This window comes from Lactuca serriola, chromosome 7, assembly GCF_051521515.1.
Source record: "Lactuca serriola cultivar US96UC23 chromosome 7, Lser_US96UC23_V15, whole genome shotgun sequence".
Lineage (NCBI taxonomy): Eukaryota > Viridiplantae > Streptophyta > Magnoliopsida > Asterales > Asteraceae > Lactuca > Lactuca serriola.
Window position 1 is genome coordinate 179,859,064 of NC_136414.1, and position 144,179 is coordinate 180,003,242.

Consider the following 144,179-nt stretch of genomic DNA (forward strand, 5'->3'; position numbering starts at 1 on the left):
TCATCTAGTATCCTATTATTCTCCTAAAGAGCTTCCTCTAATCTGTTTATCTCCTATTAATATATTCAAATTATAAGACTTTTATGAATTGCTAAAGTTTCAAACGGTCCGCCGCTACGCTAAATCTATAACCGGGCATGTTAAAGTGAAGATTTAAAGGGGTCATTAATTGAATTAGTCTTCCAAAAGTATTAATCCATTAAGTTTTTTCTAGTGTTTGAAATTTCTTTCATAACCTACTTGAAGTTGAGAAAATATGATAATGATTATTGTTGAAATTTTTTAAAATTTCAATTTTTGCTTATATAGTTTGCAGGTGAAGTGAAGTTATCGATTAAAGTTGTAGTATTGTTGATCCAGAACTGTTATATAGGCTTCATTAATTTTTGAGGTAATTTTTTCCTTCGACTTCTTTTGACTTTTATAAGTTTTCTAATGAGATTTTCTTAAATTTCTGATGTAACTATTTTTTCTAAATAGTATGATGTGTTTTTATATTGAATTTTGATATATTCTGTTTTTTTTAACAATATGATATAGTTTTTTCTGAATAATTTGATGTATATGAAGATTTGATGTATCTCAAAATTTGATATGTTATTTTAATTTCTTAAAATATGATGTATAACATTTCTGAAAATCTGTTATGTAAATTCTAACGTCATATGTGAAATCACTTTTTGAACAATTCATTAGTTTTATTTTATATCTGAATAATGTGATATGGTTTTTCTGAATAATCTGATGTATATGAAATTCAGATATGTCTCAAAATCTGATAAGTTATTTTAATTTCTGAAACTTTGATGTATCAGATTTTAGAAAATATGATGTTGATTCTCAATTTCTACAATACCATTTTATGTTTTTTGTATAGGTTCTTGTTCTGGATAACTAACTTCAGCGGAAACAAGTATTGAAATTCAATGTCTATGAAGTCTTGCTTATCTTCAAAAACATGTATTTTTCTTCAAAAAATGTAAAATGGCACCGTTTGTATGCTTTTGTTTGTACAAATATCATTTAGTTTGACTATAAAAATTATTTCGTTTTTCCTATATAATTTGTTTAGAAATGTTAGGGCATTATTTTACTTTCTTGCCTTGGTCATTGAAATTCAATGGACCGACCCTGAATGTATTAAATGTAATGAATGTGATAATAAATTTCAATAGATATGTTTTCTTCCTTTCATATTTAATTTTTCATATCTCCATATTCTAATAAAAAAATAAGTTTATTCTCTTATTGACAAGTATCACAATATTATAAATTTTCATTAATATTATATGTCACTAATCATGTCACATGTCAACCTATTCATTCTCTATTCAAAATTTTCCACTCTAATTACATTAAATTAATAATTGATTCCTCATTTCAACTTTCAAATTTTAAATTTCACACTCTAGTTACATTAAATCAATAACATTAGAATAAAAAATAAAATAAAATTAATATATATTATAAGGTGATATAATTACATATATTTATTTAAATCAACGATTATAATTTTATATAACTACAAAAAATTTTCGTAATTAATAACTTATTTGAAATAATTGATTAATAATTTTGAGTTTTTACTATGAAAGTTTAATTAATTTTATAACCGTGGTTCTCACGAGTTATAAGCTAGTGTGTGTGTGTGTGTGTGTGTGTGTGTATATATATATATATATATATATATATATATATATATATATATATATATATTCTCTACATCTGTTATGTGAAGGTAAAGACCAATTCTGGATCAATAAATTAAAATAATGAATGACTATGATATTAATGGTCTATGATATTACAATGAGATATCATGTACACTTTTATCACTCATATTTACTTATATGGGTATTTTAGTCGGTTAAATTGTATTTTAAAAAAAATCGGACTTTTAGGGATAATTCAGATTTTTTTTAATTTATTCAATTTCAATTCTAATTTAATTTTAAATCATAAACAATGATAACATATTTTATTATGTCATAATAACATTATGTTAGAATGAAAGTTTAGGACATTCTTTAAGAAAACATAAATAAGAAGAAAACATGAATAATTACATTATGAAAGAATACACATAATTGATTCTTTAACTAATAATATATTAAATAACTACATTGTATGATTGTGATAAAAAGAAAATATTCTTGAATGAAAACAATATTATAATAGTAACAACATTATGAAAAAATAACAATTGTAAATCTTAAAAAATAACAAAATTCCTAAACTGTGAGTGTGATGGATCTTAGATTCATTCTTCAAGTCATTACTATCAGCTCTTCAAGCAATTCTTCCATCCATTCCTTTCACAAATGCATCGCCAAATATGTTGTGGCGATACATGTAACAATTGCACATTAAACATATAAATAATTAACTAAACTACTATCAAAATACAACAATAATATTCTTAGAAAAAGTATTACCAGCCAATTATGCATAACTATTTCACTAAAGAAAAATAGCATTATACAGTTGCTCATTGCTATTTTGCAACCAAAATACATATTATAAAAAAATTAACAAACATTCTTAAAGAATCATTAAACCTAAAGTGAAATTATCATTTTAAATTCTATCTGAGTGTATTATAATATAATATAATATACTTTACAAAACATAATGTATTTTTATAGAATACACTAGATTGTGCATTTGATTTTCGTAAAAAAATTACTATAGTTTGTATGGGCATTCCATATACAAGCACCACCATATAACACCAAATACTACAAAAACTTATCATCAACCTTAATTCTTTCATAAATTTATAAATCTAGCAAGCAATACATATAGCTCATTCTGAAATAGTAATTCTAGTAGAATCAACAAACTTCAAAGAACATGAATGATGCTTGAATTTTACATATATAGATTACCATGGTTATAAAAAAATCGATTTCAAAAGTTATCAAATAAAAAAATGGACAACCAAAGTTATCCAATATCATCAAAGCTCTCCATTTTTCTCAGTATATTCCATGATGAGTTGGCTAGGATAAATATCAAATACCTTGTCTACAAAATGCATTATACAAATGAAAATAGGACATGGACTGCACAACCATAAACATGAATACTTTTCATTATTTTGAAAAGCAAGAAATAAAGTACATGAGACATGTCTTCTATGAGTGTTTGTGGTAATAATTCAACAAAATGCTCCTTAAACTTAGCAGGAATATACATAAATATTTCAAACTAAATTATAACTAGAGATATCAATTTAAAGGAGTTGTGAAGATGTCTTGTGTACAAATAAGTGTGATTTGATAGTTTGTAAATCTTACATCTAGTGGAAGGGGCTCGCGATACATTTTTTGATATCCTTTCGATGGAGGGATGATAACACGACAATTGCCCCAAAATTCAATTCCAAATCAAAAATTATAGCCGTCTTTCAATGAAGTTGTACCGAGAACAAGAGAACCAGTAACAAAAATCAGAATTTATAGGATGAGAAAATCGTTCCAATAATATATCTAATCGATTTTGAAACTGTTTATATATCTATGTGTGTATTTGTGTTTCTCGTACCATAAGAAGATTGCAACCCTATCAGCGGTTGATGATTTGAGACCAAGAATTCCACGATGGGTTGTTTTGGACAGAGCCTTCGTTGAAATTCTTCATCAACTATTTTAATTGAAGAAGGAAAAAAGGAATAAGGAGATAGAAGATGACGGTTTGGAATGTTGAAGAAGACACAAGAAATAGGTAGAGGGTTCCCTCCATTAATCGACGCATCATCGTTAGTGTAGAGGGCAACTATGGCCCTCATCTCTTCAAGAATTGCAGGGGGGTTAGAGGGGAAAGCACTACAAAGGAGATCGCACTATGCTTGTTGGCTTTCGATGGAATAATATATGATGATGGTTGTGGAACTATTATAGGGTTTAACTGATATCCCTAATTTAAAGGGCTATTAAATGAATTGAACTTTTACCATAATTAATTATAATGCAGATTATTATTATACCCTTATTTATTAAAAATTTATATTTTACTAACTTGTAATTGGTCATCAATACAATAGTTGTATTAAACATAAGAAAACACACACACACACACACACATATATATATATATATATATATATATATATATATATATATGTATGTATATATATATATATATATATATATATATATATATATATATATATATATATATATATATATATATATATGTATGTATATATACACATGAATGGACCCTATGGTTTGGAGTAATTTTCGTTCTTGGTCTCTAACTTATTTTTTTTAACTCGGAAGGTCCATACTTTTTGTTTTTGTTAGGCACTTGGTCCCCACTATTTATTTTTGTTGCACGTTTGGTCTCTATCTTACGTAAAAAGACCACTCTTTAAATAAAGAAAATGGCGGGGTATTTAAGCTAAGGTGAATGGGTGTGTTTATTTAAATAAATCAAAAAATTAACGGCAAAATAGTCTTTTCAGGTAAGACAGAGACCAAGCGCGTAACAAAAAACAAATAGTAGGGACCTTCCGAGTTAAAAAGTAAGTGAGTGACTAAACGCGCAAATTACCCTAAACCATAGGGACTATTCATGTAATTTACTCAAGTAATAATATAACATGCTAATTGTTAAATAATCGTAGTTAAATACAAAATTAAATATATGTTAAATTTAAATAGGTCGACAAATTGACAATTTTTTACCTTGTCTAACCCATTTAATTAAATGGGTTGACTCGGTTAAATTAAAAAGGATGAAAATCTTAACCCAAGACATCATTTGACGGATTAAGTTGATTTTTTTCGGCTTTCCCAATAACTTATTGATTTAGACATTTAGGCAGTGTTTGTTTTTAAAGATGTAAAATATCTTTAGTCTTTTTCATTTTCTTCGGAATAAAATGTGGACCTAAAGTCTTTTTACATATTGTTAGGCGTGTCAAACCCAACAAATAATAGGGGTACCATATACTCCAAAAGAATCCCACTATATTGCACTAAAAGATAGTACAAGGCAAGTAGGGTCGATCCACAGAGACACGAGATAATTAGTATATACCTCTTTGCATAAGGTATTTGTTCACAATAGATTAAATAAGGGGGGGGGGGGGTGAGTGTAATGATGTAGCAAACCAATTTAAAACACGAGTAAACAACTAAACGAATGAATTAAGTTCAGATTTTGTAAGGACTCCAACTCCATGAATGACAATCCAACAATGTGAATCAAAGATGAGAAGACATTTGTTTCATTCTATCTAAGTTGGTACTTGAAAGTGTTAACAAGCTCTAACACTTTCCATTCACCACATTAATCAATCAAAACAAGCTCTTTGATTAATCGTAACCTTACTAACCTAATCTAAACAAGCTCTTAGAAGTAGATTAAAATATTGCATTAAGCTTATTCTGAATGTTCCCAACAACACCCAATAGTCCTCACAAGCTCAGGAGTGTAAGAATTGTGAAAAGATTTACATTAAATTCATTCATAAGAAATCAATTTAATGCTTGTTACTTAGTTCAATTCACAAAACAATTACGGATTTTGCAAAATGAATAACTTGAATGACCTAACCCTAATTCAAACGGCCAATAAGAATCATTATTAGAATCAAATATTCGATTGAAGTAAAATCAGTTTCACTAGGTAAAAATTAAACACAAATATCAGGTCATATGATTTGATTCACAACCAAAAAGTCAAAACATGTAATTGGAGAAGCTAGGGTTCTAGCCACACATGGCTAGAACAAGATCACAAGTCTAAAAGATGAAATTAAGTGTAATTACAACTTACAAAAACGAGAATTAATGTTTCCAAATGATTAACGGACAAACCCTTGCAAAAACCTTCAAATTCTCCTCTCCAATGGTGCTATGATATGTTCTCTCTATGTAAAAATGGCCCTCAACCCGTAATATGAAAGATAGGAAAAACTGCCAAAAGTTGGTTTTTTGGGTCGAACACTGCCCGTGTTAAAATAAGCTAAACTGACACGGGTCGTGCTCAGAAGCCAACACGGCCCGTGTTGATTTTCACTAAACTGACACGGCCCGTGTTCAGCATGGTCAACAACTTCTTGGTCAAACACACCCCGTGCCCACTTTTCAGTGTAAATTCAACACGCCCCGTGTACCTCTCTGAGTCCAATTCCAAACTTGATTTTTCCAATTTTTTTGTTCTTCGCCCGATCATCCCGAAATCTTAACCGATGCTTCCTAGCACTTCCCTAAGTGCGTTCCAACCTCCAGTTTAACTGAAAAATACATAAAAGTGTGCAGATAAGGTTGTTCTAGAGACTAACATGAATATGATGAAATGAAAGAAAAAGGAAGAATAATTGTGCTAAATAGATGCATGAAATGGGACTAAAAGGTGTGCAAAAAGGTGCAAAAATAGCACCTAACAAATCTCCCCAAGCTTAGACAAAACTTGACGATTTCTAGATGACATAAAGGAACTTAGAACAACGAGGGACGGGAAGGTCTTAAGGACTAGGAATGAATGCATGCAATGCAAACCATGAAAAAGGAAAAAGAAAAGTATGTACAGAAGCACTAACGAAACAAAATGTATCAAAAAGAAATTGAAGGAACGAGTAAATAATCTATGTAAGTACAATCAGACTTTACATCAATATGGCTCCAATCATTAATACTTAGGCAACCATCTTGCTTCCTTCCATATATCACAGACTCCCAACGCGAGGAAGACCCGAAACGGTGTAACCCAATAATCCAACCCTATTTTTATTAAAACTTTATACCTTACTAAGCTTTATGGGTGAAAATAACATAGTCCGGATCTCATGTCCTTAAGACTAAATGGCCAAGCATCAGTCGACACATGCTTAAGAACCCGTCACGACGAATCAGATTTCACTGAAACAGCGAGCCCACCCGAAGGGGCCCAGCTCCTATGCTTTCACTTTTTCAAGAGCCACAAGTATCATATCACACAGTTCTTCATTCACCATATTTGACTTTGAATTGGCTTTTGATTTGATTGAACTTTGATTTGTACTTCGTTTTGAACTTGGATTCTTCAATCTTCATTTTTGGAATTTCTTGAGATTTCTTTGTTTTGGTACTTGAAATTCTGATTTGGGTACAAGATATGACAGTTGTACCCTTCCTTCTTTCTTGACTGTTTGGATCTGATACTTAAGCTCTCTGTTACCGCGGGGGTAACGCGTGTCAACAAATAGGTCCGTGTTCTGTAGGTCAAGAGTTGTCGATAAAGATTCTTTTTATACATTCAGAAGCAAATCATCATAAAGCTGTTATTACCGCCCAAAAAACGTTTCAATATAAATTTTGTTTATTATCTAAGGCTAGGGTCTCGAATTACGGTGTTTGGGCTCCCTAGTTATGACAGCTGATTCTACACTTCCAGTAACTATCCGGTTGTTTCAGTATTTTTTTTTCCATTTTGATTTTTCGTTTTCCCACTTCATGGAGCACTTGTATGTAAAAAGTGTCATCATCTCGTACATTTTATTTATTTATTTATTTATTTATTTATTTTTTATTTTTTTATTGAAAATGCATGCAATTGATGAAATGCAAAAAAATTAAAATAAAAATAAAAATAAAAAATGTTTTTGGTTTTTATAAATGCAGAATGAAAGAAAGGAGAAATAATTATATATATATATATATATATATATATATATATATATATATATATATATATATATATATATATAATGATGCATGGATGAATGAACCTAATGTGACTCTACCCCTCCCCAAGCTTACAGATAAGCATCGTCCCCGATGCTTGAAGAGGGCGGAAGAACCTATTGCGGAGGAGAAGGAGGATAAGGATAGTAATCGGAGTTTCGGGTCCAAGCCCAAAAGTCCTCCTCATGCTTACGCTGGTGCGCTTGATCCCTAGTGTACTGGGTAGTGAAGGAGGAGAAACTATGAGTGAGGCTTGCAATATCTTGCTGGTAGGTGTCGAGGCGGGTATGGATTGACTGGAATTCATCCATATACTGTTGATGATAAGACGGGGGCGCAACATAATGGGATGAGCTGGTACCACCGGTGGGAGTAGCACGGTGGGGCTTCTCCTCCTCTTCATCATCGCCAGCACCGCCTTCCTTGTTTTCTTCGTTTTGCTCATCTACCTCAGTGGACTCAAATTTGCCCTCTTGAATTGGGGCAAGACACGCGACACCGCCATGAGTCGGGATGGGTGGTGGTGATGGGGACCTAGATGGAGGCGATGGGGTCCTAAGTGGAGGTAATGGGGACCTATGCCTACTACGGCGGGCGGATGATTTGGTGCGTCTAAGCCTTTTAGAAGGTTTACCTTCCATAGTCAAATTAGGATAAATTAAAAGTCAACCAGTCAATAAGTCAAAAATTCAACTGTTGACGGGTCCAGTCAACATGAATTCAACCACCAAAATTTCGCGGGAAATTTGGTTTTGAATGATTTCCTATTGAGATTCAAGTCCAATATGACCACAATTTCAAGCAATTTGACTCAAGAACATAAATCTCACAAGTGAAGAATTGGAAGTAATTTACCGAATCGTGCGTGGGATTGTGTTGTTCTTGATGTGAAAGACCTTCTTCAATCTCCCCAAGCTTGCCCTTTTGAAGATTAAGACACAAAAACACCAAAATCATATGAGATTTTCGAACCTAGGGTTTGTCAAAACCCCCCAATCCGACCATTAGAATGCAAGAAAATGATGTTTAGGATGAAGAAGATGAAGTATATATGATAAAAATCAAACCTTTTTGGAGATGTAAGCCAAAATCTTGAAGAAATTAAAAGGTTTTGATGAAAATCGGACCTAGGGTTTTTGTTGGGAGAGAGAGGCTGTTATGAAGTGATTGTGGGGATAAATGCAGCAAAGTCCCGATTTTTCTCATTAAAAACCACCAGTTCTGATGTGCGAACACGACCCGTGTTCCCACAGGCTAAATTGACACGCCCCATGTTGAGGGTTTTTATGTTAACTGAAGCTCGAACACGGCCCGTGTTGAGCATAAGGCAAAACTCAACATGACCCGTGTTGCTCTCTGTATGGGTCAAAGTCTTTTTTTATGAACACGGTTCGTGTTCAATATGGGCCGAAAATCCAACACGACCCGTGTTTCTCTCTGGATGAAAAATGATGTTTTTTTTCATGAACACAACCTGTGTTCAATTAAGGCTAAGTGGGGCACGACCCATGTTTCTCTCTGTATGCTAATCCCCACTTTTTGAACTTAAACATTCTCTCTCTTTGAAATGAAATGCGTTTGCATCCAAAGGTCTGTTTTTTTTTTTTTTTTTGAAAACAAATGACAAAACACATTTGGAACATTAAAAACCATAAAAATGCAAAGAACGAAATGTTTTAACCCAAAATGACGAAAATACCCCCGGGTTGCCTCCCGGTTAGTTGCCCTTGTTTTAAGTCGTTGGCTCGACTTTGCCCTCGAGTATGCTTCAGTCTTGGTACGTGGGGTTCTCCAACACATCAACCTCCTCATTCTTCACCTCGAATCCTTCATAAAACGGCTTCAACCTATGACCATTAACTTTGAATGTTTTACCGGTTTGCTTGCTCGTGATTTCCACCGCACCATGGTCAAATACCCTTGTGACCACGAAAGGACCAACCCATCTTGATCATAACTTCCTTGAAATTAACTTGAACCTTGAGTGGTAAAGAAGCACCTTTTTTCCTTGCATAAAAGTCTTCTGAGGGATCATTTTGTCATGGTACGCTTTTGTCTTTTCTTTATAAATCATGTTGCTTTCGTACACATCATTCTGAATCTCCTCTAACTCTTGAATGTCTAGCTTCCTTTTGTTTCCCACCTCATCTTCATTCATGTTGAATTTCTTTACAGCTTATGTTCAAGCTCAACCGGAAGATGGAATGCTTTCAATTCCAAACACTAGCCTATATTTGGACATACCAATGGGGGTTTTAAAGGCAGTATGGTATGCCCATAAGGCATCATCTAGCCTTATGCTCCAATCTTTGCGGTTTGGGTTGACCGTTTTCTCCAAGATGCTTTTGAGTTGCCTGTTTGAGATCTTGGCTTGTCCATTTGTTTGGGGATGATAAGTTGTTGAGACTTTGTGTGTCACCCCATACTTCTTTAAAACAGCTTCGAGCATCCGATTGTAGAAATGGGTCCCGCGGTCACTTATGAGCGCCTTTGGTGTGCCAAACCGTGAGAAAATATGTACCTTAAGAAAATCTACCACAACTTTGGAATCATTAGTACGGGTGGCCTTAGCCTCCACCCATTTGGACACATATTCCACCGCCAATAAAATGTATGAACAACCAAAAGAAGGCGGAAATGGTCCCATAAAGTCAATACCCCATACATCAAATATCTCACACACTAAAATGGGAGTAAGGGGCATTTGATTCCTAGAGCTTAAAGATCCGGATTTTTGGCACCTTTCGCAATGTGCACAAAACACATAAGAATCATGAAATATAGAAAGCCAAAAAAATCCGCTATCTAAAACTTTCCTAGCTGTCCTTTGGGGTCCAAAGTGACCACCACAAGCATAAGAATGGAAAAAATTAAGGATAGATTGTACCTCTTTCTACTCAACACACCTTCGGATCATTTGATCTGCACAGTACTTTCAAAGGTACGGCTCGTCCCATATGTATCGCTTGGCCTCCTTGATTTTATCTTTTTGCCAACGGGATGAATCCGGGGGGAATTGACTTGTGACCAAAAAATTGACGATTTTTGCATACCATGGTGCTTCTTTGGCTACAAATAGATGCTCATCTGGAAATGTGTCACACATTGGTATACCATCTTCGGTTGATACAATGCGGCTTTGCTTGATCCGCAACTAAATTCTCCTTTCTAGTCTTGTCTCTGATCTCAATATCAAACTCTTGCAAAAGCAGCATCCACCGTATTAACCTCGGTTTCGAATCTTTCTTTGTAAGTAAGTGCTTTATGGTTGCATGGTCTGAATATATGATCACTTTAGTTCCAAGGAGGTACTATCGGAACTTCTCTAGAGCAAAGAAAATAGCAAGCAACTCTTTCTCCGTTGTGGTGTAGTTGCCTTGTGCACTATCAAGGGTCTTTGATGCATAGTAGATGACATGATGTGCTCGATCCACCTTTTGACCCAATACCATCCCAAAAATCGTGTTGCTCACGTCACACATAATCTCAAATGGAAGCTCCCAATTAGGTGGTTGGATGATTGGCGTGGAGGTGAGTAAATCCTTCAAACGATCAAAGGCATCATTGCATGGCTGAGTAAACACAAATTCAGCATCTTTTTGGAGTAGTTGATACATCGGCACTGTAATCTTTGAAAAGTCTTTGATGAACCGCCGATAGAAACCTGCATGACCAAGAAACGAATGAACTTCCCGAACATTTGTCGGGTAAGGAAGACTATTGATAACATCTATCTTGGCTTTGTCAACTTCCAAGCCTTTTTGGGACACAATATGACCTAAGATCAATCCTTTGTCCACCATGAAATGGCATTTTTCATAGTTAAGCACAAGGTATGTGTCAATGCACCTTTGCAAAATTTTTGCTAGATTACTTAAAAATTCATCAAAGGAGTTTCCATAGACTGTGAAATCATCCATGAAAACTTCAATGATGTTTTCAACATATTCAGAAAAAATGCTCATCATGCATCTTTGAAATGTCGCGGGTGCATTACATAGACCAAAAGGAATACACCTATAATCAAATGTGCCAACGGGGCAAGTGAAGGTGGTTTTCTCTTGGCCTTCCGGGGCTACCGGAATTTGATGAAAACCCGAGAAACCATCCAAACAACAATAGTGATATTTACCCGCCAATATCTCTAACATTTGGTCAATAAATCGCAAGAGAAAATGGTCTTTTCTCGTTGAAGCATTCAACTTTCTATAGTCAATACAAACCCTCCACCCGTTTTGCACAGGTGGGCACCAAATCTCCCTCGGAATTCTTAACAACTGTGACACCAGCTTTTTCGGGACTACCTGAACGGGGCTCACCCATTTACTGTCTGAGATAGGGTAGATCATACCTACATCCAAAAGCTTCATGATTTCTTTATTTACCACCTCCATCATGGGTGGATTCAATCTCGTATGCGCCTCTCGAGTTGGTTTGAAATCTTCCTCCATGAGAATCTTATGCATACACAAAGAAGGGCTCAACCCTTTTATATCAGCAATTGTCCACCCAATAGCTTTCTTAAACCTTTTCAACAGGGTCACCAACTCATCTTCTTCTGCAATAGACAGCTTGTTGGAAATTATCACTGGTAATGTTTTTTCCTCTCCAAGATAGGCGTACTTAAGATGGTCGGGAAGAGCCTTTAGCTCAAGAATCGGTGGTTGTACTATGGAGGGGAGAAGTTTCGGATTGGAACTTTTTATCTTCATGCGGGGTGGTTCAACTCTCATGGGTTGTGATTTTTCCAAGGAATTGATTACTTCAATCAATTCATCCTCCAATGTGTACTTGTCAGCCAAATTCTTAATCCCTATCTCATCAAAGTGTTTTCTCAAGATGGTGGTTAGCACATCTAGGCTTTACATCTCAAAGCAATCATTAGTACATGTATCAATAACATCTATGAAGTTTAAAGTATGAATATCACTAGGATATCGCATGGCTTCAAAGATATTAAAGTTAATCACCTCACCATCGAACTCCATTGACAAAGTACCATTGGCTACATCTATTTTTGTTTTTGTGGTACTCATAAAAGGTTTCTCTAAAAGGATGGAGTTCTATTGTGGGGTGTTTTCATCACCCATATCCAAAACATAAAAGTCAGCGGGAAATACAAGTTCATTAACTTGTACTAACACGTCCTCCAATACACCTTTCGGGTGTACCAAAGACCAGTCGGCAAGTTGAATGATAATTCCGGTTTTTGATAAAGGTCCAATTATCATTGTCTTATAATTTGAATAGGGTAAAACATTAATTGATGCTCCAAGATCAAGCATGGCACGCGGTACAAAAAGGTTACCCATTTTAGAAGGAACCGTGAAAACACCCGGGTCCTTGCATTTTTTTGGTAGCCGCTTTTGTAACACGGCTAAGACATTTTCACCAACTTTCATAGTCTAATTTCCTTTAAGCTTTTTCTTAGATTTTCAAAGTTCCTTGAGGAACTTAGCATATCTAGGAATCTATGTAATATCATCTAAAAGAGGGATATTGATTTTAACCTTTCAAAACATGGACATTATTTCATCATCTCCCGGTTCTCTTTTGAAGGAAATGGAGCTGGTGTGACTTTTACCTCGGTCTCTATGAGCTTCTTTGACTTGGAAGTACTTTTCCTTTCCTCTTCTTTGAGAGCTTCTTCCGCCTCTATCTCCTTCTATTTCTCTTCTTCATCCGGCATCCTTGGACCTTCATAGCTTTTCCCACCTCTTAGAGTAATAGCACAAGCATTGTGTTTCGGGTTCTTCTCTGTTTGCGATGGTAGCTTGCCTTGTGATTCCATCTTACTCACAGATTGAGCAAGTTGTGACACTTGTTGCTCCAAACTTTTTATGCTTGCCTTGGTTTCTTGTTGGAAGCTTTGAGTGCTTGTGGCAAGGCTTTTGACAATATCTTCTAGTGACATGCTTGAAGAACCTGCTTGAGGAGGTGGTTGTTGTGGATGCCTTGGCTGGTAATTTTGAGGTTGGAAGGGTGGTCTTTGTTGATTTTAAGGAAATGGTGGTCTTTGCTGGTATTGATGTGATTGATTCGACTGATAATTTCCTTGTTGATATCCTCCCCAACCCTGGTTATTGTTCCATCTCTGATCACCTCGTGGTTGCTCATAAGCTCTCTGATTTGACCCAGAATAGCCTCCCATGACTTTTGCTTCTTCATAATCTTCCTCTTGAAGTTGTGGGCACATATCAGTTGGATGCCCCACTTGAGTGCAAATACCGCATGGGTGGGATGTGGGTTGCACACCTTTATATTTGACTAGCATCATAACCACTGTTGTAAACTCGGACAATTAAGCTTCAATCTGAGGAGTTTGAACTTCCTTTACACCTCGGGGTGCATCCGTGTACCATTTTTCATCATGGCTTGAATGTTTGGAATCTTCATCCATGTTCTTGATTAGATTGCGGATTTCGGTTGGAGTCTCATCGGGTAAAGATCTACCACTAGAAGCATTGAGAAGTCCTCTTTCCATTGGGTTCATGCCTTCAATGAAGTACTGTAGGAGCTGATACTCGGTAATCCCGTGCTTTGCACAACGGGCACAAAGTTTCTTAAATCTTTCCCAATATGTGTGGAAAGCTTCTCTTTTGTGTTGCTTGATTCCGATAATTTCCCTCCGTAGGGCTGACGCTTTCATATGGGGAAAGTACTTATCCAAGAACAACCTTACAAGGTATACCCAAGTAGTCACCGTTCCCAGTGGGAGGTCATAGAGCCAATCTTTGGCTGTGTCTTGCACTGTGAAGGGGAATAACCTAAGCTTGATCTGATCCTCTATGACATTGTGTGGTTTCATACCCACACATAATACATGGAACTCTGTGAGAAACTTTTGAGGATCTTCATTTTCCAGGCCCCTAAATGTTGGGAGTAAGTGAATGAGCCCGGATTTTAGTTCCAAGTTGGTGGCGGCTGGGTATGTGATGCAAAGAGGTTGTTGAGTAACCTCTTGTCTTGAACATTGACGAAGAGTTTATTCGGGTGGTGGGTTTGGAGAACCTTGATTCCCTCTAGGGTTGTCTGTCATGGCTTGATAAGTGGGAAATGTTTCTGTAGGTGAAGTGTTTAGGCTATTATGAACAGGTGAAGAGGGTTGAATGGTATTTATGGGTGAGGTTGGTTATGGTGAGAGTGATGGGCTTTCTGTTTTCTGAGGTTGATACACTTGAGAGGGGTATGTCCTCCCAAATGTTAATGACCGGGGGAGTAGATGATGAAGAACTATCGGAAACCGGTTGCCTCTTACGATGCTTGGCTTGTTTCCTTAACTTCTTTGCAGTCCTTTCTATCTCCGAGTCAATTGGCAATGGTGTACCTGTACAAAAAGATCTAGGCATAAACAATTAGTAACACTGTGTCTCCGGCAACGACGCCAATTTGTTAGGTGTGCCAAACCCAACAAATAATAGGGTACGATATACTGCAAAAGAATCCCATTATATTGCACTAAAAGATGGTACAAGGCAATTAGGTCGATCCATAGAGACACGGGATAATTAGTATATACCTCTTTGCGTAAGGTATTTGTTCACAAAAGATTAAATAGGGAGTGAGTGTAATGATGTAGCAAACCAATTTAAAACACGAGTAAACAACTAAACGAATGAATTAAGTTCAGATTTTGTAAGGACTCCAACTCCATGTATGACAATCCAGCAATGTGAATCAAAGATAACAAGACATTTGTTTCATTCTATCTAAGTTGGTACTTGAAACTGTTAACAAGCTCTAACACTTTCCATTCACCACATTAATCAATTAAAACAAGCTCTTTGATTAATCCTAACCTTACTAACCTAATCTAAACAAGCTCTTAGAAGTAGATTAAAAGATTGCATTAAGCTTATTGTGAATGTTCCCAACAACACCCAATACTCCTCACAAGCTCGGGAGCATAAGAATGTGTGAAAAGATTTACATTAAATTCATTCATAAAAAATCAATTTAATGCTTGTTACTTAGTTCAATTCACAAACATTTACGGATTTTGCAAAATGAATAACTTGAATGACCTAACCCTAATTCAAACGGCCAATAAGAATCATTATTAGACTCAAACATTCGATTGAAGTAAAATCAGTTTCACTAGGTAAAAATTAACACAAATATCAGGTCATATGATTTGATTCACAACCAAAAAGTCAAAACATGAAATTGGAGAAGCTAGGGTTCTAGCCACACATGGCTAGAACAAGATCACAAGTCTAAAAGATGAAATTAAGTGTAGTTACAACCTACAAAAATGAGAATTACTGTTTCCAAATGATTAACGGACAAACCCTTGCAAAAACCTTCAAATTCTCCTCTCTAATGGTGCTCTGATATGTTCTCTCTACGTAAAAATGGCCCTCAACCCGTAATATGAAAGATAGGAAAAACTACCAAAAGTTGGTTTTTTGGGTCGAACACTGCCCGTGTTAAAATAGGTTAAACTGACACGGGTCGTGTTCAGAAGCCAACACGGCCTGTGTTGATTTGCACTAAACTGACACAGCCCGTGTTCAGCATGGTCAATAGCTTCTTCTTGGTCAAACACACCCCATGCCCACTTTTCAGTGTAAATTCAACACGCCCCGTGTACCTCTCTGACTCCAATTCCAAACTTGATTTTTGCCAATTTTTTCGTTCTTTGCCCGGTCATCCTGAAATCTTCACCGATGCTTCCCAACACTTCCCAAAGTGCGTTCCAACCTCCAGTTTACCTAAAAAGGACATAAAAGTGTGCAGATAAGGTTGTTCCAGAGACTAACAGGAATATGATGAAATGCAAGAAAAATGAAGAACAATTGTGCTAAATAGATGCATGAAATGGGACTAAAATGTGTGCAAAAGGTGCACAAATAGCACCTAACACATATCTTTAGTCTTCAAAAAAAATTGTTTTTTAAAGTTTTCATAAAAAAAATTGACGGTTTTGGTGTTGGTGGTGATGACGATGGTTGTGATTATGGTGGGTGTGGTGGCTTAGGGTGGTTGTTTTGGAGGTGTCGGTGTAAGATGTAAGGGTGGTTATGGAGGTAATGGTAGTGCAGGCAGAGGTAGTGGACAAAGAAATATCATATTAGGTTAGAGCTTAGAAAACATCTTCCAAAATCATAAAAAACTTTTGCTCTTTTAGAAAGAAAAAGTCAAAAAGATTTTTTTATATCTTTTGTCTTCTGAAAAAACAAACAACATTTTCAAATATCTTTTTGTCTGTAGGCATAAAATGTCAAAAATACATTTTGCCAAAAAAAACAAACAAATACCATCTAATTATAATTAAAAAGTAATGTGGTGTTTGTCTTTTTGACAAAGAGTTTTTTTAATCTCTTATGTCAAAAGACATTTGAGAAAAAAAAAACTTTGTTTTTCAGAAGAGAAAAGATATAAAAAAATCTTTTTGACATATTTTTCTGTGTTTTAACGCTATTTGATATTTCTTATTCCACCATCTAAATATAGACACATAGTTTTTTCTATTTGCTAACATCAACTAACCAAATGGGTTTTCTTAGGGAAAATGACACTTTAGTCCTACAAAGTTTCAACAATTTGTCTAATCAGTCACTAAATTTTTTGTTGCTTTTTAGGTATATAAAGTGGTTTTTGTTAACTTTAAATAGTCATTTTATAAATTATGAAAGGGTAACCAAGTTACCATCTGCCACATAAGAGCTTCTCTTGACCTTACATCCCTTAGTTCTTTAAATACCCCAAAATTTGGATCGTTCCCTACAAATCGACACACCTATGATTCAAGTTAGAAGATAAAGCTCATTATGAGGATCAAATCATATGAAGAAGTTTGAAGTTAATTACACCAAATCATATGGAAGGGACATGATGTTAGATTAAAAGAGGATATATGTTGATCGAGATCCATGGATAAGAATCAGACACATAGATAGAATCGATGTTGGCTTGGATGACGGTGGAAAACGAAGATGGCATAGACAATGGTGGTGAGTGGTGGTTGCTTGGACAGAAACACTCGGTTCCAATCGTGATGCCGTGAAAGAGTAGTATTGAATGGATTCTATCACTTATTCCTTAGTATAGACTTTTATCAAATCATATTTCAATGGTTGAATCTATGTGCTGGCATTTTTAGGTCTTTCACCCCTCATTCATTTTGTTCTTCAATCCTATCTTATTATTTTAAATCAGTCCTATGTGTGTTTTTTTAATCTATCATGGCTAGTTTGTTGGATTATTTCTATTAATAGACCATTATGGATGAATCGATTTATGTATATTCAGATGATATTTGTTTTGAAAAAATTTCTGCATCTGCTATGAAGGTTCATATGGTTCATATTTCAATTCTTGATATTAATCATGATGAGATTGCATATGGTTTATTTTGATTCAATGATTATTTCAAGCTGGTTGTAGCGGTGTTAATCATGATGACGAATATGGAGTATGAAATGACCTAATGAATCATACAAGAATCATGAACATGAAGAACACAAAGTAAATAAATCGTTTAAGCTCTCATTAGGCTTTCGAAAGAGTACAAGTGTGTTTGCAATATTTATCTCTCTAAACTAATCTCTCATAAAGTTCTTCCTTACATAAAATGAGTTACACTCACTTCCTTATAAAGGAAAGACAACTCATTACACACATACAAAGGAGTAAGCAGACATGACATCTAAGAGTGAATTTTCACCCTAACATTCTCCCCCTCAAAGTTAGGATTGGATGTTTGGCTTCAATATCTAACAAGCTCGCGCGATCAAGACCAACTTCCCCTCGAAGTAATACCGGTCTTCAAATCTGCAAGTGAATACCCGAGAAGCTTCGAATACCATTCTTCATTCTCCCCCTTTTTATAATCAACAAGTGATTATAAAACCCACTAAGGTTGAGAAACGCCCCATGACTAAACTTCACAAAACTCCCCCTTGATGTGTGCCAAAAATGAAACCATGATAAACTTGCATGAAAAAACAATCATGAAGAAATCATGAAAAAATTCCACTTTTTGGTGAAAATTTTCGACGTTTAGGTGAGAGTTACAAGAATTTCGGAAATCCGGGTAAAAACTGCTAATATCAGAATTCTGCAGGGACCCATTGCGCCAAAAATTCCCAATTCACAGAAATTTCAGTCTAAGTGTGAAATTGGGTAGATTCTGTCAATTCTTTGAAATTTCAGGGACTCAAAGTGAAACTCCGTCACACTTCACAAAATTTTTACACCTATTCGAATTTTGGTTATTTATGCCACTTCTTAAAAGTTCCATGGATTCAAAATGATAAATATTTCATTCTTTCACTTCGCTTTCCAGCTACGGTCTAATGACCATAGCGAATAACCCATATCACACACAAATTGACCATAGCAAAACCTCAAATGTCGAACTCGTCAATTGCAACATAAAGCGAAGTCGCAACCACAATTAGACTACATATTGAACTCTAATTCGATCTACCTATTTCGAAGTCTTGAAAATCGACACTCGACATCGAATACATATCCTTAGTTTAAAGGACCATCGACATCGAATAGCAATTTCGAATAATAAGCCTTCGCTTTCAGTAAACGACCCTTCGATTTCGATACCATATGATCAATTTAAAACAAATTTGACCATTAAACCAAAATCGACATCAACATCGATTTATACCCCCCAAGCCTTCATTCTTCAGTCAACCCAAAACATCACAGTTTATCCATCCCCGTCGACTTCAAATACACAGCCTTCGCTTTCATCCACTCCAATTTCTAGACCTTTGACCATCAGAAGTCAATACCCAAAACGAGCCTTCGAATTCCAGCAATTTCACCACAGTCCTTCGATTTCCTTTACAGCCATCAATTGCAACCACCCGCTTCATTATCAAAGAACACAATAGCAATAATGAAGTCAGAAAGTTGACTCCCCTTTTGATTCTCAAATCTTCCAAACAATCGAATCACTAATTTCAAAATCAACCATCAATATCCACCCTTCGTTATTAAAACTTCACCATTCATCCTTCGTTTTCAATTCCATGTCGAACCTTTGACTTTTGAAATAAACAAACATTGACCATTTGTTAATTCATTAGGATTCCTTCAATCCATCGGTATTCAAAAAGTCACTGAACCCATAGAAACCTTTGATATCATCAATTCGACTTGGACACAAAATCTTAGTCGAAATCCTGTGGTTCGACTCACAAAAATGATACCAAAACAAAATTAACTTCACAATATCACATATACCAGTCCAAATCAACTCTAAAATTGACTCATATGCTTTAGATCCAAACAGTGAGATGTGCGATTATGAACATTTAACCCAATAAGAATGTTTTTATTTTGACTATTAAAGTTGACTTTGAAAAACCTGAATTGGGTTTAAGAAAAGGAATAGAAATCGAATTGGGCTTCCAATATATTAAATGAACAGTAGATCATTTGAAATGAAACTTGATTTTGGTTTTGGTTAATTGAACAATAACGAAAATTGATTTATCAATTGAAATTTGATAGTTTACATTTAAATTTGGTTTTGGAATTGATAAAAAAAAAATTTGGATCAACAATTGGGAAAAAACGAATTAGATCCAATGAGTCAAGATGATCAAAAATGAAAAACGCAACGCACGAATCGAAATCATGAACGTTTTGGAATCCACTTGAGAATTTGAGATACTTTTTTGATGATTCGTTTTCTGTTTACAACACACGAATCACTCATTGATGATCTTCGCTATGTTAGAATAAGAAAAGCACCAAACTGAATTTTGTACCACGCATGATGCGTGTTGTACAACTCGTTCTTCATGTTCTTCAACGATCTAACACCATCTTCATAAGAACCATCAACATTTTTGGGTTTTGAATTCAAATTCATAGCAACATTTGGTGATTGTTTCTTTGGAACCCAAATTTGCTTCATGGATTTCGGCTTCACAACAACATTTGACAATTTTTGTGAATAAACTCACTTTTTCTTACGTTTGATCTTCTTTTTCTTTTTCTTTCTCATCTTTTTGCATCTTGAAGATTTGATTTCAAGCACAACTTCATTCTTGACAACTTCAACTTTGCAAGTTTGAATCAAATCTTTTTGAGTTTGATATTTTTGATTTTCTTGGCTTCATGACTTTCGATAAGGAATCATTACTTCAAACAAATAACAAGAACACGAAATATCATCGGTTTTAACTCCAATTGATAAAAAAAAATTCATCTTCATGAGAATCAACTTGAATCTTCTTGTCATGAACTTCAAGAACATCAAGAACATCACATTGAACTCCATAGTCTTGAACTTCAACAAACTTAAGAGCATGAAGATCATTTGGGTCTTCAATAAGAGAAATTTATTTCTTATCAAACAAATCTCTTTCTTCTCCTTCCTTTTTATTCACTCAAATGAAAAATGTTCAAGATGATTTGAATTAAACATTTAATCTTCCCAAGTGGTTGAAATATCAATCTTCCATGATCATCTTTCAAGCCTCCATAAGAAACCAAAGGTGCTCATGTAATCAACCCACCTTTCAACATTAATCCATAGAATTGATTTTCATTGACTTTGTATTTGAGATCTTTAGTGATCACAATCAATTGATAAGATCTTGGGTTTTTTTAAAGAGAGAAAGTGATTTTGAATGTGTTTTTTAGAGAGAGAAAGGAAAAATCACATGAATTCTAGTGAAGATAATCAAATTATGAAACAAATCAAGTAAAATTTTGATTTCTGGAATTCAAAAACTCTCTAAAACACAAAGATCAAATAGCAATGTAGAATCACCAAATCAAAAATGTCATCATCGATCAATTCTTGATAAAATCAAGAACGCCTGCTCTAATACCGATTTCAGTGGTGTAAATCATGATGACGAATATGGAATATGAAATGATCTAGTGAATAATACAAGATTCATGAATATGAAGAACACAAAAGTAAATAAACGTTTATGCTCTCATTAGGTTTTAGAAAGAGTTCAATTGGGTTTGCAATATTTCTCTCTCTAAACTAATCTCTCATAAAGTTCTTCCTTACATAAAATGTGCTCCAATCAATTCCTTATAAAAGAAAGACAACTCATTACACACATACAAATGAGTAATCACACATGACATCCAAGAGTGACTTTGCACCCTAATATTGGTGATTCGATTTTGGCCAATAGTTGATCTAGACTGATTCTCTTAAAGAGATGAAGACGATCAACTGGATATTGATGGTGATATTACTTTGTTCTTATTTCGTTTTTGCTGGAATGAAGAACACAAAGATTTTGAGATTGGTTTAATCAGAAAATTTAAATAGGATGATTTTGTTTTGATGATTATTGAATTCGATGATATTTATGAATTGGTTTTTGCTTTGATGCCATTCACGCTCCCAGTAATATATAACAGGGAGACATCAATATGGGATTTGTTTATGATTTGTGTTCGGATTGATGTTTTTCTTTAATATAGTACTTGTTGAAATGAATAAATATCAAGGAAAATGCAAATGAAAACATTGAACGATATGGTAAAGACGGAGGTAGGTTGGAGATTGAGGGAGGATAAAACTACATTCTCCAACACATATGCATCCAACAAGGCAACCATGTAACAAGTTAATGTTTCATCACTATTAACTTGTGTTGAAAATGTATATGTAGCCACTTCTAACGGTAGTTAGAGGTAAAATGGACAAAAAGAGCATGTCATAACTCACCTTAGGCCACTAAAAATCAACAAAATATATTCTACTATATAATAAAATATATTTTTTCACACCCCCGGTCGAGGCGACGGAACATGTCGGACTGTGCGACTTAGCTCATGGATCACAAGCAAATTGAATATACATCACAAGTTACAACAATAACAACACAAGAGTTATATTCCAATTTAGGCTATGAATACAAGGTTCATACAAAGAATAATAATAAGTTCATAAACTTTCCTTAATAATACGACGATATAACAAATACTAGATAAAACTAGGTTGCCCAAAATCCATGAACAGTTCTTCTGCTAAAAGCTGGTTCAATCATCTCGTGAGAATACTTGTAGATTGAGGGTCAACGTAAAGTTTGGTGAGAATTCCAGGTTTTTGCTAACCGCAGTAATAATACTTTTTTTTAAGTTTGAAAAGTATTTTTTTTTGTAGTTAAAACAATGTTTGAAAATGTATGATAAAAAGAGAAACCGAATTCGTGGTTTCTAGATAAATATTCCAGTTAACACTTATAGTGATTTCTATTACCAAGCTATGTAACTAGATATAACCCCTTACGATGCTTCATTAGACGTCATGGATAAAAACTAAAGATAATTATCAACCACTTCAATTGTTCCGTCGGGGTTGTAGCTAACAACCGCAGGTGAGGATCTCAACTCGTATAGATCTTTACACACGTATCTCGCTTCGAGGATTAACGGTTATAACGTAGACAATATACTATGTAATTAAACTTAGGTAACGAATAATGCCTCACTATAAAGGCCATTGAATAAGGTATATGATAATGTTTCACTATAAAATCCGAGTAATTTCGATATATTAAAAAATGTATTTTACTCTCTTAAATAGATAGTAAGTTTCTCGAATGTATGAATAAATTCCTATATATATATATATATATATATATATATATATATATATATATATATATATATATATATATATATATATATATATATATATATATATATTAAATTATACATATATTTTTAATATATGTATATGCAGATACATGATATCGGTTTAAAAATACAATATTGATAAACATTTGGGACAGTTTTATGACATGCCTTATCACATGAAAATAATAGTATTACGATATATTATATTTTCTAGTTTGCAACATATTAAACCCACTATAATATATGTATGTTATGATAAGCTAATTTTTGATATAATCCTTTGATAAATATTACTTATGCTAGATACAAAATTTTGTATGCATTTTTCATAATCGATATATGCGTTTCACAAGTGTTCTCCGCCAAAAATATTAAAACATTAAAAAGGGGTTGTAAACGCTCACCTTAAACTCTAAATTCAAGAACTAAGTGTGACATGAGAAACCACAATCTGACGCTCCTTGCCTTCAAAATGGTAGTTCTGATATTAATTATTAAGTATGGGATGGTTTTTCTAAAATAATTAATTACAGGGACTGTTTTTGTTAAACTCAGCCAATGGAGGGGCTAAAGTAATTATTTTAAACCAAAGTTTGGGGGAAAGGGACTTAATCCGCAAACAATTACAAGGGAGGGGTTAAACCGTTTTGAATTCCAAGTTTGGAATGGATGGACTGATTTGAAAAGATGATACACTAGAGGGTTGATTTTAAATAAAATCTAATCAAAGTTTGAATAGTTCCATCTTGTTCAAGTTACAAATTATGCAGAGGAAGACGAGAACCACTTCAAGGTTTCATGTTCGACTGATCATTTACAAAGGAATGGAAACAAAAAATTTCAGTGTGGCGGTGTCGACTTACAGTGGCAGGTGGTGGCTGGAGTAACTTGATAGCAGCAACTCGGTGGTGGCATTGGGTTGGTTATGGCGACAGTGGTGTAACATCCCAAAAATACAAAGTAAAAATTTTATTTTAAATAAATCAAAACCATACATACATTATCTCAAAATTCGATTAGAATAAAAGTATTCTCAAAACATCAGAGTAAAATCATAAATAATCATTGCAGAATAAATCTCTAGGGAATACAGTGTGATCAAACCGGGCTCTTATTTTTGAAACTGTAAGTACTTGAAAATGTTTAAACTACAAAACCATAAGCACAAATCTTAGTGAGTTTCTTAAAATACTGCATACCATACATATATGTCAGCTCAAGGTTGTACCGAGTCTATTTCACCTGTGAGTCTATTTTAACTCATATGTCAGCACAAGGTTGTATCGGGTCTCTCTCTCTCTCTCTCTCTCTCTATATATATATATATATATATATATATATATATATATATATATATATATATATCAACAAGACACACATGCATACAACACATATAATAGGAGTCACAAAGACTATAAGCACATACAATCCCTAGGATCCTACAGTATAGTGAGCAAACACACCTAAACTACTCATCGGAAGCTCAACCGCCACCTCAACAACAGAACAGCCAACCCAATCTTCCTAAATCCACACCGAATCAATCCTTAGTCAAATGCTCAAGTCTACTTAAGTTTGACCAAAAGTCAAACTGGTCAAAAATCAACAGTCAAAGTCAAATAGTCATCATGCATACCATTGCCATATCGTGGCCTTCCTTGGGCATGTCTTGGCCATGACAAGAAAAAAACAATCGAGGTTTCAACTCCACCACGTCGTGGTCACCTTCGCCATGTCGTGGGAAACCGTCTGAAGCTCTATCTCTTCACTAAGCACTTAATCCTTACAGATATGAATTCAAAACTTCAAATCTACTCCTACTCAATCTTAATGGATAACGTTTCCAACTTTATCCATTAGGACCTCATCCAAAGGTAAAATCATGAGCACTAAGTCCAATAAGTAGTTAATATAACCAAAACTCAAACATGGAATCAAGAACGCTCAAGCTATGACCTTTTTCTTACTAACTCGGAAATTCAAGACCATGAGAAAACCATATCAAGCTATGGAGTTCCTCAAACTCCAAAAGGATCCAGGAATGGGACCAAAACATCCAAAAATGGGCTCAAATATTGAACAAGAAACACAAAGGTCAAGATATGAATTTTATACCTCTAATTTCTCAGAAATGTGGAGAAGATGTTGTATCCAAGCTAGTTCTTTGCTTCCTTGCACCAAGATAAACTTCTTTCTTCGTCAAGTGTCACCAAAAGAAGACATTAACCTGATGATCAAGCCACCAATATCATTTCCATGGAAGAGAGGGGTTTCTGAATGAAGGTATGGAAGCTGAAGAAGATGACCTAGAATATGGAAACAACCCTAAAAATATGTGGGCTTGGGCCTAAACAGTTGCCACGTCGTGGCGGCCTTACACTACGTCATGGTGGCTCCATAAAATGTTTGTTCCTTTCCGGCATGCACACATCGTGGGCATCCTTGCAGCACGTTGACGACAATAGGCTTAACCAATCTGGAACACGAATGTTAACTCTTTTCCCTAATTAAATTAGATTTCTTCTTCGAAATCCATTATTAACACTTACTTTTAAACATCCTCTAACCCCCTTTGTGGATTTTCCAAGAACATTCCCCTATACATGAGTTATAGCCACTTTGAATGCCAGAAGTTGCAACAACCACGTAGATACTCCCCAAAGCCAAGCACATAAGCCAACCCAAGCAGAAACTTCCAAAAGTCGAACCTTAAAAAACGCATACACGGGTTAACACCCCAACCAACGACCCCTTTTTTCTGACACTAATGTCGATTAAGTATTTATCGAGAAGCATGTGATCCAACGAAGAATGAATTCCATCAAAACTAACTAACATCAAAAGGATCTACCTCCTCTACTAAGTCTGAGAACTCCAAAACCATGCATGACTTCCATACAGACAATGTCACCCGAACTTCATCCAAGATAACATAAAAAAATGGCCTCGCCCATGGGTCTTACCTAGAGAAATATAACCAAGCGGGCCTCGCCCACAACTAAAAGCTACAAAGGTCTAAATATCGTCAGCACTCTAATATCCCTCATGCCTACAGGAGCGGGTAAACAACAATGACGAGTCCAAATCAACCCAAGTGAAAGATGTGATACTCCCACAATCTTACAATCACCTTTGTAATGGCCTAACTCAACCAAGTGAATGCTTCGGCCAGATAGTAGTCTTACAACTGTAACATCTCGATCGTGAATTTCCACAAATTTCAAATCCGAAAGTTGTGCCCAAAAACCATAAATATACGCTTGACTTCCTAACAAGTCATCACCAACCTACTACTCCCACGAGCATAATGATGGTTCATGCAAGAAATTCACGTTGTATTCAAATCCCTTATCAGCTCAGGTGAACAATCACCTGACAACCACTCAAGCTATTTACAAGGAACTTCATGACTCAAGATTTCAGAACAAATACCAAACATTCATAACAATACCCCTAATAAGCCACCCTCGAGAAGATGGGGTACCAAATTGAAAACATTCAACAAACGAATTTCGATGCATAACTAATACACCCACAAAAACAAAGTTCTACAATCCTTAAGATCCAAACTAGTTGGTCACTGAGTCTTCCGACGCCAAACAATGCACTAAAACCCAAGCATGCTAATAGGACTAACGCTCCAAGACCTAAGAGGCTCATTCAAACGACACCGGGTCCCGCCTAAAATAATACCACCACTGGTTCATGATACATCATGATACCTTCCGACCACTAAAACGATAAGCTTACGGGTCTACGTAGATCTTTCCATTATTCCATCATTGTCTTGGAGACTCACGACCAACACCACAAGGCCTAAAGATACCCAACCATCAATTAACCGACTTATAGGAACCCAATCAGCATCCCCCTCAATTTGAACTAAACACGAATACGGGTTATACCCTTCTATAACGCACAATTCCATACATAGCACAGACGGCTATCAATGCAAAATTCATAATCGCATACAACCAGAGAATGAGATACGCGGTTGCACTCTTGTACCAATTTAAGGGCTACAAACCAATTAAGAACCATGCCAATAGCTCTAGGCAAGTGTTCTCATGCAATCTTATTTAACCTCCCTCTCTCTCTCTCTCTCTCTCTATATATATATATATATATATATATATATATATATATCCCCAAGAGAAAACACATAACCAACCCTAGATCTTTAGCACCCGTTCTTCCTCACAACCATTACACATCGATTGTGGTACCAGAAGATCTAACCAAATGACGAACCTCAACCACTAATAGAAACATCCTCATGAATGGTTGAAGACTAAGATCCCATACCTTGATTAAAATCGAATAGGTCCCACCAATACGCAAATAGCTCGGTAAAAATTCCAAAGTCAACAGAAATGCTGCCACACTCCGGTTGGATTAATCCAAAATACCAACCCTTCCGTCGCGACATGCCAAAATTGATTTCTATGCAGATCCAAAACCACACTTGAAAACTAAACAACCCTTCCCCAATATCCAAACATCCAATAACCAAAGACTCCTACCAAACGCGAGCCTTCTATGAACAATACTTCCATAATCAACAACTTACGGTACCTAAACCCAGAAATCAAAATGTACAATATATAGATTTTGACGATAGATTGACACATATATTGAAATTCAATTGATAAAACTAGAATCTTTTGAAGAACCTCGCCTGTTGACGATGGACGAAATGACCAACGATCGAGAATGCATTGAAAAATAATCCATGATCCAATTCACTACTGAACAAAAACCATGTGGAACTAAACATACCAAACTCTAAAGTTGACTAACGAATGAACAACTACCCAACCTAGACTATAGATGTCAATATATACAACGAGCTGAAAAATCCGTCGATAATTGATTCTCAAGCAGAGCAACACAAACGCCTCTCGATCTATACATAGGCATTCCCGAAAGGAACCACTAGCTACAACAAGCTCTCTGACCAACGAATTCTTGACACGAAGACAACTCATGCATTCCTGAGCACATACATCTGATGGCAACTTACTCTACACCGCCGACTTGACCAAATCTTGACCCAAAGTCTCACATACCCGAACTGCAGATTCTTGTGACCCATTATTCTTAGACTAGTTGTTCGAATAGATCGAAGATATCTCAAGATGAATACCCAGTTATCCACCACTTAGGTTTCAAACTACCACCAACTAACATTGCAAACCGACCAAAACTCAAATTGGTTCAACCAGATACATAGCATGCCCGACCCTTGGAAGGCATAATACAATGCAAGATAATCTTCCATATAAAGACCAAGCAACTCAAAGAGATTCCAAATATCAGATGGAGACTTCAGAAACCTCCCAATCATAACCACATCTAACATCAAGAATCCCACGCAGATGCACAAACAATAATTTTGACAGTCCATTCATAACTCCAGCTTCCTATCTAGAAACAAATGGACTACCACACACCCCGCTTGCAAATCCCCATCCATCAATTCATCGTGAGGATCATTCGTAAATACAAGGGTCAACGTCCTCATAGTCGGGATACATCAGAGACAACAAAAGTTGTCCCTCCCAATTCACCTTCCTTAATTACCTGGAAAAATCAACTAGCACCAGACCTAACCAATTTCAAAGGAAATAGACCCTTGATCTCATCTCAATGCAACCATAACACAAGAATCCCCTTGTGCATTCCTACACGTCCATACTTGCTGCTAACAAACTACAACAATCTAGCCCTATGTTGAGTCTACATCCCAACTCTGAAAATCTCATGTCTACTCTCTCTCTCTCTCTCTCTCTCTCTCCTACGAATACAGAAGGTTGGACGAACATAATTCCCATCAAAGATAGAGGCATCCTAATACTTCTTCCAATCACTCAGCCTCTAGCTTCAATCCTCGAGTCGATCTTCGAAAAACGCTTCTTTCTAAAGTCCTACGAAGCAACTAGCACTACCTCGATCAAGGCCCTCGAGACCTCGAAAACAACTAACTCACCTAGGTCTACACCATTCAATCCCAATCTGACAATGCCACAAATGCCCAAACAATCACCAGGCCCATCCCCAACCTAAACAACCATGACCAATAAATCGAATAAGATGGAAACACTTACAATGAACCATGGTGCCAAACCATACAATCTACCCTCAATCAGCTCCTTATAGATCTCTAAATTTTCCTTGATTTGAGAATGGATCTTGTGCTTCCAGCAGTATGGGCCCAATACTACCTTCCACACCTATCCATACTTTCCTCAAGAATCACCCTGAATCCTCTAAGTTACTTCCTCATAATGTTACTACTAAAATCCGTTAAATAACGTAGATCCCGCACTAAGACACTTCCTAGGCTCTCCTAGGATCCCCACATCACCCTGCCATCAACCGTTGAAGAACCCCTACTAATATTTTTCAACTACTTCATTAATACAATTACATGCAACAAACCTTAAATAATCTTTAGAATGAAAGGCCCAACCCTACAATGGTTGGAATCAAATGAGAGTTGCGCAATAGGGCCAAATCAATCATTCCATAATTATTTAACCTTTGCAGCATGTCACTTAACATATTCATTAGTAGTCAGCCCACATCAATATGGGTTCCACAAAGCACATAGCAAGCAGCATTCGGGTAATAACATTCTATAGGCCACAAAACATAAAAGGCATCCTCCAACAAACTTGTTTCTGCGGTGCTAGGAACTTCTACCAACATTTCTAATCTTCCTAGTTTCCCCTTCGAGAGTCTCTCTTTAAAAAATGTTCATACAAGCACATTCTAACATTCTTTCTAGCCTTTCCTAGGGTTCACTTCACATCACTCTCTGCCATCAGTTGCGGAAGAGATTCCTTATAATACCTTCTAATTATCTCACAAATACAACTACATGCTACATGCACCAGAAAATTCTTCGACTGTAAGGTCTCACACTACAACGGTTAGACCTAAACAAGAGCTGCATAATAGAGTTAAACTTAACCTTCTAAAATTATCTAATCCCCACAACATGTAACCTGACGTATTCACTTAATAGGTAGTCGATATTGTTGAAGGTCCCTAAAAGCACAAAGCAAGCAGCATTCGAGCATCGAGTAATCTAAATAAGTCCCTTACTTAAATAAGCCCATTCTATCAAACAATCTGAAATCCATACTAGCATGCAGTTCCAAAAGTTCAATCAATAGGCATATAAAGGCATCTCTCCTATCATTCTATCAAGCTAGTCCTGAGCAGATCCTTGGTCCTAATCTAGCATGCAATTCTTATATACTCATACCAAAACAATAAGCATAACACATGTATGTGTATTATGGGAAATACTTGAGCTTGATCAATTACATGCATCATACCCCCTTTTATCAAAACTTTTTTGGAAAACTCATTTTATTCAAAAAGATTTTATTAACTCCTTGGTTGGAGTTCAGACATACCCGGGAGTGTGCTCAAATTGCTCAAACTAAGGCTCTGACACCAACTTGTAACATCCCAAAAATACCATGTAAAACTTCCAGTTTAAATAAGTCAAAACCATTTATACGTTATCTCAAAAGAGGATTAGCGTAAAAGTATTCTCAAAACATCAGAGTAATATCATAAATAATCGTTGCAGAATAAATCTTCAGGGAATGCAGTGCAATCAAACCGAGCTTTCTTTTTAAAACTAAAAGTACCTGAAAATGTTTAAACCACAAAATGTAAGCACAAAGCTTAGTGAGTTCCCCAAAATACCACATATCATACATATATGTCAGCTCAAGATGTATCGGGTCTATTTCACCCCCAAGCAGCACAAGTTTGTACCGGGTCTATTTCACGCTCACGTCTATTACAACCCTAAGTTTGTTTCAACTAATATGTCAACACAAGGCTGTACCGGGTCTATTTAAAACAATATATATATATATATATATATATATATATATATATATATCAAACAGGCACTTATGCATACAACACATACAACAAGAGTCACAAAGACTACAAGCATATACAATCCTGATTGCCCTACAGTATAGTGAGCAAAATCACCTGACTACTCATCGGAATCTCTACCACCACCTCAACAATAGAACAGCCAACTCATGATTCCTAAATCCAAACCGAATCTATCCTTAGCCAAATGCTTAATTCTACTTAAGTTTGAGTAAAAGTGAAACCGGTCAAAAAGTCAACAGTCAACAGTCAAAGTCAAATAGTCATCATGCAGAACATTTCCACGTTGTGGCCTTCCTTAGCCATGTTGTTGCCATGCCAGGATAAAACATTCGAAGTTTCAAACTCCACCACACCGTGGTCACCTTCACCATGTCATGGGAAACGTTTGAAGTGTGATCACTTTACTAAGTACTTCATCCTTACAGATCTAAATCCAAAACTTTAGATCTACTCCTTCTCAATGACTTAATGGATAAAGTTTCCAACTTTATCCATTAGGACCTCATCCAAAGGTAAAATCATGTGCCGTAAGTCCAATAAGCACTTAATATGACCAAAACTCAAACATGGAATCAAGAACGCTCAAGCTAAGACCTTTTTCTCCCTAACTCAGAAGTTCAAGACCATGAGAAAACAATATCAAGCTCTGGAGTTCCTCAAACTCTAAGAGCATCCAAGAATGGGATCAAAATATCCAAAAATAGGCTCAAACATTGAACAACAAACACAAAGGTCAAGATATGAACTTTATACCTCCAATAACTCAGAAATGTGGAGAAGATGCTTGATCCAAGCTTGTTCCTTGCTTCCTTGCACCAAGATTAACTTATTTCTTCTTTAAGTTTCACCAAAAGAAGACATTAAACTCATGATCAATCCTCCAAGATTATTTCCATGGAAGATAGGCTAGGGTTTGTAAATGAAGGGATGGAGGTTGAAGAAGATGACCTAGAATGGGGTTTAAGATGCTTAAATATGGGAACAACCCTAAAAATATGAGGGCTTGGCTCTGAATAACTGCCACACCGTGGCGGCCTTACGCCATGTGGTGGTGGCTTCATAAAACACATGTTCCTTTCTGGCATGGCCATGCCATAGGCATCCATGCAACATGTCGTGGCACAGAGTTTTCTTCAAAACTCCGTCTTTAGTCCTCGATGACAAAAGGCTAAACCAATCTGGAACACAGGTGTTACAAATGGGGTGGTGATGACAACTCCACTACCTTCATTCCTTCTTCTTTTTACGAGAAGGAGAGAGAGGGAGAGGGAGAGAGAGAGAGAGAGAGAGGGAGACAGAAATAAAGAAAGAAAGAAAGAAAGAAAGAAAGAAAGAAAGGGAAGAGTAAGGTGGTGATCCGGTGATCGGAGCACAACAAGGTAGTAGTGGATGTTGGGTGATTTCCTCGTCAGCAATGGGTGGTGGGTGGTGATTTTTGGTGGTTCACGACAAAAGGAGGTTCAGAATGGTTTTTGGCAACCTGGTTGTTGGAAAAACAGAAGGATGTTGGCGAAGGAACTCAACCAAAATAGTGGGAAAGTGTAGTGGGTTCTTAGTGATGATGTGGTGGCTATTGGTGGTGATTCATGGAAGTGGAGTGGTGGTGCAATGTTTGAGCTTTCTAAACTGAGAGAAACAAGGAAAGTGAGGAAGTATGGTTGTTAATTGGTGTGAAAGAGAGGTGTCAATGGTTCCATTTTATAGCCTATTGATCATAAACCTTGAAGGGTGAAGGTGGTGGGCGTATGCATGGTGCAAGAAGTTTCAAACAAAGATTTGAGTCACTTTCACCTTCTAATGTTTGACCCCTTGGTCAAGTAAAAAGTAGTTTACTAGACATACCTCAAATTTAAGAGTTTGTCTTTCAAAAAATCCAAGGTAGAGGGAGAAAGGAGGAAAGAGACGTGAGAGAGGGAGACATGGGGAGAGAGAGAGAGAGAGAGAGAGAGAGAGAAAGAAAGAAAGAAAGAAAGAAAGAGAGAGAGAGAGAGAGAGAGAGAGAGAGAGAGAGAGAGAAATAGATAGATAGAGATGTAAGAGAGAGTGGTTGGTCCATGGTGGTCCCATATGACCAAATTCCCTAAGTGTTAAAGTATTGTGATGTAAAAATATCACAAAAGTGGAGTTTGATTTGCATCTCCAATTCCTGATGTCAATTATATTCTTTGAAGGCGACAAATGATAAATTGTAATTCATGGATTTCAAAAACGTGGATAAATTTTTTGAGTTGTAGAATGTAACACCCATGTTCCTGTGCTAAGCATTAATTATATTCTAGGTCAACCATTGTAACTCGTTTTAACGTAATAAAGATGAATTACTTGAATATTATGTGAATTATGTGCTTTTGTGTGCTTATTACTTGTTTATAATAATATAATAAATAAAGGATAAAAATAATCGTCAAAATTAAAGTTTGAGATAAACCCAATATATACATAAAGTTATAGTGGTCGAAACAAGGATTCCGGGTATATAAAGAGCGTCGAAATCCGAGTTATAACGAAAAAGTTATGACCTGTCGAAGTTTTACGACAAAACCGACATGACACCGGGAAACGTAAATAGGAATTTATGATAGAAGACTTTTTAGCCTTATAAATCTAGAAAAAAATTGTAGTATACGTTAAACCGAGAGCGTGCATAAAAAGAGCGCTCAAATCTGACTTCGTATGAGGAAGTTATGATTTTTCGAAGTTTCGGATCAGTAGTGCACAGCCCGAAACTCGAAGTTTAGATTGAGCAATTTTTGGCCAACTCGACCTAAATGAGAATTGAAGATCTCATTAATAGGAGCTCAACGATAAAAAGTAAGATGAAAATGGAGCCCGTATGTAGAAGTTATGAATTTTACGCAGTTATTTAACAGTATAATCTCCTCATACTGTTAAATTTAAGATTGGTCGAGAATTAGCCAACGGAATCAAAAGGAAAGTTGTAGATCTTGTTTTTATATATACGTGGATATAAAGAACTTCGAAAACGGAGCTCGTATGCAAAATTTACGTGGTTTAGAAGTCGGCAAGGGTGCTGCTGCAAAAAGGGGTGACGTGGCACAATGTAGGCCACCCACGTTCTGCCACCTGAATGGTGACACTTGGCCATGGACTCGACGAGTTGGAGGCCAAATCAATGAGTTGGGCTGCCAGAAAGCCTATAAATAGAGGTGTGGAGGTAGCTCGTTTCTCACACCTTTAACCCACTTCTTTCTCTCTCTAAACACTCTCTAACACCCCCAAACCCCCCCCCCCCCCAAAAAAAAAGCCTAGGAAAACCTCCTAACACTAGAAGAAAGCTCGGAGAGCCCAGAGTCTCCGATAAAAAGACTTTTTCGTTTTGAAACTCTACCCACACAAAGCCTGGTTTTCAAGCAAACTTCCCGGTTTCGTCAAAGAAGGTTATTTTTAGAAGCGATGTGTTGTCCAAATCACTCTGTATCACGTGAGTGTATAGTCACTTTCATCTTACATATAGATATGAAGTATTTTATATAAATTATGTGATATGTGTAAATATATGTTATCGGTTTACCTGAGATGTTTGTTGGATGAAAGATCTATACTTCTTTCTTTTAGATCTGAAACATTTTCCTTCAGATCTACACTTTTTCATCTCAGATCTACACTTTTTTCTTCAGACCTAAACTGTATACTTTGAGATCTATGTTGGATGAAAGATCTGAACTTCTTTCCTTCAGATCTGAACTTTTTCTTCAGATCTAAACCGTATAAATATTTCATGCTTTGAAAGTTACGTTGGATGAAGGATGTAAACATTGTTTTTCAGATATGGACTATATATGTATTCTATGCTTTAAAAGTTATGTTGGATAGAATATGTAAGCTTTATTTTACAGATCTAGACCATGTATGTATTTTATATCTACTAATATGTTGGGTAGATAATGGGTAGATAAAATATTTGGTGTGTGGTGAAATAAAATGATGAGAGGCCTCAATGTTGACATTGTTCCAGTCATCTAGCGGAATATGGATGACGACCACAGACTTTTCTATGAAGTCCAATGGAATGCTAGCACGCTCGCAACCTGTAGGTATTTGTGAACGAAGTGTTCACCGGTGTACTCCATCCCCCCCCCCCCCATGGTTGCCTTACGGACACTTATGGTTGAGGAATCCCCTTAGCAGTAGTGTCCATCCTGATGAAATTCCTTAGGATAGGTCCCTTATGATAAATGATTTAGGGACGTAAGGTGAGGATAACGGGAACGGGTAATCGAGTTAATGATTGATGAAAATAATTAACTTATTTATTGTGGGTTGAAAGCCCTATATGCTCACCAGGCTCCCCAGCCTGACCCACTCAGTTTCTTGTATTACAGGTAGTGGCAAAAGCATAGTTGGATGATTTCACGAGAGATTACGGATTTGAGGCCAAATAGTGTTTTGTGGCCTAAGATGTTTATTTCTTTTTAGTTTATGCTTATGGTCTGTATCGATGATTGACATCCCGAGTTTTTGTAATGTAATGGAAATACATTTCTTTAAGAAATGCTTTGATAAAATCTATATCATGTTTTGTTTTGGGAACAAATTCCACAATACTTTTCTTAAGAAGTTACTCTAATTTTTTTTAAAAAGCATAAACGAAATCGGTCTTTTCTGGCCGTAAAAATGGGGATGTCACATCTAACTCCCGGAAATTACGTTTAAAGTTTTGTATCTAATTGGTCTAAAACGTCTAATTTTTCAACTATTACAAATATTTTTACTAAAAATATTTTGAATAAGAAACCAAATATTAGACTTTAGTTTGAGTCCAAAAACGCTCTCAGAAATTCTATTTGAAGTGTGAAAGTACCTCAGCGGTTTAAAAACTGTTTATGCAGATTATGTAAAATTAGTATTATATCGGTTTGGTTTGTTTTACCGGTTTGGTTTCTCAAAACAATCGGATATTTTGCAAATGAACTCTGTTTTGGACATTGTTTATACGTTCAGACTCAGGTGAACATGTACTATGAGAATAGTGTGTTTACTTTGCCCACGAACGCTAAAAACAAATTTTCAGTTTTTTAGACATATTAACTAGGGTTATAGTTTGTGTTTGTGATTTTTTTCAGATTTCCCACAATTAGAAGTAAGATACCATTTCATATGTTGTTGTAATTATAATGACACTATATATTTTCCAATACATGCATTAAAACATAATAAGTCAAGTTACAAAGTGGTTGGCAGTGAACTGGCTATTTACACTTTTAGACCTAAATTTCGAGATGTCACATTATCTCCCCATTAAAGGAATTTCCTCCCGAAATTATTTTGTTCTAGTACTATTTTGTTCCACTAGTGGAGGGATCAGCGTTGAACAAATGTAGGGACGTTTGGTTAATCTTGTCTCCGCGTTCCAAAGTTAACTTCGGCCCTCTACGAGATTTCCATTGGACTTTTACTATAGGTATGCGTTTTCTTTAGGCGTTGGATTTCTCGATCCGTTATCTCCAACGGTTCTTCCATGAAGTGAATTTTAGTGTTGAAGTGGATTTCATCGAGAGAAATGACGAGATTCTCATTAGAGAGATACTTCTTGAGGTTACACATATGGAAGGTATCATGAACTTTGTTGAGTTTGTGGGGTAATTTGAGTTTGTAAGCTACCGGACCAACTCTTTCCAGGATTTTAAAAGGTCTGATGTATCCGGGATTTAGCTTACCAGCTTTCCAAATCTAATGAAACTTTTCAATGGTCCGACCTTCAGTAGGACACAGTATCCTATGTCGAATTCTAGGGGTTTACGTCTCATGTCAACATAGCTTTTTTGATGACTACATGCCGCCTTTAACCTTTCCTTGATCTAATAATCTTCTCTGTGGCTTCCTTAATTATTTCGGGGCGAGTATGTAAAGTATCTCCAACAAGCTTTTTATCCAGTTAAGTATCTCCAACTTCTGCCCAACATAGCGGAGAGCAGCATTTGTGTTTGCACAAGGCCTCAAATGGGGGAGCCTGTATGCTAGTGTGATAACTATTATTATATGAAAATTTTACTAGTGGTAAATTGATATCCCATATATTACTATAGTCTATCACATAGGCAGGTAACATGTATTCCAGATTTTGTATCGTCCTTTCACTTTATCCATTCGTTTGAGGGTGATACGCATTACTCACGTATAGTTCGGTTCCTAGAGATCTCTTCAATGTTTTCCAAAATTTGGAAGTGAATCTGCTATCTCGGTCCAAGATTGGCACTATGTGAAGTCTGAATATTTCATTAATATAGGTCTAGGTGAGTTTCTCCATATTATCGGTTTGTTTGACGGCTAGGAAATGGGCAGACTTGGTTAAACGGTCAACTACTACCCAAATGGTGTCATTGTTGGATTAGTGTATAAGTCCATAACTATAATTGGTATGTACTTGACCCGATTGACATGGTCCATTTGGGTTGCATGGCATCGGAACAATTTGGATAGACTTTTGTGAGAAAAAGATATTTATGATTTGTTAATATATTATAAGTTCTACTATATTAATATGAAATCATATTATTTAATTAGTATTGATCAAGAATTAATTTGGAATTAATTTTTTGATCAAAAGGAGACTAATTAAATATATGGGGATTGATTGTGTAAATCATTCATTCTTATATATGTGGGCTTATGATCCATAGTTATTCATGTTGGGCTGAACCCATGGAGTAACCAATGGATACTCCATGGAGGTTTTAACCCATGGAGCATGAACAATATGGAAAGACATGAGTTACATGGTGTAACCCTAATAGCCACAATATATACGAACCCCATGACTCAAGAAATTGGCACTAGTGTGTGTACACATGAGGGCTAGCCAATTTGAGCATAGAAACCTTTTCTCTCAAGCTATTCCAAGATGTTGGTGATGTTGCGTGGACCATTTGAGGTGTCACACTTGAGGCACTAGGCTCTTAAGCTCCATGGAATCAATCTACGACAAAGAGGTATGTAATTTTACTAGAATTTATATTATATGTTCTTCATATTATGCTAGTTAGAACGATACCTGGGAAAAATTGATATTTGCATGTATAATAGAGAAAACATAGATCCAAGGTATTTAGGGTTGTATGTGCACCATAAGATGTTGTATTATACCAAAAACCCAATAGTGGTATCAGAACCATGGGTTGTTTTCTATTATATTTGATGTAAATGTTTGATTTTCAAAGTTGAAAACAAAAAGAGCAAAAAACATGAAGTTTGTCAAATTTTAAGATAATTAGTTGATTTTATGGAAAACTAATTATTCGTAAAATTTGAGTCATTTTACTACAAAAGTTGAATTAGGTCAATTTATTAAAATATAGAATGATATGATTATTTTATTTGTTTTAAAAGTTTGATCTAAATTTTTTAAGGAGTTACAAATTTTGTCATAAAATTTTGGAACTCAAAAGTCTTTTTTAAAAGTTATGATCTTAAGAGTTTTGAAACTTCCATAAGTTATGGATTATCAAAAGTTTTTTCGTGTTATCTTGTTTTATGAGTTAATTTGGATTAATGAAAAAACTTTGTGTTAGTTGTTTTCAATCCAAATTAATCTACAAAATTTTCATAAAATGTGTTTTTGTAACTTGTCCTCAAGTTATATGAAAAGACACATTTATGATTCTTAAAACTCATAAATAATTCCAGTGGTTACAAAATGAAGAGTCATTTTCTCATAAATAGTTTTTATGAACTCCATAAATTGTCCTCAAATTATGGATGTTCAAGAGTCTCTTCATTTAAGTCTCTAAAACTTTAATTAAACTCATAAGTTATGAAGATCAAAGAGTTTTGAATAGTTTCAAAACTTGCCCTCAAGTTTTGGAATTTGTAAAGTTTCCCCTCATGGATACTTTAATTCCAAGTTAAGCCCTTAGAATTTTAAAAGATAAAATTCAACCCTTATACTTTATAGTATTATAAGTTAATAATATATTTATGTATAAGATTAAGTCAGTCTTACCGCTAGTATGCCTCATTCACGAAGCCGGTCTATAAGGAGCATATAAGGTTACTGCCTATAAAATGGCAATTTAATAGGTGTCCACTTTCACCCACCGCTTTCTTGACTGGTGGAGGGTCGTTAGCCGAACGGGTAGGACAAGGACTATAATTCTCCCTTCATTAAAATTATTAATGATAAATACTAAGTAACTAAACTATTATGAATTCCCAATCTTAGTTACTTAGGAAAATGTGAATTTGGTGCTAACCCATGAAACTACACTTTGCACTTTGCTTAAGTCGGTTAGTGGAGCATGTGTGGTTAACTGGCACACTAGCTTGATTTAACAAGGTAGGCAAAGGTAACTTAATGTTTATCATAGTATCGGTGGAGTGGGTGTGGTTAACCGGCACATCGATTGAGGGGTAAATATTAAGGGTACCAATTATATTTGCAAGGTTATTTACGCCTTGTTTTGTGATCCTCGGCATCCCAGTCACAAAACTTGAGCTGGCACAATCGAGATTGAAACATGCCATTGAAAAGTTCAATGAATCTCAAAAGATCTAGGAGTTTTCAAATCCAATTAAAACCTAATAAATTATTTCGTTTTTCATGGTGGAAATTGGTGGATCGTCATTCGCCTACCTTCAAATATTGTATAGCTTGGATTACGACATCCCTCTTCCAATTTATAAAACAGTGTGTTGGTTCCTAGCCTTAATATTTCATATTGGGTGTCATGTTAAGGACTTTAAATCAACTATCTCAAATATCTCCCAAAAGATGTCTGGTTCAAACATCTATGATCTTCCCAAAAAAACTCTTGGAACAAGTTTTCCTAATGAAGATGATGTCCCAAAAATCATTCTTCACTCCCTCCACCTCCTCCAATTATTCTCCCTAACCCATAAGTTCAAGGTCACTCAAGCCCTATTAGCAAGCAAGGTCTATGTGTGCTCACATCTTGGAGATGAAGTCACATATTTAAAAGCCGGGAGAGTTGGGTGTCAAAGTCTTGAGGAAGTTGGATGTTGACTAATCACTTCCTAACACACATAGTGAGTTCTTTATGGACTACTATGTAAAAGACTATGACATGACCCTTAATGATCTTATCTATTTGCTTTGTGTTGCTGAATCAGCAATGATTTGGAGGACTAGTAAAGCAAATTTGATTAGAAGATCAACTTCGCAAACTACAATGGACATTGGCAATTGGTGACAATGGATATCCAGAAAACCTTTCTCTTCCTAATGGAAAGGGATTGGCCATAGTCAACTCGGTTGACCAAATGGTAAAGAGAAAGGCTAACTCTGAGATAGTCCTGTGTGCCATTACCAAAGGGTCCATATGTTTCTGTTGCCAAAGGAAGGGGAATTAGCTGCGAAGCTGCCTTAACTACCTGAAAGATCTGAGAGAAGTTCTAGTCAAAAAGCTTGGCTCTGCTTCAGGTAAGTCCACTATCTAACTCTCTTAAGTTCCTATTAGAAGATTCTTAATACATTTTAATGTATGGCAGGATCAAGCAAAGGGAAGGGAACTTAGAAAAAGAGTATGTTGAATCTGATCACGAAGATGGATTTCAATCGCATGGTTCGAAGATCGGATTCTTGAGCTACTACTTAGAGAGTTATGATAGATTGCTAGAAAATATTTAATAGCATAGTTTCCATTTAAAGTTGCATTGTAAGGAAAGTTTTTCCGCATTTGATAAATAAATAAAATTTTGTTTTATTTTATATGTCCTTGCAATGGAGCTTATGGAAAATTGATGTTTGTATATTTCTAGCAATAATGGAAATATGAATTTGATTCTTTCATTTGTGGTAGTGTCTAAATTTACCAAATAAGGAAAGATTCTCATCACCCAAGGTTTCAGTTGGATAGAAACTTTGAAATCATGCAAGTTGTATAGTATGATGAATGAGAATTTTCATCTTTGGAAAATTAAGATTAAGTCCTTGTTCGCATGTATATGTGAGTTAAGTGAAGGACAAAGGAATCCAGTACACATTCTCATGCACTGATCAAGTCCACCACAAAAGATCGATAAGACTATTTGTCATGATTTACTAAAGCCTAGTAAATATGGTTATACTTACAAGTTTAAGTATAATTCTGAAACATTGGAAAAGTTTCGATGTATGGCAGAACGAATGAGAAGAATCAAATTAGGCAGAAGGATAAACATTTCTCAAATCTACAAAGATGGGAGAGTGCTTTCGTATCATGTTTTGTGATCATCTTAATGATTTAGAAATCATGTCACAGTTAGTCCTCTAGGGACATCTTAGTGCATTCTTATGACTAAGAAGAGGAATCTTGAATTGTTGGAATGGTTAAATCAAAAAGATGAGTCATACTTCGTTCCAAAACAAGTCTTAGAGTCATACTCCAAGACTGTAAGTTGTGTGACATATCTTAAAGAAAGGTTTATAAAACTTGTCAAAATGTAAGAGTAAAAGAGTCCTACTCTTGTACATTTGAAATTGGTAAGTTGTGATGTTTTGGATAAAAAAAAAAGACCAACTAAGGCTAATTGTGTGAAGTGTTTGTCTTGATAAAGAATCCACACTATCTCTTGAATTTTTGGCAAGAGAGTCTTATATGTCAAGAGGACAGTGGGAGTCTAAAAGATCCTGAAAGAATTTCAAGATCTAATCAAGAATAAAACATGTAGTTTCTCACTAGCTCACGGCTTGAGGTTTATAACCTATCATGTTGACATTTTTCCTATTTTTTTGTCCATTCCAGTTAGAGTTGGCTTTGCATATGAGTTCTAAGAGTTCTCAATTGGTTGCATAACAACTTGGAAGCAATAGCAGCCCTTGTGCTGCCAGGTGGCAAGAAGTTAAGACTACAAAAGTTCAATTCATATGAGTTTGGATTTGTCACTAACGTTGTCTTGTGATTATGGTTTTCACAAATTCACATGGATAGGAACACATACACCATAAAATCTAAGTTTCATAAGGTTTCTCTCTGATTCATGAAAATGATGGTGAGGAAACGCTTTCACTAAGTAGATTTTAAGGAGTTAGCAATTGTTATATTTGCATTCTCAACAATCATTAGTGGAGCGTGTGTGGTTAACCGGCACACTAAAATGGACCTTTGCGGAATGACAAAGGTCTAACCAATTGAGACTATGATTGCAGCATTCGTTGTCATAGTTCTGAACTTGTTTAGACAAACATGTGTGCTATCAAAGCAAAAGTGTATGATTTTGATAAAGTTTTGTCAAAGTATTTCGAATCAGAAATCTGAACTTTAGTAAGAAAGTCAATAAAGTATTGACTTCTAGAAGTCCAGTTGTTTTCTGATACATGTCAAAGCTAGTGGGAACATAAGTGTTATGCTAATAATCATCATGTTAGTGGGAGCATGATAATTATGATAAGTATTGCAAGTTAGCAATGTTAGTTATAGAAAACAAAGTTTCAATTCTTGAAGTTGCAGGGGTTGGAAAAGTTGTTTTTCTATAATTAAGGGAGAGGATATATTTCATTTCAATTCCAAAATCTTAGATTGAGATTTTAATCACCATTAGTCAAGGATATATATATATATATATATATATATATATATATATATATATATATATATATATATATATATATATATATATATATATATATATGAATTTTATGTTGGAATTGTCCAACATAAGAAAATTCTATATATTGCGTTATCAAAATTCGATTATGATTATGACATCCCTCCTCATAGTCAAATTTTGAGAACATGACAAATAAAAAAATTTGTAGCATGAATCGTGTCCCATATGCTTCAGGTATAGGATCGATTACATGTGTTATAATATTTATCCTTTCTAAATTTTCCAAATGCATGGGGCATTAAGAAGGGAAAAGGTCTAGAATTTGATATGACTAAAATGATTAAGCTATTGTCGAGGACAATCTAAGGTTTACCAAAGATTGGTTGCTTAAGGACAGTTGGAAGTATGGTGTAAATTTTTGGAAAGGACCATTTTGACATATTCTGAAAAGAGGCAACTCTTGTTCAGAAGTGATAGTCCAAATGATAGTATGAAAATATTCCCATAAGTGGAAGTTATTCATTAAATCTGTGTAAGATTAGGAAACTTAATGCAAGAAGGACGTTCAAAGCAATGTACTTTGAATATGAGACTTCGTTTCCATGGAGTTGATCTCCATTGGAATACTTTGTAATGTCTGTTGACAAGTCTTGCTGACTCTATGCATCATCATTACAAGAGGATCAATGCATATAAGTTTAGAATCTAACAGATTTAGGCAAATGGCAGGAATTTGGAATTCTTACATTTGCGTTAAGGATTTGGGATTGTGAAATGAGAATCATTGGAATTATGTTCAATCGATCTATTTCACAAAGTAAATATCATAGACAAACTTAGTGCGCGTACTTGGTGTATCACATAACTAATGTTTGGAAAAACATAGTGTGCATACTTGGTGTATAACATGACTAGTGTTTAGAAAACATAGTCTACATACTCGGAGCATGGGACATCTATTGCTTTAATTCAAGTATAAAGTTGATAGTTTGAAACAGTATGCAATGAATGATGGGTAATCAATATGGTGATAAATAAAAGGTGTTTTATTTATATTCATAAGTTCTGAGACCATATTGGATTCGATTATTCTTGTGTATCACTTTGCATGTTTTGACTTCCAAAATAACTAGGTTATTCTTCCTGAATGACTAAGTTATTCAAACCATCCACAGTCGGTCATATGTTGGAACTAGATATGAATTAAGACTGTCATGAAGTTGGTTTATAGATGTCCAAGGTAGTGGACATAGCAAGAGTTGCTGCAACATTCATGAGTACTCATAAGTACTGAGTATTGGATTAAACCCACGCTCATTTGAATCACTTAATGGATTTTATCACGAGTGATCATGAGATGATAATATTTTATATTCTTCAAACCTAGAGATATGACTTGTTACCTATGAGTTGGTTATGCATTGATTGTATGAAAACGTATTGGTAACTCGATGTTATAAAACGTGCCTTTGTGTATGATTCAACAAGTAGTAGAACAAGCATATGAGTCGAAGTTTATCCATTCCTTTTACCCTTAAAGGGATAAAAGCGATATTTGTGGGCCCATCGATGATTTAGTGATGACACCCCGAAGTGCTTGGCCAAGCCAGGACTAATGTGATTTGTTCAATTAGTCGGTCGTCATAAATCGGAAATCGGGAAACAACAAATGGACAGAGAGAATGATTATAATCCATGTCTCAGTCCATATGTTATATAGAATGGAGGAATATATGATCCCTTATCTAATGGACGTGTCATTGATTTGTTCAGAATTCAACAACAGCTTTGAAGAGCTATGATTGCTAGTCGGGTTTTGGAGTCATACGATATAATAGTTTTAGACTTATCTAAGTGGGAGACTGTTGGATTAGTGTCTAAGTCCATAACTATAATTTGTATGTACTTGACATGATTGGCATGGTCCATTTAGGTTGCATGACATCGAAACGATTTCGATAGACTTTTGTGAGAATTAATTTGGAATTAAGAATTAATTTTGATAGACTTTTGTGAGAATTATAAGTTCTAATACATTAATATGAAATCATATTATTTAATTAGTATTGATCAAGAATTAATTTGGAATTAATTTTGTGATCAAAAGGAGACTAATTAAATATATGACGATTGATTGTGTAAATCATTCATTCTTATATATGTGGGCTTATGATCCATAGTTATTTATCTTGGGCTGAACCCATTGAGTAACCCATGGATACTCCATGGAGGTTTTAACCCATGGAGCATGAAGAATATGGAAAGACATGAGTTACATGATGTAACCCTAATAGCCATAATATATAAGGACCCCATGGCTCAAGAAATTGGCACTAGTGTGTATACACATGAGGGCAGGCCAATTTGAGCATAGGAGCCTTTTCTCTCAAGTTATTCCAAGATGTTGGTGATGTTGTGTCAACCATTAGAGGTGTCACAGTTGAGGCACTAGGCTCTTAAGCTCCATGGAATCAAGCTACAACAAAGAGGTATGTAATTCTACTAGAATTTATATTATATGTTCTTCATATTATGCTAGTTAGAACAATACCTTGGAAAAATTGATATTTGCATGTATAATAGAGAAAAAATAGATCCAAGGTATTTAGGGTTTTATGTGCAACATAAGATGTTGTATTATACCAAAAAAACAATAGTCATAACCGCCTGAAGTTTTCGGGACCTTCGTTATGAAGTCCATGTTTATTTGTTCTCATTTCAATTCCGAAATCGCTAGTTGTTTTAGTAGTCCCAATGGCTTCAAGTACTATGCTTTGACTTTGGTTCAAGTCAAGCATTTACCGACATATGTGGCAATCTCTGCCTTCATGTTGAGCCACCAATAAAGCTTCTTAAGTTCGAGATACATCTTGTATGATCTGGTATGTATCGAATATCTCGAATTATTAGCTTTGTTTAAAACTAGGTTCTTGACTTAACTAAACCTCGAGGTTTCAAATTCTGTTCATGAAATATCGTGTTTCGTCTTCCCTAATGTTGAGTTGGTTGTCCATTCCTTGCAGGTTTTCTTCCATGATATTTTCAGGTTTGAGGGCGTCCAACTAAGTGTCTTGAATTTGGGTGGTGAGATTAGAATGGATTATTAGGGTTAGTGCCTTTACAAGAAGTGATTTTCCATATTCCTTCCTACTTAAACCATCTGCTACGACATTTGCATTACCAAGATGATAATGAATTTCACATTCTTAATCATTTAGCAATTCTACCCACCTTCGTTGTCTCATGTTGAGCTCTTTCTGATTGAGTGCTCTCATTGTAGGTAAGAGTATATTAGAATATTTATTAAGTGTTCTCATTGTGGATAAGATTGTATATATATATATATATATATATATATATATATATATATATATATATATATATATATATATAACACTCTTATATATTATCATTGGTGAGGTTTGTAGTATTTTTTGTTTTGTACTCCAAGACTACCAAGCATAGATGAGGGCTAAATAGGAAACACCAGAGGGCAGGACCATTTTAGATATTAAGTTGTACTGAAATTCAGCAACCCAAGCAGCCTTTCAAACAAGTTACCTCTCGTGTGAGTAATAGAGAAGTAGTGTAATCATTAATAATACTTTTCTTAGGAGCATATAGCTATAGCTATATTTCCTCTTTCAAGGATATGAGTTATCTTTAGCCAATTTAGCTCAGATAACAATCTGTCACACCCGCAACCGAGGTGACGGAACATGGGGTGTTGTGCGACTTAGTTCATGGATCACAAGCAAATTGAATAAACATCACAAGTTACAACAATAACAGCAGAACAGTTACATTCCACTTTAAGGTATGATTACAAGGTTCATACAAATAATAATAATAAGTTCATGAATTTTACTTAACAATAGGCCAATATAACAAAAACTAGATAAAACCGGGTTGCCCAAAATCCATGAATATTTCTTCTGCTAAAAGCAAGTTCAATGATCTCCTGAGAAGACATGTATATTGAGATTCATCACAAAGGTTGGTGAGAGTTACAGGTTTTCTGCTAACCGCAGTAATAATACTTTTTTTATAAAAAAAAGTGTGAAAAGTATTTCCTTTGTAGTTAAAACAATGTTTGATAAAAAGAGAAATCGAATATGCGATTTCTAGATAAATATTCTAGTTAATGCTTATAGTGATTCCTATAACTGAGCTATGTGAGAAGATATAACCCCTTACAACGTTTCATTAGATGTCGTGGATAAAGACTGAAGATAATTATCACCAGCTTCGATTGATCGATCGAGGTTGTAGCTAGCAACTATAGGTGGGGGTGTCAACCTATATAGTTCTATACATACGTATCTCACTCCGAGGATTAATGGTTATAGCCTAGAAGGTATACTAAGTAATTAAACTTAGGTAACGAATAATGTCTCGCTATAAAGGCCATTAACTAAGGTATACGATATTGTTTCACTATAAAAGTCGGGTAATTTCGATACATTAAAAAAGTGTATTTTACTCACTTAAATAGATTGTAAGTTTCTGGATTGTATGAATAAATTCCAAGATATATATGTTTTAAATTATAAATATTATTTAATATATGTATAGATACATACATTATATGGCTTTAATAATACATTATTGATAAATATTTGTGACACTTGTATGACATTCCTCATCACATGAAAATAATATTATTACGATATATTATATTTTCTAGTTCGCAACATGTAACATTCGGATTCCTGGGGGTATTTTAATTTAATGTGTTTTTGGATGTTTGGGTAGTACCACATCGTGGTGAAGGCATACCATGACGTGGTGATGGTCGATGTATCGCGGGTTTTAAATGACTGGCACGACATGGCAGCCTATGACCATGGCTTGACATATGTTTAAGGAGAAACCCTATTATCCAGGTTCTGCACCCTATTTAATGGAATGTGATGGCTAGGGTTGATCATCCTCGACCTCTATCACACTCCATCAGCCTCCAAGCAAACCCTAATCTCCATTTTTGCTCTCTAAGATTTTAGCGTTGATTTTTGGGGATTTAAAGAAGAAGGAGGTGACCTCTAGACTTGGATTCAGCAAGCAACTCTTCTCACCATCTTATTATGCATCTTTCGGACTCTTGTAAGTGCTCAAGTTCCAACCTTTTTGGTTTTTGTGTATAGAACTAGGTTTCTATGCCTTAATCTTCATGTCCTTGATTATTGGGTGGTGAGATCTCATAAAGTTTGCAACTTTATGAATCTTTAGGTCATCTTGGACCTTTGATACTTTAGATCTAGAGTAATATTGAGTTTTAGCATCATGCATTGAAGATTTGGCAAAAAAAAACCCTCATTTTGACCAAATGGAGTCCAAGACATGCATCGGACATGCATGTCTAGAAAGTAAGGATTTTTATGTTTTTATTTGATGCTAAAAATGTTTTAGAAATGGGGATCTAGTAGTCTTCAAGAGAAAGTGCTTAATGGGCTAAGCCAAGTTATGTGTTTGCCCTATTAAGATCTAGAAATGGGATATCTATCCCTTAGAGAGTCTAAAGGGATAAAGTTGGAAATTTATCCCTGTAGACTCTCTATCCCTTAGAGATTCTAAAGGGATAAAGTTGGAAACTTTATCTACTTGGATCTTAGAATGGAACAGATCTGGGCTTTGGAGCCCTTAAGATCAAGGAAATAGACTTAATCCATTAAGTTGTTGGGAGCCTAATGCCTACGGTGTGGCCTAGGTCACCATGGCCTAGCGGTTGGGCTGAGACTTGCCTATTTTTTCATTTAGTGGCCACGACGTGACCAAGGATGGCCATGGCGTGGCGACCTACTGTATTTGACTTTGACATTGACCAAGTTTAACCCAAGGTTATTTCGGGTGTTTTAGTTGTATTTGATATTGATCACTATTTGATGAATAGGTGATGGGTAGAGCTGATATTCAGAGTTAAGACCTATTCAACTATTTGCTCGGACTAGTAGGTGAGTTTTCCTCACCGTACATACGTGTCGAAGGTACCAATGTCAGCTCACTTGGTTATGTTGGTATATATTGGACGTTGATACGCTATAGTGATATGTTAGATCTATATCATGGTATATAGGATGTTGATATGTTGTAGTGATCTTTTAGATATGTATCCTGGTATAGGATGATGTTATGCAGTAGTGATCTGTAGATCTGCATGTTTGTCTTCTGAATGGTTATATGTTTATATGATGCATATATTGACATGGTGTGGCTGGGTTAAGACTGTATTGCTTTTTGCTGTCAATCAACAAACTCAGGGCAATTCAACCAGGAGGTTGTGGGCCAGGGGTAATCCAACCACGAGGTTGTGAACCCAATATGAAGTATGTATGGCAATCCAACCGGGAGGTTATAGGCCAAGGAAATCGAACCAGGAGGTTGTGGGCGTGGGTAATCCAACTGCGAGGTTGTGGATCCAGTACGTTATTTGGAAGGCAATCTAACCAGGAGGTTGTGGACCAGGGTAATCCAATCTGGAGGTTGTCAACCTAGTATGTTATTTACAGGTCTATCCAATTGGGAGGTTGTGGGCCAGGGTAATCCATCCGGGAGGTTGTAGACCCAGTAAGTTATTTGTAGGGCAATCCAACCAGGAGGTTGTGGGCCAAGGTAAGCCAACCGGGAGGTCATGGACCCAACATGCATTTTGTATATCTATTTGGTTATGCTATGTGGTATTCGGGGGGAACTCACTAAGTTTTGTGCTTACAGTTTCATTTTTACGTTCCAGGTACTTTAGAGGATCAGGAAAGCAAAGGCATGATCGTGCACATCTGTAACAACCCGAAATTCATATCCCTAAATGTAACCCCCTTTTCGCAACTCGTTCCGATCATCCAATCGCCGTTTCCAATTTCGTTTCCGATTCCGACATTTTATTAAGTCATTAATGTGGATTTTATTTTATGACTTAATGAGTGTCTTAATACCCTTAGAACACATTCTAACGCCCCATACTAATGATCGGAACATTTCTAGAATCAACCATATCGGGTTACGGCAAATTGGCCGGGTGCGACCAAAAGCCCCGTCTAACGCCAGTATCGGGAAGAATTCTACCGTGTCCCGAACTTGGACACTATTTAAAGTGATCCAAGTCTTCATTTTGAAGCTTTTGCTCCATTCTACAACTATTACTCCAACCTCTCTCCTCAAACTAGATTTAAAGGTCCAAATCTAGAGTTTAAGGTCTCAAATCTTCAAGGTACCTTCCTATACTCATTTTTCATCATATTGGACCTTCAAATTCGAGATTTATTCATGATTTAGAGGCTTGTATATGATTTTACGGCCCAGGAAGGTGCTTAGGCCGTAAACCCATATTTAAAGGGGTTTTAAGCCCTTAAACCCTTCCATGACTCAATCTAGACCTAGATATGACTTTTAGACATTTGGTAATGGACTTAGAACACTTTAAACATGGATTTTGAGGGATTTATATGAGTTTACGGCCAAGGTATGTTCTTGGGCCTTAAACCCCTCAATAATGAGAGTAAACTCATTTCCAATGTGTTAGAAAGCCATCCAACACCACCAAAAGCCTTGGAATAAATCATAGAACCAACCAAAAATAGTTTAGGGACCTTAAACATAACGAAACCTCACATATGAGAGTTTACGGCCATAGAACATGCTCCATGGCCGTAAACTCCTAATTATATGTTGTTTGATGCCCTAAATTCACCCCAAGCCTTGGAAAATTAACTAGAATCACATGTGATTGTCCTAAGCATCACAAATTAAATATGGTTTGAGCATGGGAGAGTTTACGGCCGTAAACTCCAAGTTTATAGCCATGAACTCTCAAATGTGATGTATATGTTGATTCAATTAAATCCATGGCATTAGAAAAATCCATTCCAACATTCCCTTGTCCATTTAAGCCATTTTAGCACTCAAAACCACCCAAACATGAGTTCACGGCCGTGAACTCATGTATTTAGGGGTATATGGCCGCAAACTTCATTAGGAAGTTTACTCTTGGGGAGTAAACTCAAATCCCAAGTCCCTCGCTTCAATTCCCGTCCGTAGATGTCACCCGGGTCACTCCAAACACCCGTTTTGAGGTGTTTTCATTCATTGGAGTGTAACTCCATATCTAATTAGATATATTTGCATGCCATTTCATGTTACATAGGAACCTCGCGTGTTATCAGGCCTCGATTCGACGTTTAGCATCCGAAATCAACACATTTCCGCGTCCGGTGAGTTCATACCCCTACCCTTTTTAAATGGTTTTTCAATGTTTTCAGGGGGAGGGGGAATACAAGCAAAAGTACAAGAATATCTTGTACTTAAACTTACGATTTTAGTTAAATGGTTTCATAATTGTATATTTTTAAGAATTGAAAACCTTTTAACAAACTGTTTTAACTTGTAGAGTTATTTGTTTAACCCGATTTTCAATTCTTATTATACACTGTTATATTGTATACTTTATGTTTGATTGTTCACACCTAAACTGATAGGACACATAAATGTCTGTAATAACACACTAAGGTTCGAGTGAAAAAGGCAGACACCATCAGAAAACATAAAACATTTGTATGTCCTTAACAATACACCTAGGCTCGAGTGTGATACATAAATACACTCATAATACACAAATCAACTGTAATGTCCTTAATAATACACCTAGGATCGAGTGTAAAGGACAATCACTATAAGATAACACATATATCATTTGTAACGTCCTTAATAATACACCTAGGCTCGAGTGTAAAGGACAATCATCATTAGATAACACCTAGGCTCAAGTGTAATGTCCTTAATAAAACACCTAGGCTCGAGTGTAAAGGATAGGTACGTTAGAACTTAGCTAGTCGTAGATACTACTTTCCTAGTCGAAAAGTAAAGAGTAATCTTAAAGATTGGAGACACGTCCTTGTAACACTTCCTTGGCACGAGATAGTGGAGGACTAACCTTGTAACCAGAGTCTCCGAACGTAGGAGAGCGTGGCTTGAGTGTATAGATCTATACGGGACTGAAAATCCCACACCTGGCTGCTAGCTACAGCCGAACCGAAAGGTTCAAGGGTGACGAAAGTCATAAAAAGGATATTGGCCCTGGTCCGAGTCATATCTAGTCTGAGTATGGTTAAGAACTCGCAATCAGGATTATTAACACTTTACGTGTATTTATTAGTTTTATGTACGTAATAAAACTAATGTACGTTCAAGGATGACAGGCACACACATACATACAGTCAGGAGAACATGGGGTTTTCCTGGGGATAACATTGAACATATTTGAAATCGGTAACAGTTAGCACACACAGGATTGGTAACAGTACACACACATTTAGGGAAACATGGGGTTTTCCTGGGAGAACACTAAACATAACCAGAATCGGTAAAGATACACACACATTCAGGGAAACATGGGGTTTTTCTGGGAGAACACTGAACATAACCAGAATCGGTAAAGATTTATACACACATACAGTCAGGAAAACATGGGGTTTTCCTGGGGAGGACACTGACATAATTAGAATTGGTAGTAGTTCACACACACACAGTCAGGAGAACATGGGGTTCTTCCTGAGTAACAGTTGTACGTAACTAGAAAAGTATAACAAGTTTAATAACTGAACTACAATTCACAAGAACAATCATGTTTTCATTGTACATCCTTTACATTACTTTTTGGATTTGGAAATTAACTTTACATAAGAAAATATGGGATTTTCTTGGATAACCACGTTTTCAGAAAACTAAGGGAACTCGTACATTTTCAGAAAAACAAAACCGCTTATGAACTCACCAGCTTTATGCTGATGTTCAAAACGCTTGTATTCTTAGGTTCACATTAGACAGGTACCCGACGATCTCTTTTGGTGAAAAAGAAGTGCGTAGAAGACTCGTTTCGTGTTGTTTATATATGATATGTATCACTTGTATAACTTATGCTTTTGAAACGATTGTAAAAATTTCATATATGTAATGTAATGGTTCATTTGCTTTACTTACTATGTACATTGGATTTGATACTCAACGTGGAGTCAACCCCGGAAATGTTTCTGCCTTCGGTTTTCGGGGTGTGACAGATTGGTATCAGAGCCCTTGTTTATAGTGAATGAAGTATACCAAACCTTACATGGTATAAAACTATAAACATTAAGGGGCCTAAGTGCTCTGAACTAAAAGTATCCTTCAAAATATAAGTATTTTCGAAAGTATATAAATATACCGACCCGTCAAGATCCGTAACTACAAGTAGAACAGAACATAAGTAAATGGGTGTTGTACGCTGCGGTTAAACCTGGGCAGTTATGTAGTCGTGTCTAGGATTAATATAGCCTGGCCAACTATATTCATTCGAGACACGGCCAACATGTGCTTCGGAGTGACTGTGGTATGCGGCATGCCTAAAACTTACCCTAATACCACAAACACCGAGCTAGTGTCATAACGAATCATGAAATACTATGGGAGCATTTCTCGAGCCAATCCTTGGTAGAAATCCTCATTCATACATTATTCTTTGATCATTCTCTTAGCGATAATTTTCTTGTCTTGATAACTCTATCTTGTTTTATCGCTTATTCAGCATATATCTGTCATATCTCTTGATTCAATTCAGAGGACTTATCATCCTCTCTTCCTTGATCTTATTAGATCAAGATGCCTCCAAGAAAGAGACCCAGCTCCAAGACCAACAACCCTCCGCCACCACCTCCTCCCCAAATTGATCCTGTAGTATTCCAGGCAGTTGTTACAGCCGCAGTGGCAGCTGCCATGTCTCAACGGAACTCTGATGGTTCCGGTGGTTCGGGAGGTGGTACCCAAAACCAAAACCAAAAAAGCCGTCAGGGACACCGAAAAGAGGATTCCTATAAAGACTTCATGAACGCGAATCCCACATTCTTTGATGGCACTGGAGGTGTCATTTCCCTCATCCGATGGTTCGAGAAGATCGAATCCATCTTTGAAATTTGCGCCTGTTCAGATTCAGACAAGGTGAAGTTTGTCGCCTGCACCTTTATCGACAAAGCCTTGACTTGGTGGAATGGCCGAGTCAAATCCCTAACCTTACCTGTAGCCAACGTCATGGGTTGGGAAGCCATGAAGGAACTCCTGCTGACTGAGTACTGCCATCGGGGCGAAATGCAGAAGTTAGAACATGAACTTTGGAACCTGAAGATGAAAGGTCCCGACATCACTGCTTATACTTCCAGTTTCGATGACTTGGCACTACTCTGCCCGGGAATGGTTACCCCGGAGAGTAAGAAGATAGAAAGATTCATATGGGAGCTGACCCAACCAACGAAAGGAAACATCTTAGCCGCGAGGCCGTATACATACGACAGCTCCAAACGCTTAGCACATATCCTAATCGATCATAGCGAAGAACTTGAGGAGGCAACTACCACTCCTGAGCTGACAGTGAGGAGTGGGGAGAAAAGAAAACTTGGGAAGAAAGAGAAAAGTCAGGCATCGCACGAGTCTTCGAAGAGACAGCAAACGGTGGCAGTTCACGCTGTCACTTCCCCTGCAACTGTTTCTGTTGATGGATCCTCAACCCGAAAACCTGCTAATAGGTATGCTGGAACCCTTCCTAGTTGTGGCAAGTGCAACTATCATCATCTTCCTTCCAGTCCATGTATCGAGGTAATTTGCAACAAATGTGGCATAAAGGGTCACATGGCGAAAAACTGTAAGACACCAACCCAATCAATGAGTCAAACTTCCGGAGCGGGCATTGGTCGGGCCTGCTATGGTTGTGGAGAAGTTGGACATCTTAAGTGAAACTGTCCCAAGGATGTAACACCTGGAAACACCGGAAGAGTTCTAGCGACAGGACAAGAGGAGACAGCCACCGATCCCACCGTTGCCACAGGTATCTTTCCCCTTGTTAAATTTATATGCCTATGATTCTTTTCGATTCTAGCAACGAAAGAAATTCGCTAACCATTCATTTGAACATATTTTAAACCCTGTCGTTCGTGAGTAATCGAAAATGTAAACCGTCGAGAGGGTTATCAAGTGAGAATGAGAACGCCAACGACATATCCGTAGATTGTATCCTCAACCCGAACAATTATTCTTTTCCATTCGATCTATTGGCAAACTTTTATGAAATGCTTTGATGTCACCGTTAGCATGTAATGACTGAGCCTCATTCATGCTGTATGTCCTAGTTTCGAGAAAGCCATTCGTTCCAACCTTCCTCCGACTCGACTTTCATGATCTTCGTACATCAAAGCTTAAAAAGTCTTCCCATGTATCTCTCGTCCGAGTAATCATCGAGAAACGAGAATTCTACGATTCTTTCCCCAATACTGTTTCCAAAGAATTCTTGAAAATTCTTTCCGAACGCACAGTCCAGTCTCGCATCGACCTAATCCTAGGAATTTCCTCGTAGCCAAACCTCAGTGAGCATGATGTGTGCAAGTCAGCAATCAAGGCTTGATGCGACCACTACGAGGTAGTAGTGGCGCCCTTCGATCAAACCATTTTCTTGGTCATGTAGATAAGCAAAGTAGTCATACTCGTAAACCCTTCCAAAAAGCATAGGCAATAAAGAATTAGTCGGCACCGGGAACACCCATAGAAACCTGTCAATTCTTGGGTTCAACCGGCTATAATCGTAGACTCATGTAGAAGTTTCCCTTAGAACCATCGGACCCTTAGTTACTCTGCTATGTGAAAATGTACTCACTTGTTGGAGGTCTTACTCTGGAAAGACATAGTACGCCTTGGGAAGTGTGGAAAAACTTAACTTGTGGAACCTTAGACTCTTCGAGATCCTCGTTAGATATCGATTTCATAGCCCTCTCCGATCTATCTTCAGGAAACTCAGCAGCGAGCATCCGGTATTCCACATCATTGTTTGTGAGAAGTGCTAATCTGACGAAAATCCTTAGTCACCCTTTGACGAGGTCAAAACCGATAAAAATCCGAACCTTCATGGATGAATCAATTGAGATCGTGGATTGAGAGTTTAACCATGCGTAACAAAGCCACATCCTGACAGTGAGGGTTCGTTGGAATGTGAAGCGGAGACCCGATTCCACTTAGGAGCTTGAAGACCCAAAACAGTAGATTCATCCTCATATCTCTTTTCACTTCGTGATCTGTGTTCGAATCTTTGAATTTCGGGACGAAATTCCCTCTAACGGGGGGATAATGTAACAACCCAAAATTCATATCCCTAAATGTAACCCCCTTTTCGCGACTCGTTTCGATCATCCAATCGCCGTTTCCAATTTCGTTTCCGATTCCGACATTTTATTAAGTCATTAATGTGGATTTTATTTTACGACTTAATGAGTGTCTTAATACCCTTAGAACTCGTTCTAACGCCCCATATTAATGATCAAAACATTTCTAGAATCAACCATATCGGGTTACGGCAAATTGGCCGGGTGCGACCAAAAGCCCCGTCTAACGCCGGTATCAGGTAGAATTCTACCGTGTCTCGAACTTGGACACTATTTAAAGTGATCCAAGTCTTCATTTTGAAGCTTTTTCTCCATTCTACAACTATCACTCCAACCTCTCTCCTCAAACTAGATTTAAAGGTCCAAATCTAGAGTTTAAGGTCTCAAATCTTCAAGGTACCTTCCTATACTCATTTTGCATCATATTGGACCTTCAAATTCGACATTTATTCATGTTTTAGAGGCTTGTATATGAGTTTACGGCCCAGGAAGGTGCTTAGGCCGTAAACCCATATTTAAAGGGGTTTTAAGCCCTTAAACCCTTCCATGACTCAATCTAGACCTAGATATGACTTTTAGACATTTGGTAATGGACTTAGAACACTTTAAACATGGATTTTGAGGGATTTATATGAGTTTACGGCCAAGGTATGTTCTTGGGCCGTAAACCCCTCAATAATGAGATTAAACTCATTTCCAATGTGTTAGAAAGCCATCCAACACCACCAAAAGCCTTGGAATAAATCATAGAACCAACCAAAAATAGTTTAGGGACCTTAAACAAAACAAAACCTCACATATGAGAGTTTACGGCCATAGAACGTGCTCCAGGGCCGTAAACTCCTAATTATATGTTGTTTGATGCCCTAAATTCACCCCAAGCCTTGGAAAATTAACTAGAATCACATGTGATTGTCCTAAGCATCACAAATTAAATATGGTTTGAGTAGGGGAGAGTTTACGGCCGTAAACTCCAAGTTTACAGCCGTGAACTCTCAAATGTGATGTATATGTTGATTCAATTAAATCCATGGCATTAGAAAAATCCATTCCAACATTCCCTTGTCCATTTAAGCCATTTTAGCACTCAAAACCACCCAAACATGAGTTCACAGCCGTGAACTCATGTATTTAGGGGTATATGGCCACAAACATCATTAGGGAGTTTACTCTTGGGGAGTAAACTCAAATCCCAAGTCCCTCGCTTCAATTCCCGTCCGTAGATGTCACCCGGGTCACTCCAAACACCCGTTTTGAGGTGTTTTCGTTCGTTGGAGTGTAACTCCATATCTAATTAGATATATTTGCATGCCATTTCATGTTACATACGAACCTCGCATGTTATCAGGCCTCGATTCGACGTTTAGCATCCGAAATCAACACATTTCCGTGTCCGGTGAGTTCATACCCCTACCCTTTTTAAATGGTTTTTCAATGTTTTCAGGGGGGGATACAAGCAAAAGTACAAGAATATCTTGTACTTAAACTTACGATTTCAGTTAAATGGTTTCATAATTATATATTTTTAAGAATTGAAAACCTTTTAACAAACTGTTTTAACTTGCAGAGTTATTTGTTTAACCCGATTTTCAATTCTTATTATACACTGTTATATTGTATACTTTATGTTTGATTGTTCACACCTAAACTGATAGGACACATAAATGTCTGTAATAACACACTAAGGTTCGAGTGAAAAAGGCAGACACCATCAGAAAACATAAAACATCTGTATGTCCTTAACAATACACCTAGGCTCGAGTGTGATACATAAATACACTCATAATACACAAATCAACTGTAATGTCCTTAATAATACACCTAGGATCGAGTGTAAAGGACAATCACTATAAGATAACACATATATCATTTGTAACGTCCTTAATAATACACCTAGGCTCGAGTGTAAAGGACAATCATCATTAGATAACACCTAGGCTCGAGTGTAATGTCCTTAATAAAACACCTAGGCTCGAGTGTAAAGGATAGGTACGTTAGAACTTAGCTAGTCGTAGATACTGCTTTCCTAGTCGAAAAGTAAAGAGTAATCTTAAAGATTGGAGACACGTCCTTGTAACACTTCCTTGGCACGAGATAGTGGAGGACTAACCTTGTAACCAGAGTCTCCGAACGTAGGAGAGCGTGGCTTGAGTGTATAGATCTATACGGGACTGAAAATCCCACACCTGGCTGCTAGCTACAGCCGAACCGAAAGGTTCAAGGGTGACGAAAGTCATAAAAAGGATATTGGCCCTGGTCCGAGTCATATCTAGTCTGAGTATGGTTAAGAACTCGCAATCAGGATTATTAACACTTTACGTGTATTTATTAGTTTTATGTACGTAATAAAACTAATGTACGTTCAAGGATGACAGGCACACACATACACACAGTCAGGAGAACATGGGGTTTTCCTGGGGATAACATTGAACATATTTGAAATCGGTAACAGTTAGCACACACAGGATTGGTAACAGTACACATACATTTAGGGAAACATGGGGTTTTCCTGGGAGAACACTAAACATAACCAGAATCAGTAAAGATACACACACATACACACATTTAGGGAAACATGGGGTTTTTCTGGGAGAACACTGAACATAACCAGAATCGGTAAAGATATATACACACACAGTCAGGAAAACATGGGGTTTTCCTGGGGAGGACACTGACATAGTCAGAATTGGTAGTAGTTCACACACACACAGTCAGGAGAACATGGGGTTCTTCCTGAGTAACAGTAGTACGTAACTAGAAAAGTATAACAAGTTAAATAACTGAGCTACAATTCACAAGAACAATCATGTTTTCATTGTACATCGTTTACTTTACTTTTCGGATTTGGAAACTAACTTTACATAAGAAAATATGGGATTTTCTTGGATAACCACGTTTTCAGAAAACTAAGGGAACTCGTACATTTTCAGAAAAACAAAACCGTTTATGAACTCACCAGCTTTATGCTGATTTTCAAACCGCTTGTATTCTCAGGTTCACATTAGACAGGTACCCAACGATCTCTTTTGGTGAAGAAGAAGTGCGTAGAAGACTCGTTTCGTGTTGTTTATATATGATATGTATCACTTGTATAACTTATGCTTTTGAAACGATTGTAAAACTTTCATATATGTAATGCAATGGTTGATTTAATTTACTTACTATGTACATTGGATTTGATACTCAACGTGGAGTCAACCCCGGAAATGTTTCCGCCTTTGGTTTTCGGGGTGTGGCAACATCCTTCTAGATTTTGGGGACACTCTGATAATTGAATAATATTTTTGACATAATGGTTGTGTGTGTGTGTGTGTGTGTGTGTGTGTGTATATATATATATATATATATATATATATATATATATATATATATATATTTACTCTGATTTTCTAGATATTACACAAAATATTAAACCCACTATAATAAATGTATGTCATGATAAACTAATTTATGGTATAATCCTTTGAGAAAATATTGTTTACACTAGATAATGCCCTTTTCATAATCGATATATGTGTTTCACAAGTATTCTCCCCCAAAAATAATAAAACATTGAAAAGGGTCGTAAACACTCACCTAAAATGCGTAAATTTGAGAACTAATTGTGACGTGAGAAACCATAACGTGACACTTCTTGCGTTCAAAATGAACATGTGGGTCTATTTTTGTTACCTAATAAAACCAAAGCGTAGTTTTGGTATTAATTATTAAGTAGGGTGGTTTTGCTAAAATAACTAATTACAGGGAGTGTTCTTGTTAAACACAACCAAAGGAGGGGCTAAAGTAATTATTTTAAACCAAATTTTAGGGGAAAGAGACTTAATCAGTAAACAATTATAAGGGAGGGGTTCAACTATTTATTTTAATTCCAAGTTTGGAATGAAGGGACTGATTTGAAAAGATGATACACTAGAGGGTTGATTTTTAAAAAAAAAATCAAATCAAGTCTAAACAGTATCATCTTGTTCAAGTTACAGATCATGCAAAGGAAGACGAGGCCCACTTCAAGGTCTGATGTTCGACTGATCATTTACGAAGGAATGGGAATGAAATTTTTCAAGGTGGCGGTGTCGACTTACAGTGGAAGGTGGTGGCAGGAGTAACTCGACAGCAGCAACCCGATGGTGGTTGTGGGTTGATCAAGGAGGCAATAGGGTGGCGATGGTAGCTCCACCGCCTTCGTTCCTTCTACTTTTTGTGAGAACAAGAGAAAGATAGAAAGAGAGAGTGAGGGAAAAAATAAAGTGGTGATCCAGTTCTCGGAGCACAGCAAGGCAGTGGTGGATGTTGGGTGATTTCCTAGTCGTCAATAGGTGGTCTATGGTGATTTTCGGTGGTTCACGGCAAGGGGAGTTTTAGAGGGGTGTTTGGCGACCTAGTTGGCAGAAAACAGAAGGATGATGGTGGTGGAACTCAACCAAAGTGGTGGGAAAGTGTGGTGGGTTCTTGGTGTTGATGTGGTGGTTATTGGTGGTGATTCTAAAAGATCTAGTATGCCCAAGAGTCATTATAGAATGATATTGCTAATAATATATGATCTTATAGGGTCACACCATATAGCAAGTTACCTTCAATTGATTATTTATTAGTATAATTTGATTATTAATAAATATATCAACACATGTATTTAATTGGAAAATTATTATATCATGGAAATAATATTTTACTAATTGAGAATTTATTAGTTGTGGAAATAATATTTATTAGAGAAATAACAACTTATGAAATATATTATAAAGTATGATTATCTATTAGTTATATTTATATCTTAATAAACTAGTTCAATTTATATAAAAGGTAGTTTTATATAAAATAAGATATTTATATTTTCATATTTATATCTTAATAAACTAGTTACAATTTATATAAAAAATAGGTTTATATAAAATAAGATATATATATATATATATATATATATATATATATATATATATATATATTGGGAATTCTTTATAAAAATGATTGATTTTTATAAAGATAACATGCATGTGTATATAAACTAGCCATGAGACAATTTTTATCTTTTTTTGTGCCTAGCTTTTTCAAAAATATAAGAGGAGACCAAGCATTGCTCACTTTTGAATTGTTTAATCAATTCATGTCATGCTTGGAAAAAAGTTGTCCATGCTTTTGTTTTATGGTCTCCCTTTCACTTTTGGCTATTATGTAAGAGAGAGCATGTAAGGGTTTTGTTACACACTTCTTGCAAGCCCCATTCTCCTTCTTCTTTGGAATCAAAACCGTGAGCATGAGAGGCTCTAAGGGGTTGCCAAATTTCAGAATTTGAAGGCTTTTCTTCTCCTCCATTCTCTTGCATTTTGATGCTAGACAAAGCCCCTTTGTTGCTTTAACTTTGAACATATATTTGGTATATATTTCAAAGGCTTATGAACAACAAATTACAAGTGAATATTAGCATGTTTTGATGGTTCTACTCTTGTTTGGTGGATACTTGTAGAGAACTCTTGTTTTAGAGTTTCATGCCACATTTCATCAACTTCCAACCTCCCATGAGGATCAAAGTCTTCAAAGGTTGTTATGCTTTCCCTTCTATGTTTGTTTTAATCTTTCTATCTCTTGCAAAATGATCATTGGTGGGTAAAATAGTTTTAGTTTTATTCAACAATTTTAAAGCTTCCGTTGTCAATTTTACGGGTTGTGAAACCAAATTTATGAATAAAAAAAAATCCAACAAGAGCCATTTTTGCAAGATTAGGTTGATTATTTATTTAGTTGTTGAAATCTTTGTTTTTGGAAAACATGGATGGTTTTCTCTTTTTAAGAAAATCATACATATTTTCTATGACAACTTTAAAATGTTTATAATTGTTTTTCTTTGATCAAAAGTTTACATGCATCCTTTTGTTCATAAAAGTTGTCTAAGAAAAACAAAGAGTTGTTTTATATATTTTTTTTAGTATATAAATATGTATGATGTGCATAAACTCGTCATGGACCTTTGTGTTGTTGAATGTGTTGATTTATTTAAAATGACTGTAATTATTTAGTTATTCATATGGTATGTAGTAATTAAATAGATAGTTTTCTTTTATTAATTTTTGTAAGTAATAGTTTAGTTTTAGAAATAGTTTATTTTTATAAAAAATGTAACAAGAATGAAGATCGTGGCCAATTTGAAGATCAAAAGTTTATAAAGATGGTTTTATTAAAGTTTCTCAAACTTTATAATATTATTTTTATAAACTTGCTACAATGTGTTGAACCAACTGTGAGCACATGAAGACTTTACAAGATAAAGGTCTCTTATGTCCCTTTAGGAATGGAATTGATAATTATGTGATGGCTCACAATCGATTTAGTCCTTATATATTTTTTTTATTCAACTAAGTCCCAAATACCGGTAATCGTATTCAATTTAACCCTTTGACCCGGTCAACAGGTCATCTAACTTTCAAAAATTACATTTTTGGCCCAGATTTCAAATTTTATTACAAATTTGGTCCAAAATTTAAACTTTTGGCCCAGATTTTAATTTTTATTTTGGTCCAAAATTTACCATTTTTGCCCAAATTTTAGAATTTTATTATGAATTCATCATATCTTTAGTTTTTTTTACAACTTTTTTTCTCAAAATTTTGTTTCTAATATGTTTTTTCTTTATAAACTCATATTTATACAAAAAAAAAAGATATTTTCACATAAAAATCTTATTTTTTCTACATAAAAACTTTTTTTTAAAAGGTTTTTTGTATATAAAATATCTAGTTTTAAAAATAGGTTTGGACTATTTGTGTGATATCTCTTAAAAAATCAATTAAGAAACTAAAAGTAACCCTAGATTATAAAAAAATAGGTTTGGATTATTTGTTCTTTAATCACATTTATATGAAAGTTTAAACTAGTTACATTATATATGAAAGTTTAAAATATATATAATATAATAATATTATATTTTATTCGTAAGAATTTTTTTAAGAAAAAGGTTAAAATCATAACTTGGATATATTTTTTTATAACTTTTTAATAAATATATTATCTAAATAAAACATATCCATTCATGGCACGTGTCCGATCTAGGTTGTGATTTTTTATTGCCAACCAACCTTTTTTATTTGGATTATTTATAATCTTGTATTTCCTTTATTATTTAATGTATGTTATATGAAATATCGGTTGCAATTTATTATCCATAAACATGTTTTTAGGGGAGTGAGAAATGACCAAAAATACAATAGCAACATAAATATATAAAATATTATAACTATCAATAACACAATAGAATACTTTAACTAAAGTTCTAAAGAATTTACACATGAGTTTGGTTTAAAAAAATTACTCAAAGACCTGAAAAATGTTTGAGTTGAGCTTCATAAAGAATTTTTTTAACCAAACTCATGTGTAAATTCCTTAGAACTTTAGTTAAAGTATTCTATTGTGTTATTGATAGTTATAATACTTTATATATTTATGTTGCTATTGTATTTTTGGTCATTTCTCCATCCCCTAAAAACATGTTTATCGATAATAAATTGCAACCGATATTCCATATAACAGACATTAAAAAAGAAAGGAAATACAAGATTATAAATAATCCAAGTAAGAAGAGGTTGATTGGCAATAAAAAATCACCACCCAGATCGGACACGTGTCATGAATGGATATGTTTTATTTAGATAATATATTTATTAAAAAGTTATAAAAAATATATCAAAGTTATGATTTTAACTTTTTTCCTAAAAACATTCTTACGAATAAAATATAATATTATTATATTATATATATTAAGCTTTCATATATAATGTAACTAGTTTAAACTTTCATATAAATTTGATTAAAGAACAAATAATTCAAACATGTTTTTATAATTTAGGGTTACTTTTAATTTCTTAATTTATTTTTTAAGAGATATCACAAAAATAATCCAAACCTATTTTTATAACTAGATATTTTATATACAAAAAACATTTTAAAAAAAGTTTTTATATAGAAAAAATAAGATTTTTATGTGAAAATATGTTTTTTTTTGTATAAATATGAGTTTATAAAGAAAAAACATATTAGAAACAATTTTTTGAGAAAAAAAAGTTGTAAAAAAACTAAAGTTAGGATGAATTCATAATAAAATTCTAAAATTTGGGTAAAAAGAGTAAATTTTGGACCAAATTTGTAAAAAAATTTAAAATGTGGGCCAAAAGTGTAAATTTTGGACCTACTTTGTAATAAATTTTAAAATCTGGGCCAAAAATATAATTTTTGAAAGTTGGATGACCTGTTGACCGGGTCAAAGGGTTAAATTGAATACGATTACCGGTATTTGGGACTTAATTGAATAAAAAAATATATAAGGACTAAATCGATTATGAGACCAATATGTAGGGATTTTATTGCAGTTTTCCCCACAAAATTATTACTAGTTAATGGTTTGGTTTATGCATATATGTTTTAATTGTTATGCATGCTTGTTTTGTTTTATGTTTATGTTATTATTATTATGCTATGGTTGATAAATTAGTTTTTCAAATTCAAAATAATATTTGAACATAAATAAACATTACAAGGAGTTTGGTTTTAATGAAATTTACCTTTTAACAAAATATGCTAAAAAAAATAGTTTTACAATAAAACAAGCATTATCGTTAAAACTAATAAGCGGTAAATTTTCGTGATTAAAATAGTATAAGTTTAAAATAGAGATTTGTAAACTTATCAAACTCCAAACCTTATTTTATAAAAATAAGTTTTATTAAAAGGTTTCCAAATGTTTCAAAGCGCTCAAACGATATAACTTAATACTAGTTATTAATTTAAAACTTTGATCGTGTCAATTATATAAAACCGGGTTTTATATATAGAACATTGTTAAAAATATGATTTTACATGAAATAAGTTTTTTTAATTATATCATGATTTATTGAATGCATGCAATAACCATGATATAACATGTTTTTTAAACTAGAATTATAAAAAACATCAAACACCCCTTACAAACCTCAAATCTATGCAATCATTTTTAAAGAACTCTTGCACGTCTCTAGCATAAATGATACCAAACCGCTTGGTGTTATCTTTTGTTGCCGGGGTGTTTTCGCGATTTCTATAACCAAGTTATAAGCCGATTACACAAGTTTTTCAAATTAGATGATTTGATCGGAAATCTCTTGTGATAAAGGATACGTAAGCAAGAGAGTTCCGAGGCATAGATGAGATCAAACATGTCTAATTAAATTTGTTTTTAGCGATCCCGTAAATCTAGGAATTATATGGTAAGATATAATATCTATATCTACTGGGTTGAATTCGGATGAATGGGATAAAGGATATCTAACCATTTATTTGTTTTGCAACTTGGATCCTAGACTATGATAATTAATGTTTTTAGAAACTAAAAGGGGTATTAATTATTAAAGATTAAATATTGAAAATACTAAAAGAATTTTGTTAAAATTTTGTATATATATATATATATATATATATATATATATATATATATATATATATATAATACACTCTCATAACCAATAATTGTCATTTTTGTTTAAATGACTTCATAAAATAATAACATTCAATAGATACGACTTCAATGAATGGGTTCATGTCTTAAGAGACAATCTCATGAGAGATGTGAAATTGTATACACCTAAAGTACCTATTCCTAAACAAGTTGCTTTGAGCAATAAACCTGAACATGATACCTGGTAAATGTATCACAGTGATGCTCAAGATGCTTCTAACATCATACTAGGAACAATTATTCATGACTTCTAGGAAGTTTTGTATATATATATATATATATATATATATATACACACACACACACACACACACACACACATATATATATATATATATATATATATATATATATATATATATATATATATTTATATGATAATATAACAGGTTAAGCAATATTCCAATAAATATAGTGATATTTTGTTGGAATAGTGCAAGACTAAAAGAGTCACATTGTGTGATCTAAAAGACCCATGTTTTATAGAATAAACACCTTTAAGCCCAAGAAATTCAATAAGGCCCACATAGATGGATTTGGTTTCTTTTGTGAAGAAACTAGACACTAGTGGAGGAGCTGCTCCTCTTATCTAAAGAAAGTCTGAAAGAGACTAGTATTTCAGGTATCTACTAGATAGAACTCATACTTTTCATGTAACACTCAAGTACTTGGTACTTCAATGTTGATCTAATATTTGTAACTTCATTGCAAATATTTACTGAAGAGTAACTAGCTGAGCACAAGCAAGTTGGAACTACACTTTCGAAGTTTAGTTTATTATTTATGCTTAGAACATAAACTGCTTGTAACATAAAACAATGTTTGTTTTAGAACACTGTATGTTTCAAATTAAGCATGTCTCAATATTTATGTATCTGTTATTTATTTAAATGTTTGATTATTTTCTAGATCATTTTTCATAACGATAATAGTCATATTTTGAAATGATTGACTTCTATTTCTAAGACCGGTTCTCTTAATAGAATTACAAAGTTAATATCAACATTCTATAAATAAAATTAAGTTCTATATGAAAGCACTTTTGACTTAAACTTGTTTTAAATCAAACTTATCCATGACATTGTTATCTTTATGTATAAATGCAATCCACATATTTCAACTTCAAGAAAGGGATCTTTGAAGGCAAATAATGTAGTTTATTTGACATATTTGAATCTTATATATATATATATATATATATATATATATATATATATATATATATATATATATATATATATTTATAAGATTCCTAATAATATTTTCACTAAAGTGTAGAGAACAAAATTATTAAGGAACTATACACTTTGGTATATGACTTCCTTTCTAATGAATATTTATGATTAAGCACAAGATGCAACCCAGTAGTATCATCTAAAGTCTTTGTGATGATAAAGGGAGAATTAAACTTCACTTGATATAGTTTACTTTCTAATCGGTAGAAATGTCCTCCTTTTAACCTTTTTGGGATTATACTTCAATCACTATTAATTTTATGTAGAATACAAACACCAACTAATAATATATTGTAGAATATTTTAAAAGGGAATTTAGATTATTATATACAAAACCACCAAGAATAAGTTCATTTATTCCTCTAAAAGTTGAGTTAGCAGAAAGCACGCTTCTAATGACAAAACAAGTGGGAGGCACATGGAAGTTGAAGTAGTTCAAGAACCATATCGGATGTAACAATTTTTGGCACAAGTTTTAACAAGAAATTGTTAAACAAGAATAATAGCTATTCATAAACACATATTGTTCACAATAATGGTAAAAATCATCTACGACTTGAAAAATGTGGAATCTCTCCTTGATGAGTTCTTGTTGGTTTCTAGTTAAACCATCAACTACCAAAATGTTATATCAAATCTTAAATATGACAAATGAATTAGATTTATGAACATTGAGATGTTATCCATTTTTAATAATCAAGTATGGGCTTGAGTAATCTCTCTCTCTAGCAAGGCTAGAAGGAGTAAGATATTCTTCTAGAAAGAGTACACACACATATGTATATATATATATATATATATATATATATATATATATATATATATATACACACATTTAGTAATACTTGTTATATAAGGATTTTCTTATACTCATGTCATTGACTATAGTCCTTATCATTCTCATGAGATTGACTATGATCAAACCTTTTCACAAGTAGCTATGAGTAAATCAACAAGGATATTAATTACTATAACTTCATATTCTTAATATGAGATATAGCAAATAGATTTCAAGAATATCGCTTTTCTTAATAGACATCTACTATAAGATATTTATATAGCTTAGCCTAGAGGTTTTCTTAATCCATGATATCCCAACCAAATGTGTAAGGCTTAAGATCCACTTGTAGATATAAAGCAAACATCTCAAGGTTTGAATAGTCATTTTAATATAAAGATACAAGGTATGCTTTTATATCAAAATGAAAAAGTACGTGTGTATGTTTACTAAGAACTAGTTGGAAGATAGTGAAATTTCTAATCTTTTATGAAAAAGACATACTTAATCATTTGAAATGACATTCCAACTATGCAAGGTGGTTTTCACCTTGACTCGGAAAGTATTTCTAAAATGAAAGACTTAGGAATGACAAGATACATTCTTGAAATGAAAAATCTATAAGAGATAGATAAAGATGAATGTTAAAAGTTTTAAAATTCTTTTTTCATGAAATGACAATATCTTGAAAGAGGTCTAGATACAGGATTCCTTTGGATGACTCTTTGCATTGTTACATGACACCTTTTGAGTTTGTCTCAAATAGACCTAGCACATAGGTTGAGCTAGATGAAATGATTTATATTCTATTTTCTTGGAAAATAAATCCATCATTTATGTCATATCATGTGATACAAAACTAAATACATGGTTAAGTCACTAGATGACTGTGAGAACATTCTAAGAGTACTTAAGAAGAGCTAAGATAATATATATGAGATAATTAGTTTAGAACAAAATCTTAATGTAAGTAGCTACATATGATTTAGATTTCTAAATAAATATAGATAATTATGAATTATAATTGGATTATGACTTCTTTTTGGAATGAAGAGTAAGTTTAGTTGGAATGAGATCCAAGCAAAACAAAATAGCACAATCTACTAAATAAGAATATGGTACTTTTTAGAAGTTGAAATCAAATATAATTGGATGAACTAGATCATTGAAAAAATAGGTTGAATCCTTCCATTCAGGGATAACCTTGAAATCTTTTATGAGTAATAAAGTATACTTAATCAAGCTAAGAAACTCTATGTCACATAATAGCACCAATTATATTCTCCAAAATATTTAACTATACTTAGAGTAATGTCAAATATGGAGATGATTGTATTAGTAGAATTCACACAAATTAAATTTAGTCGAACCCATTAATAAAGTCTTTCCTTTTAAGCTAAGTATGAGTGGTCACACTTAAGCCATAAGACTTTTATTATTTTAGTAATGGGATTTTTACTTAAATTTAGTATTTGGATATTGGAACATTGTAACAACAACTATTAAATAATGTTTTGATATACTGGGATATGATCATTACATTAATACTTGTTGTGTTCTATATTAACATGTTTAATACATGAATAATCTTACTATTCTAAAGGTTCATAGTCGGTCATGATTGTGGGGGCAATTATAAAGTAAGACTAATATGAAATTGATTGGTTGACTCTCACTTGATGAAAGTAGGCAAGTGGTTGTAACCAAGTTTCATAGGTACTTGTCAGAGAACTAGTACTGAACGGACCCGCATCAAGATCATCTCATAGATCGCAGTTATGAGTGATACTTGATTAAAAGGTACTATCTTTGTATCCTTAACACCTAAGATACATAGTGAGACTTAAGTGTAGGGAGTTTTGTGCTTTGATACGACCGAATCTTGTTCCTTAATCGGGCAGTTATAAAAGTCATATTCGAGTATGGTATAAACTATGCAAAAGTCTTATGTAGTCAAGATGGGATTTGTTCCTATTATGTGTTGAGAGTTAGACATCTAACACGTGTTACCCAATGTTCAATTACAAATAAGATTGATTGTGATCCAAGGCTCGTGTTCAATAGGATGTCTGTAACAAAGGGATAATTGATAAACTTACCTTAATACATAAATCGAAGCTTAGAGCTTTTGGGAATTGAATGTTGATGAATGGCATTCTTCGTCATATGTTATTGGGGGCAGTGAAATGTTGTTAGACGTTCACCACTGTCTATATCAATCTACGATGAGTCTTGTACAAGTAGGAGATTGAAAGATCTAGTATGCTCAAGATTCATTATACAATGATATTGCTAATAATATATGATCATATAGGGTCACACCAAATTGCAAGTTACCATCAATTGATTATTTCTTAGTATAATTTGATTATTAAAAAATATCAACACTTGTATTTAATTGGAAAATTATTATTTCATTGAAATAATAATTTACTAATTAAGAATTTATTATTTGTGGAAATAAGATTTATTGGAGAAATAACAACTTATGAAATTTATCATAAAGTATGATTATTTATAAGTTTTATATATATATATATATATATATATATATATATATATATATATATATATATATCTTAACAAACTACTTCAATTTATATAAAAGGTAGTAATATATAAAATAAGATATTTATATATTCATATTTATATCTTAATAAACTAGTTACGATTTATATAAAAGATAGTTATATATAAAATAAAGATATTTATATATGACTAGTTATATATATATATATATATATATATATATATATATATATATATATATATGTATATATATATATATATATATGTTGGGAATTCTTTATAAAAATGAGTGATTTTTAAAATGCATGTGTATATAAACTAGCCATGAGACAATTTTTGTCTTCTTTTGTGCCTAGATTTTTCAAAAATAGAAGAGGAGACCAAGCATGCCTCACTTTTGAATTGTTTAATCAATTCATGACATGCTTGAAACAAAGTTGTCCATGATTTTGCTTTATGGTCTCCCTTTCACTTTTCGGCCACTATATAAGAGAGAGCATGTAAGGGTTTTGTTACACACTTCTTGCAAGCCTCATTCTCTTTCTTCTTTGGAGTCAAAACCGTGAGCATGAGAGGCTCTAAGGGGTTGCCAAATTTCATAATTTGGAGGCTCTTCTTCTCCTCCATTCTCTTGCATTTTGATGCTAGACAAAGCCCCTTTGTTGCTTCACCTTTGAACATATATTTGGTATATATTTCAAAAGCTTATTAACAAAAAATTACAAGTGAATACTAGCATGTTTTGATGATTCTACTCTTTCTTGGTGGATACTTGTAGAGAACTCTTGTTTTAGAGTTTCATGCCACCTTTCATCAACTTCCAACCTACCATGAGGATCAAAGTCTTCAAAGGTTGTTATGTTTTCACTTTTATTGTTGTTTTAATCTTTCTAACTCTTGAAAAATGATCATTAGTGGGTAAAATAGTTTAGTTTTATTCAATAATTTTAAGGCTTCCGTTATCAATTTTACCAGTTGTGAAATCGGATTTATGAATAAAAAAACCCAACAAAATCGCAGTAGTGGGGTGGTGGTGCTTTGTAAATTGAGAGAGAGAATGAGAGTGAGGAAGAGTGGTTGTGAATTGGTGAGATATAGAGGTGTCAATGGTTCCATTTTATAGCCAATTGATCATAAACCTTGAAAGGTGAATGTGGAGGACGTGTGCATGGTCCAAGAAGGTTCAAACAAATATTTAAGTCACTTTCCCTTACATGATTAGTTGTTATATACATTAATTATATACATATATGTGTCATTATATGCTTAATAGGATCCGTTTGTGCTCGAGATTTCACTTGGCATACTTAGCATCCTATATCGATCTTTCATTCGAATCAATCACTACAGGTGAGTTCATACCCCTAAACTTATCTTTTAATGATTTTAAATGCTTTTATTAGGGGGGGGGAATACAAGTAGAAAACAATATAGTTATAGTATCAATCACATGTGATTTATAACTATCAAACAAGAGGATTTCTTATACTTCAAAACTGTGTTATCAAACAAACTATTTCAAATCATTTTATAAACTGACATCAAGTCATCAATAACCATTCAAATGGTTAAAACTCTTTTTATATGATAAACTCTTTATCGTTTTACAAAACTCTTTTAAACTTATATATTGTCAAAATCATGTCTATATAGATATAGTTATATAAATAAGGTTGAAAGGGCTTAGGACTGATAACTCGCTTTATTTCTTGTTCCTTTAGGTAGCAAAGGTGTACAAACATGATCAGTCATTCAACTACAGAGTTTACTAGTAAACTATAATAGGTATAGTTTAGAGGATTACTACTTACTATTTCTAGAACAATGAAACTTACTAGAGTCAGTTCATACATAAGTCAGTTCAAACATATAATAACAAGAAAATAAAGGAACATACAATAACAAGAACAGAAAGGAACATAAATCCTTTTACAAGAACAAGATAACATTAATGTGAAACCACTACTTCACGTCATAGCAATATACTAGTTAGGTCGCGTTTTGTAACCAGAGTCTCCTGGAGGGAGAGCGGGCATTGTGTGTATAGATCTATACGGGACTAACAATCCCACATCCTAACTGTTAGCTACAGTCCGACAGACAAGCCAAGAGGTGACAAATGTCACATCCGTTTCGACGCCAGCAAGTCGTCGTGTTAATCACTCGTCAATCAGTATGGTTATAACCTCATCACATTTTAACCTTAATTAAAGAAATTGGTTTTAAGGTAGTTAGTGTTTCAGTAGTTACTTATTACAACATTACTGTACACTGTCATATTCCCATTACATTCATATAGTGATCTTCTCATTTAAAAGGTAATGTAAACCATTTCCTGGTAATGATGGTCTTATACTTGGGAAAACACTCACTTTTACAAAACAACAAACATACAGAACAGTCGGGTCTTGGTAGAAGACTACTCTCCATTTTAGTAGAAAATATAGGATTTTCTAGGAACTATACAAACTTTACATCAAACACTTACAAACATTTTCATCAAACTTATACAAACATTTGACGCTAAAATACTTATGAACTCACCAACTTAAATGTTGATCTACTCTTTTAAAATAACTTGTATTCTCAGGTCACCAGTAGACGGGTACACTGGACTAGGTTTTGAGAAGACGGAGCATGTTCAAGACATACCTCAAATGTATGAGTTTGACTTTCACAAAAGTCCAGGGTAAAGGGAGAGAGGAGGAAAGATACGTGAGAGAGTGAGAGAATGGGATATATATATATATATATATATATATATATATATATATATATATATATATATATATATATATATATATATAGAGAGAGAGAGAGAGAGAGAGAGAGACGTAAGAGAGAGTGGTTGGTCCATGGTGGTCCCATATGACCAAATTCCCTAAGAGTTAAAGTATTGTGAAATTTAAAATGTCACAAAAATGGATTTCGATTTGAGTGTCCATTTCTCGACGTCAATTATTTTTTTCGAATGCGGTAAATGATAGATTTTAAATTACGTTTGAATTTTGCGTCTAATTGGTCTGAAACGTTTGATTTTTCGACTTTTACAAATATTATTATCAAAAATATTTTGAGTAAGAAACCAAATATTAAACCCTAGTCTGAATCCAAAAACGCTCTCAAAATTTTCATTTAAGGTATGCAAGTGCCTCAAGGGATTAAAAACAGTTTATGCAAATCATTTAAAATCAATGTTATACCGGTTTGGTTTCTTAAAACAGTCGGATATTTTGCATATGAACTCCGTTTTGTATGTTCTTTATATATTCAGACTCGGGTGAACATGTACTACGAGACTAGAGTGTTTTTTTGCCCACAAACCATAAATACAAAATTTCAGTTTTTTAGACGTATTAACTAGGGTTATAATTTTTGTTTTTGATTTGTTTGAGATTTCCCACAACGGGAAGTAAGTTTCCATTTCATATGTTGTTGTAATTATAATGATACTATATATTTGCCAAAACATGCATTAAAACTCAATATGTCAAGTTACAAAGATGTTCGCAATGAACTGACTATTTACAATTTTAGCCCTAAATTCCGGGGTGTCACATATTTTTTGTATAAATTTTTTATAACACAACGTTTGTTTTTATTTTATGTCAATACATATTCTAATGGAATATTTATAATTTGTTGTTCAAAAACCAGATATAAAAATATTAAGCTACTACAATAAAGAATTCAAAAAAAGTATGAAAATATATACTAACTTGAATTGAAAAATGAATAATAGATTTATATGTTTCGCCTTTTGCCCACGATATTTTTATAGATCTTAGATTTAGTTCCCTATATTTTTTGTGTTTCATACTTTTCCACATAACATCTTTGATCTCTAGAATTTTTGGATTTAAAATTTATATGTTGGCATGTTTGGACTCTGTGTAAAAAAGAAATTATAAAGATTCTCCGTATAATTTATAGAAACGATCTATGTGTATTTTTTATAACAACGGTTCACATATTTAAGATTTTCTTATGTTGACGTGTTTGACTCGTGTGTAGAAAATAAATCACAAAAATTATCCTCATAATATACAAAATAGGTCTTTCACAAAAACGGTCAATATACTTAAATAAATTACAAAAATACATTGCCTAATAGAAAATGTATAAGTCCCTATGATCCTTGTTAGATTTTATTTATAGATAATTAAAAACATAAAACCTATGCTTTTTAAAACTTTTAATAAATTATAATAAATATTATCATGTATTTTATTTAAAATTTAAACAAGAAATACAAACGATTGCTAAAGCACACCAGTAAACATGGCCTTAACACCCGAAAGTATTGTGTGGATTGAACAATGTTGTGTAATTGGTAAATAACTTAGGGTTTATAACATATATGGGTAATCATGTATAACAATTCACACCATTAGTCGCTATTATTTTACACATTATAGATCTTTTGCTTAAAAAACACCAATATAACCAAGTAGTGAGCTACATTGACAATAAGCTAAAAGATTTGATTTTCTTTTATTATTTATTTCTGCACATATTCAAATTTAATTATAACATAAAATTAGACATAAATTTACTTTTCTCAAAGGTATCATATCATTCAATACGTTACACGTTTTAATGCCATTAAATAACATTTTCTTTTGTCAAAATTAATACTTGTCTTTTAAGACTTAGAAAAACATTAGAAAGCTATAAAAGGTATTCATAGTATACTAATACATATAAAAAAAATGAGTATTGAATTATAACAAACATTACTATTCATGATTGTTACTGTTAATGATATGATACTTTTACTGATATTGTTAAATAAACAAAGAATGAAAACATGATATGATACTTTTACTGATATTGTTAAATAAACAAAGAATGAAAACCCTACAAACTCGACCTTTGTTTTGTAGGGCTATTTGCTTTTGTCAAGTAATCTCGTCTTTTGGGGAATTAGAAACTTTTTGTTTTTGCATAAAAATAAATAATAAAATCAAGGTGTTGCTGAAAAAAATCTTTAATGATCAGACAAATGTGTGTGACCCCAAACACACTAAAATCATAACCATATAATATTAAATACTGTAAAAAAAACTTCAAAAAAAAACTAAAAAGAAAGACCATATGACCATACTTTAAAAACTAATTGTGAAATTCCATCGTTTTTTTTAAAGAGTAATGTCATTAATAATTCATGAAACACAATATATCATCCAATATAATCCGACCAAATATAAAATAAATCAACAACAATGAGACAACTTTATTTTAAGTGGAAACACTTTCAATATAAAAGTAAGGAATTTGTCATAAAAACTTTTAAGTTTTCCAAAATGTGTCCGTTTTATCCTTGGATGAGTTTTGGGGTATTAAAGCCGGATAATTTCACTAAATGTATCAAATATCTCATTTAACAGGTTAGACCCTTAATAGCCGGTTACCCATGTGCTGATTTGGCACTTAATTAAGGAGTTGGCACAGACATTACGTTCGTTACGTCTGTTTACCCATCATCTTATCTCAACCTTTTGCACGTAAACGTATACTTTCTCAAAATCCTTCAGAAAATCGACATCATTCATCGCAAAATTAGGGCTTTTGAAGAAGATTAGGTTATTGGAGAGTCAATTTCACAAGGTTTGTGTAATTTCTTTGAAGATTGTGTTATTACAGTTCTTTGTTCTTCACAGGTTAACGGATAACAATAATGTGTGTTTTTTCAGGTTGTTATGATGGATTGGGATTCAGAAGATGAAGGCAACACATACCCATTTTTTGGTTTACGCGAGCCTTTCTCTGGTCTTAATGAGATGGATTTTGAGCTTCATGGCATCTACATGGATCATGAACCAGACGAAGAGTTCATTACTCCACTGGACAAGTGTAAGGATGCATTTCTTAATGTGTTACTAACTGATGAAAATATTGAAAACTCTAGTTTGACTAATGATGTAAGAGCACAAGTGTATCATGGTGGTGACTTGCAAAGTGATGAAGATGAAGAAGAGCAAGAACAAGTGATAAACAAGTACAAAATACATGATCCAAAAACAAGATGGGACAAAATGGAACCAAAACTTGGTGACATTTTTGAGAATATTACACAGCTAAAGTTTTGTATCCGAAACTACGCAATCCACAATGGGTATCAGCTTTACTTTGAGAAGTATGACATTACAAGAATACTTGTAAGATGTGGGAAAAGAAATGAGGATAATGGTTGCCCTTTTAGACTATATTCCTCATGGATGTTCAATGAAAGATCTATTCAAATCAAGACTTTAGAAGCTACTCATGTTTGTGGTAGGAAGTTCAAACTTGGCTATATGGTTACTCCTGAATGGATAGGTAGACACTACATAACTAAAATTGCAAATAAACCTAAGGTGAAGCTTAAAGAGATGATTATCGACATCAGACAAAGGTTTAGGTGTGTTGTGTCTATAGGCCAATGTCGTAGGGCAAAGAAATGGGCCAAGGAGCTAATTGAAGGTAAATTAACTAAACATTATGCCAGAATATGGGATTATGCACAAGAGTTGTTAAGATCCAATCCAGGATCTACATGTAAGGTGTGTATAACTGTCAATCCAGATGGGATAAAATATTTTCATAGGTTTTATATTGGTTTCAAAGCTATATGTGAAGGCTGGAAAAGAGGGTGTAGAAGAGTTATTGGTTTGGATGGGTGCTTTCTAAAGGGAGCAGTAAAGGCTGAGTTGTTGACAGTCATAGGTAGAAATGCCAATAATCAGGTCTACCCAATTGTTTGGGTTGTTATGGATGTTGAGAATAAGGCTAACTGGACATGGTTACTTGAGCTTCTAAGGGATGATTTAGATCATGATATAGTGGAACAGGTTTGGTGGTGATATCAGATCAACACAAGGTAAAATTTTACATACTTGTCCTCTACTTAATTGCATAATTATCTTATTACATATTTGTCATCTATTAAACTAATTAAATGATTGTCTTGTAGGGTCTGCTTGAATCTGTGAATGATATAATGCCTCATGTTGAACACAAGAATTGTGCTAGGCACATTTATGCCAACTTTATAAAGGCTTTCACAGGTTTGGAGTATAAGAAGTTGGTTTGGGTTGCCTCTATGAGTTGCACAGTAGGTGACTTCAAGAGGCATATGGAAAGCATCAAGAAATTGAACCTTTCTGCATATGAATACTTGATGTCAAAGAAACCATAAACATGGTGTAGATCCTATTTTGGATCAGGCTATGCATGTGAAGCAGTTGAGAATGGGATCTTAGAGTGCTTCAACTCAATAATATTGGATGCTAGGAAAAAACCTTTGATCACCATGCTTGAAGAGATACGAATTTATATCATGGACAGGTTTGCTTACATGAATGAGGAAAGTGAAAAGTGGAATTCAAATGTTTGTCCAAAAGTTTTGAGAAAAATGATTAGATTTTCGGAAAAATATGAGGTACTATTTTATGCTTTCTAAAACTTGTCTTAATCATTAATTATTGTTACTAACTAGATACTTGATTGTAGGTTATGGGGAATAATTCATAGTCAAGGGCATGTGTTTGAGGCCAGAAGAGGGTGTGGCAGTTATAGGGTGGACTTAGATGATATGACATGTTCATGTAGGTTGTAGGATTTGGCTGGCCTCCCTTGTGAGCATGCAAATGCAACAATTAATTTTATCCATCAAACACCAAATGCATACATCAATGCATACTTCTCTAAAGAGAAATTTAGGCAATGTTACTTAACAAACATTGAACCTGTTAATGAAAGTAATCTTTGGGACCAAAATGAATACATTAAGCCAATACCTCCAATGTCTAGGAGGATGCCTGGTAGGCCTGCTACCAAAAGAAAGAGGCATGCCAGTGATAAGGAGATCAAGTTTTCAACAACAAAAATGAAGGTTGCAAGAACTACCAGATGTGGTAATTGTTTGGAATATGGTCATAACAAGAGGGCATGTAAGAATGTAAGAAAACAATATGTGTTCCCCCCACCAAAGAAGACAGGAAGACCAAGAAAACATCCCATCCTCCATGTATATGTTCCTAACCAGTCTCTAAATCAGAAAATGAGAGAAAACAATACTACAAGCCCTGGTCAACCAAATGTCCCAAATCAACCTTCATTCTCTAACATAGTGAGGAGGAGTCCAAGAAAATATAACATATTGAGGATGAGTCCAAGAAAACATCAACAATAGGAAGGTTCTAAAAGATTTAGGAGAAATAGTATTGATTTACCTAGGAAGAAGTTGTGCACAAGGAGAGGTGGTAGGAGGATTGGTTCTGCAAAAACTAGGAATAATCCTCCAACTATAGGTACTCAAGAGAGTGTGGTTTTACAAGTTCTAGTTGTTGATGAGGGTGAAATTGTGATGGGTGAAAATGTCATGCAAGAAGGTTATAATGTGGGTCAAAGTGTGGTTCAACAAGTTCCATTTATAGAAGTTCCTACTGTTGTAGAAGAAGGTGTGGTGCTGGAAGAAGGTGTTGTGCAGGAAGTTCCAGTAACTCATATTCAGGATGGTCATATGATGCAAGAAGGAGGAACTAGTCAAACAAGTGTGATGGAAGGTAGTGACATTTTGGGAAAGTAGGATCCAATATTGGTTGGAAGCTTAAATCAATAAATTATGAAATTGAACAATGTATTAATGCAATTTGACAAGGGGTTAACTTCACAAACAAAACAAGTCTAGTCCACTAAATAATGACAATGAGGTGGAAGATAATGAGGATATTGAGTTTACTGAGGACAAAGAGGGTGATATTCTCCCAGAGAAGATACAATTAGGACCTGGATACATTGCTAATATGCTATAAGCTGGTTATAGCATGGCAGAAATAGAAGCTATGCCAGGGGTACAAGTGGAATTGGATGATTCCCCACCAGTTGAACTGGTAAGACCTATTATCTTTTATTAATTAACAATTTTTCTGGTAATTATTGTGAACTAATTATATCTTTTTACACTAGGATGTAAATGATTTCCTTGATGGTCATCATTTTGATGATGATGTTGGTCTGGATGGTGGAGTTGAAGGTGCTGAAGATGAAGCTATTGGTGATAGTGATGGAGAAGTTCATGGTGCTGGATATGAAGTTGTTGGTGATGGTGACGAAGAAGGTCATGGTGGTGGAGATGTTGATGATGGTGATAGACCTGAAGGTGATGGTGATGGACCTAAAGGTGGTGTTGAAGAATTGGGTGATGATGAGGAAAATCAGGGTGATGATGAAGGACATGAGGTTGTCCCAGTGGTTAGGAGAACAAGGAAAACATCTGAGAGGATTACCAAGATAAAGTTAAGGAAGGGTGCCTATGACAAAAGATAGTGGTGGTTCTTCTTCTGTAAAGCCAATCAACTTGGAGTAGTTTGTTATCAAGAAGGGGGATGGAGGTGTAGTGGGAATAGTATAGGTTGTCACTTTTGTAAACTTTGTTTTTTAGCATTTTAATTGCAGCATGCATCCAATTATTATTTTTGTTACCATTTAGGTTGCCGTTTTTGTGCATTGTTTAGGCATTTTTGTACAAATGGATGGCTGCTACATATTGGTAGTATGTAATTAAACTATATGTAATGGATACACCCCTTTGATATTATGTTCAATCTTTTAGAATTGTTACCATTCACCAATTGTTTTTTCAATACACACTAATTGTTTCTATATTATGTTCAATCTTTTAGTTGTTAAATAGTTAACACTTGTTACCATTCACCAAATGTTACCATTCACCAATTGTTACCATTCAACAACTTGTACTACAAATTCATACCAATTACCATTTTAATTAAATATAAAACAAACCAACTTGTACTCCAAATTCCATTTACTGAAATTACAATTGTTACCATTTAACAACTTCTACTCCAAATTCATACCACTTACCATTTTTTGTACTCCAAATTCCGTTTACTGAAACTAATCATCCAACATTGTAATTAAAATCCATTTACTGTAATACCATTTTATGCAATATACTTACAAAACAAACCAACTTGTACTCCAATTAACATCCATACATTGCAATTAACATCCATACATTAAAAATTACAATCCTAACATTACATATACCTACTAAAGTATTAAATACCATCAAAAGCTACATATTTCATACCATCAAGCGCTACATATTTCAAGATCACAATACTAATGGCATAACAACCAACTGCAATTAAATCTTGTATACAACTAGAACAAGCATTAACAATATACCCCCTAACAAAACAACAACCATTTGCGTTAATTCCATCATTTGTTGTTGCTCTGTAATTCGATTTGACTCTGGCATCATATCTTGTTTTTGAACTTCTTCATCGTCAATCCATCTGAAAAACCCACAACCTCCTTCTCCCTACATAATTAGGTCAGTGCGTAATACCCTTACTGGAATCCTACTAAAGAAAAGGGAAAATGATTTTTACCTTATAATTAGGGAACCCCTAAAATTTCTTGCCTGGATTTTCTGGTGTGCGTGAAAAAAACATAGGGCATAAATCTTCACACCAACACTTCACTTTGATCTTCTTCTTGATTCGTGAATTCACATTTGAGCTTGATTTTGTAGAAGATGTTGGCATTTAGCATGGGAGAATACTACGGTGCGAGAGGATGTAAGAAACGGGGGAGGGGAAGGGTTATGTGGCAGAGGGTTATAAAACGGGGCCCATTTTGTTTGACATGTCACCTAAAATGCCAAATCAGCACATGGGTAACCGGCTACCAAGGGTCCAACCTGTTAAATGAGATATTTGATACATTTAGTGAAAGTATCCAGCTTTAATACCCCTAAAACTCATCCAAGGGTAAAACCGACATTTTTTGGAAAACTTAAGGGCTTTTATGATAATTTCCCATAAAAGTACGAACCATGGGACCATTTAGGCTACATAAAATCCACTTCCATCAATTAATATTAAATCAATATAGTATATATATATATATATATATATATATATATATATATATATATATATACTAGGTGAATGCCTGCGCGTTGCGCAGAAACACCTATATAGTTGAAGTCTTTAAAAATGTATGATTTTTTTAAATATAACAATAACGTTGTTTTTAAATTTGATATAATAATTTGTATATACTAAATTGATACAATATATTGATTATTTTGAATTATATGATAATATATACATTTATTATAACTTCTTAATCTCAATCGTTTGAATGACTTCTACCCGCAAATTACACATGAATAAAATTAAATATAATATATGACTTGATGTTATTTATAGTTGTTTTTATTGTTAATTAATTTTTTAAAATTTATTTGCTTAATGTTTTAATTTCTATCATTATAATTATTTAAAACATCAAACATTGTTTTTTATTTTACAGCTAACAATATAATCACTTATATAGAGTTGTTTTTAACTATTGTTATTGTAAGTTATTTTAAGCTACTTATTTGGAACTTTTAACAATTATAAAAATATATTTAAGAAATATTTTAGTTAAATTGAAATTATAATTTAGTTTTTGTTTTTATCACTACAATTTATCACTTTTAACTATTTATAAAATATTCATTAGTTTTTTAAATGGAACTGAAATTTATATTTGAGTTGACAGTATAATACGAAGAAACACCTATATAGTTGAAGTCTTTACAAATATATATTTTTTTAAATATAACACTAACGTTGTTGTTAAATTTGATATACTAATTCGTATATTAATTTTATATAATATATTGACTATTTTGAATTATATGATAATATATAAATCTATTATAACGTCATAATCTCAATCATTTAAATGACTTCTACTCGCGAGTTACACATCAACAAAATTAAATATTATATATGGTTTAATATTATTTATAGCTGTTATTTTTAACTAATTTTTTAAAATATATTTGCTTAATGTTTTAATTTCTATCATTATAATTATTTAAAACATCATACATTATTTTTTGATTTTAAAGGTAGCAATATAATCATTTATATAGAGTTATTTTTAACTATTGTTATTATAAGTTATTTTAAGCTACTTATTTGAAAATTTTAACGATTATATAAATATATTTAGGAAATATTTTAGTTAAACTGATATTACAATTTAGTTTTTGCATTTATCACTATAATTTATCACTTTTAACTATTTACAAAATATTATTTGGTTTTTTAGTGGAACTAAAATTTATATTTAAGTTGACACAGCAATATTAAATTTAAATTAACAATTTAAGTATTTTGTCCAAACTGTTCAAAAATTGTAGCTTTAAACTGATAATGGTTTACATGCAACAACATTTTAAATCTAATAAATTAAGTATAATATGTTAAAATGTAAAGACATAACTTCATAAATAGAAGTAAAGATATTATTTTAAAGTTGAAATATGGTCTATTTATGATTACACTTTAGGTTTGATATTTATTTAACCTTATTAACCAACTTAGAATCATTATTAGAAAGACACTACAATTTATCACTTTTAATTATTTATAAAATAATCTTTGGGTTGTTTAAGTTAAATAAAATTTATATTTAAGTTGAGCCTATAATTTTATATTTTAATTAATAATTTAAGTATTTTATACAAATTGTTCAAAAAGTATACCTTTAAAATGATAATGGCTTACATTCAACAATATATTAAAACTAATAAATTAAGTATGATATGTTAAAAGTTAAAAAAACATAATTTTATAAGTAGAATTAAAGATATTATTTTAATATTGAAATTTAGTTTATATATGAATACACTTTAGATTTGATATTTATTTAACCTAATTACCAAATTATAATTATTATTATAAAGAAATTGAAAAGTCATGGGAGTTTCAAATGAATGTGATGAAAGGAAAAAAGAATGGGGGTTTCAAATGCATGAGATTCAAGAAAAAATGCTAGCTTTATAAGTATGTATGATTTATATATATATATATATATATATATATATATATATATATATATATATATATATATATATATATATATTACACGAATGGTCCATGTGGTTTGGGGTAGTCTGCATGGTTGGTCCCTAACAATTTTTTTTAACTCGGACCGTCCCTATTTTATATTTTTGTTGCACGCTTAGTCCATGATAGATATAAAATGACAAGATTACCCTTATTGTATATATTTTTCATTATTTACATATTATTAAAAAGTATAAATAAAACATAAGTTGACAAAATTGAAAAAATAAACATAAAAAAAATAAAAATAAAAATGTATATAGTCATCATCATCCCTTCATACCCTATTCATCTTCATCCACGTTCCTTCTTCCTTACCAGTTGAATCTTTCCCTCTTCTTTAAAATCAAGAACCCTAATGGAAAACTAAACCCACCATCGTCGGACACCACTTTCATGCCGCCGCCACCGGCCGGAAACCACAACAAAGATATCGACCATCCCTCACCACCTTGATACTCTATCTAAGCCCATCTAAAGCCTCCATAGAGCGGTCACAAAGCATGGATCTATACTCTAGAGCCATCGTTGACTGTCGACATCCTCCACCACCTATCTACTTCGCCAGAAACCACTCTCTAAAGGCGTCATCGGTCCCGATTTACACTCCAAAGTCACTATATTTCTCTGAAACGACAATCATTTGGTTTTAAAAAAAATAAAGTAGATTGGAAACAACCATCAAATCTCTTTCTCTATTTATCTCTTTCTCTCCCCCACCCTCTCTCTCTCTCTCTCTCTCTCTCTCTCTCTCTCTCTCTGTGTTTCTCCTTCTCCCATAGCATCGACAAAATCCCTGCTCATTGTTATTGGGAATATTCACGAGAAGGGTTGACAAAGAACTGATGGTCTAAGAGCATCAAGACAGGCTTCAAATGTTATATGCTTCGTTAATCGTTTCAGATGGGTTTTCGTCATGAAAGTGTTGGGGTTTCAAACATTTTGATTTTGATTTATAGGTTTCATCTGATCCCAATTTTTTATTTCTAGTTCAGTTTTAATATCTTTGTTGCTTACCTAGGTTTAGTTTGAATTTTTGATATCTAGGGTTCTTATTTGTATCGGTGGTAGTGACCGGAGGTTGGTGATGGCCAGAAGTAATTTTCCGGTATAGTAATCGGAGGTTAGTGGCGGTGGTGGCCCGAAATGGTTTCCAGTGACCGAATATAAGGACGGGAGGAGGGTTGGGGGTAGGGAAGGGTCACATTTTAATTTATTTTATTTCTTAAATAACTTATATATATATATATATATATATATATATATATATATATATATATATATATATATATATAAAGTAGGGATGGTTCGAGTTAAAAAAATTTGTTAAGGACCAAGCACGCAGATTACCTTAAACCATAGGGACCATCAATTTAATTTACCCTATGTATAAAAAGCCATACAATAACTATCACATACTTGGAACAAAATACATAAAGTATAAAGAATTAAAATCTAACAAAGATAAAGACGAGCATCCCCCTAAATCCCCAATTACCGTCCAACAACGAAAGCCAAACCTTCGGGCTAAGCGGTGTGGACTGTGTTTTACCAGCGGTAGTCTGATGTGGACACCTTTAGCGTCGGTAAACACCATGCCCTACCCACATTTTACCGTTGGTGAGATACTAACAATGGAAACCTACCGATGGTGAAGTTGAACATATCGAACATTGGAACAAAATAAATGTTGGTTTCCAACGGATTTATTACCGTTATTATTATTATTATTATTATTATTATTATTATTATTATTATTATTATTAATCTCCAAAGTTACCATTATATATATATATATATATATATATATATATATATATATATATATATATATATATATATATATATATATATAGTCATTCACCTTTCATTTGAAAACACATACATGTTTCAAAACACACACATAATCAAAATATCTTTCAACACCTCAAACTCTTCCAACCCAAATGCTTCAAACCAAAATGCTTCCAACCAATTTGCACTTTTTGGTTAGAATCTGGCATCACCACCACTTTATCTACCACAAATGGATCCATCTCAAAACCAAGCATTTGTAGGTGGTGTTCCAAGATATTATTCATAATTTCAAATGCCACAACAATTTCAATTCCAATCCCCATTACCCCGAACAACATCCCAAACCCAATTTCAATTTAAATCTCAATCGCCTTTCACACCCACAACCGAAACACTTTATGATTCCGATCACGAAAAACAACCACAACCAAAACAAGGTGAAGGTCGATCCGAGAAGATGGACTCAAAAAGAAAGACATAATTAACAAGGGCATGGGTCGACATATCTGAAGATAGCAACATGGGAAAGGGCCTATCGTGTGATCAATTTTGGTTACGTGTTACGGAGCAGTTTTGTATTGGTATGGGTTGAGAGATTATCGAACGTCCGACCAATGTAACTCAAAATGGAATCTTGTTAGCAAACTCATGACTCGTTGGAACGAAATTTACACAAACTTCGAAAAACAATGAGCTAGCGGCGAAAGTGAAGTGATTCTATTGAAAGAAAACACACGCAACATTCATAGATTACATGTTGAAGCCTTTTAAGTTCATTCATGTGTGAGAATTTGTCAAAAGAAGCATTATGTGGAAGGAGTTTGCAACACATGAAGACATTGCTAATCCGCCAAAAAGAAGTTGAACATCTTCATATTCGAGCTCGCAACAAATATCATCGGATAGTCACATTGGCGTTGATCTTAACGATGATAACGACGACATCGAAGAAATACACCCGCATCCTCATCTCATGGGAAGGGATAAAGCAAAAGCTCGAGGAAAAGGAAAATGAAAAGGAAAAGCGCTATCGTCAAATTCTTCAGTCAGAACGAAGCAATCAACTAGATCAACGGAAATGATAGCACAAATGGCACAATTAAATACAACACTAGAGAAACATATAACTGAAACTCTCCGACTCACAGAATATTCGTTGTTGATTCAAGATGTGAACCACCTCGACCCTAAAGATCATGAGGCGACTAAATTAATGAAAACTTCGATTCGTGAAAAATATAAACTCAAACGCAATTTAAATTTGGATGTTATGTTTGATTTCTAGGTTTTTTTTTTATTTTTTATTTCATGATTTTCTTTTAGGTTTTAATGTAATTTTTAATTTTATGTTGTTTTTTTATTTTTTTCTAAAATGTAATTTTTACTTTTATGTTATTTTTAATTCTAGTATGGTTTTTATTAATTTTTTTTAAAAAAAAAGTTCATAAGTAAAACCATTTACCACACACTAGTTTCTTAGATAAATTTATAAAAAAGATTTTTTTTTAAACACCATTTTACTTAACCCTACTACACACAAACCTACTAAATGGTCCGATTTCCAATGCAGTCAAACGACGGTAAATTTTTAATGAGAGTTATCTCATTGATATACACAATACATGAAAAACCATTAAAACTAGTAGGAATTACCTGCGCCGTTGGCAGTGGGTTGGATCAACTTTGGGTAAATGTTGATCAATTTCAATTTTGTCAATTTTGACTGATTACATAGTTTTGTACACAACTGTTGAAAATTTATATAATATCTTAAAAAGAAAAGTTAAAAAGTACGACGCTATAATAATTAAAAAATTTTCAAAATGCTTTACCTTGAAAAGTAAAAATTATGTCACCAAAGAGAGAAATCTCATCGTTCATATGTTGAGAAGATGATCTGCAACCACAACAAATTATAGAGCAACAGTTATCATCAAAGATTGCCAAGTAACATTTGATGGTTGAAATTATTAAGAACACAATCAGTTATTATTGTTTATCTAATCCTTTTTCAACCAAGTATTATATCTCAATTTACATAGAGGAGCACCAGTACTATATCTCAATTTACATAGAAAACATTCCCTATAATCAAACTTAAAATCAAGAAGAAGGATGGAACGAAAGGAGTTATATTGAGGGGTATTTTAGGTATTTGATTAATAGTTAAAGATTTTTAATGAACTAAAGACAAAGAGTATTTTAGAGAACCATAGTCAAAGATAGCTAATAAACTATGTGACAAGTCAAACAAAGAAACAGAGACTATTGACGATATTTTAGGTATTTAGGTTTTTTTTGTCAACCTGTATGTCAAGACAAAGTAACGAAGTGATGGTATTTTAGGTTTTTTATTTAGTCAGATTTTCATCAAATTGTTTGTCAAGTTGAACACACTGCAGGAGTACTATTGAAGGGTATTTTAGACCCCATCATTATTGACTAAAAGCAAAGATCCTGAAGCACATCCATGCATTCCCATTATAATAACGTAGAAGCGTTTCATCAAAACTAATTCATTGAATTAGCAATCATCAAACTAAATTACTCTTTCACATCTCAACCCCTTCAACACTCAAGTTAGATTTTTATTAGGATCGTTATTAAAAGACTCGCTACCTCAATCACAGACCAAACCACACACACACACACACACACACACACACACATATATATATATATATATATATATATATATATATATATATATATATATATATATATATATATATATATATATCAAACAAACATAATCAAGTAAAGAATCATGTAAAATAAGCTGAAATGAGCACCTTAATTGGGTCAGACATTTCATAGAATACCTTATAGGCAGGTTTCTCACAGAAAAACAATAACCTAGTTGAGACTTTCCATTTGGAAGATATAACAAAATCTATCAGAAGAATGAAATTGAGTAAATGTTTAGACAAGTAGATAAGCAAACAACTAAATATAGAAATAAGAGAACACCATCTTGGAGTTAGAGCTGAAGATTTCAACACCCAATAGTGACCCGGAAATATAAGTTGCGTTTATTGAAGATGTTAAAGCACTTCTAATTAAGAGCACATATGAAATACATGCCTTGAAGAATAGAAGGAGCGGCTGAGAGAGTATACGGCGGAGGTTAGAAGAAGCATCGGCCATGGAAGAAATCAAACAATAAAAACGGCGCACAAAACCGCATCCTTCACGAATTTGTAAGACCCATGAAGATGGTGTAGTCTTTCACTTGAATTCGGTCTTTGAAGCAGAGCACCATCTTCGCTTTGTCGGTTCTTGGGAGACGAAGACGCCGACCTAATCGGAGGAGGATTGGAACTCCAGTTCCGCCGGAGACGACGACCGCTTGAGAAGCAGCGGAGGAGTCATGTGGTTGTAGGTGAATGGCGGTGGCATTTTGATTGGCTAAAGAAGACGATATCATAGGAATGAAAAGAGAAAGTGTAAAACTTTGGTGGTCAAATTATGAATCCAAATACAAAGTTTCAATTCATAAAAGTTTTCTGTTCACCAACCTCGTCAGAATTAATACGTATATAATTAAACATCTTTAAATTTACTGTTCAAACTAGAAAATAAATAAAATTTATACACAAAAAACAAATTCTAAATTAAATACATTCCCGGAAAGTCGGGGTATGCCAGAGCCATACACTGCCGGAAAATACATCACCGGAGTCATTTAGTGAACGGAAAGACATCGTCGGAGAAATAATTGTTGGCCGGAAATACTCATTGTAATAGGACAAACGAGCTTGAAGGCTTCATCGACTCCAATGATTTTGTTCTTGTCTGGGTGTAACAGGACAACAATCTTTTTGTAATTTTTTTTAGTGTGGATTTTTTTGCACATGATTTTAATTCAAGAATTGAATTAAACTGAGTGGATTTCAAAAGTGGCCCCTTTAATTGACACCTTTTTGCACCTGCAAAGTCTTTAATGATAAATAACTTTTTTTCATTCATGATGATATACATTGGTCTCGTTGGAAAAGTTGGAGAAAGATTGAGGAACCGTCAGCAAGGCTATGACGGCGGCGAGCGGCAACAGCTAACCCACGAGAGAGAGACTGAAAAAATGTTAAAAGGATCTCCTAGGGTTTTACATGGACAATATAATGGACATTGGGCTAAAAGAAAATCAACATTGGGCTACTCATACTTAGGGATGAGCATATGGATCGGGGAACCGGCCGGAACCAATAACCGGAACCGGCACCGGAACCGGTCGGGCCGGGACCGGGACGTTATTTTTGTGAATTTTTGGAACCGGGAACCGGTAGGAACCGGAACCGATATAATCGGAACCGGTAGAATCGGCAAAAACCGGAACCGTATGATGCTATTTTTCGAGGACTGGTTCCAACATTTGAAGACACGACAAGAAACGGTAGGAACCGGGAACCGGTAGAACCGCCGGGCCGGTTCGGTTCTTGATTTGGGCCGAAGCCGGTTCCCGGTTCAGGTCTGGTTCCAGCCGGTTCAGTCCTTTTGTTCATCCCTACTCAAACTTATAAAATATTTGATCAATTTTAAAAAAAAAATTCGTGTTTTTTGATTAATTTTTAATCAGCTTTTAATTATTTATTCTTTTTTCAATATAATTTTACACGAGAAAAAGACGAATATTTCAGAATTTTCTACCAACAAAATATAATTTCTAATCTTTGATTTATATGTGTATAATTTCTAATTTTTAATTTATCGATTATTTAACATTAAATTTTTCTCCTAATTTTTAGGTTTTAAGATCGAAGATTTGAAGAATTGGGTATAAAATGTGGCGTGTTCTCAAGGTTTTTTTTACAGTCATAAAATGATCGAAGGCAACAACTTTTGGATTCACCTCTAAAGTATTCATTTGTTTTGATCGTGGTGGTATATCCAGAAGTAAAGATGCGTAAACAAAAAAAATGTTCATTCTAATTGATAGGAAAGTATTTAAAGGCACATGATGGTTGGTAGTTAAAGGTCGTATCTGATGAGCACAATCATAAACCATCAATGTATATGGAGGGTCATTCATTTGCAATGTGATTGTCGGATAAAGAGACTCGTTTGGTCCAAAATTTGATAGAATTGAATGTTAAACCGTTAGATATTTTGTCAACGATACAACAGCAAATGAAAAGAATGTGTCTTCAGTGACAACTATATACAATTGTCTCAATAAGTTTAAGATATCTCAACGAGAAAGTAGAACCCCAATACAAAATGCCATGCACATTTTGCGTACTAAAGGGTATAACACTGAGTATCGTATAAATGAAAGTTCTAACAAGTTATAGGAGTTGTTTTTTATGCACCCAATATCGTTACAGATGTGGCACGCATTTCCACGTGTGGTGTTGATGGATGCTACATGCAAAACCAAGAAGTATAATCTTCATTTCTGGAAACTTTTGGTGTCACTTCTACGAGAATGACGTTTTCCATAGTCTTAGCATTCATGCATAGTGAAAAAACAAGCAATTACATGTGGGTATTGACTTGTCTGAAATTGACGATTAACGACTCTTTTTGTCCTTGTGTCATTGTCACCGATAAAGATTTGGCGTTGATAAAGGTGTGTGGAGATGTTTTTCCATAAAGTAATAATTTACTTTATCGGTGGCATATATTCAACGATATAACAAAGCATTGTAGGTGACGTATCAAATCAGAAAAGACTTAGGGTTCCCTTCATCCAATGTGGAAGAGATGAGACGAATCTCCGACACCGAGTGCATACCTGCAACATTATGCTAACCTTCAATCATTATTGTCCAAAGTTCCGAGCATTATATACATATATATATATATATATATATATATATGTGTGTGTGTGTGTGTGTGTGTGTGTGTGTATTCAAAACTCTTAATTTCTTTAATAATTATTTTACTCATTCAATCATACTAATTTGATTTTTCTTCACATTTTAGTTGTTTTTGGGTATCTTTATAATACTTGGTTCGAGAAGTACCCGACAAATTTGTATCATTGTGGACCGATCAAAGTACCAATTTTAGAAATTCAACAACAAATAGAGTTGACAGCCAGCACGCTAAGCTGAAAAAACACCTAGCATCTCGGAAACATGATTTGGATAAATGCATATATGTTACTGAAACAGTTATACAGTCACAAAACATGGCTATCAAAGAGAGTTTCACAAGGAGCATAATAATCCGTAAGCCAAAGTTTAAGGATGAGATATTCAATTCACTGCGATATCATGATTCAGAGCATGCTTTGGATAAAATCTTAGAAGAATTTCATTGGTTAAAAAGATTTGTACAAACTCCTGAGAATTGTGGTTCTTAACTACATACATGTTTCGGTTTACCATTGCGCTCACGAACTTGTGATGTATGTCAATGTAGGTATGTCAAATCTATTGTATTAAATTGACAAGTTTTATATGTATAATCACTTTATAATATTTTTGTCTTTTTTACTGTAGTTTCGCCTATTCCGTTGGATTCAATTGATGTTTTTTGGAAAACGAGTTATTGACTTCATACGAAGACTATTCTAGAGTTTTTGTTGGATGCGATGGAGTACTTGATTCATTGTCTTTCTTCATGAAAGATAAGAGAGCACCACCATAACACTATATGCTTATGCCTGAGACAGTTGTCCTGATAGCCAACATGTTTGGTGTGATCGACCATTTTTTTACCAGCGTAGGCTCTATAACATTTTTCCCTCTATGGAGAGGTCCTAGAGCGTTTCAAAATCATCATGTCCTTACATTTGCACTTGCATACACCAATCACTATGTGATAATACAGTTAGAAGGAGAGTACCTGATGCCTTCCATTTGAGCATTATGTATCCGTCACAAAGACCCATCCGCAACTGAATGACCAACTATGTATAAGTCGCATCTAGAATTTTATAAACGACTCAAATGTACAGAAAGATCTTTTATGACTATAGATGATTAGTTGTTGTTTATTTTTGTCTCGTATTTTTGTTATGTAATATTTAAATTTAAAAAAAAATGATGAAGATGTGTTTGGATTTTATTTTTTATAATATTATTTATACTATCAATGATATTAGGTTGATGAAAATTTATTTGGAATTTTATTTTTTTAGAATATTATTTATGTTATTATATTATAAAAAAATATTATTGTTGTTTTTTTATCTTAATAAAAAATAAATTTAAAATTATTAATATTAATAAAGTTAGTAATAAAAATGTAATTATTAAATAATAATGATTTATTGATTAAGTAATAATAAATTAATAATAAAAATGAGTCAAATAATAATTATATTGTGATAATAACTTAAAAAAGTAAGTTCGATAATAATTATACGGTAATAATTCAGGGGTTTCCTAAAAATAACCCTACATTAAAAAAAACCTTATCACATCACACTTCCAATCATCTTTTAATTATTATGTTTTTCTTTATTTTTATTTTTTTAATCTTTTTTAAAATTGGTTTATAGTTTTTGTTTTTCTTTTACTTTATTAGATTAATTATTATTATTAGTATTATATATATATATATATATATATATATATATATATATATATATATATATATATTAAAGTTCTGAAAAATTTTAACACTAAATTGACATATTTTTGGTCTCTTTTGGTCCTCCACTATTTACAACATTGACCCTTCACTTTTATGCTTTTGTTCACAAACAACCCTTTAAGTTTTGTTTGAATTTTTCATAACTCTCGCCTTTATTACATATTATTAGTATTTCTACTTACAATATTGACCCTTTACATTTATGCTTTTGTTCACAAACAACCCTTTCATTTTGGTTTGAAAAATGGTCCCTCAACTATATTTGGGTCATTTTAACGTTGCTTTCGTTTTGTCTTTTTTGCTCCCTGTGGTTTACCAGATTTAATACATTGAGGACAACGATGGAAACCAAAATTACTCTTTTACTCATAATCTGATTTTTTTATTAATTTATATGTCTCTTTTTCGTTTTACATTAATGTTTTATTTATTAGAAAATATCCGTCCAATACCATAAAACCACCCATCATCTGCCATCACCACCACCTCCACCACCCCCAAAATTACATAAATGGTCCATATGGTTTACCCGTGGTCACAAATTCAATCTCTACTACCTGAAAAGACCAAATTACCCTCACATTAACGGACAAAAAGGAACGGTCTATATTTTCCGGATTGGTTTTCCGGCCGCTGCCATACATGGGAATAAAGTTCAATTTGTGACACCATTTCTTTATTTTCCTCATTTATTGTAAGAAATAATTATTTAGATTTCTTTACTTATGTAATTAGATGACATTGTTTATCTTTCTTTACTGCATTATCTCAATTCAATTCAACATGCTACTTTACTTTACAAAACAATACCTTCCGACCCCGGCAACGCCGGGGAATCCTTTCTAGTTTAGATTATTTTTATATAAATATATCTTATTATTAATTATTTTTATTTAGATTATTTTTCCAATTAAATCATTATTTTTCTAATTTTTTTCTTTTTCATTTTAAAAAATTTAAGTTTTTTATAACTACCTTTTTGGTTGGATTTATTTTTATTTTTATTTTCTAAATCATGTTTTCAATATTTATTAGATTAAATAAACTACTTTTCCGTGAAAATTACTTATATTTTTGAGTTTTTTTTTTTTTTTCTTTTTAGTTATTTTTAAAGTCTTTTATAATTATATTTTGGTTGGAATCCGATAGCCTAAACGTTGATTTGTATATTTATTGTAAATTCATATCTAATGTAAAAATTTCGATGAAAACTTATTAGACATGTTTCTCTCACTTTTTGTAAGCTATATCATCATTTCCCTCACTTTCTTTTCTTTCACCTAAAACCTAATGAATGCGTAGGAAGGGATTCCCTCACTATTTTTTTTTAAATAAAGTTAATTGATTTATAATTTTTAAATTAAAATTAACCAAAAAATTTAATTCAAAAGAAAATGCATTTCATTAATTTAAATAAAAATTACAATAAACCTAAAATTTTAAAAACTGGAAAATTAAAAAAAAAAAAAAAAACACACAAACACAAACAAAAAATCAAACAAACCAACAATGACCTACGGAAAATATTTTTTCAGAATTGTTTTCTCTTTTCTTTATCACGAGCTCGAGAGCCGGTCCCGAGAGATGATCGGTGTTTTCCATCAAAAACTTCATATCCTCTATTTCTTGTCCCTCCGCCCACTCCTTCTTTCTTTCTTGCTTCTTCTTTTTCTTTGTCGAACGCCAAACGTTCGGAGAAATTAAGATTATATCGATCAAACGCCGCTGTTTTTTCCGTATTTCGTCAACGTTCATGCTGAAATCTGATGCACCCGAAGAAGTCCCTTTTCCCTTCCTCTTTGCTTTATCCCTACCCATTGGACGGACAATTTTTTGTAGCTCGAGTTCGTCATCCTGATTTAAATCTACACCGACCCGAGCATCGGAGGAGGTTGTGTAACCACTAGAACCCATTTTCGTTCGCTTTGATTGTTGGACTCCAAAAATAAAATCTTGCTCGTATTTTTTCCACCTAGGACATCGGACCAATATTTTCCAACAATCGTGCCATTTGAATGGTTTTTCGACTTCCTCCAGGTAAAATTACAAAGCTTCTTGAAGTATTTGTTCGTCGCCTTGGTCCCTTTGCTATTTCTCAAAACTTCAAATTTAGTTGATGTTTCGTACGGTAGTCGTCACTTTTTTATAGCTCCTCTTGAAACCGTTCTAAAATGCGAAACCAAAAATGCTCTCCCTGTTGTGCGTTTCCATGAATCGAATCTTCAGAAATGTTAGCCCAAGCTTTTACCAAAACTAACTCTTCTTGTGGAAGCCATGTTGTGGGATTTTGTCTTCCCGTTTGTGCGACACCCTTGCGCGCTTGTTGTTTTTCTTTGCGTCGTTGTGGGGGTGGTGTGGGTTCAGTTTCAGGAACCATCTCTTCTTCTTCCGAGTCATCCAACTCATCGGCAAGTTGGAATTATTGTTAGGTTTGAGTTTGAGTTTCGGTTTGGGTTTGGGGTTGGGTTTGGTTTTGAGGTTGATTTGGCGATTGTTGATCCGGAAAAACAACAAAATTTGAAAAAATTTGGAACTTAGATCGGATAATATTGTCTAACATTTTGGTATTGAAATTGTAGTGGAGATTGAATGGGAGCATCGAGTGGAGGGCTATGAACTCTTTGTAATAATGAATCGATAGCAAAAATGTTTTGAGTAGGGATGTTTAAACTCGAACCACGAGTTTTTTTTTTCCTTCGATTGGAAGTTGGGGTTTGATTGTCAGGATTCATTTATTTTTGAAGAAAATAAAGAGAATAGAAGGTTTGCTTAAATGTTGATTGAAGGTAAATAGTTGAGTATTTATAGGTGTTTAAAAAGGTAAAAAAAAAAAAAAAAAAGAAGAAAGAAAGAAAGAAAAAGACTTTTAATGCATATATCCATTAGTAAAAAAATTACCGTTAATCAACGGTTAATTCAAAAAAAAAAACATCATCCAGCCAATGATCGACGGAGAGAGAACGCGGCATATCCTCCCCTTTCCGGTTCCCGCACCACCGCTTCTCGCACCGACGGTCCGGTGTTCCGTCGTGCGGAAAGCCTCCAGCTCCCTCTTCCCGCGATGATTCCATCCGGCCTTATGAGATAACTGAAATCCAATTGTCTGCCAACTATAGTGATGAACCATAATGAAGCCTTAATAATTAGTGTTCTATAACGGCACAACTTGTAAAATGTATATACAAAATAATATAATTTAAAATATTTATTTAATACTTCCAAAATATATAAAATAAGTATATTGCTAACAAATTGAAAACATTAATAAAATTTGTCTATATTTAAAAAAATGTGCATTTTATTTAACTGTATATTTAGAGGTGAAAAAAAAAACTAAAAGTTTTAGACATATTATTATAGTTAAATAAAATAATTTAGAAAAAAAGTTAACTATGTTTATATTATAGATAATACCATATGTTTATATCATATTAAGAAACTAAAAAGGCAACGCATGAACAATTATTAAAAATATAAAAATAGCTTTTTATGTTGGTTGAATCTTATTCAGTGGGTGTTTGGGATAGCTTTTAAAATTTTTTTTTTAGTTTTTTAGCTTTTTAAAAAGTTAATAAACTAAAAGAAGTTTTTCTCTATTTAAAAAACGTTTTTTAAAACAGTTTTTTAGATGAGAAAAAATAAAGCTAAAAAAAACTAAAAAATCCTAGTTTTTTAGTTTTTTTAACTATTTTACTCCTGAAAAACAGTTTTTCACATCCAAACACTTTTTACATAAAAAAGCTAACCCAAACAAACCCTTAATTCCTAAAAATTCTTTAAATATAAATACATGTTTTTTTTTTTATTTATAATTTTAATTATAAATATAACATATTATATATATATATATATATATATATATATATATATATATATATATATATATATATATATATATATAAAGAGATGAATAGTGAAAAAATACTTGATGGTGCTGAAAACTAGACCATAAAAACCTATGATGGGTTTTTTAACAACACCCATAATTTATCATCATTCATTTAAACGGTAACCCTAATAATGTATATTAGTGTTTTAAGTATCCTTTTACAATTATAAAAAAACATAATACACCATACCCTTTAGCCTCATACGAACAAAAAACACATAAATCATTGAAAACATTATCCCATATGCTATGAAGTTAATGTCCTAAAATCAAGACGATTTGACCATTAAATCTATAGGAAGTGACTGATCCTTGATGAAAAGTTTTCTAAACTGTGAAAAAGCATAACACGTTTTTTTTCTACTTTCTCTTTATTTCTCTTTAGGGAGTTTGTTAACCCTTAAACTAAAAAACGCAAGGGTTAAGAAACATTGTATGTGGGCCAATTTCATGTGTTTTCCACATGTGTAAACAACAAAGAAAAACATAACATTTACCACCACAAGTATAAGATCTTCTGACAATCTCTCAACCCAACTATATGTCTATTGAAAGAAGTAATAAATAAACTAACTCGATGTAAACAAATGGACATATTACCGTGGAAGCATGAGCATGATCGAGTAGGAATCTTCGAGACTTAAGCTACCTTGGGGACATTAGCCATATATTTGAGAAAAATGATCACTAATATGATATATACAATCTTTAAAGTTAAAATAATTCGATCTATACAAATAATATTAGAATGTGAAGGAACCAAACATTTAACAAACTGTTAAGTAATCGTTTGAAATGATCTTCATTTATTTTTGTTTATTTAATAAAGAAACAAACATGAACAACATTTTGTATTTGTTTACATAAACAAACAAACATGAACAATAATGTTCGTTTATTTACGTCCATTAACATTCCTTTACGTTTGTTTGTTAACGTCAATATATATTTGTATATATTTTGTTTGTTTTTATTTTTTTAGATTCTTTTAATACCCTTACATATATTTGGTATATACACGTTTTTATTTAAGGCAAGCCTTTTGCAATATCTAAAATATTAAATTTTCTTTTTTCGTTCCATCTAAAATATTAATTTAATGAGAAAGAATCACTAAACTTAATAATTTCAAATCTATCGTATAACAAAGGGGTAAACGATAAGCCAATAAATAACTAAGGGGTAAACTAGAAATTATCCATTAGACAAATAAGAAGATTTAGGAAAACCGAAGAAAATTAGGAGAAAATTAAGAGACGCCTCAATTGTCAAAAGTCAAAACCATGCCATCACTATAAAAGCAAAATCACAATCGCTTTTAGAGGATTAATACTTCGGGCGAGTTCGGTACGGAGCTTTTGAAGCGTTTGAGAGCTTCTTGCGTTTGACAAAACGCTCCATTTAAAACAGAAAGTCTCGTTTGGCTCTACAAGCTTCTAGCGTTTAGTTTAATCAAAACGCTCCAAATCTAAATGCTACTTCATATAGCGTTTAACAAAACGCTACAAGCTACCCGCTATCTTCTACAAGCTGTCCGCTACCAGTTAGTTTTGCCGAACACGCCCTTCATATCACACCGTGAAGCACAGATTTGCATGTATCCGATTAACTTTGGAGAGTTTTGTATACCCTTATGATATGATTCAAATTCAAATTATTTTTTAAGTGGTTTTCTTTTCATATCTCTTTAATTCCTTTTTTACCTATCCCTGAATAATGTTTTGTCTTGTTAATTTTTTAATTTTTTTTTGTTATATATATATATATATATATATATATATATATATATATATATATATATATATATATATATATATATATATATATATATATATATATGGAAAAGTGAATATAAGGCTGTTATGCACCTAAGCTTAGGTATAATTACTTTTAAACGACGTAGTTTTAAACAAAACAAATATACTTTTATTTTCTCTTATTTTTGTTGCAAAATAAGTCATTTTTAAGGTGCTTTAATAATATTTAAGTCGTCACTTTCATACTATGATATTAAGTTTATATGTTTTTTAAGTTTGCTAAGAACAAATATGCATACAAGAACTTTCTTACAATAGTTTTCATACTTTTACTTTGTCAAAATAGTTTTCATATTTTTGTCGTCCGCCTAATGTATGTCCTTTAGTCCAATATTTGTTGTCTATTTTTGAATTTTGAAATCTTTATTCTTTAACTTTATATAACACCCGAAATCTTGATGAGCAATTGTAAGGAATGAATCCCATTTTGAGGACTGGACACGGTGTGTTGGAGGAACCAACATAGCGTGTCTAGTTGAGGAAAAGTGCGGTTCTCATTAAGGTCAACACTGCGTGTTGGTGTCTAAACGCGATGTGTTGGAAGCTGGGAATGAAACCCTAATTTACAGGATATTGCACCCTATAGAATCTCTTTAAGCCCCTAATGGCTGGTCTCCTTACCTGCCTCCATTTTCACTAAAACCCTAAAATCAATCTTTAAGTCTCTTGGTGGTGCTCTTGAGCTAGTAAGAGGTTCTTGGTGCTCGTTGTTGGTCCTTGTGAAAGAGGAGGAGATCTTGAAGTTGCTTTGTTTAGGGAAAAGGCTTTGGATCCAAAATCATCATCTTGTGAGGAAGATTTCTGAGGTATCAAGTTTGCATCTTGTCTTGTATATGTTTAGATCTCTCCTTTTGTGTTTCGTTGTGTTTTGGTCACTTTTGGGTTGATTAGAAAGTGAAGTCGTTTAAGGGCTTGTTATCCCAGATTTGAGTTTGTTTTGGTCCCTTTGAGCATAAAGGTGCAAGATTTATGAGATTTTAAGTGTCATGCATGCATTAAGTCAATTATTAAGTCCCTTTTAAGCTTAAGAGCTTCATTAGGCATGCATAAACGTAAAGTTGGCAACTTTATATGGTTTTTTAGATCAAGGAAGTCAGATCTATGCTTATTGGTTAAGCCCTTGCATAATCTAGCTTTATGGGTTGGGTTTTTGGACCTTTTGGTAGTCCTTATGGGTAAAGTTGGAAACTTTACCCTTCTAATTCTCATTTTGGTCTAGATCTGAGCTTTGGAGATCTTGGAATTGAAGGTAGCAGCTTAATCTATTAAGTTGTTGAATCTTGGGAAAACACTACGTGTTTGCAAGCCAACACGGTGTGTTGGCTGGGGAATTCCCGATTATCTGGATGAGGGAGGAACACGACGTGTTCAAGGGTCAAGACGGCGTGTTTGGTCAACATGGGTTGTTGACTTTGACTTTAACCAGAAGTTTGATCAGGGTTGACCTTGGGATGTTTTGGGCTAGATTTGGGCCTTTTAGATTGTTGAATTGGGCCTTAGCTTTGGGGCCAATTTATAAAGAGGGTAAAAAGGTCTTTTACCCTAGTTTGGACACTTAGTGTGGGTCAGATCCGATTATTGACGGATGTTTATCTTGTGGTTGATAGTGTAGGGATCTGTCAAGCTAGCAGTCGGGAATTATCTGAATGATTCGGTAACGCGAGGTGAGTTTCTTCACTATGCTTAGTGAGTCGAAGGCACCAATGTCGGCCTATGGTTTGCTATGTAGGGTGTTAGATGTCTGTGTGGCTCTTGCATGTGTATGTGCTTGTATGCTTACTGGGCGGGGCCCTATGGTTATTTAGTATCTGTTCGTGCATATATGATTTGTATGTGGGTGGGGACCGATGATTGTATAGTATGCTATTATCTTTGTGATTTTCACATGTTTTTGAATGGTTATATGATTATATGGTTATGTGAGTATGGGTGGGGACCGATATGCTAGTGTGGGCGGGCCCGTATCTCAGTGGGTGGGGCCCGTTATGCGAGTGTTGGCGGGGCCCATATCTAAGTGGGCGGGGCCCGTTATGTGCTTAGTTATGTATGATATGTGTTATCTTGGAGAACTCACTAAGCTTTGTACTTACGGTTTTCAGTTTACGTTTCAGGTACTTCGGTTTTCAAATGGAAGAGCTCGGGATGGTTGCAGGGCACACACCACATGTTTCCGCATTCTGTGATTTACTCTGATTTGATGATGTTTTGCTAAATCTTGATTACCTTGGTTTCATGGAAATGATATGTAGTAACCATTTATTAATTTAAAAACGAAAATTTTATGTCATAATTTTTGGGACGTTACACTTTAACCTTAAATATCATTATTCATGTTATATATTATTTGATGAAACTTATAACAATAAAAAAGGCATTTGAAACACAATCCATTTATATATTTTGCATCAATTATTATATAACGAAAACAAAAATAATTAAGGTCAAAATTAAAGAATAAATACTTCAAAAATTAAAAGTAGTCAATAAATATGAAACAAATGCAGTATTTATCATTATATTGAAAATGTTTGATGTTAGTGAGCAAAATCTCTTTGACAATTAACCATATTTAAACTCAACAAAATTTGATTTAAGAGAAAATACTTCGAGAATGGAAAATGGTCATGATTTTATTGTTATTGAAGCTAACGTAAAAGAAGAGGTTGCAACTGTGGTTAATGATGCTGATGCATAACAATCAAATGCAACAAACAATGAAAAACATATGTTTCATATGCCGGAAGGAAAAGAAAGATAACTTCGGAAGTTTGGGAACATGTCCGTAAAATAAAATTGGCCGATGGAATTGAACAATGTGAATGTGTCCATTGTGGTGAGAAAATAAAGAAGCTTAAGGTTTAAGAATGAACCATCACAAAACTGCATAGGCATGTTGTTAGCTATCCAAAACTTCAGCTGCTAATAGATGGTGATTTTTTATAATGAAAATGAAGGTTGAAGTTTAATAAGTTTGAAATTTGGAAAAGACATTTAAATTTTATTTTTGAGTTATTTCTAGAATGTGGTTATTTTTCTAGGATTTATGTCATGAGATGACTCGCTCACCGTGTGCCACTTAGTGTAACTTCGACTAAGTCAGGCTTCTACACTTCCAAGAGATGTATAAACGATTAAGTAAGCAAGAGAATAAGGATTTCAAGATTTACAAACGAAAGAGTGTTAGGTCATAATTATGTGGTTTGGGCTAGGCATCCATCTTGCATAGGTCTTGGTGGGTTTTTGGGATTTGTAATGGTGTTTGTAGCTGGTGGGTGGTCGTACACATGTGTGCGGCTGCACTCTTGTGTGCTGCTACATGTGGTATAAATAGCTTTAGTTTGTGTAAGTTGTTAGATCTAAGTGACGAATGAACAGTGATCTATCTGTGTGTACTTTCAAGGTGTACTTGACATTTATGAGTTATAGATGTGTGCATGCTTGATGTTATTTCTCTTCTACTTCTTCTACATTCTATTTTGATAGTTATTACTTCACTGATTACTGATTTGGATCTATAGTTTTTGGGACTAACAATTGGTATCAAAGCCAATTCGGTACCAATTGAAGTATTTTTGACTGTGCGGTTAAAGAGAATTTTGGTTTTAAGATAGATTCATACTTTTTAATTGAAGAACAGCTACTAAATCATTGTGTTTACTAGTTTGGAATTAAAATTTGTCCAAAACATCCAGTTCTTTTGCGTGTACGGTTGTGTTTTTGAGTGTGCGGCTGGAGTTTTTTTGAAGGTGTGCGGTTGGAACTTTGAAGGAGTACGATTGAGTGTATGGTTGGAGTGTACGGTTGAGTGTGCGGTTGGAGTGTGTAGTTGAGTGTACAGATTGAGTATGCGGTTGGAGTGTGCGGTTGAGTGTGCGGTTGGGACCTAGGCTTGTAATGACCTGGGTCCCCAAATCTAAATAATCCCGCTCATTGTGCAGGAACAGCTACGGAGGAATGTCGTCAAACCTTGGTACGTCGACAACGGTTGTTCCAGGCACATTGACAGGAGACATCTCCCAACTGCACATGATTCAGACTTTTAATGGGGGCTATGTTTCCTTCACGGGAGGAGATGGAGGGAAGATCACTCAAAAAGGAATAGTTGTAAATGGAGTGCTGAGTTTTGAGAACATCATCTACGCTCCTGAGCTAAAGTATAGCTTGTTGAGTGTCTCACAGATCAGCTTATAGACTACGGATAATGATATAAGGTTAAGCAGTGAAGACCTCGATGCAATAGTGTTTATAGAGTGTTTCATCGAGTTGTACTTGACGTTTTTCTGATATAAACGTGTGCAAGCTCAATTTCTTTTCATCTTCTTATTCTATTGCGATTGTTTGTTGCTTGATCATTGACAGAAGGAGTTAGTGGTGTTCTCAAAGTGGCGTCTCTAACTTTTGATCAGATGGCCGACACCTTTCAACTGATATGGATACAACTTCAAGGATTCCTCTCCTTAATTCTGCTATTCCTACATCTGTGGTAGTGATGGTAAGAAGGCTACGGTGCAAGACAACTATTTGATCGAGGAGTGCTATGCATCTCACAGCAGGGTTGGATAATCTCAGAGGGAAGGGTATGACCCTGTTGCACAGCTCTTGTTTGAGTCTAACCATTGCAAGGATGAATCTTTTACTCGAAGGATTATCTGAACCATTCACTGTGATGGGTGCTCAGCACTAAACTATAGTAGTAAGAAGCATCCAGTGGGTACTGGCAGTAATGAACGCACTGGAAGTAACTGGAGTAATGGATTCCGTGAACGATAAGTCCTTCACAGCGATAAGGGAGGTAGTTGGTTATGGAACGTTGCCTTGGGGAGGCCTGAAAACACACAAGGAAAAGGGGGTGAACCCCTATGATGTCCAGCATAAGTACTCGGGGAGTACCAGAAGGATTGTCAGTTGAGTAAGTTGTGTTTCCAGGATGGTCAGGGTTAGGGTTAACCCGAGAATATTATCCGGAAGGATTAATGATAGTCAGAATGATTGGATGGAAGGCCAGTTAAGGTACTCAGCGAGTGTTAGGTCTACCAAGCAGAGTGTTGAAAGCAGATTGCAGGGCGTTTGGCCAAAGAGACACTTCGAGGACGAAGTTTAGATTAAGTGGGGGAGAGTTGTAACACCCGGAATCAAAAAGACTAAGAAAGGAAAGGAAAACTCTAAGTCAAGGGGTCAACTCGTCGAGTCCATAGGTGAACTTGACGATTCAGAGCGGGATCCGGGTTATGGAATAAGTGACCGACTCGGCGAGTCGGCAAGTGGACTCGGCGAGTCTGGTCTGAACGAGAAAAAGCCCTAATCCGAGGGTTTGCACCCTATTTAAAGGACCTTATGTCCTCTCCTTAGTCCCCCTTGTCGGCCAGAAGCAGCTATACATGGTTCCAAACCCTAAGTTGAGTGAGAGAAGGAAGAAAGTGAGTTTGGGGCTTTTGCAAGAGGAAGATTTGAAGGATTTGACCACTAAGGAGCTGGAGGATCCAACCCTTTTGTTGTGAGCATCAGTTTGAAGGTAAAAATTTGTTGCCTTGCCTTTGTTGCTTCTAGATCTTTTCTTGGATGATGTTTTGGGGCCATTTTGGTATGATAAGGAGCCTTTTCGAGTTAGAAGTCCAGATCTGAGGTTGCTACTTTAGATCTAGGTGTGTCTTCGCCCAGAGACCCATAAAGTATCAGTTTTTGGTGTGTTGGTAAAGCATGTTTGCCCCAAACCCTATCCCTAGAGTGTTTTAAGCCTATAGCTCCTTGGTTTCATGTAAAGTTTGAAACTTTACGTGAGGAATAAACTTTGGAAGAGTGGATCTACAAAATGGAGCCCCTGCATGCCTCGAAAAGCCACTGTATGGATTAAGAACTGAAGCTACTCGGCGAGTAACATGGGTGGACTTGGAGAGTTGGATGAAGATAGGAAGGAACTCGATGAGTTGGAAGAACAACTCGGCGAGTTTGTTGAAGATTGTCGTGGACTCGACGAGTCTGTTCTTGGACTCGACGAGTTGGATCGCTGAAACTCAACCTTTTTTGGTTAAGACTTAGATCGGCGAGTTGAGTGGTGACTCGGTGAGTTGGATAGGATGGGACTCAAAGATCGTTGAAATCGACAAGTCGACGGGGTGACTCGGCGAGTTGAGGCGTATTGAGAGAGTTTCAGAGTATAAGGACTCGATGAGTCAACGGGTTGAGTCGGCGAGTAGAGTCAGTCAGGAAGGTTGACTCTGACCAGGACTTTGACTTTGACAAGGGTGGAATTAGTTGGCTTCTAGAGTTCTGTTTGGATCTAAGTGATATGTATATTGATATTGGTAGCTCGAGGAGCTAGTGGAGCAGCGATTCAGAGAATTGTCGGTCAGCAGCCAGAGGGTGATCAACAAAAGTTCAGCAGTGCAGGTGAGTTTCCCTTTGTGTGAATGAGTCTACGGCCACAATGCTGGCCCATGTAGTTATGAGTAGGAAGACCCGGGGGTTAGCCCTAGGCACTGTTTCTTGTATGATCTTCAGGACCAAGGTCCAATGTCGGGCGGGTGCCGAAGGAATGCTTTGCATGATTGAGTATACTTGTTGTCTGTGTGATGCATGTATGTTCCTGGTAGGGAGGTGAGTGTGGGTGAGGTCCTGTATCTCACCAATATCAGAGTATGGATGGTGTTCCATATCTCATCAGTAGCAAAATAGGGGTGAGGCCCGAGATAGGTTTGGAGTGAGTATGTGCGGGGGCCCGTATCTCACTTACAGCAAGAGCGTAGACGGGGTTCCACGACTCACTAGTAACAGGATAAGGGCGAGGCCCAAGACAGGCGAGGCCTTAGGACAAGAATGCAGTAAGGTATGTTCAGTTATGTGTTATATGCTATTTTGTACTATATGTCGTTAGCGGGCGGGGCCCAGAGACAGGCGGGGCCTAAAAGAAACATATATGTATCCGAGCGGGGCTCAAAGCCAGGAGGGGCCTGGAGCGGCGGGGTCGTTGTAGCGGACGAGGTCCAAAATAGCGGTCGTGGCCCAGTTTATGATGTATGTGTTTGTGTAGGGTATGTGGTAGGTTGGGGAACTCACTAAGCTTCGTGCTTACGGTTTTCAGTTTTGGTTTTAGGTACTTCCGGTAGTGGAGGGAAGAGCTCGGAGTGATCGCATGGAACACACCATTATTTAGACAACTTAGGATGTTTACTCTGATGACAAGAATATGTTTTGAATCAATACTCTGAAAGAATGTTATAACTTATGATATGGTTTTTATAAATATGGTTTTAGTAATGTTTTAAAGGAAATTTTTAGTCGCGATTTTTGGGTCGTTACATGTTAATACTTGATGCAAAATAGTGGAAAAAAGTCGAATTTCTTGTTGTCTGCACAGGGACTCGCCGAGTCCATGGGGGGGCTCAACGAATCCAAGCACAAATTCAACCAACTCGGCGAGTTGGTTTGTGCACTAGACGAGTTGGTCAGGCAGAGTGCAGAATTTAAATTTTTGCTGCTGGAAATGGACTAGAAACATTACCCTACACTGTTTTGGAGATTTAAAACTTGTTTTATTTGGTGTAATGGTTGTTCTAATCCAGTTTCAATGGCTAATATCATTTTTTCATGATTATATGTGTTCATATGTTCTTGAAACTTTGATGTGAATATTCATGTTCTTATGAGTTTTTGGTAGATCATAGGAATTACTTGTTTAAATGTTTAATTCATGATCTTTATGTGTTTTAATGGAGTGCATAACTTGTTCTCAAGTTATGGATAACCAAAAGTCTATTTGTGTTAAAAACCACTAAAAGAACACATAAGTTATAAAATGAAGAGTGTTCATTTTAATAACTCATAAGTTATGAATTTGAAAGGTTTTGTAAAGTTACAAAACTTTCCCTCAAGTTTTGGAACATGCAAAGTCACTTAATAAACTTTAGTTCCAACCCCTATATTTTTAAACGTTAAAAATCAACCCTTATACTTTATAATATTATAAGTTAATATATATATATATATATATATATATATATGTGTGTGTGTGTGTGTGTGTATGTATGTATGTATGTATGTATGTATAAGAGCAAGTTGTCTTACCATTAGTAGGCCTCATTCACGAAGCCGGTGTATAAGGGGGTATAAGGTTGTTGCCTATAAAATGGTAGCTTAATGGGTGTTCACTCTCACCCACCGCTTCCTTGATCGGTGGAGGGTCGTTAGCCGAACGGGTAGGACAAGGACTTATAAATTCTCATTAAAAGTATGATGAATACTATATAGTATGTAAATGTTTTATTAAATTCCCAATCTTAGTTACTTTAGGAAAATGTGAATAAGGTGCTAATCCATGAAATTACACTTTACACTTTGATTAAGTCGTTAGTGGAGCGTGTGTGGTTAACTACACTAAACTGGACTTAAAAAGGTAGGTAAAGGGTGACTTAAGGTTTATTATAGGTCGGTGGAGCGCGTGTGGTTAACTGGCATGTCACACCCCAAAACCAAGAACGGCGGAAACGTTCTGGGGCGGAGGACGTCATGTATAGTATCACAACACAGTAAATGTAAATAAGCAAACAACATCATCCATTGCATTAAATATATAGTTTTAATACAAGTGTGTTTTGTACAGTTATAGACACCAAAAATAATGTAACGCAAAAATAATATAAGATGAGTCTTGAATGCACTCCATCTTCTCAAAAGCTGGCCTCGGTACCTGTCTACTGATGACCTGAGAATACAAGTTATTTTGAAAGAGTTTATCAGCATTAAGCTGGTGAGTTCATAAGTATTTTAGTGTCAATGTTTGTTGTCAAAACGTTTGAACCTGTCTCAATGTATAAGTTTGTAAAAATGTAAGTAATTGTTTGAAAGTGTTTGTAAAAGTTTGAATCTCTCAGAAAATCCTATATTTTCTATTAAAGTAACCTTCTACCAAGGCTTAACTGTTTTGTAAACTCGTCTGTTGTAAAAGTGTGTAATTACCCAAGTATAACTATCATTTGATAAAATATAGTTTGTACATTAATGCTTAAGTGAGATTATCACCAAAATATGTAATGGGTAAATCATTGTAGTACTGTAGCTTTGTATAATAAGAACTACTGTTGTACTAATTACTACTACCTTAAACCGGATTTATATTAAGGTTTACTGTGATAAATTGCACCATGCTATCGACTGGTAACAACGACATAATGAATGGTCGTAATAAAAAGAAATGACGTTTGGCACCCGCAGACCTGCAGGTCCGGCTGTAGCTAGCAGCAAGGTGTAGGATAGTCAATCCAGTATAGATCTATACGCAAACTCATGCTCTCCCTCCAAGAGAATTCTGGCTACAACTCGGGCCATGACATTTAAGGCATGCTCCGACACAGTGGATCACAATTGTTAACGTATTCATGTATATGTAATGTTTCTCGTTCTAGTATAGTGGTATAAGTACTTGTTTCTAGTATAACTGTATATGTACATGTTTCTAGTATAGCTGTATAAGTACTTGTTTCTAGTATAGCTGTATATGTACTTGTTTCTAGTATAGTTGTATATGTACTTGTTTCTAGTATAGCTGTATATGTACTTGTTTCTAGTATAGCTGTATATGTACTTGTTTCTAGTATAGCTGTATATGTTCATGTGTTACCCCGATGGTAACTAACTATTGATGTACTGATAAGTATGAATATGGAAGTACTTTTATGTCGATACATTTATATATGATATATAAGTAATATGGAAACGACCTTCGGATGGTCACCCGAAATCCCACCAGACCACATCCAAATCGAGGAAAAGGAAATAGGGCGGATGGCCTTCCTAAGCCCTTTAAACATTATTTATATATCTATACATATATGGGCATGCAATTGAATATGTAAAAGCATAAATAAGTTTTCATAAGACATTTGAAGCATAAATATAATTTCAAGAGGAGATCGACTTGATGTCGATCTATAAAACAATTTGAAAGCATAAGTTGATAAAACAGTTTAAGTATAAGAAACATTTGTTTGAATCACAGTTTGTAAATAAGGTCGGATAGTAAAAGAGTTTGTAAAACATTTCAAAGTAAAGCAGTTTGATAAACAGTTTGAACAGTGGTAAAAATCGTTGTTTTCCTAGTTATTAATCACATGTGATTAAATGCAATCACATGTGATTGAAGCAATAACTATAAGTATTTGACTTGTATTCCCCCCCCCCCCATAAAGTATTTAACACATTTAAAATCATTTCAAAGGTTGATTCAAGGGGTATGAACTCACTTGTGGTGAGTCGTTTGAATTGCAGTGTCGGATACCGTGCTAGGTGGCAAACGGAGACTTGTTTACACGCACGAGCCTAGTTATCATATAATAAGCATATATATATATATATATATATAACTAATTAGACAAATAATAACTTAATAAATAAGTTAAGACACTTAGGAACATGTAAACACTTTTTATAAGTGTTTAAGGTCCAAATGGTTGCATCTAAGTTGCTACGGGACAAGGCAAAAGGGTTTGAAACATCAAATGGCTTTGAATAAGAGTTCACCACCCAACAAACCCCACCCTTTGGAGTTTACGACCGTAAACTCATGGGTTTATGGCCGTGAACTCCTCACATGGTGGTTTTGGGTGTTTTAAAGTGTTATCTTGATCCTAGAACACTCTTAGCCTTGTTGGAATAACACATGAAGTAGTTTAAGGCCCTAGAATGCTCCATAGGGGAGTTTACGGCCAAAGGACCTTATCCCCTAGAGTTTATGGCCGTAAACTCCTATGGGGTGTTGGTTTTAATTCATTTGAGGCCCTTGCATGTGTAGGATAGCTTCTATACTTTTATCTAAGGCTAATGGGGACAAGAGGCACACATTTGTGCCTTCACTTGGAGTTTACGGCCCAAGATATGTTCCTTGGCCGTAAACTCCTTTTAAGGAGTGATTATGATGCCTTTTGTTCTCCATTCAAGTCCCATGTGTTCAAGGTAATTGTCTTTAAGGCCTAAGGTGTGATTGTGGTGCATTTTACCCTTAGAAAAGGGGTTTACGGCCCAAGGGATATTCTTGGCCGTAAACTCCTACAAACTTATGATTTTGAAGGGTTTTGATGTCCAAAATAGGCACAAGCTTGTTAGGGTTAAAGTCCTTAAGCATTAGGGGTTGATTAGGGCACTAAATGCCCTTGAAAAGAGGTTTACGGCCCAAGAGAAGTTCTTGGCCGTAAACTCCTATTACTTGGGTTTCTTGGATGATTTCTAGTCTATAAAGATCATACACAAAGTCCTTGATAAGTTGCCTAACATGGGGATGGGTCTAGGAAGCCTTAATGTTCTATTTTGGAGTTTACTCCCCAAGAACGTTCTTGGGCGGTAAACTCACGGATCTTGCAATCTAAACATGTAATTGATGTTATAAAGCATCTAACAAGTATTGAAACACATTTAGTAAAGTAGACTCACAATCTGGGATGAAAACCCGAAGATCCGTCAGAGAGAATATGGCTTTTCTCTATTTGGAATTGTGAATAATGAATTAATTTAATTCAGAAAACTATTTATAGTCCTGGAATATTTTGGCAGAAAATATTTTTATTCCTGATATAGTACTGTAGCATTATGAAACTTGAAATTCTCAAATTTCACAAAACCAGGAGCATCCACTCTCCTGATATCTCCTTAAACATAAACCCTAATGAACACAAACTTGTTCGGAAAAGTGTGAAAATCACAGAAACTGGACTAGCTTCTATTGGATAGATAATGTTCGTACAATGGAAATTTCGGGTTGTCACATGGCACATCGATTGAGTGATAAACTTTAAGGGTACCAAGTAATTTGCATGGTTACTTCACACCTCGTTTTGTGATCCTCGGTATCCCAATCACAAAACTTGGAGGGGACACTCGAGATTGAAACATACGTTTGAAAAGTTCATTGAATATCAAAAGAATATAGGAATTTCTAAGAACCAATTAAAACCTAATAATTTATATTTCGGTTTTTGGTGGAAATTCAGGAATTGTCATTCACCTACCTTTCAAATATGTTATAACTTAGATTACGACATACCTCTTCTCAGTTATGATATATTGTGATTGGATCCTAGCCTTAATATTACATTTGGGTGTTTTATTAAGGACTATCTTTATATCTAAATGAAACTTGTTCTCTTCTTTTTCAGATGTCTTCCAACAACACTGCTTCTGGCTCCTTTTCCCTCATGAACCTATGTGGGAGGGTCATCTTCGACGGTTCCAACTTTATGGATTGGATCAGGAACATCAGGATGGAGACTCGCTATGAGTACAAGGAATATGTGCTCGATAAGGAGCTAAAGTTGATCGATAAGTCCACTGCTACTCCCCAGGAGATTGCTGACTTCTGGACTCATGAAAGAGATTCCACCAAAGTGGCATGTATCATGATGGCCACCATGACAGCTGAACTTCAGAAGTCCTATGAGGACTACTACCCTTTTGAGATGCACCAAGATATGATGGAAAGATACCATCAGAGTGCTCGTCAAGAGTGGTATGAAATAATATCCTCCATAATAACAACCAGGATGAAGGACGGAGATTCCGTCACGAGCCACATGCAGAAAATGCAAAGGTTTGTGGATCGTTTACTGAAGCTTAATGTGAACATCCCCGAGGAGCTTGCAATAGATATTATTTTTCACTCCTTACCCTCGCGTTATGATCAATTCCGCATGACATACCACATGAATAAGGAAGAAGTCACACTCAACAAACTTCAAGGACTCCTAAAGACCACAAAAACAGGTCTTAAAGGTAAGTTGGTTGTTACCACTCCTACACCTACTCCAAACTCCGCCCCTGTCTTGGCAATCGGGAAAAGTAGAGGGAAGAAGAGGAAGAGCCATGCAAGGGTACCAAGGTTTAGAACCTTGATGGCTCTTCTTCAAGTGGAACCAATAAAGGTTTCGTCACTTCTTCTTCTGACCCAAAAGAGGCTGAATGCTTCTATTTCCATGAAAAGTCTCATTGGAAGCGGAACTGCCCAAAGTACCAGCAAGATGTGAAGGATGGGAAAGTCAAACCCAACCATGCAGTTATTTACAGTATTCTATTTAATAACTCACCCTATTCTAACTCTTGGGTCCTTGATACCGGTTGTGGTATTCATATATGTTCTGATTTGCAGGGACTAAGAAGAAGTGAGAATGTGGAGCATGGAAAGATAAACTTGATCATGGGGAATAGGAAAGCTTCACATGTCACCAAGATTGGAGTTTATTCTTTGTTGCTAAGTAGTGAGTTTACTTTAGAATTGAATAAATGTTGTTATTCGCCAGAAAAGGGAAGAAATATTATTTCCTTTCATTCTTTGTACAAACAAGGGTTTACCTTTTCTTTTGATAATGAAATTGGTAGAATAAATGCTTTATTTAATAATGTTCTTTATTTTAAAGCATTACCTTGTGATGGTGTTTATGAAGCTGTATCTGTTGTAGATAATCTAGGAAATAATGTGTTGTGTATTGATTCTTCTAGTAATAATAACTTGGATAAAGCATCATTATGGCATTGTCGTCTTGGACATGTGAGTAAGAAACACATAGGCCAACTCCAAAAGGATGGAGTCTTGGAGTCATTTGACCTAAAGTCAGATGATAGTTGTGAATCATGCTTACTTGGAAAAATGACAAAGTCACCCTTCACTGGTTCTTGTGCTAGGGGTGAAGGTTTGTTGGATCTAGTACACACAGATGTGTGTGGACCCTTCAAATCTGCCACAAGGGATGCTAATCGTTATTATTTGACTTTTACTGATGATTATAGTAGATATGGATATGTCTATTTAATCAAGCATAAGTCAGAAACATTTGAAAGGTTTAAAGTGTTTAAACAGGAAGTCGAGAATCAATTGGGTAGGAACATTAAGATGCTTAGATCCGATTGTGGTGGTGAGTATCTTAGTACAGATTTCTTCAACTATCTTAAGGAATGTGGGATTATCTTACAATTGACACCTCCCAGGACACCATAGCTTAATGGTGTGGCTGAGAGGCGTAATCGAACCTTGTTGGATATGGTTTGTTCCATGATGAGTCGAGCTTCGCTATCAATCTCATTTTGGGGGTATGCCTTAGAGACTGCCACCCATCCTTAATCTGGTCCCTACAAAGAAAGTTGCCAAAACTCCTCATGAGATGTGGACTGGAAAAGTTCCCAAACTAAACCACATCAAGATTTGGGGTTGCGAGGCTTTCGTGAGACGCGAGACTCTTGATAAGCTCAAACTCGAAGTGAGAGGTGTATTTTCATCTGCTACCCAGAGAAATCCTTTGGTTACCTCTTCTATAGACCTAGTGACAACGTGGTCTTTATAGCAAGGAGGGGTGTCTTTCGAGAGAGAGATTTCATAATCCAAGGAAACAGTGGGAGGCATTGACCTTGAAGAAATTCAAGAGTTAAGTGGTGAAGGAACTTCAAACTCTAGCACTCAACATGAGGAGGAAACTCTTGTTGAGCCAATTAACAAGTCTGTACCTCTAAGGCGTTCCACAAGGGTTAGGAATGCACCTGAGCACTACTATGTTATCAGTGATGAGACATTGGTAAGTCTGGATGAACCTAACAGCTACACGGAAGCCACGGAAGGCTGCGAGTCTGCTAAATGGAAAGAGGCAATGGACAGTGAGATACAATCCATGTATGACAATCAAGTTTGGAATTTTGTTGACAATGTACCAAGTCGTAAGACAGTTGGGTGCAATTGGATCTTTAATAAAAAGACCGACATGGATGGTAATGTACACACATATAAGGTGCGACTGGTTGCAAAGGGCTTTTCTCAAACTCCGAGAGTTGATTATGATGAGACCTTTTCACCAGTTGCAAAGATTAAGTCCATTAGGGTTCTGTTGGCCATCGCTGCATTTCATGATTATGAAATATGGAAAATGGATGTCAAAACCACCTTCCTTAATGGAAGCTTGGCTGAGGATGTTTACATGAGTCAACCAGAGGGTTTTGTCAATACAGAATACCCTAATAGAGTGTGTAATCTCGAGAAATCCATTTATGGATTGAAACAGGCACCTTGCAGATGGAATCTTTGCTTCGATGAGAAAGTCAAAGAGTTTGGCTTTTCGAGGAGTGAAGATGAATCTTGTGTCTGTGTCAAGGCTAGTGGGAGTATAGTTAGCTTTTTGGTACTGTATGTTGATGACATACTACTCATAGGAAATTACATCCCAACCCTGCAGGAAGTGAAGTCCTGGCTTGGGAAGTGTTTCTCTATGAAAGACCTAAGAGAAGTTGCCTATATTTTAAGGATAAGGATTCTAAGAGACCGAAGTAAAAGACTAATTGGACTTAGTCAGAGTACCTACCTGGATAAGGTGCTGAAGAGGTTCAGCATGCAGGACTCCAAGAAAGGAGAGTTACGCATCCAGAGTAACGCCAGACTGAGTAAAACTCAGAGCCCGAGTACTGAGGCTGAGATAGCAGAAATGAGTCGAGTACCTTATGCTTCTGCAGTAGGCTCGATCATGTATGTTGTGACCTGCACTCGTCCTGATGTGGCCTTTGCCTTGAGCATGGTCAGCAGATATCAAGGGAACCCTAACAAGGCTCACTGGACTGAGGTAAAGAATATCCTCAAGTACCTGCAGAGGACTAAGGACTGGGTCCTTACCCTCAATGGGAGTTATGACTTAAGATTTTTAGGGTATAGTGATGCTAGCTTTCAGACTGATAGGGATAATTTCTGCTCTTATTCAGGTTGGGTCTTTACCTTAAACGGAGGAGCAATCACTTGGAAGAGTTCCAAGCGGGAGACAGTGGCTGACTCAACTTGTGAATCAGAGTATATAGCAGCAAGCGAGGCAGCAAAGGAGGCGATATGGCTAAAGAACTTCATTGGAGACCTTGGAGTTGTACCAGCTATAAAGGAGCCAATGGAAATTTTTTGTGATAGTGAAAGTGCGGTTGCCTTAGCTAAGGAACCAAGGGATCACGGGAGATTCAGACACATCGACAGAAAATACCATTTCATCAGACATCGAATAGAAGAAGGACTCCTCATGGCAAAGAGGGTATCATCAGATGAGAACCCAGCATATCCCCTCACGAAGGGACTGAGTCGGGTTAAGCATCTCCAGCATGCTCGGAGCATAGGGCTGAAGGATGATATTAGTTTTAGTAGTTAGATAATTTTGAAATTTGTAAAGTGTAATTGACATTTGATGATGAATAAAAGTTGTGTTTATTTATGAGTAAATTGTTGCTATCTTTTGTCAATCATTTACTATATTTCTTTTGCATGTTTTGACTTCCAGAATAATTATGTTTGGTATATCAAATTATTTGAATTCTCCACAGTCGGTCATATGTTGGAAGTAGGTATGAATCAAGACTGTCATGGCTACAATGCTCATGAGTGCTCATAAGTTCTGAGCATTGGATTCAACCCACGCTCACTGGTATCACTTCATGGAATTTATCTCGAGTGATCGTGAGACGGTAATATCATATAAGTCTTCAAACCTAGAGATATGACTTTCTGCCTATGAGTTGGTTATGAATTAATCGACAAAACCGCATTGGTAAGTCGATGTTATAAAACGTACTTTTGTGTGTGATTCAACAAGTAATAGAATAAACATATGAGTCGAAGTTTATCTGTTCCTTCTTGGATTATAAGCGATATCTGGGCCCCTCGATGATTTTGTTTTGACTTATGTATCGGGCCCGGTCAGAACCAAATTGATGTGTTCAATTTAGTTCTTTGTCAAACAAATCGGAAATTGGGAAACAAACTATTGGTCAATAAGTAAGACATTCCATGTATTTGTCCAGCTGATATCTAGAATAGAGGATTATATGATCACTTATCTTAAATGGCGTATCATCATATTCTCAGTTCCGAGATACCTTGAAAGAGCTACGATTGCTGATCGGTTCCTGAACTCATACTTACAGATATGGTTACTAGACTTATCCAAGTAGGATACTGTTGGATAAGGTGTCTAAGTCCATAACTATTTCTGGTATGTACTTGACCCGACCCGACATGGTCCATTTAGGTTGCATGGCATCATCTATTTGGATAGACTAAATGAGAGAAATAACACTTGTGGTTTATTAATATATTATAAGTTCTAATATATTAATAGTATTATTTAATTAGTATTGATCAAGAATTAATTAAGTGATCAAAAGATGTCTAATTAAATATATGGTTTGATTATGTAAATCATTCATAACTTGTATAGTGGGCTAAAGGCTTCATGGATTATCAAGTTGGGTTAAACCCATAGGATGCTCCATGGATGCTCTATGGGAGTTACAAACCCATGGGTCATGGAAATGAGGAGTCATGTTACATTAGGGTTTACATGGTGTAACCCTAGATGTGACACACTATATAAAGAACATGATACTCACCAAAATCGGCTACACATTAAGAACAAGAGAGGGCAAGCTGATTTTTAAAAGTGTTATACATTCTCACAAAGTTATTCCAAAGCATTTGGTGTTGTGTGAAACATTTGAGGCATCACACTTAGGGTGCTAGGCTCTCAAGGTTTTCAAGGAATCAAATCAACTACAAGGTATGTAATTCTAGCCATCTTTTATGTTAAAAGTTACCCATGTATGCTAGATAGGATTATGAACCTTGGAAATCATATTTTGCATGTATTTCAGACAAACATAGATCCAAGGTTTTCTAGGGTTCCATGTACACTTAGGGGTGTTAGAATGATCATAACCCTTCATAATCTAGATTATTCTACAAGCTACATGTATTTACAAGTCTCCATGAAATGTACTAAATTATTCTTCCATGTCCTAGAGAAATCTAGGACGTTACAGGATCTGTTGGTCTTTACTTGAAAGTTCTACCATGTTCTCGAGTAGTCCGGAAGATTGTAGATAATGTCCGTGACATCCTCCCGCACCAAAGTCCTTGACATCCTCGTTAAGTTTTAGTTTAGTAAGCGTCGATCTTGTCACGGAACTGCCATAAATCTTGCTCTCGCTCCCAGCTAGATTCGCTCTCGGGGAAAACTTTCCATTGCACGTAATACTCTGTCCAGTTGGGCGATCCTCTTTTTCGAATTACTCTTTCGGCTAAGATTTCGTCCACCTACTTATCATATGAGACAACATTGGCGACTGGAGCGCGATGTGATTCACTTCTAGATGGGTCTTCCTTGTCTCGATTGTATTGTTTGAGGAGACTTACGTGGAATACGAGGTGTATCTTCAAGTTTGATGGTAAATCGAGTTTGTATGACTGCATCCCGATCTTTTCAACAATCTTGTAAGGCCCGTCGTATCTTCGAGTCAATCCCTTATGTACTTGTCGGGTAGATTTGAACATTCTTTGGGGAAGCTTTACCATTACTTCGTCCCCCACAATGAACTCTCTGGGCTGCCTTTTTCATCCGCCCATTTCTTCATTCGTTTGGCTGCCTTATTTAAGTAGGACTTTGCTATGTCAAGTTCTTCATTCCACCCTTTTGCGAACTTATATGCGGGAGGGCTTGATCCTTTGTAGCTTTTAGTTAGTTCGTTTGGTGTTAACGGTTGTTGACCTGTAGCGAGTTCAAAAGGACTCCTTCCTGTAGCCTCGCTTAGTTTTATGTTATAAGAAAATTGAGCTACATCTATTAAATTGACCCAATCTCATTGGTTCGCACTCATAAAGTGCCTTAGGTAAATCTCGAGCAAGTGATTCACCCTCTCAGTCTGGCCATCGGTTTGAGGGTGAAAACTAGTCGAAAAGTGAAGATATGATCCCATGAGTTTAAATAGCTCTCTCTAAAACTTTCCCATAAAGCGAGGATCTCTGTCACTTATAATGCTTCATGGGAGTCCCCAAGACTTCACGATGTTCTTGAAGAATAATCGTTCGACTTCTTCAATCGTGCAATCTCGTGGGGAGGGAATAAATGTTCCATATTTTGAAAACCTATCCACAACTACCATTATGGAGTTGTATCCTTCGGATATCGGTAACGCCGACATGAAGTCCATCGATATAGTCACCCATGGTCGTTCGGCAATCGGTAGTGGTTCTAGGAGCCCTTCCGGTTTTGCTTGTTCCACCTTGTCTTGTTGGCATATAAGACAAGTCTTCACATATACATCCACATCGCTTCGCATACTTGGCCAGTAATAAGATTGTTCTATAAGTGCCTTTGTACGATGGGAGCCTGGATATCTAGCCCACTTAGAGTCGTGACATTCCTTCAGGACTTCACGCCTTAAGTTGTCCCATTTTGGAACATACATCCAGTTGCCAACTGTGAGTAGGAATCCTTCTTCGACCCAAAATTTTCTTGTCTTGCCTTCTCTAACCATCTCCATCAAGTTCTTGAATAGTGGGGCGTGGCTCAACCCTTCTTTTATTCGATCGCCAAGGGTACACATTGCCAAGGTAAGATTTGCTAGTTCTGCCTTGCGACTTAAAGCGTTGGCAAGACTGTTGGCTTTCCCAGGTTTGTACTCCATGATATAATCGAACTCAGCTAGAAATTCTTGCCAACGTGCTTGTTTTGGACTGAGTTTCTTCTGATTTTGAAAGTAACTGGTGACTACATTATCAGGTTGAATTATGAACCGGATCCCAAGCAAATAATGCCTCCATATCCGAAGACAATGGATGACCGCTGTCATTTCCTTATCATGTACAGGATACCTTTGTTCTGTCTCATTTAATTTTCGACTTTCGTAGGCCACCAGATGTTCTTCTTAAATCAAGACTCCCCCTATGACAAAGTCGGATGCGTCTGTTTGCACCAAGAAGGGTTTGGAGTAATCTGGAAGCTTCAAGAAAGGTTCTTTTGTGACGGCATTCTTTAAATCGTCAAATGCTCCTTGACATTTCTCGGTCCATTCCCATATTACTTTCTTTTTTAGAAGGTCGGTTAGCGGTGTAGCTCTAGCCGAGTGCCTTGAGATGAATCTGCGATAGTAGTTTATTAGGCCCAAGAATGATCGTAACTCGGAAAAATTCTTAGGTGGCTCCCATTCAATGATGGCCCGTACTTTGCCTTCATCCATATGGATCTTTCCGTCAACAATCTTGTGCCCTAGAAAGGATACTTCAGGTTGGGCGAAGGAGCACTTCTCCATATAGTTGGTTTTCCTTGAGTACTTGGAAGACCAAGCGTAAATGATCAACATGCTCTTCCAACGACTCCGAATACAGCACAATATCGTCCAAGTACACCACAACAAGTTTATCCAAGAAGGAATGAAAGATCTTATTCATTAAGGTGCAAAATGGGGCAGGTGCGTTGGTTAATCCGAAGGGCATGACTAAGAACTCGAACGATCCGTACCTTGTTATGCATGTCTTCTTTGGCTCATCGTCGGCTGCTATGCGCACTTGCCAATATCCAGATCTCAGGTCTAGCTTCGAGAACCATCATGCCTTTACTAGTCGGTCGAAAAGATATGCTACTATAGGAATGGGATATTTGTTTTTCACTGTTACTTTTTTTAATACTCGGTAGTCGATGCACATTCTTAGACTACCGTCATGCTTCTTTTTGGAACAACACCGGTGATCCGAACGGGGCCTTTGAAGGTCTTATGAATCCGACATCTACCAGTTCTTTCAATTGTCTCCTAAGTTCTTCCAACTCAGGGGATGCCATTCGATAAGGCCCCATCACCGGTGGTCTTGCTCCCGGCTCCAACTCTATCTCATAATCTACCTCTCGCCTAGGTGGTAGATTCTTCGGCAACTCTGGCGGCATCACATCTTTGAATTCTGCAAGCACATTCTTTATCTCTGTGGGTACTTCTATCTGGGACATGTGGTCGTTCTCTTTGAGTGTCGCTAAGAAAGTTATTTCACCCTTTAGGAGTCCCTTATTAAGTTGCATGGATGATAGGGTTCGAGACTCCGTCTTATTTCTTTCTATGGGTATAATATGTATTGTCGAGCCCTTAGTTATACACATGGTTTGTTCTTCAAACGAGAAAGGGCGTACCTCGTCTAGGAATTCCATTCCTAGCACTAGTCGATAATCATCCATGGGCACTATTGTTAAATCGATCGTGCCTGTCCATCCTCCAATCTCGATTGGAATTCCACAAGCAACCCCAAGGATAGGTTCGGACGGAGAGTTTACTGCTTTCAACTAGCCTATCTCTTTTGTATATTGAATATTCATCTTCTTGGCCTCGTTTTCAGATAGAAAGTTATGAGACGCACTTGTATCAATAAGGGTTTTAACATGTTCTTCGTTTAGCTTGGCACTGACGAACATTAGACCACGTCCCTTTTTTCTGTTCCCCTTTTCCTCATTAGCTTCTTCTTTTGCCACAGAATTGAGAAGTCGCATTGAGCTTAACTGAGCTTCTTCATTTTCATCTTCAAATACCATGGCGTTGAAGCTTTTCTTTTTCGGGCAGTCCCTTATTAGATGGGGTCCATCACATAGGTAACACTTCACCTCCTTTCGGGGTCCTGCGTCAACCCCTTTTCCTTTGAAAGTTGAGGGTTTGGCAACAGGCCTATCCTCCCTTTGTGGTGGTCGTGGTGTGGGTTTATCTCCTCCGTTCATCCTTCTGGCTGGAGTATCTCTTCGAAAGTCCATAAGATCTTCCGCCACAGCTATTTCTTTGTCGACATCTTGAACGTTCCTCCTCTTAAGCTCATTGTAAGCCCAAGATTGTAGTCCGTCTTGGAAGTAGAACAACTTATTGTTTTCCTGTAGGTCAGGTAGTTCGAGCATTAAAGCGGTGAATTTTGCCACATAGTCTTTAATTGACCCGACATGCTTGAGTCCTCGAAGTTTCTTCGTGGCTACATCTTCAGCATTGTGAGGAAAAAATTGCTTCTTGAGTTGCTTCTTGAACTCTTCCCATGTATCTATGACGCAAAGACCTTTTTCTATGTCGCTATGCTTCCGCCTCCACCATAAGGCGTCATTCTCACATAGGTAGAGGGCGGTTGTGTCTATCTTAGGCTTATCGTACTTTACCCCTATTGCATTGAAATAACATTCTACAGACCAGAAAAATTCTTCAAGAAGTTTAGGGTCACGCTTACCTCCATACTTTAACGGTTTAGGAGCTTCAGAGTGTGGTGTGGCTTTCATAACAGCACCTCCAGCAATAGCCGCCTTGCATAGTCTCACCTCATCTTCTAGAGCGCTTATCTTTTCATGAAATTCATTCCGCAAGGTTTTGACAAGTCCCAGGACTTCTTCCTTGATGACACCAATGGACTCCTTTAATCCATCGCTTGCGTCACTTATCTTTGCTACAAACTGATCGACGGTATCCTTCCATTCAAGGATCTCACCGACGTTAATCTCCGTCCTTGTAAGTTTGTTCTCTAAGCTTACCAAGGCATCTATTGATTGGTCCCTCTTCTTGGAATCCCTTCCTTTCTCTTCGACGACAGGGGGAATGTTCGCTACCTCACTTCCTCCTTCCATTGCTACGATCTCTTGCTCGTACGAACACTGGCTCTGATACCACTTGTCACGGGATGACTCGCTCACCGTGTGCCACTTAGTGTAACTTCGACTAAGTCAGGCTTCTACACTTCCAAGAGATGTATAAACGATTAAGTAAGCAAGAGAATAAGGCTTTCAAGATTTACAAAGGAAAAAGACTTCTATTATGAGAGCTCGAGAGAATACAAGGAAGCTTTCCGATGATTTGGGAGCAAATGAGCTCCTCCCTATTTATGTTTGTCCTCCCCCTTCTAGGGAAGTTTCTAGATATCACTACATTAGTCCTATATTCATGAATAATCTAGATTATTCTACAAGCTACTTGTATTTACAAGTCTCCATGAAATGTACTAAATTATTCTTCGATGTCCTAGAGAAATCTTGGACGTTCCAGGCTCTATTGGTCTTTACTTGAAAGTTCTCCCACGTTCTCGAGTACTACAGAAGATTCTAGATACTGTCCGTGACATTAAAGTATAATAGATTTTATTTAGGTAAAACTGTAAAATTGGTCCTTGTGGTTTTACAAAAACAATAGATAGGGTCCAAAAAGTTTCTGACTTGTATGGAATGTCCAAAATCATGAATTTTTCGTAGTTATGCTCCCAAAATTAATAAATTCTTGTGATTTTGGTCCATAGAAAACTTCAAAAAATATGGTTTTTCCCTTTTGATTTCTTTTTTGTATTTTTATATATTTTTTAAATGCTTTATTATTTAAAAAATACAAAATTACACCCCCCACACACACATACTTTCTCCCTCTCTCACACACACACACATACATACATACACATACGAGTTTTCTCGTAAGATCTTTTTCTCCACCTTTCATCTTCAACCCATCTTGTTGTATCTTTCATAAATCAGAAAACATTGCTCAAAAGCTCCGGTGGGCATCTATTGAAATTTCCAGGCACTTTCGCTTCACCGCGGTGTTTCCAATCGGCGTGTGTATCTTCCATAAATTGGAAAACCAACCACAATCACCACCTATTGAAACCACATGTTTGAAACTTGCTTCAAAGCTCTGATGGGCATTTGAAGATCTCGAACCCAAGCTACCTTTGCTAGCGAGAGAGGGTTTCAAGCGGAGTGAGCCATTGTCGTCGAATCTGTGTCAAACAACCTTCCTCTAGTAAGCCACCTTTGAAACTGCACCAGGAGATCAAAAACACCACATTGAAGCTATACATGTCGTGATCAACTTTAATCCTCCAATAGCTTCTGTAATTTGATGAACCTCGATTATAACCTTGTGAAATTACACCAGAAACCCTCTCGACCCCCACTGGGTTTTCAAATTCCTTGCACCTTCGATCCTATTCCATTTCCTCGGTGATATTTCTTGAATATAATTTCGAATTGGAACTGCCAAACCATCATCTAGTCTCAAATTCACAAGATTAGGTTCATAGTTCGCATATGGCGAGACGATGAAGAAGACCATGGGAAGGTGGGTTTTTTCTTCTAGAGTGCTATTTAGTGTGTATGGGAGTGTGTAGGTATGATATATATATATATATATATATATATATATATATATATATATATATAGAGAGAGAGAGAGAGAGAGAGAGAGAGAAAGAAAGAGTGAGTGAGTAAGAGAGGGAGAGAGAGTGTGTGTGTGTGTGTGAGGAAGGGTGGGTGTGGGAAGAGGGTTTGTGGGTTTTTATATTGCTTATTTATTAAAGTAATAACTTTTAAATAAAAAATGTAACAAATAAAATAGAAGGAAATAACCGTCTTTTTAAGTTTTTTTGGACTAAAGTTACGAGAATTTTTTTGATTTTGGACGTTTTATGCAAGTTGAAAACTTTTTAGACTATATCCACAGTTTTTTACAAAAACTTGGACCAAATTTATAGTTTTATCTTTTATTTATGAATTGTTAATCATTTGAATGTTTATACTATTTTATTCGTTTTATGTTTATTTATGTTTGTTTACTCTCGTTTGGCTTGTTCATTTATGTTCATTATGTTTCATTTCTCTTGCAATGCTTACAGTGGATTTCTGGAATGCCTTTAACCTGGTTGATAGATCAGCCTTGCTCCATGAGGTTAGGAGGATGTGCCCTTCTATTTATTTGCATGTGAATTTCTTATACGAGCAAGCAGCGAGACTTTATATAGGAGTCCAACATATATGGTCTGTCACTGGGGTGCAACAAGGTGACCTTTTGGGCCCTCTTCTTTTTGCCCTCGTTTTGCATCCGCTTGTGTACAAGATTGGAGACAATTTCAAGCTCATTCTCCATTCTTGGTATCTAGATGATGGCACTGTCATTGGGGATTCAGAGGAGGTGGCTAGAGTCTTGAACATTATTCGGGTGAATGGTCAAAGTTTGGGTCTTGAGATGAACATTAAGAAACGGAGATTTTTTTGGCCTCTTGTGATGGTAGGAAGCTTCTTGCCGATTTATTCCCATCGATATAGGGATACCGTCTTTGGGGGTGAAGCTACTTGGCGAGGAGGGGTTGTTAGCAGAGATGCGGGGTTTATTAGCGGGTTAGCCATGAAGAGAGCGGTTAATGCTGTTGATTTGATGGGTCTTCTTCCACAACTATGTGACTAGCAGAGTGAGCTCCTTTTGCTTCAATCATGTATGGGCATTGCAAAACTTTTCTTTGGTTTAAGGACATGTCAACCGATGCACATAGAAGAGGCGACTTTGTTCTTTGACAAAGGATTGTGCGGGTCTGTCGAGGATATGGTGGTATTTGGAGGCCCCTTTTTGGAGACCTCCAGTGGCGTCTGGCTTCCTTACCTATTCGTTTCGGTGGTTTGGGTTTGTACTCAGCATAGGAGGTTTCGTCCTACGCATTTGTAGCATCGAGGGCCCAATCTTGGACATTACAAGACCTCATCTTACATGATAGTGGCATATGTGGTATGGACTCTGATTACTTATGTGCTTTGACTCGTCTCCGCGATATGATTCCGGGATTTGACTGTAGCGGTTTCACTAATAAGGACACCATCCTCCTAAATCCCAAAAAACATTGGCTTGTGCCCTTTTTAGCAAAATCATTAAAGATATGGAAGTCGATATCGACATGACTGTTAGACAGAAAGCAGTTTTTGAGTGTCTTCGAGCGCCTCATGCATAAGATTTTCTGTTAATTATTCCTATTGATGGCCTCGGCCAGCATATGTCTCATGTGGAGTACTGAACCATCCTTCGTTACCGCCTCATGATTCCTCTATTCCTAATTGATGAGATATGCACAGTTTGCCGTAAGGCATGTTTGGACACTTTTGGGGAACATGCGGTTCATTGTAGAGAGCTCCCTGGTTTCAAGTACCGACATGATGTGGTTGGGGATGTTCTCTTTGATGCTTCTCGGCGTGCTGGTATTTCTGTGAAGAAAGAAGCGCTAGTGAACTTTTTGACGAACCCGCACGATGGAAGATCCACACTCAGTCCGACTGACATTTTGGTCTTTGGATGGGTAAGAGGGAAGCACGCTTGTGTGGATCTTACTAGGGTCTCTCCTCTCGTCGGTTTGAGGAGCGAGGGTTTTACAGCAGGGCATGCCGTTTTGAAAGCCGTTGTGTGCAAAGTGGCAAAGCACGAGAATGCATGTATAGAAAATCAACATGTGCTTATAACCTTTGCATTTGATATATTTGGTTTTCTCGCACTAGAGGCGGTTTGAGCTCCTCAATAGAGTTCAACGGGTTATGCAATCTAATGTTATATCTCCTAGATCCGTAGATGTTATTTTCAAAAGAATTGATTTTGTCATCCGAAAAGGACTAGCAGCGCAGCTTGTTGCCCGATTGTCTTTCGTAGATATATATTGACCTCTTTTATGTTATATATTAATAATTTCTTATATTTGAAAAAAAAATGTTCATATGTTTATGTTGTTTGTTAACATCTTAACAAGCAAACACAAACAGTATAAAATTTTAAACAAACAAACACAAACAATAAGATATGGTTGTTTATATGCTCATATTCGTTTCTTAATTCGATTAAACTTAAACAAATAAACAACACACATTTTTCGTTTTCCGTGTTTGCTTGGTACATTTACGATCCTTCATATTTTTCCTCCCACCAACGACCAACCCTTTTCCCCTTATGTAATCCATCTACCACAAGGCCCACTGCCATCACCTCCACACCCACCTTACTAGCTAGTTGCATAATAAATATCATCCAAGACATGTATTATATGCAATTTGACACGTATCATAACTTTAACGGTTCTAAAACACATTTATTGTTTTCCAACTATTAATTATAATGAGTACTTTGTTAAAAATTCGATATTTCATACAAACATGATATTTCATGCAAGCCCACATCATAATGTCTTTTTAATTAATAACGAAAATAAAACTTCTTAAATTAGCAGACCATCATGATTGTTTATCCGAAAAAAGACTAGAGGTCCCCAAAGGGTAAAGCCCCAAGTAACCAACTCATTTGACAAGTAACAAACTCCCATGGAAAATCCACAACAAATTAACACCTAAAGTAGACCTTTGGATTTTTACATAAAAAGAACAATAAACCATCAACAAATAACAAACCATAACTTTTATAAATGTTAACTTTCATGTCATAAGCAAATTCAGGATTATCTTGTTTCATATCACGTACGATAGAGAAGAAGAAGCTAAATGTACTGGTTCTAGGCTTCTAGCACATCACATGGTTCAACTTCAATCATTACTTGAAGCATACATATATCATAATAAATCAATCTAAACTCTCAACCAATATTCATATTTCATCCTTTCTTCATAAACATCACTATTAAACACACATTTTTAATAACGAATACGATAGGTATGTTGGCAAGTCCAGTAACATCCATGTAGATTCTAGCGAGTTATCAGCATATGTTTCGAAAGAAAAGGCTATAAATGTCATTTTCACTTTCTAGAACACCCCCACAATCGGTACAAACCAGTGCTTTCAAGCCATTATCAAAAGGCATGGACCGTTTGGTTCATGGTCCAGACCGTGACCAGTCGAGGTGCATATCTACATTCGGTGCATGACAACCCGACCTAGTAATATAAAGAAATGTGGGGAAACGATAGTGAATATATATATATATATATATATATATATATATATATATATATATATATATATATATATAGTACTTAATATTTATTGTTAAACAAGATTTCATCAACATTGACAACCATAAATGCCATCTTTTAACCCGAAAAAGAAAAAAGAAAGAAAGTAAACAAGGATTTTGTTATCGGTTCCATTAATTAACAAAGGAAAAGTCGTTACATGAAGTAATTTAGACAAGCAAGAAGAAAATATGCACAAATGTTAACGTGTGAGATGTCACATACACATAGAAAAACAAAGAAGACGATGCTAAAAACCCTAAGTTGCTGTGATTTTTTCAAAGAGACCAAGTCTATTATCCGCCAATCTTGTATTAAATGCTGATTTTTTGTACTCGAACCAAGTGAACTCTTTGTACAAACTGTCTTCCTCTCCTTGTATAAGTGATGGCAATGGTGCTATCTTCTCGCTCAATGGTGGTCCTCCAAAATAGATCATTGACACCCTACTCTTTGTACTGTTTGCCACCACCCTATGCTTTACACTCTTGAATCTTCCATTGGTCATTACCTATATGTACACAAAAGCAAACATTTTTATCATCAAAGGAACGATAATTGAATAACCCATTAAAGAAAAACGTTTTGAAATCTAACAAACTGATCAAAGAGATTCTTTTTGATTAACTAAGTACTACTTTATAGTTTATATTATCTTAAAGAAAGATGATAGCGACTTGTTGGACTTTGAAAAAGATTGATTATGACCAAGGAAGGAAAGACGGCAATGCTGATGGCGAATCTACACAGATTCATTTGACCACTTATGCATTGAAACTTGTACATTCTTTTTGGATTGTACAAGTATGAAATAAGCCAATGATGAGTTTAATGTTTGTCGAGTTGAAGTATATGATTGTTAAGTACCTGTAAAGAGTCGCCAACATTGATGAAGAAGGAATCAGAATCAGCAGGAACAGACATCCAACTTCCATCTCGCAATGAGATTTCGAGTCCAGAAGTGTTGTTGGATCTTAAAACCGATATGATTTGTGGGTCTGTGTGTTCTCCGAAACCCACTAATTTCCTTCCGTTTCTTTCGTTTTCTTGAAACTCCGGGCATGGCGGATAGTGGTTTACCCGGAAAACAGAGTCGCTCTGTTCATCCATTAGCAGCTTGCTGAACACATTTCGTGGCTGGAGTTTCATCTCATCCGCTAATAACTCAAGAATTTCACACGCCATCTTCTTCACTGCTGTCACGTAATCATTAACAACGCCCCTAGAAACAACAAACAGATTAATTATTAATAAAGTCACGGGTTTTTCATTGAAAAAGGATTCAACTTTTTGTCATGGATGTATAGTTCTTACTGGAAAATCTCTGGGTTTTCTTCGAAAACAGAGAGATATCTTTGGTAATCCGATTCGGGTTTCGCGTTGAGAAGAAGATATTCGACCCAACCCACATCCCCGTTTCTACCAATCCTTTTGTTCCCATAACCAAACGGGTCGGGTGGGCCTGCTTTTTCTTTGGTAGAAAGAGGAGAAGAGAAGAACTTGAGAGCTTCTGACTCGAGTTTTTTGATGAACTTGGTGGGAACTCCATGGTTAACGACCTTAAAGAATCCAAAATCTTGGCAAGCTTTAACAAGATGTTGTTTTGATTCAGGTTTCGAGAGGTCAATGAGAGGAATCGTTGGAAAGATCAACGGGTTTGTGTTTGGTTTAGAAGGTTTCATGAAGAACTGTTCGATCGAAGGTTTTGATAGAGCCACCATGATTACAAGTTACGAGCTTTAACAAGATCAAACCTTTGAAAGCGAAACGAAATGGGTCTCTTTCGAATTGAAAAATGAATTCAAGAATGTGAAGAAACGATGAAGAATGAAGCGAAAAGAGAATGTATATATATAAGAAAAAAGGCCACACAGGATTTAGTCATTGCTGCGGTGTTTCTAGGAGAGAGAAAGAAAGTCAAAATTGACTTCGTGGGTTTATGATACAAATAATTGAATAATAAGGCATGAGGAAATTTTCTTTTAATAAAAGCATGCATGGTCAAAATCCATGTGTATGCCAAACCACCATAAAAAATAATTGTCATATCATATTTTCCTAAATAGTCATTTTCATGTTCAAACTTTATGCCTACAAGTTTCTCCAAAGTCTTGACCTTTCGAATATTATTTCAAGATTCTAATAAATCTAATATAATTGGTGATCTTTCTTTTTCAAACAACGAGATCTTAAACAGATCGTTTTTTCTTTCATATGAAAATACATTTAATGTGTTTTTGTTTGTAAACTCACAGTTATATTTATTGAAGCGAGAATTCAAAGAAGCTGACGCAAAAATAAGTTCGAAAGTCCGGTCGATAACAAATAAGCTATTCTCAGTAAGATACATTTATGAAGTTTGTTATAAAATGACGATAAAAATGACGTAAAAAACCCAAATATGGTAAACAAACGTCATCAAGAACCCATCATCCATAAGTATCGTTGCATCAGAGAGGTCAAGGATCCATATCTTAACAATTACTACATAAATCTGATATCTAAATTCTAAGAAACCTAAACGACAAGCATCCAATTTTAATGATGTGATTCATGATCGATGTGTTATAGGTTGTGGTTTATTTAAACATAAAATTTAGATAAAGATTATGTGTTACCATATAAAAACCAACTTATCAATAAGTTATTTGGATAATTTATCTTTAGGGGGTGTTTGGATAGGAAAAAAAGAGATGTTTATTGCTTATTCCCACAATAAACTAACTTTGAGTGTTTGGATAAAATCCAACTTATTAAGCTAAATAAGTTAATTTTAATAAGCATCTCTTCCTATGCTTATTGTTTATTGTTTATTCCCACCACAAATAAACTAATAAGCAATAAGCTAATAAGCTAATCCAAACACCCTTTAGTTTTAAGATACTTTTGTGATCTCACTAAACACTAACTATTTGACAAACTAGCAAACCATTTTATAAATAAACAATCTCAAGTTAGTTTATCAATAAATTAACTTAGTTATTTTTATGATTTTGTAAAACATTAAAGGGAAATTTTCAGAAATCTTTTATTATTTTAGGAAAACTGACGACTAATATGGTGTTTGTTTTTTGTAAAAAACTCTTCAGACATTTTATTACTGCGCGACGCAGCACATGTGAGACACTTTTTATCTTGCTGTTATTTGTTTTTAGAAGTTTTCGGAGTAAAAAACTTATTTGCGTGGTCCATTTGGAATAACACTTGTATTGCCTATTTCAACCTCTTCCAACATCTTTTTCTTTTTTTTTATTGCTGAAATCTTGATTATATGTTGCTGAAATTTCGCTATTTTTAGTTTTTTTTTTTCGTTTTTTTGTTTATTCTTGCTGAATTATTTTTTTCGTTTTTTTAATTTTTAGATTGGATAATGATAATTTCTTGTTGAAATATAATTATTTTTTTGCTGAAACATCATAAATTTTTGCTGAAATGTCATATATTATTAAATTTTTGATTCATAAAATCAGTTTATTTTAATTTTTTAATATCTGCAGCAACATCCATATGTTAAAAAACAAACACGATTTTTATTACAGTCTGCACTGGGTTGTAGGGGAGGTCCGCAGACTTCATGAATTTTTGTTTCAAAAAACAAACAACACCTAAGTTTCAAAAATAAAATTCTGAAAAGAAAAAACATAAAAACCGCCAATTTTTCTTTTACTTTAGCCAATTTTGATGTGTTCAGCAGGTCATTAGATACAATCATTAATTTTGAAAAAATTAATGATTTGGTCTCACGGCCTACTGAATATGTCAAAAGGGCTAAAGTGAATAATTTTTTCGGTTTATAGGCTCTTCTATTAAAAAATAGACTTAATTGTTTATATTTCCAAAATAATGAGATTTTCTGGAGATTTTCATACATTAAATTATAATAAACTAACTTCAATTTGTTAAACACAACCTAAATTACTGTAAACTTAAAAAATAAAATAATTTATACATAATAAAACCAAAACCTCAAAATGACATAAGTAAATAAAAGAGATAATGACTTAAAAAGATAATATATTTTTTGATTTCCATACAATTTGTAACACCCATAAATTTGAGATAGACGTTCAAAGTATAATAATAATAACTATACATTTAATGGAACAAATAAAATCCTTGAAAATAACAATTGTTCTTCATACGTGTTATGAATTATATAAATACATATTTATTGTATACACGTTACGTAGACAAACAGTATGATATATAATATTTGTGGAAAATCTTATTATCAATGAAGGATAAAATAAAACTTATAATTAAAAGATAATTTATGATAAATTATCTATGTGTGAGTTATACTAATCATGATGACGATTTCGTGAGAATAAAGGACGCCGAAATTTGACTTCATATGAGGAAGTTATGATTTTTCGGAGTTTTGCGTTCAACCCGACACAACAATGTATGTCATAAAAAGTGAAATATAGATCGTTTGCTTTTTAGCCAAAGCAATGTAAAGAAAAATTGAAGTACCCGTAAATACGAATATGTCGATATATAGAACGTCGAGAACAGAGTTTGTATGAAAAGTTATGTAACATCCTCAAAATTCAAGACCAAAAATTTCATTTTTAATTGAGTAATTATAAAACCATTAGTCTGAAAACATCCATAGTGTCATTCCATATCAGAACCAATATGTCAATAATAAAAACATGTTATAATAAAACATCCTCAGAGTATAACTCCCAAAGATCTGTGCGGAAATCATGGTGTGTTGCGTTGCAATCATGCCGGCTCCTTTCCTTTCGTAGAAGAAGTAACTGAAACCAAAAGTGAAAATCGAAAGCACAAAGCTTAGTGAGTTCCCCCATCATACCACATACTATACAATAAACATATTGTCAGACATATTTGGGTGCCCGACCTACCCTGTTAAGCATACCTGGGTGCTTAACCTACCCATGTCAGGCATAACAGGGTGCCTGATCTACCCTTGTCAGGCATATTTGGATGTCCGACCTATCCTGCCAGGCATATTTGGGTGCCCGACCTACCCTCCAGTTTATCTTAACCGGTTACGGGGTCTATTTTACCCCTACCACTACCACATAATAACATATCATAACCATATTATCAGGCATATCTGGGTGTCCGACCTACTCTCCGGTTTATCTCAACGGGTTAGAGGGTCTAATCCACCCCTCCTACCATTATCACATAATATCATAGCATACCAGCACATAAAGTATAACAGATAGTGGCATTTCAGACAATTATCACAAAGACAATCATCTCTACTATAATCAGCTACTAGTGGGTCGGCATTGGTGCTTGCGACCCACTCCTACAGGAAGGTAACTCACCTCACAAAGCTGAATCCAAATCTCACGGCGAGGAATCTCTAATAGTTGTCCGACGACTCCCCGAGCTATCATTACCAAAATAACACTTAGTCAAAATCCAATAATCCTTCTTAGGGTAAAATGACCATTTTACCCCTGATCTAATTTGGTCCATGCTTAAGGCCCACAACCATAACATGAAAGGCCCAATACTAGGTAGACTTCCCAAGCCCACTAATGGTCGGGCATTGGCCCAATTTTCTAAATTGGGCCCACCTCCTCTAGTGGACCTTACCCTAGACCCAAAATAAGATACAGTCCAATAAAAGCCCAAAAGGATGATCCACTAAGGCCCATAGTAGTAAAGTCCTAGGAAATGGCCCAAAGAAGCCCACTAACGCAACGAACGCAGGGCGTTCCCTTGTGGAACGTTGGGCGTTCCCCATCAATTTAGATCGCGAGTCCCAACGGGAACACAAGGCGTTCTCGAGCCTTACGTAACGTGTTCACATGTTGGTTCCAAAAAGGCTTATTAAGCACTTAATGCTTAAAGCCATGTTCTCCAAATGTAGATCCAAGCCATCTAGGACATCTAGAATCATAAAGTCACGGACTTGGTGACTTTGCATGCCCCCAAAAGCCCCAATCTCAAGAAATTGCAATCAACTTCCATAAAAATGGCTATAACTCTTGCATGAACCCATTAAGACCTTCAAGATGGCAACTTTCTGTCTTAGGGACTCAAATAGCACCAAGGGTGGCAACCCTAAGCCTAGAAACAGATTTGGAACCATAAAGCTCCATTCTTCGGACTAAAAAGGTCTAAAAACTCAACATATGAGATCTATGCACTCAAGGATCAAGTTCAAGACTTTATACCTTGAAAAGGTCTGAAATGAAACAACAATCCCTGATCTACAACTTCTACTTTGAACCACCACCTTGCTTTGCTCTTCACTTCCTTTCAGAATGGATCCAAAATACCAAAATGCTCTTAAAAGGCCTTCCACTAACAAGAACACACAAAATATGGATTAGGGTTTCGTGGGAGTAGTTTGAGGGTTAGAGGGAGGCTGGACTTTAGGGCATAATATTCTTTACATAGGGATCAAACCCTTAACTTAGGGTTTTGCATTCTACATGTGAACGCAACGCGTTCCTCCAGGGAACGCCCCGCGTTCGGGCTCTGCCTCCAAAATCCATAATTGGTAGAAATAGTCCCTCTTTCCTTCAAACTTGCTAATTACAAGGTGCAAAAGCAATAATTCAACGTATAAGGGACCAAAATATAAATATTACCTGGACTTAGCGTTACAAGTTATGATATATAAAAATTATTTACGCGGTTAAATAAAGTATATAAATCATTTATATGTATACACATATATACGTATTGATAGTCATTAGAAAGATATCGATGATGCAGTCAATATAAGACTAGTGTTGAATATTTTTGATATTAGTTTAGTAAAATATCATTAAAGCTATTTAATTCATAAAGAACGTGTTGGTATAAAAATAGTAAGTAAAGTATATTACTTTTAAACGAGAGTAATGTAAACGAAAGTTATAGTAAACTTAAATACGAATGCGTTGATATAAAAATCGTTAAAATACGAGATCGTATGAAGAAGTTGTGATATTCAGAACACATGACCTAAACCAAACCACAAGACTTAAGCAAACAAGCAACCGAGTTCGCGGTTGTCATAAACGTCAATAGCCCCAAAAATATCATTAATGTTTGCCCCATGTAAGTTGCCGTGGGCAAAACCTAAAAAATCGGTCATAAATATTAATGTGTATAAAAACAACAATGATTTATTTTGCAACAAAAAATATAAAGATTAAATGTGTAGAAAATGATAAATATATTATCGTATTAAGTCATTATTTGGAGTATAGGATCATAAATACTGAATGCGTACAGTTTCAACAAATTAAATAGATAAATATTGATAAAAAAAAAAAGCTCAATACCAATTATATACAATAAAAAACATATTTATTGTTTTAAATTATTACGTTTAAATAAAAAAACATGTGATTTATAACCATATAATTTGCAAAACTTATTAGGTACGAACTCTATTGCCTTTTACCTTAAAGGATAAGGTCAAATATGGCATTTATGATAAGGATGAAACCAGCCATCTTATCGAAGCCTAAACCCCCCGTTTCTTTATGTATCTTATAAGCGTTTAAAACACACACACAAAAATAAATAAATCAATAAATAAAGCTACTTGGTACAAATTATATGAATAAGTAAAATATATTTTTTTTACCCTTTGACCAGGAATAGTCGGTCATAGGTAGCGTAGGGACTGGTTTAGGTGGTGAGGCCAAGCTGGAAGAGGAGTCATAAATGAAACAAGTGGCAAGTTGAGATAGATGGGTTACCGACGTTAGAGAGAACGAATGGGAGTGTGCCACGTGGATTGACAATGACAACGTTGTCCCCGGCCATAACACGCGTCCAGTCCGCTATTGTTTGCGTGTTTAGTGTTGTGGCCATTGCATTAACACGTGCTTTCCCTATAAGTCGTACGTTCTCATATTTCTACCAAATAAAAGCGGCAGTAGGCAGTGAGGTCTATGGTTAGGAGTTAGAACACAGTGAATTCGAACCCACCACAGAATCAAAATTCCATACGTTGCAAATAATGTTGAATTACTGTTTATGTAATTATTTGTGTTTTTATTTTATTTTTTTCTTAATACATATAATAAAATTCAAATGCAAGTGTTGTTAAATTTTATATTGTTGTTGCCACATATGACTTTAAATGGTAAGTAATTTTTAAGTCTTTCATAATGTACAAGCTTATTTATTTAGAACAAAATTTTACGGTTGCCTGTATGATTTAGAAAATTTCCCTCGAATAGTTTTTATGAAATGTTTTTGAACAAATTGGTGTTAACTTTGAATTTTGTAACATCTCGGTTTTTATGTTTATCTTTGTTAACAAATTTTATTAAATGTTTGTGAAATAACAAATATAAAGTTTATTTTTATTTTTGTATTCTTTAAATTTAAAAATAAAAATATGAAATCTCTCTCTCTCTCTCTCTCTCTCTCTCTCTCTATTTTTGTATTCTTTAAAGTTAAAAATAAAAATATGAAATCTCTCTCTCTCTCTCTCTCTCTCTCTCTCTCTCTCTCTCTCTCTCTCTCTCTCTCTCTCTCTCTCTCTCTCTCTCTCTCTCTCTCTCTCTCTCTCTCTCTCTCTCTCTCTCTCTCTCTCTCTCTCTCTCTCTCTCTCAATTTAATACACTTCCACATCAAACTTAAAAAAAACACATGATATTTGGTGTGAGTGCCAGTGGAAAATATTGATGTCATGATGATTATTCCACCGATTCTTTAAGGATACTTAAAAATATGATGGACACTTAACAATCGATTCTCTTCTGTGACGTTTTGTTCTTAAGCATGAGCGTGAGAGAACCAAAGAGAAACATGAAATTGTAAGTGAGAATGCAAGTATCAAAGAGAAACCGTAGTCCCTTATGTAATGAGATTATGTCACCACATCCATCATATGTAAACATTACATTAGTATAGGGACCAAATATGTCATAATGGTAACATAAGGATATAAACCGTAAGTATAACTTTAATAACAAAACAATACATAAATGGTCCAATGTCATTAATACGAGAATTATTGTAACGTCCCAAAAGTACCAATAAAAATTTTCATTTTTAAACCGTCAAATTCGTACAAATATTTGTTCCAAAACCAATCAAAGTAAATTGTATCTTTCAAACATCAGAGTAAACGATAACAATCAGTGCGGAAAAGCCATCATAATATGTTGTGCAGTCAAGTCAGACCTTTCCCTTTGGAACTGGAAGTACCTGAAAATGTTAAACCATAAAATTGTAAGCACAAAGCTAAGTGAGTTCCCCAAAATACCACATACCATATATAAGATAGGGAATACTATGGTCAACCATAGTCTTACTGTCACTATCAACCATAAACCAGATCATGGTCTTTCCTTGCCACAACAGGAGCCAGATCATGGTCCTACGTACAAGTGCCAAGAGCCACCTCCTCGTCTTCCATGCAAGCATCACAAAGACAACTAACACCCTACATATAATTGTTGGGGCCAAATCTTGGTCTTGCATACAATTGCCAGGAGCTACCACCTGGTCTCTCATACATATGTCAAGGGCCACCACCTAGTCTTCCATGCAAGTATCACAAAGACAACTAGCATCCTACATAGTATAATGAGAAGACTCACCTTGCTAACGTAATCAACAACTAACAACTCTCACAGCCAACGAGCGGGTGCTAAACACTTCATACTAAAACCACACAAGGTAAACCTTTAGTCCACCTTCTACAACTAGAAATTTGACCAAAAGTCAACCCATGTCAAAAGTCAATGGTTAAAGTCAAAGTCAACAACCAAAGTCAACAACCGATACCTACGTCGTGACCGACCCCATGGTCACATTGTGCTTAATAACTTAGCTCCGATCTAAAAATCCATATTCGAACAACTCATCCGCAATCAAAAACATTGTCACGTCCTGATGGCCATGCCCTCACATCGTGTCAGAGTCCATCCAAAACAAGCAGGAAAACTTATCGTCACGTCGTGACCTCCATATAGTTACGTCGTGACTACAATACGACGAGACAACTTAATGCATTCAACCCTTAATACTTTAAGCCATCCATTCAAACTTTGCAGAGCTCCTTCTTACTCCAAAATGATCCCAAAAATCGATGCTTTAGGCCAAAATGATGAAGAAATGGAACCACAATCACATGAATGTCTTCAAAACTTAGCCAAACTTCTAATCCATCATATATAACACTCTAGGGACCTTAAAGACCCATAAAGTAACCAACCTTATGGAATCCTTTCATCCAAACTTCAACAACATGAAGAAAAGGGACAAGAAACCTAGATTTAAAAGCTAACAACATACAGTTTGGTTCTTGAACACTTACAATGGTCCAAAAATGGCTCAAGTACAAACTGCAAGCTTGCCAAGAGGCTCTCTACACCACAAGGGCCTTCTTCTTTTTAACGACCCAAATTTCTAATAAGTTTCTTTTCATTTTAAATAATCAAAACATTTCCATAAGATATAAAATTTCCATTCACATTTGTTTTCAAATCCATAACATCGATTAAATTATTCATAATATCAAAGTGTCCCAAATAAAGCTCCAGAGAGTGCATGTTGCGCCATCACACCGAGCTCTTGCCCTTAGATCCTGAAGTACCTAAAACAACCAACAAACTCTAAGATAATGTTTAGTGAGCTCCCTAGAGCATACCCCACATAATCCATATAATCATATAATGCATATCAATCACATAAGCCATGCATATAAACGTATAAGGATGTCGTGGGCTCCCCCCTAAGGTCTTATACCTATGTGCCATGGGCCCCCCATTGTATTTACTTGGAAAGCCATGAGCTCCCCTATATGGTCTGACATCCAAGTGTCATGGGCTCCCCCATGGTCTTTACCTGGAATGCCATGGGCTCCCCTACATGGTCTGATATCCAAGTGCCATGGGCTCCCCCATGGTCTTTCATGCAAATATCACATAAACAACTAACATACCACATAGTATATAACCAACTAGTATACCACATATCACTACATCAACTAGTGTACCACATATCACAAAATGGGCCGGCTTTGGTGCCTTCGACCCATTGGTATGGTGAGGAGACTCACCTTAGTTTGCTAAACACGAAAGTGGCTCGTCTAATAGTCTGAAACCACCTGTGCTGAACAATAATGCCATTAACCTAAAATTAGGATTAAATACAATCTAATTAAAAAGCCCAATTACCTAAGCCCAAGTCCTTCCATAATGGCCCAAGAGTCTTTTCTTTGCTAAAGGGCTCAAAGTCCATGTCCAAAGCTATTCATGGTCCACATGGCCCAATAAGGCCCAACCAAAACAACTATGGCCCCAAAATACAAAAATCAGCCCAAAACTCAAAAAGGAGTCCAAACCCAACGTTGAATAAGGCCCGATGGCTTGCGGGCCCAAAACAAGCCCAAAACTAATCTGAGTGTGTATGCCTTGCATACCACTCTAGTACGCTCAACGTACTAGTTCCTTAAGTAGTACACGTTGTGTACATGCTACTACATGTGACGTACAAATCAGACATGCACAAACAACCATTAAGCTCTTAATGCTTGGGATTTTGCCATTTAACTTTAGATCTAAGTCCATTAAGATGCCTTAAGGCATAAAGTTGACAACTTTATGCCTTTGCATGTTCCATATGTTCCCAACAACCCCCTTATAACCCATTAAGACATTTCCAAGGGTATTCACTCATGCATGAGGTCAAAATACTCATCAAGACTGCATTTTTATGGTATGAATGAACTAAGGGACCTCAGATCTACTCTTCCTAAGCTCTGGAGTTGCTCAAACTCCCAAGAGATGATCTATGAACACAAAAGGGACAATATAAAAAACCCTAGCTCAATATAATGAATAAGATGGGTAGATTAAGACTTTATACCTCTAGATGCTCCTCAAGGTCAACTAGATGCAGGATCTTGAAGCTCAATGCCACACCAAGTTTGCTCACTAACTTCTTCTTCTTGAATAATCTCTAAAATGGCCACAAATACACTCTTTAAGCTCAATAACACTCTTATAAGGAAATTCTGGGTTAAAAGGGTGAAATGTGGCTATGGAGCCTGATTAGGGTTTGCTCCAAGAGGCTTAAGGATGTATAAATAGGTGTTAAGTCCAAGGATTATGATTTTGCTCTTATGTCGCATACGCCCCACATACCTCTTGGTACACCCAATGTATGCGGCCACCCTCCGCGATCATCTATCCTTAGTATGGTAAATATACTCTTGAAGTACGCCCGTCGTACTAAGGGACCATTATTGTTGGGTTTTAAGTACTATAACACTCCTATGGTGCACATGCAAACCTAGATGCTTTGGATCTATGTTTTCTCTAATTATACATGAATTTTCAATTTTCCAAAACACACATCCTAACTAGCATACAATAGAGGATATGCAACATACAACTCATAGTTATAATGATACCTCTTATGTAGTTTGAAGTTCTTGGCCTTTAAAAGCTTTAGAACCTCAAGTGTGATGCCTCTAATGTGTCACAAACACCAAATGCAAGAGGAGACTTGAGAGAATAGGCTAGTTAGCACAAAATCAATATCACTCTATTAGAATGAATGGGGTAACTGATTTTGGCTCTAGGGGAACCCTTTTATAGTGTTACAAATGCTAGGGTTACATCTTTGCAAACCCTAATGCACCATGACCTTTCATATTACTTAGGATCCATGGGTTAAACCTCTATGGACTATCCATGGACTACCACATTGGTTTAGCCCATCCTAATTAACCATGGATCATTGTCCCACACTATAAGAATCATTGATTTACTTAATCAATCCCCGTATATTTAATTAGTCTCTTTTGATCACTAAATTAATTCCAAATTAATTCTTGATCAATACTAATTAAATAATATGATTTCTCAATTAATATATTATACTTATAACATATTAATAAATCACAAATAACCTCATTCTCAAAGTCCATCCTATCGAATTGCACTGGTGAAGGCAACCCAAAAGGACCATGCTACAATCGGGTCAAGTACATCCCAATTATAGTTATGGGCTTAGACACTAGATCCAACAGTCTCTCACTTGGATAAATCTAATAACTATAACTGCCAATGCAACTTCAAAATCCGGCTTAACAATCAGAGCTTTCAAAAGCCGCTGTCAAACTCTGAGCTAGTCAGTGACGCATCCTTTAGATAAGGGATCATATATTCCTCCATTATAGAAATCGTATGAACTGAGACATGAATTATAATCATTCTCTCTGTTCATGTGTTGTTTCCCGATTTCCGATTTATGACGATTGACTAATTGAACAAATCAAATCAGTCCAAGCTTCGCCAAACACTTAGGGTGTCATCACTAAATCATTGAGGGGCCCATATATATCGCTTTTATCCAACATTAGGTAAAAGAAATGGATAAAATTTGACTCAAATGCTTGCTTGTACTTACTCATCAAATTACACACAACAATATGTTTTATAACACCAAGTTACTGGTTCGTTTACATATGTCAATGTGCAACCGACTTGTAAACTACAACTCGCATGTCGTGGTTTCAAGAATATAAGATATTATCGTCTCACAATCACTCGTTGTAAAATCCATGAAGGGATTCAAATGAACGTGGGTTTAATCCAGTACTCGAATCTTATTCCAAAAGTACTCATGAATACTGCAGTAAACTTGTGCTTTGTCTAAAACACTTTAGACAATCTACAGACATATTCATGACAATCTTGCCTCAATACTTACTTCCAAAGTATGATCGATTGTGGATAGTTTGAATAAGCTAGTTACTCGGGAAGTCAAAACATGCAGAGTGAAACACATGAGTAATAGAATCTAATATGGTCTCAAAACTTTTGAATATAAATAAAACACCTTTTATTTAATCACCATATTGATTACACATTATTCATTGTATAATGTTTCGATTTATGAACTAAATACTTGAATTAAAAAAATAGTTATTCCATGCTATAAGCATGCACACTATGTTTACCTATGGTCCTTACTTTGTGAAATAGATCAATTGTAAACATTTCCAATGACACTCATTTCACAATTCTAAATCCGTATCGTAAGTGTAAGAATACCAAGTCCTTGCCACTTACTGTAATCTGTTAGATTCTAAGATTATATGCAGTGATCCTTTTGTAATGAATATAAAGCTCGTATGTTAAAGATATGGACGAAACTTGGTCCCTACTCTTTGAGCGCGATAAATTCGATATAGTTTTGTAAATCTGAGATAGAATGAGAATTAGCTGACAACGTCTAAATGAAAGTTGTAGTACCCATAAATACCAACGCGTGGATATAAAGAATGTCAAAAATGGAGTTCGTATGAACAAGTTATAATTTTTAATAACACATTTACGTATTAAAATAAAACATAAATCATATATACGCCTATATATATATATATATATATATATATATATATATATACATATGTATATATCATTAGAAAGGTATCAACGATGCGGTCGTTATAAGACTAATGTTGAGTACTTTCGACATTAGTTCAGTACAAATATCATTAAATCTATTTAAAATAGTATTATATAGAGGTGTTTAGCCATTTAAGTAAATATAGAGGGTGGTTTTTGAAAATTCAATTACTATAAATAAGAGCCTTTAGGGTCTCATATTTCTTGCACCATTCTCTTGATTCAAGAGTCTTTCTCTTCTTATTCCCCGAGCATTTCGGTCCCTCGTGATTCGACTTATCTTTTTGTAGTTTTTAGTATAGTAAAGTGAGCGCTGAAGCGCTGCAAGAATCTTTCTTAGAGAGATTCGGTGACGAAGTCCTGCCCCTGCAGAGCCCGACTCCTAGCTAAGTAAGTTATGCTACCTTACTTTAAATATAGCTTATAATATCGTTATTACGAACCTATAAATAAATTTTATCAGTGATTCAAAGTCGTTATACTGATTGATCTACTTACGGGGATGATGTCTAGGCTGTGATTTAGTGAGGTGTTTAAAGTGGGATTTCCAAACAGTATACTTCGTATACCAAATGGACCCTACCTTTGATATGATCCTACCTGGTTGTTCCTTATTTGATAGATCATGAAGTAGACTTTGAGTTAATGACGAATCTAGACTAATAATTAGTCGCAATAAATATTAGACTAAAATCTAATGGTAATAATACTAGGTTTCGTCGAAGGAAATCATATTGTTAAGAAGCGAAGCTCTGCTCGAATTTTGAGTCGTCACTTTAACAAGTGAGTGCATAGTTACTTTCATCTTACACATAGATATGAAGTATTTTATATAAATTACGTGCTATGTGTGCATATTATTTGAATACTTGCTTTCTATGCTAGATGAACGATTTTATACATGTTTTAAATGATTTAAAATGTATATGTATTTTATATCTACGAATACGTTGGGTAAAACATGGGTAGATGAGCGATGAGATGAAAGATGGTATGAGTAAACATTGGCAGCTATAGACTTAGTGCCTAATAAATAACATCAATAGATACGAACTTAGTGCCTATTAGATAAACACTGGTAGCTATGGACTTAGTACATGTTAAAGAAACACTGGTAACCATGGACTTAGTACCTGTTAGATAAACGATGGTAGCTATGGACTTAGTTCCCGATAAATGAAGATTAGCAGCTATGGATTTAGCGCTTTACGAATGAGCATTGGTAGCTATGGACTTAGTGCTTTTCATATGAACCTTGGAAGCGATAGACTTTGGAATGAACGAATGCTGGATAGATGATTCTTAGGTTAGACCGTTAAGAATAACGAAGATAATTGGGATGGGTAATTGGGTTAATTGTTTGATGATTAAACATAATAATTATATTATTGTGGGTTGAAAACTCTATGTACTCACCAGGTTTCCCAACCTGACCCACTCAGTTTGTTTGTATCACAGGTGTCGATATGAAGTTACATTACACTGAGAGATTTAGGAGACATAAATCACTAGTGATACTGAATGTAAGTTCTGTTTATGCTTATGTTTTTGTATTAACGATGACATCCCAATGTTTTAAAATGAATAAAATACATTTCTTCGAAGATACTTTGATAACGTATTTATCATGTTTTTTTGGGAACAAATTCCGCAACTCTTTTCTTTAAAAGGTTACTCTGATTTTCAAAATAAAGCATAAACAAATCGGTCTTTTCTGGCCGTGAAAATGGGGATGTCACACTTTGCCAATTACAAAACCTTCCATTGGAGATTGTTACAAGACAATTCTATAGATCTGAAGTCTCATATTCAAAGCACATTCCTTTGAACATTCTTCTTGCATAAAAGTTTCTAACTTACTCATAGATTCTCGATATCCAACTCCCATTATGGAAACTTTTCCATAATTGCCATATCACTATTCGTTATTAATAGAATCCTATCTATTCGGAATTATATCAATATTGTCCATTCATTATTATACTTCCAATTGTCCATAAGCAACCAATCTTTGGCGGACCTTGGATTGTTCTTAGCAATTGTTTAACAACTTTAGTCATATACAATTCTAGTCCATTTCCCCTCTTAATGCCCTAGCCATTTGGAAAATTCAGAACACATAAATATTATAGCATATGCAATCGATCCTATACCTGGAACATATGGGATACGATATCTAATGTTTTACATAAAGACGTGATACTTTACCAGTCTCTTGCTATAACATTTCCATATATAGAATTTCTTTATGTCGAACATAACATTCATATGTCCTTGACTAAATTTGATTAAAATCTCAATCTAAACTTTTAGAATTGAAATGAAGTATAAGTTCCTCTCCCTTAATTATAGCAAAACAACTTTTCAAACCCCGCAACTTTGCAAATTGAAACCTTTGTTTTTTATAAATAACATTGCTAACTCGCAACACTTACCGTAATAATTATGCTCCCACTAGCATAATAATTATTATCTTACTAGCATAACAATTATGCTCCCACTAGCTTTGACAAGTACTAAAAAATTAGGTGGACTTCTAGAAATCAATACTTATTTACTTTCTTACCAAAGTTCAGATTTCTGATACGAGATGCTTCGATAAGCCTTTATCTAAGGTCATACACTTTTTTATTAGAAAGCTCATATGTGTGTCTAAACTATTCAGAAATTACAACAATAACTTCTGAATGTTCAAACTATTTGCCATTTCTTACAATTCGAACTATGAATAGGGATGTCGTAATCATAATCGAATTTGATAATGCAAATATCACAATTGCTAACTCTTTAAAATCTACTAAGTGAAAGCGTTTCCTCACAATTATTTTCATGAATTGAAGAGAAAACTTATGACACTTAGATTATATGGTGTGTGTGTTCCTATCCATGTGAATTTGTCATAACCATAATCACAAGACAAGGTTAGTGACAAATCTGAACTCATATGGACAAAACTTGTTCAATCTTAATTTCTTGCCACCTGGCAGCTCAAGGGCCTACCATTACTTCCAAGTTGTTATGCAAACAATTGAGTACTCATAGAACTCACATGCATAGTCAACTTTAACTGTAATGGGCACAGAAACAAGAATATGTCAACACGATAGGTTAAAAACCTCAAGTCGTGTGCTAGCGATTAACAATAGGGTTAGTCTTGATCAGTTCTTGAAACTTTTCAAGATCTTTAAGACTCCCACTGACCTCTTGACATATAAGATTCTCTTTGTTAAGAAACATTACTTACAGACAAATATTCAAGAGTTAGTGTGGTTTCTTATCGAGACGAACACTTCACACAATTGGTCTTCAGTTGGTCTTTGTCTTATCCAAGACATCACAACCCACCAATTTCAAATGTACAAGAGTAAGAAAACATTCTACTCTACTTTTGATAAGTGTTATAAATATTTTTTAAGATTATGTCACTCAAGCCACAATATTGGAGTATGACTCTAAGACTTGATTTTGGAACGAAGTATGATTCACCTTTTGATTTAACCATTTCAACGATTCATGATTCCTCTTCTTAGTTATACAAGTGCACTAAGGTGTCCTTATAGGATAAATTTTCATATGGTTTTCATAATGTAACGCCTGTGTTTCTAGGCTAGGCATTAATGTTGATGTAATAGTCTAGGTAAACCTTTGTAACCTATTTTGAAATAATAAGAAGGTATTATTTGAGTATTATGTGTTTTATGCTTAATTGTGTGGCTTAAATGAATTAAAAATAAGAATAAGCATAATAATAAAATATTAGATAAGCCCAATATCTATGAAGGAAGTTGTAGTGGTCGTGACAAGGGTTTCGGATATATAAAGAATGTCAAAATCGGAGTTATAACGAAGAAGTTATGACCTGTCGAAGTTTCTCGGCAGAACCTACACGACATTGTATGACGTAAAATACGAATTTAAGATAGAGCGACATATAGCCTTAGTGATCTAAACGAAAATTGTAGAATACGTTAAATTGAGAGCGTCCATAAAAAGAACGTCTAAATCTGACTTCGTATGAGGAAGTTATGATTTTTCTAAGTTTCGACTTAGCGGTATACAACCCAAATCTCGAAATTGAGATCGAGTGATATTTGGCCGAAACAATCTAAACGAGAATTGAAGATCTCGTCGATAGTAGTCCAACGGTGAAAAGATAGACGAAAACGGACGTCGGATGAAGAAGTTATGAATTTCTAATGGAGTTTTCCTATCCCAGCATACTAAAAATAATATAATAAAAATAAATTCAAAATTAGTCGACGGAGTCTAAACGAAAGTTGTAGAGCAGAGTCTCACCTACGCATGGATATAAAGAACGTAAAAAGTGGAGCTCGTGTGCGAAAGTTACGCAATTTTGAAGTTTGGTATATCGGGTTACGCCCAGCGTACATGAGTATGCCCATCATACCCGTATACATGGATCAAAATGGG

General features: G+C 35.0%; 1 protein-coding gene across 1 annotated transcript; it reads right to left on the reverse strand.

The window, feature by feature from the left end:
• Positions 1–125,483: 125,483 nt before the first annotated feature.
• Positions 125,484–127,209, reverse strand: LOC145061450 (gibberellin 2-beta-dioxygenase 1-like). Its single transcript, XM_079008925.1, has 3 exons — positions 126,691–127,209; positions 126,244–126,598; positions 125,484–125,887 (listed from the first exon to the last, which is right to left on the reverse strand). The coding sequence occupies exons 1-3, from the start codon at positions 127,095–127,097 to the stop codon at positions 125,636–125,638; spliced, it is 1,014 nt and encodes a 337-aa protein (XP_078865051.1). The 5' UTR covers positions 127,098–127,209; the 3' UTR covers positions 125,484–125,635.
• Positions 127,210–144,179: the final 16,970 nt, after the last annotated feature.

What these genes read in the sequence shown, in the direction of transcription:
- LOC145061450 (XM_079008925.1), bottom strand. Translation starts at nt 127,097, where the DNA reads ATGGTGGCTCTATCAAAACCTTCGATCGAACAGTTCTTCATGAAACCT. An exon ending in GAAAACCCAGAGATTTTCCA is followed by an intron (nt 126,599 to 126,690) that starts GTAAGAACTATA and finishes TGTTGTTTCTAG; the next exon opens with GGGCGTTGTTAATGATTACG. An exon ending in ATGTTGGCGACTCTTTACAG is followed by an intron (nt 125,888 to 126,243) that starts GTACTTAACAAT and finishes GTGTACATATAG; the next exon opens with GTAATGACCAATGGAAGATT.